The sequence below is a fragment of the Cydia splendana genome, chromosome 1 (genome assembly GCF_910591565.1).
Source record: "Cydia splendana chromosome 1, ilCydSple1.2, whole genome shotgun sequence".
NCBI lineage: Eukaryota > Metazoa > Arthropoda > Insecta > Lepidoptera > Tortricidae > Cydia > Cydia splendana.
The window spans coordinates 35,827,983-35,970,604 of NC_085960.1; the positions used below are offsets into that span (position 1 = coordinate 35,827,983).

The 142,622-nt window shown below is 40.5% G+C and overlaps 7 protein-coding genes across 10 annotated transcripts; 4 read left to right on the forward strand and 3 right to left on the reverse strand.

Moving 5' to 3' along the window:
- Positions 1-7,687: 7,687 nt before the first annotated feature.
- Positions 7,688-10,390, forward strand: LOC134794243 (uncharacterized). Its single transcript, XM_063765999.1, has 2 exons — positions 7,688-10,062; positions 10,169-10,390. Exon 1 carries the CDS (start codon positions 7,834-7,836, stop codon positions 8,305-8,307), a length of 474 nt encoding a protein of 157 aa, XP_063622069.1. The 5' UTR covers positions 7,688-7,833; the 3' UTR covers positions 8,308-10,062; positions 10,169-10,390.
- A 1,878-nt stretch (positions 10,391-12,268) lies between these two features.
- LOC134794340 (chitinase-3-like protein 2) lies at positions 12,269-13,946 on the reverse strand. The gene has a single exon (XM_063766136.1). The coding sequence runs from the start codon at positions 13,808-13,810 to the stop codon at positions 12,572-12,574; it is 1,239 nt and encodes a 412-aa protein (XP_063622206.1). The 5' UTR covers positions 13,811-13,946; the 3' UTR covers positions 12,269-12,571.
- Positions 13,947-14,444: 498 nt separating this feature from the next.
- On the forward strand, positions 14,445-30,699 carry LOC134806104 (blastoderm-specific protein 25D). Its single transcript, XM_063779383.1, has 7 exons — positions 14,445-16,215; positions 18,749-19,053; positions 20,312-20,543; positions 20,818-20,943; positions 21,598-21,664; positions 23,480-23,658; positions 23,853-30,699. The coding sequence occupies exons 1-7, from the start codon at positions 14,641-14,643 to the stop codon at positions 24,069-24,071; spliced, it is 2,703 nt and encodes a 900-aa protein (XP_063635453.1). The 5' UTR covers positions 14,445-14,640; the 3' UTR covers positions 24,072-30,699.
- Positions 30,700-33,133: 2,434 nt separating this feature from the next.
- On the reverse strand, positions 33,134-57,511 carry LOC134806114 (protein enabled homolog). Its single transcript, XM_063779395.1, has 10 exons — positions 57,170-57,511; positions 54,052-54,656; positions 50,779-50,876; positions 38,141-38,316; positions 36,409-36,502; positions 35,718-35,849; positions 35,498-35,592; positions 34,916-35,146; positions 33,957-34,101; positions 33,134-33,426 (listed from the first exon to the last, which is right to left on the reverse strand). Exons 1-10 carry the CDS (start codon positions 57,404-57,406, stop codon positions 33,296-33,298), a joined length of 1,944 nt encoding a protein of 647 aa, XP_063635465.1. The 5' UTR covers positions 57,407-57,511; the 3' UTR covers positions 33,134-33,295.
- LOC134794358 (protein phosphatase 1 regulatory subunit 14B) lies at positions 57,487-85,461 on the forward strand. Of its 3 annotated transcripts, none has more exons than XM_063766159.1 (6): positions 57,487-57,633; positions 76,219-76,356; positions 78,564-78,689; positions 79,236-79,334; positions 81,127-81,168; positions 82,034-85,461. In XM_063766159.1, the coding sequence occupies exons 1-6, from the start codon at positions 57,604-57,606 to the stop codon at positions 82,073-82,075; spliced, it is 477 nt and encodes a 158-aa protein (XP_063622229.1). In that variant the 5' UTR covers positions 57,487-57,603; the 3' UTR covers positions 82,076-85,461. The 3 variants fall into 3 exon arrangements, with proteins under 3 accessions (XP_063622229.1, XP_063622238.1, XP_063622244.1); XM_063766168.1 differs by having other exon boundaries at positions 57,538-57,633; positions 79,242-79,334; XM_063766174.1 differs by lacking the exons at positions 57,487-57,633; positions 76,219-76,356 and adding an exon at positions 76,750-76,875.
- Positions 85,462-91,078: 5,617 nt separating this feature from the next.
- LOC134794379 (serine/threonine-protein kinase grp) lies at positions 91,079-114,494 on the reverse strand. The gene is made up of 7 exons (XM_063766183.1): positions 114,342-114,494; positions 113,808-113,914; positions 107,246-107,444; positions 106,682-106,846; positions 102,433-102,622; positions 100,849-101,076; positions 91,079-91,744 (listed from the first exon to the last, which is right to left on the reverse strand). Exons 2-7 carry the CDS (start codon positions 113,882-113,884, stop codon positions 91,176-91,178), a joined length of 1,428 nt encoding a protein of 475 aa, XP_063622253.1. The 5' UTR covers positions 113,885-113,914; positions 114,342-114,494; the 3' UTR covers positions 91,079-91,175.
- Positions 114,495-115,720: 1,226 nt separating this feature from the next.
- Positions 115,721-120,052, forward strand: LOC134794387 (myosin-2 essential light chain). Of its 2 annotated transcripts, XM_063766204.1 has the most exons (5): positions 115,721-115,865; positions 115,945-115,972; positions 116,441-116,622; positions 118,371-118,517; positions 118,655-120,052. In XM_063766204.1, the coding sequence occupies exons 1-5, from the start codon at positions 115,863-115,865 to the stop codon at positions 118,736-118,738; spliced, it is 444 nt and encodes a 147-aa protein (XP_063622274.1). In that variant the 5' UTR covers positions 115,721-115,862; the 3' UTR covers positions 118,739-120,052. The 2 variants fall into 2 exon arrangements, with proteins under 2 accessions (XP_063622274.1, XP_063622266.1); XM_063766196.1 differs by lacking the exons at positions 115,721-115,865; positions 115,945-115,972 and adding an exon at positions 116,136-116,285.
- The last annotated feature ends 22,570 nt before the right edge of the window (positions 120,053-142,622 follow it).

Below are 142,622 nucleotides of genomic sequence, written 5' to 3' on the forward strand. Positions count from 1 at the left end.
GAATGGCTGCTCGACGATGATCACCTGTGCAAAAATTAGCTTGGTACAAATGGTTGAATTGTTTTTTTTTAATTAACGTGTTCGCCTCAGTATGGCGGGCTGTAAGTCACACCGGAGAAGTATGGCATTACGCTACCGCCTACTTCTTTTTTATGGACTATCGAATAATACGAGGATTTTTGTGGTACAAATCGTTCGACACTCGTATTTTATCCGACACGTTCGACTAACGCCCACGCGATTGGGCCGCCGGTACCAGCGCTATGGTCATAGCATTTTCTTTCCTTCATTACATGCTTAGACCCCTGACGAACCGCCATACTGGTACAAATGACCCAGTAAAATGTGTCACTATCTCCCGGTCTAATTCGTCAGACAAATCGGTGAAATTTACCGAAAAAAATTTTTTTTTCAAAATTTATTAAAACCAAATAGCCTTGAGCATATTTCTTTAGGCAACCCTATTTATTTATGTTCTGGAACATATTTTCTTTCATATTTTCATACTTTCATCCGCCAGACAGATTGGTGAAGGTCGACCATATGTGGGATCTCCTACTATTACCAGATAGATACAATTTGGGATTTGCATTCGTATTTTTTTTAATAAACACTTTAAACTCTCACGTTTTGTACGCATATTTAATTATTATATATTATATTATTATACAGAGCCCACTGTGTCCCACTGCTGGGCAAAGGCCTCCCCCCTCTCCTTCCAGTCGTCCCTGTTCAGTGCTACATCTGGCCAGCCTCTCAAGAAGGAGTCCAAGCCATCCCGCCATCGCCGACGAGGCCTGCCGGCTCCCCGCATATTTAATTACACAAACTAAACACTGAAACTATACAGCTATTTAGATGCTGAAACGTCGGAATTTAAGGTACAAAAAAAACAACGAAATTATATCGCGGTCTATGGAGTAGAGACGCGCACTAATTTCTATCTGAAAAATTCTGTCGTTTTTGGCGCGGGGGACGAGGTAACGCACACAAATAATGTTAACACTAATGCATTTTTAGCATGCGTCGCTACACATGCACACGACAAAATTATCAAACACTAGCAAAAACTATATTCACACAAGTACAAGAACAAACACAGACAACCCTGTCCGTGAACGAGATGATGTCAGTTTTAAGTAAACCTAGATAGTGCGAGGGACGCGCCGATAATATTGTCGATATTTTATTGACAATGAATTTTAATTTCTGCTTTTATCAATTATAATAATATTACAATATCAAGTCTTTCTACCAGCATTTTACTAACTTTCAATTTTTGTATTGTTTTTAGATGTTGTTCTAATAGTTTGTCAATTTGTTTAGGGCGAATCTTGCAAGCTGATATAGAATGATTTTTAATTATCAGTTCATTAGTTAATATTTTACATGTTGGTTTACTTCTGAAAGCAATGCAATATACTATTGAGCATGCAGATCTGATGACAGAGATGGAACGCGGCCATAGGATGTCATTTAAGGGATATTGAGTAGGGGATAATTATTATATATATCGGCGGTAGATCGGAAAATCGGGCGTATCGAGATATTCCTAGGCATATCATGAAACTCCGCCATTTAATAATCTGCCTTTTGCATTTTTTGCCACTGCTAGTGCTGCATTCTATGTGGCATTTGGAGCAGAATGCGTAGGTGCTAGGTAGGTACTAAAATCATACGCTACCCAAACACGTACTATAAGTAGGCTGTCAAGCCATTTCAATGATTATCATTTGCTAAAATGTAGGACATCCTACTTATTCGATATGCCTAAATGTTGAGGTTTGCACGGTATGGCTGGTGATCACTAGTCAGAACATGACATGCCGGCGTTTCACGATCTGCTTAGGAATATCACACCTTGAAGTTAGCACGATATGGCTGGTGGTCACTAGGCAGATCATAATCTGCCTAGGAATATCACTCCTTGAGGTTTGTACGATATGGCTGGTGTTCGCTAGGCATCATGACCATCTGTATATTATTCATTATGTTTATATCGATTTTACCGATATTGGTTTTTATAGTGTCCCATCACTAATATTGGTATGGTGATACCAGAGTAATAAATTAAAAGTGCCTATTTATGGAAAGTGACAGCCGTAAATACCTTAAATTAATAAAATATTTGACATGTTAAATAAAAATATATAGCTGGTCAAGCAAATCTTGTCAGTAAAAAAGGCGCGAAATTCAAATTTTCTATGGGACGATATCCCTTCCCGCCTACATTTTTCAAATTTGCCGCCTTTTTCTACTGACAAGATCTGCTTGACCAGCTATATGTAGAAACTAAAGGAAAAATTAATTTTCAAAAAATAGTCTATCGGTAATTTTACGTTATTTAGGGGTTGTGCACAAATCACGCGAGATGTTTTCGACTACTTTTTGATCCCCCGTCCCCCTGTTCTTTATTCTTATAGATCTATTTATTTGATTAAATAGATTAGGTTGATATGAAACTAAGGTGTTATATAAAAATAATGTGTTACATAAATTATATAACAAAAAGCAACGCAAACAGGGCGTATTACTGCAATGTTCTGCCGCCAGAGTGTAGCACTAAGCTAGCTAGTAAATTTTCTCTTTTCTCTTTATCGCTCAAATATGCAATAGTGATAGAGAGGTTAGATAACGAAATTTAATATTTCTTGTTCCGCGGCGGACCCCCAGATTGTGGTAGATTGTGGTAGTCGCGCCCCCTACGCAGAGTTTCGCATAATATTTCCTATTAGAAATTCTACTCGTACCTAAATAATATTTAGAAAGTCTTCTTTAGAATTACCCTAAATTAGATCTAATACCATATCACTGGTATCACTGTCAGATTGACAATGTTTTTTAGTTATTTGTAGGGCTTCCATTCCGTAATTACGTAATTCCGTAATAACGTAATTCCGAATAACTATTGAACTTTAAATAATTACGTAATTAAAAGGAACAATCCCGTAATTACGGAATTATTAACAATAAAATAATATGAATCAGATATGTGCGATATTTTAGCCTAGACTTACATAAAACAACATTTTAAATTAGCGCATTATTATTTGGTGATATTACTACTACTCGAGAAGTCTACTTGACAGCTGCATACAATTATTTATTATCTGTACCTGCAACCCGCAAGTATTGAAGCCGTGAGGCTCTTTTCTTCTGCCGGTTATTTTTGTAGCAAACTACGGAGATACTTATCGGATAAATAGTTGAACGCATTGTCATTTATGTAGTACTTACTTAACATTTAAAAACAAAATCTGTAATAGAAAAAAACCCGTCTTCACAAAACAGTTTGTGAAGCAAACAGCATCTCAATACAATTACAGCTAACCCTAAAGACTTTAATAAATATTTTGTCGTAGAGGAGTTCCATTCTGGTCTTCATTAGGGCGAGCGAAGCGAGCCCTATCACTAATCGACGAACTATGCATTCTTGTGGTACACTTTACGGAAAAACTACTGCATTGTTAGGTTTGAAATTTAACATAGTAATTTAAATTCATGTCTAGATGTGTTATCAAACATAAAAATATCATTTTATAAACCTAAAAAATAAAATAAAGTAATAACACTTTGTATTACTACTAGCGCCATCTGTTGGCAAAATGATGAATTAACATTCGTGCTAATGTTAATTATTTCTTTCTCTAACAGATGGCGTTAGTAATAAATAAATAAATAAATATTGGACATTCTTATACAAATTGACTAAGTAAGAGGGCTTGTGTTGTGGGTATACAGACAATACGATACCTATGTGGTGTTTTCAAGTTCAATAATGTCGATGGCGCTTACGCCATTAACAACGATGAATACCAAAGTGGGTACAATTTTGGATTCAACCCACCACGCTTCACTTGGATTGATTCCCATTTTAGCAATTGTGGTGTTTTCAAGTTCAATAATGTCGATGGCGCTTACGCCATTAACAACGATGAATACCAAAGTGGGTACAATTTTGGATTCAACCCACCACGCTTCACTTGGATTGATTCCCATTTTAGCAATTAAGTTTTTGTGAATACCTACTAGAACAATCAATCTTGCTGTATATTTACTGCGGAGGTCAATTTACTCGTATGTTTTGTGACGCTGACGATGTGATGATCAGTCATGTTGTGTTAGCAAACTTAAATCGGGTATTTTCAGTTCGAGATACAGTTTTGGCGCCATTAATTTATTACTTAAGACGATTTTGGGGTGGAGGGGGGTCGAACATATCTTATTTTTTCTTACAAGGGGGTGGGAGGGGGTTTTCATAGTTCTTAAGGAAGATCACAAAGATGCGATATTTTTTTTAATTTCTATGAAATTATGACGTTTAAAATAATACTTCCACACTCTATGCTATCAAACACGGTGCAGAGTTAGCTTAAACGAGCTCAAGTACCTTTGTACAGGTACAAATAAACATTCATAAAAATATTCTTATTATTTCTTACATAGGGGCGGGAGGGGGTCAAAAGCTGGCTAAAATTGTCTTACGTAATTAATTAATGGCGCCTTTAGTGTTACTATTGCTTGGAACTGCTAAAATTACTACAACCCGACTGCAACTTGTATGGGAACTGCACGCCAATCGAAACGTCGGCGTGCAGTTCATCAAAATGACCCAGTACCCTGGCAGTACCTAGTGGAACTCAGGTTTGGTGTAACAAAGGCACATTATGGTTTGGTCATCCGACTCATCTTGATGAGCACTTAGGAGAGTAGTACTCAAGATAGAGCCGATGCCGAACCCTGGCAGTACCTAGTGGAGCTCGGGTTTGATGCAACATACATAGACACACGCTGTTTTGGATATCCGACTCGTCATGATAATCACTGGGTAGATCAGTACTTTCAGTACCCAAGATAGCTGATGCTGAACCCTGACAGTGCCTAATGGAGCTCGGGTTTTATACAACATAGGCACACGCTGTTTTGGTCATGCAACTCGTCTTGATGAGAACTTAGGAAAGTAGTACCCAAGATAGAGCTGATGCTGAACCCTGGCTGTACCTAGTGGAACTCGATCAGGTTTGATGCAACATAGACACACGCTATTTTGGGCATCCGACTCGTCATGATGAGCACTTGGGAGAACAGTACCCAAGATAGAACTCATGCTGAACCCTGGCAGTACCTAGTGGAACTCAGGTTTGTTGCAACATAGGCACACGCTGTTTTGGCCATCCGACTCGTCTTGATGAGCACTTAGGAGATTAGTACCCAAGATAGAGCTGATGCTAAATCCTGGCTGTACCTAGTGGAACTCAGATTTGGTGCAACATAGGCACACGCTGTTTTGGTCATCTGACACGTCTTAATGAGAACTTGGAAGAGCAGTACCCGAGATAGAGCAGATGCTGGACCCTGGCTGTACCTAGTGGAACTGTGTGTGTTAGTTTATGTGCGGAACAGCGTGATTACCGCCAGTAGGTGTCCAGACGGGATAGTTTTTCGATCAATTGTGTGGAGTGGACGCAAAAATAAATTCAAGAACATTGGCTCGCTGACCCAACATTATGTAGGAAAGCCAGTTGGGTTCCTTACAAAAAGTACTGGGCAGCCGTGTAGGATGTAATAAGCACTTATGAAATTGTATATTACGTGTGGATGATATTGGCAATTTGATTTTGTCGTCTGGACACGTTTTTTAAGGACAAAGTAAAAGCTGAAACAGACAGGCGTACCGGACACACAGCAACCGGTTCGGTACGTTAAGGTAGAAAACCTCCGCGAGCCCTTACAAAGCTCTGCTTTTTGCTAGTGAGTAGTTCCATTTCACCGAATAGCACTATTTAAACGTAAATAAAAAAACCGCTAAAGTGTGCTAATAAGAGCTGAGGAGTTCCTTCAATTCCTAATAGAATCCATCATCAGAAATCAAGCTTGATAAAAATGTGGCTTGAATACCTAACTTGTGTTTCCGTTCTAATCATCATCAGCAACTTCACTTCACCAAAGGTCACTTTTTTAAATGTACATGCTTAATTTGTTGATAAAAATACATAAATCACTATAAGTATGTATGCCTTTATGATTAGAGGAGCTTCCTCAATTCCATATGGATCCCATCCTCAGAACTGGATCTTGACAAAAATGCGACCAACCTGTGTGTATTACAAACATTACAAAAAACATAAGTACAATCGAATTGAGGTCCTCATTTCAATTGAGATCTTAAAGTCGGTTAATAAAAAAGTAGGTAAACATAGAAGATCATGGTATGTATCATTCTTTTCTTATTAAGGATCACCAATTATTTGAAACTTTTGATTTATTTTAAAACATTCAGTCAATTACGGAATTACGTAATTACGTAATTAAAATGTTGAATTTCGTAACTAATTACGTAATTGACATATCCGTAATTTTGGAAGCCCTAGTTATTTGCAAAGTTAATGCACTATTTGATAATATTTAGATGTAATAGTACCTACATATGATAAGAAACGTGTTCTTTTTGTAGACTAGACGTTTTCGATCTCATTTTGAACGAGAAAACGCTGCAATTCGGCATTTTCGGCTCCTATCATTCCGCTTAGACTGACGTTTGCTGAATGGCGTATGACGTGTGGCAACTAGTTTTATATAACCTCTTTGACCGGCGGCCGCGGACTTTTTGCAGAGGGGAACGCCTGTTAATGGCCGCTCCATAGATATTTACTCCGAGATCGCGGTAGACCCGTTTGTGTAATTAAATATGTAAATTTGAATAATGTACCTTTTTGGTACATAATAGGAAAATCGGTTAATTCCATTTCACTAAAATTCCTGACATTTTCGTATTCCGGCCGCATTCCTGACAAACGGCCAAAATTCCTGACACGTCAGGAAAATTCCTGATATCTGTACGGTTACCATCAGTTTGTCACTGACATAAACGCCGTCGAGAACGTAATTTACTTTCTATACATCCCGTTTGCACTAATTTGCGAGTGCGAGCGAGATGTATAGAAAGTAAATTACGTTCTCGACGGCGTTTATGTCAGTGACAAACTGATGGTAACCGTACTGAGCGGCTACCGCGAAAACCGAAATTCGCAAATTGCGAAATCTTTCTCTTTTACTCCAATGAAGGCGTAATAAGAGTGACAGAGAAAAATGCCCGCAATTTGCGAACTTCGATTTTCGCGGTTATAGCCCTGGTAACCCTAGTCGGATCCGGTCGGATCATGAATCTAGGATATACCTGGATCTGGCATGAGTGGTGGGGGTAACTGACAGAACGGGAGTCTTATGTATCTTTCAGTAGGAGTAGCAGCGAAAGAGCTATTATTGTTTGTCCTTGTCACAGTCTCACATTTTATTTGTTCCCCACCTTTTTTTAGTATGGATAATGGTGGGCAACAAATGAATTCGACCAATCACAGTGTCGCATTTGCGTATGTTTTGTCCCTCACGGAGGCACGCGTATACCACTTCTATATGATCCTACCTTCTATGGGTCGGATGCTTGCAAAATTTTCAAACTTGCTGCTATGCTATTTCAATGAATACTCGTGTATCTAAACGCTATCAAAATAGTTTAAGTATAATTATGAGTTTCAATTAGTTTTGAATAAATTAAGTTAATAAATAAATTGCTCACATCTAGTGCGAGCACTCATTGTTATTTATAATGATTAAAAATTTATTTAAATTCTAATACAATAAATTGGATCGAACCTACTAGAACGGTAAAAGGAAACTAAACGCACTTGAAATAAAACAAAACGAAATGTCAATGACGTCACGGTGGCGACAGTCGCGTTCTCATTATTTTTGTTTCGCAATTTTTAGAATATCTGGGTTATTTTAGCGCACGGTGCACAAAACCAAACGGGCATCGGAATAATCGACGGAAATATGGACAACCAGTACTATTACAAGCTGATGGCGAGTTATCTGTCCAAGCGGAACTGCGACGAGTCGTTTATGAGGTATTTCTTTGGGAAAACTTCGACAAAGAAGACACCCGAGGAATTGGAGCGGGCGGACGAGCGAAAACGGCGGCTGCAGCGCGAGCGCTCGCGGCGCTACCGCGCACTGAAGAACGCAAGACGGCAGAACGAGGGAAGCGAAGAGACGGCTTGGTCAAAGCAGCGCGCGCCGCCCGACGACGAGCCGAGCGACACGGACGAGCCGCCGACGCTTTGCGACCTGTCGTACGAGCCGGGCTCGTCGGACTGCGCGTCGGACGACAACTCTGCGCACTCGGCGGCCAGCGAGCCCGTCGCCGCGCCGCCCGCGCTCAGCCTGCGCGAGCTGCTCGCGCAGCCCAACGCCGAGCTGGACTACCCCACCGTGCACAGCCTCATGTTCCACTGGCTGCAGACGTAACCGCCCCCGTAGCCGCGCCCGCTCCGCTCCACTCGCCACCCTACATACTGAACACAAAGGAAACGCGCGGAGTGCGGTAGTGACACATATCAATGCTTCAATAGTTCACACGAGAAGACCGAGCCGTCCTGTTAATTTTACTTATTAGAGTATATGATAACTTTGTCATTAGCTTTTAGTCGCTCCCGCGCAGCGAGGCGCTGCTCCTGTGGGATTGGATTGTGTCAAATTATCCTGACGAGAGCAGTTTTTTGGTAATATATGATGAGATTTCATGTAATCACCCAAACAATTCACACTGAAATAATTTAGTAATTAGAAAATTTTGAGGTTGGCGAGCAGAATGTTGTGAAGATTGGGACTGGTCAAGTGATGTTGGGTGGTTACATGAGAAGCACTGCTGGTGACACTAGTTGTAGAATATTCCATTAGACAATAAGTTGTTATAAGTTGCCATATCCTATAACTTAGATACTCAACTATTATATATGATATAGAGAAGTATATAGTTACTATATACCTATAGTTTGTGATATGAATGAATTTACAATTTGTGTGAAATCTACAATGTTAGCTAGTATGGTAATGTTAGGAGGGAGCCAGGGCTCCGAGCACATTCCTTGAGCCTTGTTGGTCAAGCTTGAGTCACATTGGCAACAAGTACATATCTTAAACTTCAGTCCACGGACATAGTATTTTATAATGGACAATAATGCATAATATTACTATTGTCTGTAGTAACTCACCTACAGCTTGTAAGTTTTACTTTACTGTCGAGCTGTCTAATGTATGCAGCTTTTCTTCAAGTAAGATATGCATATTCGCCCATGGCTGCTAATAGCTAAGTAAAACGTACATGAGGTAGTGGGCATTCGTTTTGGTAGGATATTTTTGGTTAGTGTAGTTTAGGGTCTCCAAACTTATTTTCCCTAAGGGTTACACTGTAACTGGGCCTTCTAGGCAGTTGTTGCTGTCACAGGCCAGCCAGAAACTCACCTGCTTCCATTCTGCGGGCTGTAGTCTGGAGACCCTAGTAGTGTAGGCTTTTGCAACTAACCCAGCACTTGCTCCAATGCATTTAACACACGCTTCTCAGTAGCTCTCTTTAATAATAAGTTAGATTTGTTAAGTTTCTCGGTTGCTTTACAGCTAGGTCTGTTAGTATTTATTTCCATTTTATTTCTGAAAATGTTGTATTTTGTAGGCTTTTTTTATTATAATAATAAACTCTTAAACCTGCATGCTAGTATACTCTGTTGCATTATCAATTAATTGACTAGTTTTTTAGTTGAAGGATTTCAAATTACTGTGCCTAATTTTTATAAATATTTGCCTATTGTCACTCAACTCATGGTTCATTTGAGTCTTAAGCTGCACAGATGATATTGTGATATCTAATAAACAGAGGACAAGAACATGAAACAATACAGAAGAAATATCCTAACATTGTAATAATTTACTCGGATAGACCAGCACACACGACAGTTTGAGCTTAGTTGTAAGTAGGTGACAGCGCATCTGGAATGGCCACTGCGGCAACTTTATTTTGGTTAATACCTATAAATAATTTGTATAGCATTACCACCTACTACGAGTGGTAACAACTGGGATGTTTTCTCATCTGTTAGCACTGTGTGCAGTTGTAAAAAAACTGCTTTTATTAGTGGTATCATTGATATCAACTTAGTGCTAACAGCTGGTTTTTATTTACTTTCACTTTCTGTTATATCAGTTTGCTATTAAATCCGTTCTAAAGTCTATTTTTTTTATTCGGTAGACTAAAATGACATTTCATACTATGAAATGTTATTTTATGTTCATACTAGGAAATGTCATTTTAGTCTACTGAATAAAAAAATAGACTACATACATGTAAGACAAATGACAATGCAATATTACTGTCGTAGGGCTGGCCAGATCAGAGCCATATAGAGGCCATATTTAGTTTTTTTGTAGATCTGCTGCTGGTTAAAGCCGCGGCCGGCCGCCAGGCGGCGCTAGTTGCCTTCACGAATACTATAGTTTGTAACTAACATGTAGGTACTGTAAGGTAGTGCCATATTAAAGAGCTTCCTATTTTTAATCAGGTCTTTTATTTATACATTAAAGTAAAACTTCAAATACGTTCATTTTTTAGGGTAGAGATATGAGATACTTGACTACGGTCACCCATTCGCGTAGCGTTGACATTTTCTGCGAGTTGCAAAAAAACGTGTAGACTGTGTAGAGGTGACGAAACTAAGTATATTAAAAAAATTGCATTTCCGTTTGGGACAGTATTTATTTAATTATTTGTTAATTATATTACTTACTCTAAAATTGTACACTGGTAACATTATAGGTACCTACTTGGGTATTTTGGTTTTATACTTACAAAATGTATATCTTGAAAGTTATAGTGTACCTATCTATTTACTTTGAAATACACTTGAATTTAACTTCCATACCAGATGATGGTCATAGATGATGATGTGATAATAATTACTCTTAATATCAATTATCATCAACTTTAAAAATACAGTTACAGTACGAATAAAGCAGAATATAGTTAGAAAATGCGTCATTTAGAATGTAAAGTTATGCAGGCCGTAGGTATTCTACATAGGTATAGCAACACTTGAGCTTCGATAGCTCTTAGTGCTTTGTAATAAGGTCTAGGAATGATCAGTCGTGTCGACTATTTGTATGATGCAATCGTCACCCACACAGGTGCGCTCAATGTCGACCACATCCATCTATAACATATGTCGGACTTGCACTATGTGGGCTTGGTATGCATAATTTAGTATCTTATGTACAGGGTACAACAGGGTAGGCTAAAATAATCGACCAATTTAAATAAAAATAAATATATTACACAAATCGACCTAGTCCCACATTGTGTAGATAGACATTAATAAATCTACACAAAACATCCATAACTCAGGAACAAATATATGTGATACATAAATAAATGCCTTTACCAGGAATCGAACCCGGGACCTCCTGCTACATAGGCAGACTCACTACCCACTATCGGCTGAGGTTAAAATTTTACCATAGATCACAACAACGAACAGCCAGTAGACATTCGACTTAGTTATTAGAACTTGAGTAACGAACAAAGTGTTTGTTTCTAAGAAGTTTTACATTATAATGGCACCCTTTATCGTAACTATATAGGTATAAATGCTGAGATGGTAGCTGTTGCTACTATATAGTAACCAATAATCAGAGGCCTATTTGAGGTGTCAAATAGGCGGGTATAACCTAGGAAATGTCCACTTTCCTCAATCATGTTTATAAAATCAGCTAGTCGTGTGCTAGTCACGCCACACCTAACACTTTTACGACTCGAATTGGCCCCTTGGTCGTTATTACGATAGCTTGCCGAGCTCATCAATCCAGTATAAATATGAGCTCTGATTATGAATGGATTCCATTCATTTATTATGAATGAATTCTATTCATAATGTATCCATGCAAATTGGCTTTGGCAGCTTGCTAACACTGGACTGGTCAGTCTGTGATGCCCTCGGTCAGCTTATGGAATAACGTCACTTCTATTAGTGATTTGTGGGAGTCCATTCATTTGCAACTCGCAATAGCCTGATCTCACACGAATCACGAACCAAATAGTAAATAATAAACATGTTTGCACATCACAGCCTCAATACTCCCCGCTCCCGCTATGCGGTAAGTCATGCATTACATCCCTGTGCATTTCATCACAACAGTTACAGCAGTTCAGTTTCCAAGAATAGGGTAACCTGTTTTAAAGTGGGTCTTGTTGTATTGCTGGCCATTGCCGATTTTACGACAGGTTACCCTATTTACGTAAAGTCGGTTGGGACAAGGGCCACTCAAGGAGACCTCTTAGCAAAGCCAATACGCCACTTGCCTCGCGGAGGTGCTTACCCAAACTGACCTTACATCGATTATCAAATCGAACATATATGTATAATAAAAAACTACCTACTAATAAATTACTAAAATAATTATATAACGTTCTTATAATTTCTCTAGTTAATTATAAGCGATTAACATAACGCTGGCGGCGATGCGCGTCGCGCGCGCGCTCGCGCGGAAACCTTGCAGTAAACGGAACAGTACTCGTAAGGCCGGCATTCTGTTTTTTTCGTCGTAAAAGTTAATAAGTCCGCACAATGCTCACGCCGCGCTCGCTCGCCGCGACCCGCGCGCCCACGCGGCCCGCGGCACTCCGCCATGAAGTCCAGCGCGATGTACAAGATCACCTACGTGGCTAGGAAGAAACAGGTACCTATTAAATCAGAGGACCATTCAGCGCGCGACGGACGGCGGACACGAGCGGCAGAGCCTTCAGCCCACAGACATTGGAGTAATCATCAGCGTCGAGCGAGTATACCATAGCCCCGCGCAGCCCCAATCGCGCTGCGAACTCAGCCTTCCTCGCTACACTTTCTTCATCATCATAGGACAGCCACTCAGTCCCGCGGTGCGCGTAAGGCACCGCCGCGGCAGCATCCCGCGACTGCTTCCCACCAGGATGTTTCACAAACTGACACACATCCGGATATGACACAAATCCACCAGCGCCTAGGCTGCCTGGCCCGGCTGCCGGACTACCCGGCAATGTGTTACCTGGATTTACCAGCTGAAATGAGTGCCCATATGTAGGAATCCCAACTACAAGCTTTTCTGGTGCTAGCCCTTTAGCAAGGTACATGTGCATTGTGTAGTTTACATTCAGCGTGGAAAGGAAGAAACGCTGCCCCGGTTCAGAATACAATGGGGAGTTGAAGCCAGTGAACGGAGTCATTTTAGTGTAGAAATGAAAATCGTAAGTCATAACATTCACAAAGTCAGTGTACAAGTTTAGTTGATCATAATCATATGATGCATCGGCAATGGTTTCCTCGGCCACAACAGCAACTGTCAGTAAGTAATCTCGCTTTTCTCTAAGGTACTCGGTTCGGATCTCTCGAAGCAGCTGGGAGAAGTGTTGCCGCTGCCTGTTGCCGGTCGGGAACTCCCAGTCCAGATCTATTCCATCTAAGGTATAGTTACGGAGGAGACTTTTGATGGATCTAATGAATTGCTTGCGAGAGGCGTGATTGATTACCATGTCGGCGAAACCGTTCTCGCCGGCGCCTCCTACAGAGACAAGCACCTTCAGGTTAGGGTTAGACTTTTTAAGCAACACTACTTGGCGTATTGCGGCCAACTGCGGCGGGTCCAAATGCAAGGTTTTATTGCGCACACTGGCGAAGGCTACATTGATGTGTGTGCACAAGTGTGGTGGTATGTCTCTGGGCTGCAGGGAGCGCGCGTCGTGAGGCGTATTGTAGTAGCAGACGAGCGCGGCCGCGGGCGCCGGGCGCGGCGGCGGCAGCAGCAGGCAGAACGACAGCGTGGCGCCCACGAACACCATGAGCCACGCGGCCCAGCGCAGCGCCCGCGCGTGCGTTACCAGCCTGCCCTCCACCTTCAGCAGCTCGACGAGGTCTCCCTCCTCCAGGTTGCTATCAATGTCCTTCTCCATATTATAAAATTAAATGCTTTAAAGGAATGTTATTGTCGCCATATAGGCGTGCGGTCCAATTGTTATGTAAACAAAAAAAATATTGATAACGTTTTACGCACTGTGTATAAAGAGATAAAACAACAAAAACTCACTGACATTAAATTATAAATAAAGACGTCATAAGACTTAGTTGAGTTCATTTCATTTTACGTATGGTTGCTAAAACGTCACCGTCGTCCTAATACGTCATATTTTTAACAATTTCTACACTTCATAAATATTCATTAACATCAATAGATTTTTAATAAATCAAATGCTCTTTCAAAATTCCAAACTGTGAATATAATGAAATTAAGGTATTAATTCCATTGTGTAAATCATGTGTAAAAAATAATAACATATAACGCAATAGATAGATTGCGCAATACACGTCTGCGTGGGATGAACCGTAACTGACGTTTACGAGGGTCGTCTTAATATATTAACCTTGCTTTGATTTCTCCATAATTGATATTCGCGTTAACCCTGATCAGCCATATACGCCTAATGATTACTTTTATAAAGTTTATATATTTAAACTACATGCTTCATCATGCGTGTATTAAAATCATACAATACGAGTGATTTGCGCAAATGGTAGCTACATTTCTAAATGTACCTTTACTGTCAACGTCAACAATGATAATGTCACCTTGACATATGACATGTATGCGATGGGAACGTGACGGAATTGATAGCAATAATTATGTCGTTCTTAATTTATTTTACTGTTAACTATGTAAATTGAATTATCGCTAGTATCCATTACACGTTATGCACGTGTGTATCGTGGAGCGCGGGCTGTAGCGATGGACGACGGGGGTATGAATCACTACGAGCAACAGCTGTACACAGTGTTCAAAACGTTCGACGTAGATAACGCGGAGGCGCTGGACCGCGCGGCCGTGCTGCAGCTGTGTGACGCGTTGCAGCTCGAGGGCCGCGGCGCCGCGCTGGTGGAGTCGCTGTTCGAGCGCCGCGCCGAGCGCGTCACCTTCGCCACCTTCCGCAACGGGCTGCTCGGCGTGCTCGGCGCCGAGCCCGCGCCCGAGCCCAGCGACGACGACTCCTCCGGCCGCGAGGTCGCGCCCAAGTTCGTGTTCGGCTCCAAGAAGTACGGGCGCCGCTCGCGGCCAGTCCGCGCCGACGACGCCGCCGCCGCGCCGCGCGCCGCCTCCGCCTCGCGCCTCGACGCCGACTCCGGCGCACGGCCCCGCATGCGCTACAAGCGCAGCGCCTCCGCTATGGAGGCCCGCACTCCTCCACCGGACTTCCTTGACCACGAGCGGCGCATAGACCGCGCGCAGGCCGCCGCGCTGTGCCGCGACCTTCACATGGATGCGATCGATCCGCGCCTCGTCGACCGCATCTTTGACGACGCGCCCGCGGAACAGACGACCGTAGGCGAATTCTTTGATCGGCTTAATGCGGCTCTGACGCCACTAGCTGCGGGCGAGGGTACGGCGCCGCCTGCCATTCCGCCACCCGATCCGCCTGACGGAGAGGACGACGCGGAGGGTGCGGTGACTGGCGAAGCGATCGCCGAGGCCTGGGAGCGCGCTGGCGTGCGCCGTCCACGCCGGCTTCTAGCCGAGCTCGGCTTCACCGCCACTACTTTAAGTCCTGCCGAGTTGGAACGTGCGTTAGATGACGAATTACGCGCGCTGCCGGCGCGCGAGGAGCGCGACGCGCGACCGATACTGCAACAAGCGGTGCTGGCCCTCAGCCGCCTCCAACGCGCCAGCGCTCGCGCGCGCGCCGCCGCCGCCGTAGCTGAGCGCGACAAGCTTCGCGCCGACCTCGCTGAGGCCAATCGACGCGCGCAGCTCCTCGCCCAAGATGTAGATGAAAACCATGCTCGCTTAGAAGCGGAGCGGCAGGCGGCACTTCGCCTGTTAGAAGCGCGGCACGCGGAGACCACGCGCGCTGTCAGCAACGAGGCTGCCGCGGAGCGAGAGCGAGCTGCGACGGTACGCGCCGAACTAGAAGCTGAAGTGGCGCGACGTGGAGATGTAGAGGCGAAGCTGCGTGCCGAGCTAACTGCGTTGCGGCTGCGATCAGAACAGCTGGAGCGACGCGTGAGCGCAGCGGAAGAAAGAGCTACCGTAGCAGAACGCGAGCGAGCGCGGATGGAAGAGGAGGCACGCGAGGCAGCGGCACAAGCCGGACGAGCGGTGGAAGGGCATCGTGTAGCCAGCGAGGCGCTGGAGCGACAAGTGCTGGAGCTACGCGAGGAGTGCTCGTTGCTACGGGACCGCGCAGACGAGCTGCAGGCCGGGCTCGAGGCGCGCCGCGGCGCCGCGCCGCCGCCCGCCGCCGCCACCTCGTGGCGTGACGAGGCCGAGCTCGCGGCCGACGCCGACGCCGCGCTCGACAGGATCGAAGTAAGCATTGACTACAGCAGCACCAACCTTGGCCTGGCGAAAAGTCCCCACCGTTCCGTACCTTTCACTCTTCTTTTACTGAAATCCCTTAAACGCTCATGAGCGCGACATGAATGCATAATGTATCGTTTAGATACATTAGATCGTTTACTTGTTTATATGTATAAAAGCTGATATGAAGTAAACGTCCGAAAGTATGAGTAATATCATTTTTTAAAACACAAAATTATAAGAAAAATCTCATTGAATTTTAGTACCTCCTATTTGCCCTAACTCATAATTTATGACTTAAACTCACAGCTGACTTCATAGTCGTGCACATAGGTACTAATATACCTAGAGGGAACTCCAACCATTAAGTAGCACTTACATATAATAATATTTATTGAACCACATTCAAACATGTACAAAGAATAGTTGAATAAGTGTCAAGGGAAACCTAAAGTATTCGACGTAATCACGCTCGTAAACAAGTCGATGTCCTCTCACTTGAAAAGTCTAGCTCGTTCTCATCTGACATGTCACCCTTTCATCCCATCCTCCCCGCATGTTCTATCACTCACAAGCACTGTTTAGGCTAAGCGTATATATGCTGAGACACAGGCGACGCAGTTCACGCAGCGTAGCGCAGATTTTGTAAAGTATAGAACGTCCTTTACCTACGCACACTGCATCTCAAGAACGTTCCATATTTCACAAAATCTGCTCTGCGCTGCGCTGCGTGAACTGCGTCGCCTGCGTCTCAGCATACGCTTGGCCTTATTGTTCTAAGTCTAATTTGCTAACAACAAAACTGACCATTAGTGGACCTTATACCCTTGCAATAAAGTTTACGAATTGTCTCTTATGAAAATAAGACAACAACAACATTTTATTGATGACAATGTTAGACATTATAAAAGGGGTAGCCAGTGCGACTCACGGCCACGTAAACCTTTTCGACGCCATGTCAAACACAAAAGCTGTCACTCGGACGCCACGTCACCCAAGTGTCAAAACTGAAATTGAACTTTAGACATATGCATATGCACGTAGGTCTATGTTGCTATGTGGTCTGTGACCGATTAATCGGTCTTTGGCGTTGGACCTGCGGTGCGGATATATCGGTCATTGGCGTCCAAAAGGTTAAACACAATTTAAAAACCGGCCAAGTGCGAGTCGGACTCGCAAACGAAGGGTTCCGTACCATTATCTATAAAAACGGTCACCCATCCAAGTACTGACCCCGCCCGACGTTGCTTAACTTCGGTAAAAAATCACGTTTGTTGTATGGGAGCCCCACTTAAATCTTTATTTTATTCTGTTTTTGTATTTGTTGTTATAGCGGCAACAGAAATACATCATCTGTGAAAATTTCAGCTGTCTAGCTATCACAGATCACGAGATACAGCCTGGTGACAGACGGACGGACGGACAGCGGAGTCTTAGTAATAGCAAAGACATATGTAACTTCGTATAAGACAAATAAAGTCTAAGGAAAAAACGTGCCTCGGAATTCAAGTAAAGTCATTCTCGAATAGATGCCGCACACACCTTTAGCCTATCCTCGGCTAGATGGCGTGACGACACCGTTTCGTATTTAACAATTTTAACACATAGATTTCAGTGAATGAACATGGATCAAAATGAAATAAAAATAATAAAATCATTTATCCATATATATATACATTTTTTTGATAATTTTATACGTTTTCATTTTGAGTTTTAGTCGTGTGTCGATAGATGGCAGTAAATTTACAGTGACTACAAAATTTACAATGACAGGACCCCTCTATACTATCTATTCTTTTTGGTAATAGGGTCCCGTTTTTACCCTTTGGGTACGGAACCCTAAAAATTATTTAAAAAAATGGTAAAAAAGGTGGTGGAAATCGATAGCACGTTGTCTACAATTTTCGTACTTTTTACACCTAAATCGATCCGCATTATTGTCGTGTGCCGTAGTGGGGTTCTATCTTGCGACCTTCATATATCGTGAGATCGTGACATTGTATACTTATGCATGTCGAGAGTTAATGAAAAACCTACGTAGTCTATTCTATACCTATGTATACATACAAAATAATAAGTTTTTGGCAAAAATTCCGTTTTTGGTACAAGCTTTTATCGCTGACTGTACTTTTCTTTCCACAGACAACTAATACTCATCGAGACCATTCTAAAAACCCCAAACACAATTAGTTTGCGTTGTTTTATCACAGAGTTCTTATGGCCACCTCCGGTCTCCATCATCAGATCAGCTCGATGGTACCATAATATTGCATTGTCACCCGACTTACATGTGTATCCAAATTTTCAGCTTCATTGGAAGTCGGAATGGGTCTTTAGCTTGCAAGATTTGACCCGTACATACATATTTACATAGGTACATATATTGCAAGTTAAATAAAAGCTTGTAAAAACATATCATTCGATGATTTGGCTAATGAGATATCTTTTGGGCGGACAACCAAGTCCCGTGTTTTTTGTTTACATTATCTTTAACTAGATCCATGAGAAACGGATTGTAATCGTAAATACTAAATATGTTCAGGATTGCGACTCGTCGCCGCCCAGCATCGAGCGCCTAGTGTTCCAAGCGGACGCCGCCCGCCGCATCCGATCAATCGCAGACTCATTATCACCAGAGTGCACGCGCTGCGAGGCCGCAGCGGCGGCGTTGCGGGAGTTGAGCGACTCGCCGGCGGCGCGGGGGCCAAGTGAAGCGACGGCGGCGCGGGGGCCAAGGGAGTCGGTTGAAGCCGCTGTGCAGACGGAGGAAAGTGATGAAGGACAGCGCATTGAAGAGCTTCAGAAGAAACATGAGGCGGAGAAGAGTGACTTGAATAATTTGATCGCGTGAGTATAAACACCATCACCGTAGCCTACGTATTCTTGATTTACAGTAAAGTTGTAATTGCTATTAGTAGACCAAATATTACGTGTGTCTATTAGCCATATAAAGAAAGAAGAGAAATCGGCGGTGCCATTTGTATTTTGACAAGTAAGTATATCAACTCAAGGTGCCATTTACATTTTATTCAGGGGGCCGATTTTTGAATTCCGATCGCTCGATTTCGGCACTCGAAAATCGGTGGAAAGCGGACAAAAACTATTTTTTTAAATACGAGCGGTAGTAATTGCGAATCGAGTAGTATTGACCACTCGTTTTCAATTCTATTAGTAGAATTTAAATGCCTAGTAGTGGGTATATTATTGAACGAAATACACGAAATCGACCGGTCGAAATTCAAAAATCGGGCCCCAGTTTTTTTACATCGGTTAAAAGTTAGGACATTTTAGATTTAGGCGTTAGAATTTTCTTTTTGCTTTGGTTGGTTATTCTGATATTTAGGCACGCTTTTTATTTTATGTAGATAAGTACTTCTACCCCAAACTTCCTAGGAATAGTAAGGAGGTACCTACTGCTGCCGTAAAATATATGTCTATCCTTCCGCTGCGTAGCACGCGACGCGAGTACGTTATGCAATGAGATTTGTTGCTTACTGTACGACGTCACGCGATGTAAATAGGTCGCAACGTGAGCAACAACACCTACAACTGTTGCCTGCACCGGTACGATTGCGTTTAATTGTACTCGTACGTACGCCACTTACGATCTGTTTTATCAACAATTTTCACCGTCAATTAAAACGGTTTGAGCGCAACTCGCAAAACGTCGCTTTGTGCTGTCTTTTGCAAAACGATCCTTCTTTATATAGTTCAATCGTAAACCATCTCGCTTTTAAAAGTTTTAAAAATGTCTGATTTGCATATGAATGTCAATTTCGCAGTGTCCCTTTTATACTTTTTCGATTTTTGTTGGAAAATCCAGAAATAAATGTTTTTTTAGGAAATGTTATGTGTCTAAGCTTTCGCAGATTTTATTAAACTTTAATTTTTATTTTCTATTAGGTACTTGAATGAACCTTTTCAAAAGAAGTTTTCTGCAAAGTCACAAATAAAAGACATTTCGAAAAAAGGGGGCGGGGCTGGAAACCGGACGTTTGGACGTAAAAGGGTATTAACAAAACAAATCTACAATTTCAGTTTCGACATTCTGTATATAAACCGAGTTACCGAGTAAATTATAATATGATCGTTTTTATAATTCCAGTGAACTAGAAGCCAGCGTGGAGGCTCTCCGCGAGGAATACGAGCGCTGTGAGGAGTACTGGGCGGGCAAGTTAGCGGACGAGCGATCACTGGCCGCCGAAGAGGCGGCAGCGAGCGACGCTCGCTTGAGCGAGCTACTCGCACGAGTGGCGGAGTATGAGGCACAGTTCAAGCCGAGGTTGCCGGCGCTGCATGAGAGCGAGTTGGAGCCACAGTACGAGCAGCTGGCGCAGGTACGAGTAACTCGCACAGCGTGTGCGAGATTAAACTTGCTGCTGATTTTGTCGTTAGATGAATGTACTAACATACATACGACAAAAATGGGACTTGGTCTTAAAAATGCACATGGCAAGATAATGATAAATATTTAAACTTTATTCGAAAAGAAAACAAACAACGCAAGTCTGATCTTGTTTACCTACATGTGTGTTTTTCTTTTGGTGCGAAATTAGGTGAAAACAACACAATTTTTAAACGCGTCAAGTTAATCCTGCCATGTATTTCCAGGAGTTTCAAGCGTTCAAAATAGAAGCGGCCCGGGCGCTGACGGCGGCGCGCGCCGACGCCGACAAAACGCGCGAGGAGCTAGAAAAGGCGAGGACGGCGCCTCCACCCCCTTGTAGCTGTCGAGAGGTAATTCTTATGGCTATGGTTATGCTTAAGTTACCTTTGTAGGCAGTTTAATCAAAGTGGAAGGGCGCCGACGCTAACAATACGCGCGAGGAGCTATATAGAAAGGATTCGTTGCTACGATCAATAGTATAGTAAGAGCGAACTTAAACCTACGATGGGGTACGGAAAAATGCGGCTCCAATTTTCATACCATATGAAATTGTAGTGTAGGACTAAGCCAGGGCTAGGGCATCCGAGTCAAAAAAACAACGGGTTGCACTCCGGGAGTGCCGGCAGAAATGAAAACTCAATGACGTTGTAACAGTTTTTCGATCAGGTCACGTGTCCGTCTTACGAATCTTACGGTCACGTGACCTGTCGCGAGTTTAACATTTTTTCCCAATCACAGTGCACAGCGCCGCTAAAGAAGTTTTCACTTCAAAAAAGATGAATTTGACATTTGATAGGATTGACAGAAAAACCTATTCTGACGCTATCTGTAAAAAGCTTCGACCGGCCAACCTTATTAAATAAAAGTTCCGTTTTTTTTCCTTCTGAGGTACGGAACCCTAAAAATACACTAAATAATGAATGTGACCCACGGTCGCCGTAATTAGGTACACAGCGAGTAAATCGTCCGTGTGAGGAACTAACGGCAACCATTTATTTTTCCAGAAAACTCCGCCGGCTCCGCGGCCCGCTTCCGACGGCGACCAGCGTTTAGTGGGTTCGCATCCGCCGGGTGAGTTCAGTACAAATTACTAAATTACACATATCTGTTTAAAGTGATATTGCAAGTCGTTTCGTAGACAACGATTCGTAGATCATTCTTTTGACAGAATAACATTTGACGCACACGTGTACGGTGTAATTCGTATGCCCATAACACAGAACACCGCCTCTAGAAACCTAATATTGGCCATTTTGTTCCCGACGCAAATCACCAACCTGTGAGGTGCGGGAGGGGTGCTCACGGCGTTGCGATTGGTCGTTTCAAACATGGCGCGCTGACACGTGCAAGCGTAGGGATGGGACATGTTCATTACAGGTAGTGGGTACTGCTACCAGTGATACCGAAATTTATTGTGGTAAAATTGTTACCAATTTAGTATACTTAGAGTAAACTTACTTAATAATTATGTTGATTAATTTAATATTTCATTAAGTAATTTAACAATGTACCTGAAATTTTTACTTAACATATTAGGGCATTTCTGCTTAAAGTACCCAGAACATGAATGATAAAGTTTAGAATTTTTATATTATTTCCACTCAGAACCGCAATCTCTTTCGATACGAGAAAAAAGTGTCGTCAAAATCTCATACAATTATTTTCTTTTGTCCGTTTTATTAAGGTCATAGAAGGTTGTATTGAAAACATATTCAAATGGACCAATAACATATGCCTATTACAAATCAACTCCGAGTTCTTTCGCACTTATTTGAAGTTCATCATCAGGTCCATCTCGTGACATGAGACCTAACTGCTCACCTACAGGATTCTAAAAAACCCATACAACATATGTCTATCACAAACCAACACCGAGTTCCCTCGCACTTCTTTGAAGTTCATCATCAGGTCCATCTCGTGACATGAGACCTAACTGCTCACCTAGAGGATTCTAAAAAACTCATACAACATATGTCTATCACAACCAACACCGAGTTCCCTCGCACTTCTTTGGAGTTCATCATCAGGTCCATCTCGTGACATGAGACCTAACTGCTCACCTAGAGGATTCTAAAAAACCTATACAACATATGTCTATCACAAACCAACACCGAGTGCCCTCGCACTTCTTTGAAGTTCATCATCAGGTCCATCTCGTGACATGCGGCCTAACTGATCCGCGGGCCTAGAGGATTCTAAAAAACTTACACAACATATTACCTATATATTATGTCTAAAATGGTACAATACGGTATGACGAAGCACGAAGTTTCCGCAACTGAAAAACCATCATCGTCACATCACTAGTCGAAAGGGAAAGGGATAGCGCATTGCATTTTCAAGTTGACGAAAAGGGACGGACATACTTCGCCTCTGCTTACTGACCAGTATAAAATGAACCCCGCGGACAAGAAACATTATTCAATGAAATAATGAATTTGACTTTCCTGTGGGATGTTATTCCATCTGTTTCGTAAGTAGATGTCTTAGATGACTTGCCACACCGTTTTACGCTGCAATATTCCATGATTTCCCAATGAATTCAATAGTTTACGATTTATTTTCTTAGACTCGTGCACACTGCTAACAGGTCGTTACCTTGGGCGTAACTGATCGGAGCGGCGCGCGAACAATCTTATATTTGACCTATACACCATACGGGCGGTGACCGCGAGTCGTCCTATAAGCTCGGTCTATAGGGGTTGGTCTGTGGCCCATAATGAACGGCAGGATTTTTAATTTATTCGTTTTGTAATTATCTTGATTGTATATACAATTTTGAACTAAAATTTAAGTAGCTACTTTCATATTTAGTAGTCGATGGCGTCCGTTTGGCAGTGTCTATGATTGATAAATAATGACGTTATTTAATGTAATCCATTCCAGGGCCAGGTGATATGTCGCGGCGCAGCGTATCGGCGGGTGCACTGGCGCACGCCGCGCCTCACGTCGGCGGCGCCGTGGGAGTCGGCGGCGGCGGCGGCGGAGTCGGCGGCGGCGACGTCGGCGACGCGCCGTCTGCGCACGACGCGAGGACCGCACGCGTGCCACTGCCCCATCCGCCGGTAAGTCTGTACGTATATAGTAGAATAGAGAATCCAAATATACAGAGCGGATTCGTTACGTCAGATCATACTTCGAGGGGTGTACACCTACGGAGGCCGGACCGAACGACATTTACTACGGTTCCGACTCCAAAAACGCGAAAAATTAACTGTCATCGCATACATTTCGGATAAAAGTGTGACGTCTCGTCCAGGGCTCGTGCTCGTGCTCGGCGCTGGCGGCGGCGTGGCGGCGCTCGGCGGCGGCGGCGGCGGGCGCGGACGCCGGGCTGCGCGCGCGCGCCGCGCACGCCGAGCGCGCCGCCGCGCGGCTGCTCGCGCGCCTGCACGCCGCCGACGCGCTCGTCGCCGAGCTCTACCGGGAGAACTGCCAGCTGCAGCACCACAAGCGCCCCGAGCCCGGGTTCCTGTGACGGAGGTATTATGCGTCGTTCGCAGTTTACTAGCTGTTCGTAAACCATTTATTCCCCGTCGGCCCGCCCGCGAGCCCCCGAAGCTTTACTGCCGATGTTGTATACGTAGATAGACCTGCCAGTTGCGGCCCCCGGCACCCCCGAGGCCGGGTCGCCGCCGCGGGTGCGAGGCCGGGTCGCCGCCGCGGGTGCGAGGCCGAATGAAAAGTGCGGGGGCGGGTCCGGGTCCGCTCGGCGCGCCGCCTCCGTTCGAAACGACCGAGAACCCGATGTAAATATGCGGGAGCGATAAAAAAGTAAATATAGAAATTTCATTACGCCCCGGTCGATCCGATGTTTCCCGGAGCGAATCGATTAAGAAATTATTTAAATTTGGTGACGTACGCGATAAAATAAACATCGTGGAACATAGAATTTTATTCAGTCGTCGTACTCGTACATTTAGGTAGGTATACTTCGACGATTCGACTGACCGACTCTAGTGAGGAGAAATTAAAATCATACAGTCGTAGAAAACTACACTAAACCTAGTTTAAATTATAGTTAATTTTTGGTATCTTGTTTGCGCATTTAACTACGCGAGATTAAGATCTATGTCTCGTTTGAGATGAAAAAGTTGTGATTACATATATTATGATTAGAAATGCCACGAATATTCGGCAACTATTCGGTATTCGGCCTCTTTGCCGAATATTCGGTATTCGGCCAAATGTTCCCTACTATTCGGCCGAATACCGAATATCAGTTGCACCTACCTAAAAAGAAAAAATACACAAAAAGTAACCAAAAACTAGGTATATTTCATATTTAAAATGTATTCTTGTAAAGTAGTTAAATACGAAGGCACGTTTTTGAGCATTTGTTGATTACAAAATATTTTATTTTTTTCATGGGTCTGATTTGATTGACTCTAACGACATTAATTAATTCTGTTCAACATAAAAATGTATCTTAGCAAACGTTGTGCTTTGTTGGCAAACAGTTTTCATAATAATTGTAACTCAAAATGTTCGCATGTCATGCCGAATATTCGGTCGCCGAACATTCGGTATTCGGCCGAGAGAGGGGCCGAATATTCGGTATTCGGTATTCGGCCAAATTCACTATTCGGGGCATCTCTAATTATGATTATGTGACTTCATTCCGAATTAGAATAAGAAAAATATATAAAACAATCCTGCGTCGACTGTGTGTGAGTGTCTCTAAAATTATGCCATATATAATGATATATAAAACTCTCCTTATTCATTAATAAGGAAAGTCTTTTCAAAAGGGCGTATTTCTCTATAAAAACTGCCATACAAAAATAAGCCCCTTTGAAAAGACACTCCTCAATTATTGTTGGCAAAACCATTGAAAGTTTATATTTTATTTACAAAACGACAATTGAAGAAAATTTTGTAAATAATACAAATGTATTTGAAATTACATTCCTAAATTGTTTATTGTGAGAAGCAATGTAATATTTGATTGAAGATTATTAACGAACTGCTTATTATACCTATACCTACATATTAGGTATTATAAGTAGTTCGTAGGTATTACCTAACTATATAAGTATATATGTATAATTATATTGAGACATATTATATATTCAAAATTGTCGAAACGGATATTTTGAGAATTGTGCAAATGTATTTTCAAAAATTTATTTTAAGCGAAATTTCATTTGACGTCATATCGGCGACGTATGTGCATTTCTATTGTGATTAATAGAATAATTAGACCAAGATAAGTCTGCCACGATTTTGATAGCCCACGCAGTGCAAGTGTTATTTTAAACGTCAAACTTCTATGAAATTATGACGTTTATATAAAACACAGCACTGCGTGTGCTATCAAAATCGTTGCAGACTTGTCATGGTCTAACTCTACTGACTATCTCGAGTTTTGTCAGAATATTTTGCCATAATTTATTTGCCTGTATGTTAACCCCGAATTATTGATTATATTCAGGTTATACTTGTCGTAAGTTTTGCCCAACATTTTAAATGTAAGAAAATTTGCAGGGTCTCTGCTACAGTCCACTGCAATGCAATAGTAATATTTTGTATAACAACCGCTCAAAATGATCTGACAAGCTCATATACGAGTAGCTATAAAAAGAAATTGTGAGTATTTTGGCGCGCTTCGATGTGCAAGAGATTAGTTTTGACTGTACATTCATTTGAACTACAGATATGGCCTTGATTAACCTAATTATTGATAGTCGACTGACATTTATACGTGATTTATACAGAACATTCTTATGATTATGTAGTTTGTGTATACTATAAGCAGGGTTGGGCAGTATTTCAATTACATGTATTTGAAATACGTATTTGAAATACATTTCAGTATTTTGTATTTGTATTTCAAATGCTACCTGGAAAAGTATTTTGTATTTGGTATTTCAAATACTGCACTCACATGTATTTTGTATTTTGTATTTCAAATACTTCAAGGTTCAAAATACATTTCTACAAAATACATTTTATTACATTCTATGATCCTAAAATGGAACATTTTTTTAAATATAATGTACGACTTGTACGAGCGAAAATAGGTACATTGCGCGAGCTATTCTGCGCAGAACTTTTCGTCAACAGCCAGGGGATAGAGTCATTGTAGTAGTTTCCGTCCATGCTCTAGTTTTCGACCACTTGACAGATTAGCATATAATATATTTCATTTTTAATTTACTATTTGCGAAATATATTTTTTATATGTAGACAGATATATTGTTTAGCTAAGGATTGAAATCAGTCCAAATTTGTGCAGCAATGTAGGTTTATATTCAAATTTCGTCAAGTGGACGAAAACTAGAGAAGGACGAAAACAAGCGCAATGACCCTATAAGATTTTAGGAAAGGATATTCGTTAAAAAAACTAAATGATTAAACAAAAAAAAAGAAAAGTATTTTGTATTTTGTATTTGAAATACATTATTTTAAACACTGTAATTTGTATTTTGTATTTCAAATACCAGTCACCAAAGTAGTTTGTATTTGGTATTTCAAATACTTTTAAAAATGTATTTTGTAATTTGTATTTGAAATACGTGGGAGCCAGTATTTTGCCCAACCCTGACTATAAGTTTGTATATATATGTATGCTTGACTTCCTTCCTAAAGGTTTGTGAACTGTTATAGATACCTAAACATAAAGGATTTTATTCGATGGATTTATTTATTTGTTTCAAGACAAAAATAATAAATATGTCCTCGAATCCATTAAGTTTGCTTTAAAATGCTCGTATTGTATAGCGTTTTACATAGGTATAGTGTGTTTTGGCATGAAACAGTGATATTGATTCTACTAAACTGCACGACAGCCGGTTAATAATATAACATATACCAATATGTATAATGAAATTAATGAGGTAGGTGTGTCGGTGTATTTGTAGGTGTGTGACGCACGCCGATAGTGCCTTTTTTGTCGAAGTCGGCGCCGACGAAATGTATAGGTTCTCCATTAAAATTTTAAAGTCGGTATACATGGGTCACATACAGATTTTAGGTTCTAATTTGTCTTATCGATCTCCAAAAGTTAAGAACAAAGTTTCACATTTTTTTTACTCTCCCAAACTATATAACGATTGGTTGCAGCCAATATAAGCCATAAAATATAAGTTAGGCCAATTAAATTATTTTTAAATTTCGGGGACACAAGAGACAATTTTTGTTTTACTGTACCTATCTATACTTATCTGTTTGTAGATGTCGATGTACCTACAATCGCTATCAGATATCGAGGCATTCGAGGTGCTCAAAAATATCTAAACACGACAATTATCAAAGCTTTACATGTTCAAATATTTTTGGTACTTTGACCGACTTGGTATACTAATGGCCTGTAGGTACGACAAACGTTTACTGTATTTTATTTAATTTTAACGTTCACAGGGTCCAATCAAAAACGTTTTTGTTGGCAGAGCAAGTGTTATCTCGACTGTAAGTGTTGTTGATGCAACCTGAACTTAGGAATTCTTGTCAATTCATACGACGGTATATATGTGTGGGTGTATGTGTGTGATTTATTTATTACATGGCTTACTCAGAAACGCTACTATAATTAATAGGATTAACAATACTAGATACCAGCGTCACCTCTGGTTCAATCAACTTATTTTTATGCCGCAGTGGTGACTTTTCTACAAAAGGGGGGGCAATAACTGCATGTAAGGACCAATCATATGGTAGTTTACCCCATCGACCCCATCTCTCCCAGTTAAAAATACATTTCTAAGTAAACCACGTTTTAACGTTTTGACACGATTGCAAACGTACGATTTACGTGATGCAAATTGGACGAATTATATGTATATTATTACGACACATTTTGTTTAAATGTTTATTGTAGATATTTATATAATAAAGAACCATCCCGCACGGGGCTAACGTGACTATACTTATCTCATTCCCTCTCGAGCGAGAGGGACTATAGCCGTGCACGTATAGACTGGACATGAGAATTTAGTCAAGTACATAATTAGATAGGGAGTTTGTAATAGTGTAATAAAAAATATTACACACTAAAGATATGAAAACAGGACACTGTGTGGAAATTCAAACCAAAGTGCCCCGTTTTGATTGTTCTATGTTCACAAAGCTGCTTGTTGTTGAATGCACGAGTAAAGTATTCACATATTTTACATAGGTAATATTATCCAGTTGCAAAAACGTCAATTACGATATTGCTTCATTGAAAAAGGCTTTAAGGCGAAAGAAAACGACGGGTTCACCGATCTCGTCCGCTTTTGACTTAACCTGACAGTTAGAGATATATGTACTTAGGTACTTTAAATAAATATAATTTACATTTATGCAACTGGAAACAGTGGAAACGTTTGTTATCCACAATAGCTAAATTATTGTTGACAGATTTGATTATTTGAAATTATATCATATAGGTACCTACATGTGAGATAATTATATCCTATCCTATGACGTTTTTAATTTTTTTTGTGGTTTTACAGCTAGTATAGAAACATCTGTGGCAAATGGCAAAAGTGGTCATGGACTAGGGCCCGCTTCATAAAAATTTGTACAAGTTTCTTCACAATAAGTAAATATAAATAAAAGTACAAATTACAAGTTTTCATAAAACGGCTCCCCTAATGTCCTAGAGTTAGACCAAGATGAGTCTGCAACGATTTTATTAGCATACGCATTTGGCCACACAAATGTATCAATGCTAACCGTCATTTTATCGCATTTTGTATGAGTGTACCTACCTATAAATATGTATCACACTTTGTACGAGTTGTATCAAGTGTATCGCTTCCTACCCTACCCAGTGTTCCATGGACCGTACTCTGCCGACAGCGGTGCCCGCATTGCTTTGTTTCATGCTCAATAAGTAATACCATTTCCTCTTGATTTCACCTTGCTTAGGTACAGTATAGCATTTCGCTGGGTACAGTTAATTTCAACATTTTGACGCCTATACAATGGAAAAGGATTTTATATTTGTAAAGGTAGTTCTTTGTTCCCACTGGTGACAGCAGGGTATATATTTCTTATCTACCTATTCAAAATTTCCATATATTATTCGGAGATTCTAAGCCTTTCAAAGTTCTAACTTCATTATGGATTTGGGTACCGTTTTGTAGAAATGTTTCACCCTAGGGTAACTTGCATTTTGGACGTTAATATTTATTTTAGTCCTATTCATATTATTACTGTGAGCTAATTAGCTTGTGTATAAACGACAACGTTTGAGTTAACGCTTTCATCATTTGTCGGTATATTTATTGTAAAGACGTACAATCAAGTGGGCCGATACATGTGCAATGCGGCGTCACTGGGCCTATTCCACTATCGCCAACCGTATATGTAGGTATTATATAAATTATATTGATAACTTTAAACATGTGGAAGTGGTTATCAGGAGTGTTGTTAGGAATCTAATATTGTATATGAGATAGGTATATGACCTTAACTACTAAACTGTAGTTGGGTGGTGAGATGCTTAGTAATACCTAGAATAGAATCCCAACATAAACGTTTTATAATAAGTAATTTTATATCTACTGGCAAGGTCATGCCGCCGCCGAGCTAAACTCATCGGCGCGTCGCCGTCGCGAAATTTAAGGTCGGCGCCCTAGTCTACTTACCATATACATATTTTTTTTTAAATCTGTACCAGAGAAAACACAATAGGTCAATTGATTTTCGGCCAACTTTATTAGGGAGTTCTAATCTTCTAAACCGCGTTTTATGAAGCTAATTTTTCCATTCGTTATTTGGCTCTCTTACAATCAAATTTATTTTATAAGTAAGTAGGTATTGAGAGGCAAATAGAGAACTAGAAACTTTAGCTCGTAGCTCTAAATGCTCTAATTCAATGCATATGTCGGCGGCCGATCGTAAGATCAGGCATATCGTGAAATTCCTAGGCATATCGTGATCTGAAGCAACCTAACGAACCTATCCTACCTATATATTGGTTTGATGTGACTATCGTCAAAACATTACACAGGAACATTACGATCTGCCTGATCGTACGATCGGCCTACGACACATATACGAATAAGGAGTTAGTGGAATGGTAGCCAACTCCGAGGCGTCCCTCCCTCATACATATCATTACGTTGTTATGTGTAAGTAATTGACTGTGCATGTAACGCAGTATGTGAATAAAATGTTGAACCAACGCATTCGTTTCATTTCCCCTGTAATTCGACTATCCTAGAATTCATATCCTTACAATTGAAGCGCTATTTCTCGTCGAGAGCGCCATCTAGGTAGGTACAATTAGCTTACATGCGTCCTCCCCTATTCAGAATATCGATCAGTTCTTCAGAATCGTCGTTTTATCCGACACACGGCGCGATTCGGGAAATGAATTAGAGATTCACTAGATATGAAATAGTAAAGATATGTGACGTTCCACGATAAAAGGTACCATAGTGCCGCAATAATATCGGAGCGGCGTTAATAATAGCGTAAGCGCCATCCGCCATAAGGTACCATTTGCCGTGGAACGTCACAAATCTTTACTATTTCATATCTAGTGAATCTCTAATTCATTTCCCGAATCGCGCCGTTCTGTTACCATAACCATTCTGCAGTTTTGAATACGGTTACGGTGGCCTTTACTTACAGTTCCGTAAGTACTTATTTATCATTACCTACTTGAAGGATTGCGATACGAAATAAAACACGTTACAAACAGATCTATAATATTTATTTGGAAACTTAATCCGAACACTCGAAGTTTATTACGTCTAAATACTCGTAAATAAGACACCAAACAAAATAGAGAACTTAGATAAGTATTATAATATACCTATTTTGATTATTCACCCAGAGATATCAGTGCACGGTATTATAAAGGCGGTGAATTTTTCCTCTAATTATTATGCATTTTAAACATTGATATTTGTCAGGTGACAGAATATTATGGCCAGTGGCCTATTTTATAAAGCTACAAGTTACAATTTACAAGCGGAAGTCTCTTTCTAACCCTATGTGTTAGAACGAGATTTCCGCTTGTAAATTGTAACTTGTAGCTTTATAAAATAGGCCACAGGTAGTCTTTCATAACCTTTTATATTTCCCGAAGACAATAATGTAAAATTATCAATAATTCTTATTATTTAATTCGTATTAACAATTTGATATCAGAACAGTTAACATGCGTTAAAAATGATGCGCTACTTAGTTTTAATTCAATCGCAAAATGAATCCGACAGTTCCGCCGAAAAAGCACACCTCGGAACATCGGGATATGGATATCGAAATTTAAAGAATTTACTTAGTTAAGTAATTACACCTCCACAATTGATACTGCTCGAACATTGTATAAGATAATATAGTTATCACTTTGGTTTCAGTTTAGGAGGACCGAGTGTATTTTGCCTTTGTGAACAAAACGTTTTAGTTGTAGTTTTACTAACTAATGATTTTGAGTATGGCAAGATTAGGAAACGTTAATCTCTTCGAAGCTTCGAAGATTTCGTGGATGCCCTTCGATCACTTAGATGTGAAAATGAAAATGAAAAATTGTTTATTTGGATTACAAAATTTCACAATTCACAATTAGTTATGCTTGGAATCTCCTAGTAATAAGTATTGTAAATGAGATGATAAGATGTAAGTAGATAAATAGTATAAGATTAACTTACGCAAGTCTTACCTTAAACCAACCAGACCTAGACGTTTTGCAGTGTGATAACCAGTTATATCGCTAATAGTACGGGAAGTAGTGTCACCCAATGTATGGGACGTGAAAATTTTGGTATCGGATGAATTCGCTTAGCAGAGATGTAATATACGTAAAGCTAAGCTAATTGAGCCCGGTAGACATCCGCCACCCCCTGGCAGGTAGGCAGGGCGGGCAGTCAAAGTAATTTGTAATGGATTCACGCTTTCTACTCCTTTTTAACCCCGTTAGAGGATGAACTTTTAAAAATGCTGAAATTACTTTTCTTGCATATAAAAAGTTTCAAGCCCCACACTCGAAAAAAAATTAGATCTCCATACAAATTTTCAACCCTTATTTCGCCACCTTAGGGGATGAATTTTCAAAAACGCTGAAATTAGTTTTCTTGTATTTCAATAATATATCTTTTGACGAAGTTTGGAATTCCTAGCTTAAAATAAAACACTTTCCCCATACAAACTTTCATCCCCTTTTTAACCCCCTTAGGGGTTGAATTTTTCAAAATCGCTTCTGATGTCTTGTACACATTATAAATGTAACCTGGTGTGCAAATTTCAACTTTCGATCATTTGTAGTTTCGGCTGATAATAGTTGAATATAATAGTTGAATAAAAAAAATAGCAAACCGATTTTGATTTGTTCGTCAATATTTTTATTTTATTCTATTAAACTATAAATTAAATGTCTCAAAAATGAATTCCTCATGCCCGATTTATCTGGAAATGATACCAAACTCGAGGTGGTAGGTAAATAGAAGCCGATATGATTTTTTACCTAAAGCGCGGCGGCGTGTAACCACCTACCCACCAGGGGGTGGCGGATGGCTACCGGGCTGGATTGACTTAGCTTTACGTATACTACATCTGTGCCAAGTGAATTCATCCGATACCAAAATTTGCACGTCCCATACATTGGGTGACACTACTTCCCTCACTATAACTTATTAACGTGTGCGGCTCACGTTTTGTTAACAAGGCAAAAACCAACTTGGTCTTCGTGAATCGATCTCATTACTTTTTCTAAAAAGTTCGTCACGACCACCATCACTTTTCCGGCGTCTTGGGCGGTGGCGGCGCCTACAGGTACATGCCGTTGACGAGGTAGTCGGCGTCGTGAGCGAAGGGCGACTTGCCGCGCCGTAGCCGACGCCGCGCCGCGCGCGCGCGGCATCCCGCTAATACCGCCATGGCAGCCGTCATTAGCACACCTGCCAACAATCAATAATTGTCAGTAATTTGCTTGGCAAGGTTATACATACGCCGCCCCATGTAGTAGCACTCTAGTAGTAGTAACAAATTATTAGTAATGTAAATAACCAGTCACAATAATAATAAAAAACCAGCCAAGTGCGAGTCGGACTCGCGCACGAACGGTTCCGTACCATTACGCAAAATAATCACGTTTGTTGTATGGGAGCCCCGCTTAAATATTTATTTTATTTTGTATTTAATATTTTTGTTATAGCGGCAACAGAAATACATCATCTGTGAAATTTTCAACTGTCTAGCTATCACGGTTCTCGAGTTACAGCCTGGTGATAGACAGACGGACAGCGGACGAGTCTTACTAATAGGGTCCCGTTTTTACCCTTTGGGTACGGAACCCTAAAAAACGATAATAAAGGCAATCAATGTACTCGTAGGTGATGTAGGAGTCTTTAAGTAGCCGTAGTGATGGCTTTCAGTGACAAGGTCGATCATCAAGTAAATAAAAATGGTGACAGTAGCATTCCCTTACCAAGCACGAGTAGAAGCACGGCGGCAGGCGGGTGGTCGCTCAGCCCGTCGCGCTCGTCGCTCAGGAAGTGCGGCGCGTGGGCCGCCGTGTAGCGTGGCACCTCGATGTCGGCGCCCGCGCCGCTCGCCGCCGCCGGCGAAGGGACCTACACAACCAGAGGCTTGAGTAAACCTGATGAAAATCAGCACGGCAACTCTTTGCTTATCAAAAAAGTAAAAAATAAAATATACAGCCTGTGGCCTGTACTACGAGCAAAAAATTAAACTGTAGGCTATACTCCTCATACTGACCAACATTTGTTCAGCAACTTTTAAAAATAACTTGTGGTTTGGTTTTTTATACACTTTAAGTTTATTCTAAGACGCAATGTACCTATTGCGAATTTTGTTATGTTTAAGGCGTGACAAGCAACGTCAATCACAATGATATGGCGTGGCGATGGCGTCCATGGAAGATAATATTTATTTTGTATGAAAAATAGGGACTCTAAATACTTCATAATTTTGAAAAGTCGTTGAACAAAAGTGTCACCGTTTGAGGAGTACAATCTATGTTTTAATTATTTGCTCGTGTTACAGGCCACACCCGGTATACTTACACTACAACACATCTTGTTACAACTTAGAAAAAATTAAGTTGACACAGTGTTTGAAAATATTTTTCAGATTGTTTTCAGGGCAAGTATGACAATAAGTTAAGTACCTACCTACATGTAATTTTTAACTTATCTAGATGGAGTAAAAACACCTAGAATGAGACAACACTTCGCAAGCAACTTGATTTTGGTATTAGCCTTATCCAACCTTGGTATAGTTAGTCTGTGATCTTACCCAAGTTGTCCTAAGGACTCAACTATACTTGCCTCTTGTCTAACAGACTTATTTAATTTAAAACAAATTCTGCTGTTCCTGTTTGGGCTTTCGGGTCGGCGTGGGTGTCGACGGAGACCCGTCGTATACTAAGTCAAGTCGTATACTTGCCTCTTGTTTAGCAGACTTATTGGATAAATTCTCCTGCTCCCCCTTGGGCGCCGGCGGCGCGGTCGCCGGTGTCGGCGTGGGCGGCGTCGGCGGCGTCGGCGGCGGTGGTGGCGGAGGCCCTTTCTTCGGCGCGTCACGTAGTGTGTGCTGCCCGCCGTACGCCAGCGGTAGCTCCGGCATCGTCTTAGATGGGATGTACACCGGAATGTCCTGTTCACATAAAACATATATTGTTTAGATTTGTTACTGCAAATTACTCTTACCAGTTACCACATTGTATTCGTTTTTCTTTTAAGTATTTGCATTGAGAGATCTCTTGAAAAACTATGAAATAATTTTCCTTGAGAACGGAAACCCATCAGTTATACAAAACAGCCAAAATTTATGAAGAATTGATTGCCTTTACTTTAGATGTCTTTCTTAGGCGCGTAGCTCCGAAAGGCGTACGTAGTACGTAAGTATATGATGCAAAAATTTGCTAACGGGTGCTGACGTGACGGGTAAATCTCGGTAGCACAGTTGGTAAAGAAGGGGAGTCGTATCCCGAAGGTAAGTACATACCGGTTCGGGCCTAGGTTGAGGCACGGGCCACGCGCGCCGCGGGTCGGGCTCCGGCCACTCCGGCCGAGCGTAGCTGCCCCAGCCGGAATCCAACACTGCATCAGACACAAGGGGGCGTCCATTAATTGTTAGGTGAAAAAACGTGAGAGTTTTTGAGGATTTTTTGATACATTTGGATGTGAGCGTAAAAACGGAAGATTGTTTAATTGCAACAATTTACCATTCTGTGGCTGCGGCCACGGCGCTCTCGGCCAGGCGGGCTGCGGCTCGTAGAACGGCGGCGCCGGCGCCTCCTCTCGCGGCTGCTGCAGCAGTCCGCCCTTGTGGCTGAAGATGTGCGACCCGCCCACCTCTGACCAACAAATGCTCATTTACGGTTACTACATACTTAGATACATTTTTATCTTGATAGATGTTTAATAATGATTAATAAGTGGCAGCATTCGCCCTTCAGGGTAAAAATGAACGGTTTTATGGTGTACTTTCGTGAAGTGTATAAGTTTTTTGCAATTTTGAGGCTAAGAAACGGAAGAGTAACGGCTACGGCTAACATGGAGAAGGTGACATCATCATCATAACTTAAGAGCTTTGCTCTTGTCGGTGGAGTAATCGCCAATCATTTCTTTCTTGTGCCAATCTTTTAATTTCCACATACGACGCATTATTTTCTATTTGGCTGAGGTAAGTGATTCTAGGTCTCCCTTCTTCTCTTGTCTTTTCAATCCTGCCTTCCAGGATGTTTAGGAAAAAGTTATCATGGAGAAGGTGACATACCTAGTGATATCGTAAGGCATGGGATGATCGATGGGACTTATCAAATCAAAGAGAAAAACAGTAGCAAATTTTGGGAAGCTGATGGAAAAAAGAAAAGACATATTACTATTCCAGTTTAAAGATGATAACATTCGTACCGTTGGTGCTGTACCGGTGTGGCTGCGCCTGCGCGAGGCGGTGCGGCCAGCGCTCACCCGCCGCGCCCTCGCCGCCTACCTCCACGCTTATGTCCTGTAACAACACACTGCTTTAGTTGTAATCTAACTTTATCGAACGAGCGAGCAAAACGAAGTTCTTACATACGACTTTGAACACGCGGCTGGCTAGCGGCACGTCCCGGCATTTCGATGTTTTTAAGCTGAACTGTCAGAAGATAGTTTGATACTCAAGAACTTAAGTAAATTTGTTCTAATTTAAATGAAGTTGGGTAAACGTGTAGTCGAGGGCATTATATATTAGTCATTAAATTATGAGCAGGCCCGATCAAGGGGTCATTGAGCTAGAAGAGCTTAGAAGGCCAAAAAGCTGTTTGTGAGAGGTCTTGCTATACTGGTCATTTTTTTTGCAAGAAATATGGTCGAGTTAAGTATCAAATGAAAGTACTTGATTTACACTTTTATAATATCGTTTTTAAATTTACCATTTTGAAATAATTAGCAAGATAAAAATAAAATAGAATAAACATTGACAGGAAATATTTCGGCTTAGCACAGATACAGTTTGTTTTAATCTCTATGGTGGTGACTTAAATCCAGGGGAGGGACAGCCATATACGAAGCCCTTTATTCGAAAAAATAGCGCCATCTATATTACTTAACGCTAAACTTGTAAATGGCGCTTCAAAATTGATGCAAAAAAAGCAAATCTTGTCAGTAGAAAAAGGCGCGAAACTCAAATTTTCTATGAGACCATATCCCTTCGCGCCTACATTTTTTCTACTGACAAGATCTGCTTGGCCAACTATATTATACATACGTGTACATACTACTCTTTGCTTAAATCTATCAGTTAAGGGAAGGGCTCCTCAGACCTTGCAATAAATCCACGCGATCTTTGATTCATTGCCGCCTATAGAGCGACATAAAATAGTAGAAATTAAATAAAATGGAACTCAAAAATGTCCATACGAAATTGTTGCCATGTGTAAGCATTTTACGTCAAAAATGTGACAGTTACGTAGAAAGTGGCGCCCTCATTTATTTTCTATTATTTTATGTCGCACCATACGAGTACCTAAGTAGGTACAACAAAGTCAATCGCTATATAATTTTTGGTTAACCGCGAGTTCTCAGTTCGGGGCGAACTACTAGTATTACTTATTAACAACTAGGAATTAAGTTTCTTTCTAGTTTTTAAACCAGGAGGTTTCTTCTTAATCTTTATTGTATTAATTCTTATGTAAGTGTGTTGCTGTGGTCGAGCGTCGGCACTTTTCATTTAAGTAAAACTTGATCTTGAAGCGGGTCGGCGGCGCGGGGCAGCCCAGGGGGCCTACCGCGAACCACGTTCGACGTGTTGCCCTCTCTGTCGCACTTGTAAATTCGTACGTAAGTGTGACAGGAAGGTAACACGTCCAACGTGGTTCGCGGTAGGCACTCAGCTCCGGGCCTCGTCGCTGCCGTCGGCGCACTGCTCGCCGTCGGCTTTGTATCTGTATCTGCGTGGCCGGCGGCGGCGTCGGCGCGCGTGTCGGCGGCGCGGGGCAGCCCTCCGAGGCCTCGTCGCTGCCGTCGGTGCACTGCTCGCCGTCGGCTTTGTACCTGTATCTGCGTGGCCGGCGGCGGCGTCGGCGCGCGTGTCGGCGGCGCGGGGCAGCCCTCTGAGGCCTCGTCGCTGCCGTCGGCGCACGGCTCGCCATCGGCGTTGTACCTGTATCTGTGTGGGCGGCGGCGGCGTCGGCGCGCGTGTCGGCGGCGCGGGGCAGCCCAGCTCCGGAGCCTCGTCGCTGCCGTCGGCGCACTGCGGGACGCCGTCGCAGGCGTTGTACACGGCAATGCACTCGCCGCCGGTGTGGCACTCGAACTGGTAGCGGCTGCAACGACGCGCTGTAACGGAAACATATGGGTATAATATAATACCTACAAATATCATAAAAATTCATAGAAAAGCATAATATTAGCAGGTAATTAAGGAAAGTCACAGGAAAGTTAATGTATTGTCCATAGTATTAATATTCTCTAGATGCTGCAAATTCTCTAATCGACAGTTCAATTGAGTGTCTTTCGTCACTTCATCAGTCACTATACTCACTATCCGCTGGTGCGACTATTTATAAGTAGTACTTATAGTAGATCTCGAGGGAAGGATGGATAAGAAATATCTGAAGCTTTCAACAGTAAATCAAAGTTTTCTAACTTAATACTGAGATACTCGTAAGCACTCATCAAATTACCATAAACCTACCTAGGTAATACTTCTTTTATTTTAAACCATCATCATAATGATCTTCATAAGTTCGCACAATTAATGCCTACCCTACGGTAGGTACTTACGGTACACCTATATACCTACTCGTACTCATGGTATAATAATATACTCCGTCTGGTACTCCATTCCGAGATTCGCGTATGACCTAACTGACACGCGCCTACGTCATCATGCTGTTTACAGGTTCTCAAACTTTGAAATGTGGGAGAATTTTAACCAACGGTGAAAATTATTTTAACGGCATTAATTTTAAGTTATACATGTAGAAACATAGTAAAATAAAACAAATCTAATGTATTAAATTAAACTTTATTTATCTATACAAGACAAACGTTTGAAAAACTAATTCACAGTTAATCAATAAACGGTGTTCGACACTTTAAGCAATTTTCGTTTTAATTTCTTAGGGGGGCTGCTTGCGTTAACAAGCAAACATAGAACATAAAATTTTATCATTAATAGTAATTATTGTCGATAATTACGTATGTTACATACCATTTTTACATATTGTTTTCAGTCCACAATAGCGAAGCCATTCATTGGCTACGGATTCATTATTCGGAAACGTATAAAATCTGATTATACTGCCCTTTTTACTCCTACTCTTACAGTTCCGAATAGAACAGCCAACCATTTTCGTAACAAAACATTAATTACCAAGCTTACGACGTGAAAAGTTTGGAAAACTCTGCGACTGCAAACACTGAGCGAGAAGGAAATAACAATTAACACGCGTTCGACAAGGATGACGGTCAGGGCATGAAGTTATCTAGATCCGAATTGTCAAATGTCCTCAGCGCTATCCTGTGTTGCCAGTAGTATAAACAGAATTACCCGAAAGTCTGAAATCTCTTTCGTGAATCGGAAGATATTGCTAACGAGTAATTAAAAATGACGTGTTATTGTAAAATTTAAGCTAAAATACATATAAATGAAAATTATAAAATTATAAAGAAATATTTTAACTTATTAACCATAGGTATAATGTACCCATGTAACATGTTATGTTGAAATAAAGTGGCAATGTTATTGTGACGTAATCGCGTGTCACTCTGGGAATGGAAGACCATGTTTTATTAGACCATGCTCGTACTTTATTAAGTCGTGACTGAGTTAACGCAGTTAATACCTTTATTGCAAACATTAACTTATTAAACATTAGAATTAACATACGTAATAATTATAATATTAGGTAAGGCATTTCACACGCACTTTAGCAGGGTATTATTTTGCAATTTATAAACCATTTCCAGTACCTACCTAGCGTAAAGTACAAGAAGGTAACGAACTTTTACTTTTCTGACACAAACATAGGCAATATTTTGCACAGCGAAGTGAGCAATATAGCTACAGTACAGTCAGCATCAAAAGTAGCGGATCAGACGCGCCCCAAATGTATCTACCATTCTCTAAAATAGAGGTACCTTAACAGAAAGAAATAGGTTATACAGTGTGAGTCTTTTTAATGTGCACATCGGAAAATCCGAGAAACTACGACAAATTTTATCGACGTAAAAAAGGTTAAAAAATTTTTTTTTGCTCTTAGAATTTTTTTATGATTTTTTAAAGTTTTTTTTTCGCAATTCCATACTACATGTAAATAAAACGTAACTGCTCTTAAACTACATGGCCTATCGACACGAAACAAAAACAATAATGATCAAGGAGAACAGGCTAAGGACATAAAATAATAATTCAAAAAAAAAAATTCACCCTCAATTTATTATTACATGATTTTTACGTAAATTTTGTTTATTTTTCCTACTTTTTTTTAGAAAATGTAAGTTATCTCAATAAAATGTCCCATTTATCTAACATTTTTATTAATTCACGTTATTCTACACCGTATTAGCTTTCAAACAGTAAAATTACCACGTTTATGACTTAGATAAAACATTTGTTATCCGCGGTCAAACAATGGCCTTACCAAGTGCGTAATGGGCGCGTGCAACAAAGGTGCAAGTAGTATTGGCGCTGTACCTAAAAACACCACAGGGTTTTGAGATAAGGCTAAGACTACATAAGGGTAGGCTAAGGCTAATCTACTGACAGTCGCTCTGAAGTTTTCACCGCTGCTACTACTCTTTTCCTACTCTTTGCCGTTTTCATTCATTCGTGTCGTAATTACGTACGGGTGTTTTCGAGTGCTCTTACGATGCCGCGTTTAAGTGAGATTCCTGCGAGACACATATCCGACATCCATTTTTATTATGGAATGGCTCATGGAATTGCTAGAAGAGCACGCGTGCGTGCACGCGTTACATTGGTGCATTTCCAAACCGGATACCGGTGCCGTCTGAACGCAACTTCCAAGAAATCCACAGAAAATTGGCCCGCATTGGTCTCAGAAACGGCAGAGATCGCTGCGAGCCGCAACAAATCATCGATGTCGCTGTCGAAGAAGCAGTACTAAATGCTTTATTCGCAAATCCGAGCATTAGTACTAGGCGTCTGGCCCTGCAATTCGGATTATCACAGAAATCGGTGTGGCGGATTTTAAGAAAAGAAGGTTTGCATCCTTACCATTACCGAAGAGTGCAACATCTTCATGACGACGTAGACTGGCTGGCTGTGGCTGGATCCTGTCTAAAATAAGAGAAAATCCTGAATTCATGAGAACAATACTGTGGATGGATGAAGCTACATTTACGAGAGAGGGCATTACAAATTATCGTAATTTGCACCGATGGTGTCCCAAGGGCGAGAATCCAAAATTAAAACGACCCTCTGGTTTTCAAGTGAGGTTCTCAGTTAATGTTTGGGCGGCTCTCATTGACGACATTTTGGTTGGGCCAATTAATACTGCCGAGAATCTTGAACGGAGCAAGATTTTTGGAACTCTTAAGGGATGATTTGCCGGACCTGCTGGAAGACGTGCCACTCGCATTACGCCGAAGGATGTTTCTGCAGATGGATGGTTGCCCTGCCCATTACGCGCTAGATGTGAGGGCATTCTTGAACAATACCTATCCTCATCAATGGATTGGTCGGCAAGGGCCTGTAGGTTGGCCACCACGGTCGCCCGATATGACGCCCCTTGATTACTTTTTGTGGGGCACAATGAAACAGCGCGTCTACAGCACCCCTATTCAAAATGAGGTGGATTTACAAGAACGCATTATGAACTGTGCGAACGACATTAAAAATGATCCCGCAATGATACGGAGAGCTACACATCAGATTTCAAAACGGGCGTCTTTGTGTCTTCAACAACGTGGTGGCCATTTTGAAAACTTGATGTAATTTATTAAAATTTGCAATTAAAATTTGATTTATGTTACAATGTCTTGTGTTTTAATAAACCAAAAAAAACTTGACACTTTCAAACCCTCGGTAGCATTTACAGTAACTGTCAGATTACGGTCTCTACCTGCGCCTTTGTTGCACGCGCCCATTACGCACTTGGTAAGGCCATTGTTTGACCGCTGATAACAAATGTTTTATCTAAGTCATAAACGTGGTAATTTTACTGTTTGAAAGCTAATACGGTGTAGAATAACGTGAATTAATAAAAATGTTAGATAAATGGGACATTTTATTGAGATAACTTACATTTTCTAAAAAAAAGTAGGAAAAATAAACAAAATTTCCGTAAAAATCTTGTAATAATAAATTGAGGGAGATTTTTTTTTTTAGAATTATTATCTTATGTCCTTAGCCTGTTATCCTTGATCATTATTGTTTTTGTTTCGTGTCGATAGGCCATGTAGTTTAAGAGCAGTTACGTTTTATTTACATGTAGTATGGAATTGCGAAAAAAAAACTTGAAAAAATCATAAAAAAATTGTAAGGGCAAAAAAAAATTTTTTAACCTTTTTTTCCTCGATAAAATTTGTCGTAGTTTCTCGGATTTTCCGATGTGCACATTAAAAAGACTCACACTGTATATATAGGCTATATTGGGTCGCATAATAATTGATTGTCCTGATGTAATGTTACGCATAAAACTCATTTCGCATAATTGTTATTGTGCTGAAACTAATAACATTTCTGGAAAATTATAAAACAAACCTAACCTAACCTACCCTATTCTACACAAACTATGCAAAATATTTTTGAAAATTCTCTTTGTTTCAGCTGGAGTAAAATTATGCGAAAAGAATTCTATGCGTAACATTTACCTACATTAGGACACTCAATTATTATGCGACGAGATCGGCACCCGCAGAGTAGAGATATATTATAATATTACCTAATATATACGTCTATTTGAAAGAGTATTCCAGGGTAGCAGATATTGTTGGCGGTTTGTTCCATCCGCTACTATTGATGCTGACTGTACGCCACGCTCTTGTAACTGCACTACAGTCTACAAATGTGTTTGTACGTCCCTGTATCAGATATTTTTGCGCGCTTCGTTGTGTTTTATAGAGGTATTAGGTTTAGGTATTGCGTATTAATATTTTTCGTTTCACCGTTCCTATAGACTTTAAGTAGGTGTTTGTAAACAAGTAGGAAGTAAGAGGTACATTTGTGCTTTGGTGCGTTTCTGCGCGTGCGTTTGATAGCCATTATGATTTACGTCTGTATTTGCAATCTTCATCTTACCATACAATTTATTTGTATTAAGTAAGCGTCCGTTTTCATAATCAAAGCAAGGAATTACGTGTGTGCACATAGAGAATGGGTTCGTGAGTCGTCTAGTTGACCGAAGCGTAGCGAAGGTCTACATTTTGACTCGGGCATTTTGCTTTTGTATGTCCGGATGTTCTCCTCTACGGGTCGCAATTAACCGATTCTCGTGAAATTTTGTAACCGAATTCTATGATTCGATAAAAATTTTTTGTCAAGCCGGTTTTTGGAATTTTTTTAAAATGGAAAGCTCGCGCTTAAACAAATAGTCGTATCGGTATCATAAGAGTGTATTCTTTTTGAGACATGTTTACAGATTAAATGGCCTAAAATTCAGAAAAATTATTTCTCTGGTTTTGGAGGTATTAAGATATTTTAGTTTGTATGTCCGGATGTTCTCCTCTACAGGTCGCAATTATTAACCGATTCTCGTGAAATTTTGTAACCGAATTCTATGAGACGATAAAAAAATTTTGTCGAGCCAGTTTTTGGAAATTTTTCAAAATGGAAGAGTTGTGATAGCTCGCGCTTAAACAAATAGTCGTATCGGTATCATAAGAGTGTATTCTTTTTGAGACATGTTTACAGATTAAATGGCCAAAAATTCAATAATTTTATTCCGCTGGTTTTGGAGGTATTAAAATATTTAGTTTTTATTTGAGAATGAGTACCTAAATTTCGTCACCTTAAGTAAGAACCATCATGGCGTATTTAGTAAACGTTCAATTTTTTTGTTTGCACAGAAGGTCTGGGTTCGATCCCCAGAAATTATATGCTGGGATATAACTTTTTGTATTTTTTTTTACACTTTTCGTATTGTTTTTTTTTATTTACTATATTTTCATCGTGCCCAATAAGATATGCTCGCGAGGTCTACAGCTCACAGAGCCACTAGTAGTAGTTGAGGCTAAGTGCCGAGTGCTCTTAACCAATCTGGTAGCAAACATCCAGCCACCACAGCCTGTATTTTTAAATATGACCGACATACGCCCTACGGTAGGTAGGAACCTACCGAAATACATCCAGTCATTCTTCGTAAGACCTAAATAATTAAGTTTGACAAAAGTTTCACATTCGATACCATTTTAGAAGACTTTTAATCATATCACCAATGTACCTATTTTTCATTAGACAATTTTTTTTACACAGATCAACCTAGCCCCAAACTAAGCAAAGCTTGTACTATGGGTGCATATATATACATAGAAAACACCCATGACTCAGGAACAAATAATTGTGTGCATCACACAAATAAATGCCCTTACCGGGATTCGAACCCAGATCGGCTTCGCAGGCAGCAGGCAGGGTCACTAACCACTAAGGCCAGGACGATCGTCTGTCGTCAATTATTTATCTCAAACGATTCTAATGAGCCTAAACTCAATTATGTTGCCTTGTTTTATAACAACGTTCCTTATGACCATTTTGCTTTTGTCTCCCGTCTCCACCATCAGGGCCATCAGGGGTCAACCGTCAGGTACCGGTTCTGTTTTCATCAATCAATGGTAGCTGCTAAATACCAGCTCAATCATAGTCCGGATCATTGTGACTTAAATATTTCTCATCATCATCATCATCATCATTTCAGCCTATATACGTCCCACTGCTGGGCACAGGCCTCCTCTCATGCGCGAGAGGGCTTGGGCTATAGTCCCCACGCTAGCCCAATGCGGATTGGGGACTATTTCTATATCACGCTAAAGGGGCAGTTTTAGACCATAGTAAAGTTTTGGGCTATGGTTGGAAGGCTTACTTTAATAGGAGCTAGCTATGAATTAATCAAACAATTGTAACGAATCAAAGTGTCAAACTATAGGTATCAAGTTTCTACGTCATCTAGAAGTGGGTTAGGTTTTTGGTCTATAAGTATTAATTTTGTTTTTTCCATCGAAATATCAATAATTTCCAGTTTTCAGATTTTTTCCTTTATATACACCTAATAGTCTACCTTCATGCCAAATATCAAGTTTCTAAGTCATCTAGAAGTGGATTAGGTTTTTGGTCTATAAGTAAGTACCTATTAATTATTTTTTTCATCGAAATATCAATAATTTCCAGTTTTCAGATTTTTTCCTCTATAAACACCTAATAGTCTACACCTTCATGCCAAATGTCAAGTTTCTAAGTGATCTAGAAGTGGGTTAGGTGTTTGGTCTATAAGTATTAATTTTTTTTTTCCATCGAAATATCAATAATTTCCAGTTTTCCGATTTTTCCCTCTACATATGTCGTAGTCAGATCGTATAATCCGCCGTATTACATTACGGCTAGCCGTTATCAAAAACAGGGGCGTTTTGAAATGCGGCGGTTCGACGATTAGCCGGATTGTCATTGCGATACGTTCTTCAATAAGGCGGCCAACGTTTAGCCGCATCGTACTACTATTTTAGATTGTAGAGTGACCAGTTCTTTCGGTCGCCTACGTAACCGGAGTTTGACAATGTTTGCAATTTAATTTATTTTTACCATGGTCCCACCGCACTACATGTGTTTATTTTCCAAAACATTTCCTTCGCAACTTAAATAGACGGAGCCCCGCAAGCGGGGCTCCTATTTCTGGGCGGTTTGCCCTTCGGGCATCTGAAGCTACCTAACAAACCTAACCTACTTACCTACCTACGCTTTTTTCCCCAAAGTGTAATGTTTTCACGGACGTCTCACTAAATCAATAGGTAGGTAGGTTAGGTTCGTTAGGTAGCTTCAGATGCCCGAAGGGCAAACCGCTCAGAAATAGGCGCCCCGCGAAGCGGGGCTCCGTCTAGTTAAGTTGCGAAAGAAATGTTTTTTGAAAAGAAACAGTCCGACGAACTCCAGATTTGATGGACACCCCAGCGTTTGTCAGGCAGCGCCACGGGTGTTAAAAATGGGAACTAAAAACTGTCAAAGCGGCGGCTAATGACTCGCTGTATTACATTACGGCTAGCCGTGTTGAAGAACGTATGGCGCCGAATACATTCCGGCGGATTCTCATTCAGCCGCATTCAATCCGGCTAATCGTTAAACCGCCGCATTTCAAAACGCCCCTGTTTTTGAAAACGGCTAGCCGTAATGTAATACGGCGGATTATACGATCCGACTGCGACATATACACCTAATAGCCTACCTTGATGCCAAATTTCAAGTTTCTAGGTCACCTGGAAGTGGGTTAGGTTTGTGATCTATATGTCAGTCAGTCACAAAAATGCCGGTTTTTAAACGTTAATTTATCAATAACTGTTTGAGCTACGTTTATGAAATTTTGTATTTTGGACACGCTTAGGGGCTTGAATACATGTGCCAAATTTCATTTGTGTAGGTTAAGTAGGTTTCAAGTTGTGAAGGAGTCAAAACTTTCACACGTTTGCTGCGTCGCCAGTTGCTTTTTCTTTGAACTTGGCTGGACACGCTACCGCGTGTCTAGATAAAAATTCCCAATTCTAACACAAAAATGATTGGTACGACTTTAAAAATAGAAATGCCCAGCTACGACGTGTTCGAGAGTACAAATAGTTCGAGAGTTCATATTACTTTTAAGCAACCGGGTTTTTTAACCTAATTAGACCCCGCTGAATCCGAATTTGCCGGTTGCTTGATCGAATTCTTGACCGGAAGTGAGATATTTGATATTAAAGGTCCCTTATTTAGTTTTTCGTAAATAACTCTTAAACGGTGACGCATAGAAAAAAATGTTCTTAGATAAGTAATCTGCATAACATTGCCTACAAGAAAGATTCATTACAATTTTTTGCTAGGATAAATATTCAAAGAGATATTAACGCAGGAAATTTTTTTATAATCACTTCTATGGTCCCTTTTTTTAGTTTTTCGTAAATAACTCGTAAACGGTGGCCAATATCAAAAAATGTTGTTAAACGTTAATAATCTACACAAAATTTTGTACAAAAAAGATTCAGTACACTTTTCGCAGGGATCAATATTTAAAAAGATAATAAAGAGGTAAAGTTAATTATAATAAATTCTAAGGTTCCATGTTTTTATTTTTTCGTTAATAATTTGAAAAGTATGCCTCATAGCAAAAAAATCTTATACATAAATAATAAACATATAATTTCCTACAAGAAATATGCAGAACACTTTTCACTAGGATCAATATTTAAAAAGACAAAGCAGCGGGTAAGTTAATTATAATCAATTTTAAAGTCCCTTTTTAGTTTATTGTAAATAACTCGTAAACAGTGTCCCATAGCAAATAGGTTTTTAAGAATAAATTATCTACATAAAATTTGCTCCAAAAAATATCTTGAACACTTTTCTCTAGGATCAATATTTAAAACGATATTAAAGGAAGAAAGTTAATTACAATCAGTTCACAGGTCAGTTTTTTTTTAGTTTTTCGTATATAAATCGTAAACGGTGGCCCGTTGCAAAACAATATTATACATAAATATTGAACATAAAATTGTCCACAAAAAAGGTTCTGTACACTTTTTCGCTACGATCAATATTTAATGAGGAATACCTCATTAAATATTGATCCTAACGAAAAAGTGTAGATAACCCTTCGGTACACGACGGGAAGAAGTTGATAACTCGAGATATTTTATTCATAAGAACATTAAGAACCTATTTTGCTATGGGCCGGCGGCGGATCAGAGGTTAGTATACTTAAGTAGGTATTTATAGTAATTAAGTCTGTGAGCTCAAGGAGCAACCGCCGCCGGCCACCATGTAAACAATTAAGCCCTTCCTACACGGTCGCCGACAAGCCTTCTAACCGTCTGACCTTGGTCTGTCCTTGGTCAGTTTTGGTCAAATTTTGTTGGAAACAACTGTCTACACGGTCCGGGACGGACCAAGGCCTTGCGGTCTGAAGGCTTGTCGGCGACCGTGTAGCAAGGGCTTTAGCTCATCAAGTTGCTATTCATAACCCATTTTAAAACAACTGTGAGCTTCCTAGTATAATTTCGCCTCATAACGACCACGTGTTATCGGAGCTCACCGTCCGTGTGATGAGCCCAGCAGCGCAGCCGTCGATAGTTTTGCGAATGTGACAGGACTGACAGGGCAGCGGCCGCGGCCGCCGACCTGCGTCGGTTCGCTGAGCACACAGCGTGACCTTTTCACTCCGCAGGAGATACTAATTATCTAGACTTTTATGACTATTAGGGACATATATTGAAATATTTAGTTTGGTTATCTATTAGGTACACGAGTTGCCCACTCGGCTATTGACTGGGAAACTTTTAATGAAATCATTCTAAATGTGAGGCCGTCAGACGTACCTAATAACAATGAGTACTAGGTACTACCTAGACTTAAACAAATGTAGGATATAAATAATGACAAGGCGGGATCCCACCATTGTGCGGCGCTGTCGTGCGGCGCTGATGGAATCCCACTTTCCCCCTTTAGTTTACTGGCTTAAGTACCCACGTTGCCACTCGCCACACTTAAGGTGTATAGAAAAATGGATACCTACTCTAGTTAGGGCACCGACTAAACATATTTAACAGCGCAATACATACCTTATTTGAAGTGAACATTTGACATAATTAGATCGAAGACGTGTTCATTACAATACACTAGTAGATGTATCTCGAGTTAAAGGAAAAAAGGCTGAGACGACCATCATAAAACAACATGAAAAGCAACTCAAAGCGACACTTCAACCCAATGACAACGTATCTAAAGAATTCTCACAGGACGAAACAGACCACGCCTTAAAAACCCTGCCTCTTGGCAAAGCAGCTGGTTTCGATGGAGTCTACAACGAATTCCTCAAACACGTTGGCCCAAAGACCAAAGAATGGCTCACACTTTTTTACTCAGACATTCTTCATCGCAATAAATTACCGCGCAACTTTAACCGGGCGAAAATAATAGCAGTTTTGAAACCAGACAAGCCTGCCGATGACCCCAAAAGCTATCGACCCATCGCTCTGCTGAGCTGCGTATATAAGCTAATGGAGAGGCTGATTTACAACCGAATTAACAAACACGTGAATAAAGTCCTACCGGTTGAGCAAGCTGGTTTCCGCAGCGGCCGCAACTGCACGGATCAAGTCCTTTCTCTTACAACTCACGTCGAAGCAGGGTTTCAAAGAAATATGAAGACAGTTGCCGTCCTTATAGATCTGTCTTCGGCGTACGATACGGTGTGGAAGCAGGGGCTGATATATAAGCTCATGATTGCGGTACCATCGAGAAAAATAGTGGCACTAATTAACACCATGCTGAGCAACCGTGAGTTTATCGTACATCTTGGCGAACACCAAAGTACGATCAGGAAATTAAATAATGGTCTGCCTCAGGGATCAGTATTGGCTCCTCTTCTATTCAATTTATATACACACGATATGCCGGTTACACAAAGTCAGAAGTTTATGTACGCCGATGACATCGCTATAACATCTCAGCACAAGAGCTTCAAACCCTCCGAAGAGATGCTAAACAAAGACCTGGTAAGCTTGGAGGAGTACTTCAAAAAATGGCGCCTGGTACCCAATACTACTAAAACCGAGGTAACAACCTTCCACCTTCACAACAAAGAGGCTAATTACGAGCCGAAGATATCTTTTGGAGGGAAAACTCTAAAGTACAACCCAACACCAAGGTACCTAGGAGTGACACTTGACCGCAGTCTTACCTACGCGCCACACATGAGCAAATTAGGGAAAAAGCTTCAAACCCGGAATAACATCATGCATAAACTGGCCATAAACCACATGGGGGGCAAGAGTTGATGTGCTTCGCACCAGTGCTTTGAGCTTGGTATATTCGACGGCTGAATACTGCGCACCGGTCTGGCTAAATAGTGCGCACGTGAAGCGAGTGGATGTCCAGCTGAATCAAACCATGAGGTGCATTTCTGGAACTATCAAGAGCACCCCCGTACAATGGCTCCCGATGCTCAGTCATATTGCTCCTCCTCATCTAAGAAGGCAACAAGCGCTTATCCGTGAAGCGAGGAAGATCTTGGCCTGCCCAGACTTGCCTGCGCACGCTGATTTCCAAAACCCTCCCCCAAACCGTTTAAAATCTCGGCACCCTTCATACCATACTGCACGAACTCTGATCAACTGTCAGTTCAACACATCTACAATGTGGGAAAAGGAGTGGAGAGACAAGCCTCCCGAAACCCTGGGCGTTAGTATCAACCCTACAGTGAAACCACCTGGCTTTTTAATGCCCAGAAAAGAATGGTGTCAGCTGAATAGACTAAGAACCGGTTGTGGACGCTCACGAGCGTTCCTGCACAAATGCGGCTGGGTGGAGTCTCCGAAGTGTGAGTGCGGTGCTGCGGAGCAGGATGTCGCGCATATCTATCGAGACTGCGCGCTACGTAAATACGATGGAGATCCAGCAGACTTGTTCACCCTTGACGGCGACGTTATCCAATGGATGCAGGGTTTAAGCATAGTACTATAAACGACTGACAATATGCCATACGATTAAATAAATACAATACACTCTAAACTAAAGCATCAAACTGCCGTCTAAGTAAATAATATAATATTTTTAAATTTAAAAATAAAATAACGTGTAAGTACCGCCGTTGGCATACTCACGGGGCGGCAGGTGCGGCGCCGGTGGCGGCGTCGGCGGGGGCGGGGGCGGCGGCGGCGGCGTTGTCGTTGACGTCGTTGTGCTCGCCGTCGTGCTTGCCCTGTGGACACCACGCGTTAGACCCGTCACTGCTTGTTATTGCAAGGTACCTTAATAGTGTTTAATTACCTTAATCGGAATTAATTGGCAAAGTATGACTAGTATATATGAGTATTAAATTAAGTGGTGATTGTGAATGCCTAAGTATTTCGAATTGGCGAATTAAGTAAAGGCTTATTATTAACCGGGCAATTAAAATATTAAACAGGAACATTCACTGGGCATATAATAATATAATTTGACTGTGCATTCATATTTTAGCACCAATAAATTTATATTAGCCTCAAATTTAAGCATCATATATTATTATTAAAACACTGGCAGCAAAATCAAGCCACCCAAAAAATTATAGGGAACTTGAATTGATAGGTTAGAGTCTAAAATAATAAGTTGGCAACTAATATTGTAAAGCGATCTTAAAATTTGCTTGTTTATATATGTACACATCCAGAATGCCTAAGATACCTATATACATAAGCTTTAAATACTCCATTTTTAAATAATTTATTTAATGAATAAAAGATTATAATTTAATAGAAAAAATTCACAGATTTCGTGCCTTACACGACTATCGAGCACATTGGAAAAAAATTCACAGATTTCGTGCCTCACACGACTATCGAGCACATTGGAAATGAATCTACGGAATTCGAAAAAATATTGTCGCTGAGCGACGAGAAAGTCTGGATAAGGAAAAAGTTACAAAATAAAACTACAACGTTGAATGATAATTATTTTATTCTTAGACTAACACAAGTATCCTGGACATAACGCATGTGAACAAACAAATTGCAAAATTTCCACACGCGTATCCAAGTTTGAATAATTGTCGCCGTGGCGCATAAGTATAGGTACATATTTCATTTTTCGATTAATAAGCAGGATATATTAATGTTCAAAGTACAAGAAAATTATTACACGGCAAATCCGTAGTCAACTCGAGAAGTGGTGATCGGCAGCGGCCCATTTGCTGCAAGATATAAAATTTTCTTGACAGCAGTTTGACGCGACGAGAGATGACCATAACAGCGTTTGTCTATGTTGCACCAAACCTGAGTTCCAATAGGTACTACCAGGGTTCAGCATCAGCTATCTTGGGTAATGCTCATCATGACGAATCGGGTGTCCAAAACAGCGTGTGCCTATGTTGCACCAAACCTGAGTTCCGCTAGGTACAACCAGGGTTCAGCATCAGCTCTATCTTGGGTACTACTCTCCTAAGTGCTCATCAAGTCTCCCTCTCCCTCTCCCTCTCCCTCTCCCTCTCCCTCTCCCTCTCCCTCTCCCTCTCCCTCTCCCTCTCCCTCTCCCTCTCCCTCTCCCTCTCCCTCTCCCTCTCCCTCTCCCTCTCCCTCTCCCTCTCCCTCTCCCTCTCCCTCTCCCTCTCCCTCTCCCTCTCCCTCTCCCTCTCCCTCTCCCTCTCCCTCTCCCTCTCCCTCTCCCTCTCCCTCTCCCTCTCCCTCTCCCTCTCCCTCTCCCTCTCCCTCTCCCTCTCCCTCTCCCTCTCCCTCTCCCTCTCCCTCTCCCTCTCCCTCTCCCTCTCCCTCTCCCTCTCCCTCTCCCTCTCCCTCTCCCTCTCCCTCTCCCTCTCCCTCTCCCTCTCCCTCTCCCTCTCCCTCTCCCTCTCCCTCTCCCTCTCCCTCTCCCTCTCCCTCTCCCTCTCCCTCTCCCTCTCCCTCTCCCTCTCCCTCTCCCTCTCCCTCTCCCTCTCCCTCTCCCTCTCCCTCTCCCTCTCCCTCTCCCTCTCCCTCTCCCTCTCCCTCTGCCTCTGCCTCTGCCTCTGCCTCTGCCTCTGCCTCTGCCTCTGCCTCTGCCTCTGCCTCTGCCTCTGCCTCTGCCTCTGCCTCTGCCTCTGCCTCTGCCTCTGCCTCTGCCTCTGCCTCTGCCTCTGCCTCTGCCTCTGCCTCTGCCTCTGCCTCTGCCTCTGCCTCTGCCTCTGCCTCTGCCTCTGCCTCTGCCTCTGCCTCTGCCTCTGCCTCTGCCTCTGCCTCTGCCTCTGCCTCTGCCTCTGCCTCTGCCTCTGCCTCTGCCTCTGCCTCTGCCTCTGCCTCTGCCTCTGCCTCTGCCTCTGCCTCTGCCTCTGCCTCTACCTCTGCCTCTGCCTCTGCCTCTATCTCTATTTCTATTTCCACCACCACAAGAATGCATAGATTGTCGAATAGTGCTTTATCTACGCCCGTCTCAAACAGGATAGATAGAGTTAGACCAAGAAAAATCTGCAGCGATTTTGAAAGCCCACGCAGTGCAAGTGTTATTCTGCCGTCATAATCCCGATAATTCACAACAAACACCGATAACGAACTCTGCGAAACATGAAGTCATAAATGTCCTGTGAAAAATATCGTTCTGACTTTTTGACTATTTTAAGGTTAGGCTACAGGGCAAACCCTTAACCCGATCGTCTTTGTTTTAGGCTCAAATTGTAGCTGACTAAATTGTCCAGAGCCGTTTTTCTCAAATTTGTGATATCATTCTTCGTTTCCAAATTATCGAGCACCAAAATCAAAAATTCGGAAAAAATTGAATTTTATTTTCACTATTTCGACCATAACTTTTTTTGTTTTTGACTTTCTCGAATAATTATTTTTGCACCTTACAGCTCTCGTGATTATGCGTGTTTTGAGCCTATTTTTTAATATCATATCTTCACAACTTTCCGAGATATAAGGGGATCGCACTTTTTCGTGAAATCGGACCGTATACTGGAGCGAACGAAAAGACATTTCCAATGTCAAAAATAATTTTATTTTCACTATTTCGACCATAACTTTGCACCTTACAGCTCTCGTGATTCTTTTGAGCCTATTTTTAATATCATATCTTCACAACTTTCCGAGATATAAGGGGATCGCACTTTTTCGTGAAATCGGACCCTATACTGGAGCGAACGAAAAGACATTTCCAATGTCAAAATGTATCGGGAATATCGAGATGGCAGCTAGATGCTTCGAAAAGTCGCGTGACTATTTCCATACATTATTTAAGTGTCGATGGGCGTTTTCTATTAACAATTCATTTTGGCTAGCCCGCTAGATCTTGCTCGTGCTGGTTGAACTCGGCGGCGGGCTACGGCCAGCACGCCGCTGCAGCTGAAGTTGCCGTGCGGAGTGAACTTGTACCTGAGACTAGCCAGCACGCGCTCGTGTTGTTCTAATAACAGCGCTCGGTCCTGCTACTCCTGCTGCTCGGCTCGGCTGCGGGCTACGGCCAGCACGCCGCTGCTGAAGTTGCCGTGCGCAGTGAACTTGTACCTGAGACTAGCCAGCGCACGCTCGTGTTGTTCTAACAGCGCTCGGTCCTGCTGCTCGGCTCGGCGGCGGGCTACGGCCAGCACGCCGCTGCTGAAGTTGCCGTGCGCAGTGAACTTGTACCTGAGACTAGCCAGCGCACGCTCGTGTTGTTCTAACAGCGCTCGGTCCTGCTGCTCGGCTCGGCGGCGAGCTACGGCCAGCACGTCGCTGCTGAAGTTCCCGTGTGCGGTGAACTTGTACCTGAGACTAGCCAGCGCGCGCTCGTGTTGTTCTAACAGCGCTCGGTCCTGCTGCTCGGCTCGGCGGCGGGCTACGGCCAGCACGCCGCTGCTGAAGTTGCCGTGCGCAGTGACCTTGTACCTGAGACTAGCCAGCGCGCGCTCGTGTTGTTCTAACAGCGCCCGGTCCTGCTGCTCGGCTCGGCGGCGGGCTACGGCCAGCACGCCGCTGCTGAAGTTGCCGTGCGCAGTGAACTTGCAGCGAAAGTCCTCGGGCGGCCCGCACGCGAACAGGTAGCAGCTGCCCGGGCTCTGTACACAGATTCAATACATACATACATTCAGACTTAACTAAAAAGGAATGGTTGCTGCCAACGGCCAGACAGCGCATCAATGCTCGTGGGAAACTTGAGTTAGGAGGAATATTAAATAGCTTGTTTCGATAGATAATTCTTATACTCTGTATCTTTAGGTATTAAAATAAAAGTAACCAAAATCTACCCTCAAATGGCTCGTCACGCCAGTTGAGGGTAGATGAAAACATTACATGATCAAATAATGTAGGTTAAAGTGAAGCCGTTCAGTGGCTGATTCAGGCGGTTTTGTATTTGGTTGGTTAACCAATAAATGTTATGACTACCCGAACTTTTACAAATTGTTTGTTTACTTTTATTTAAATACCTAAAGATACAGACTATAGATATTAATTGGTTGCCCATGGAATAATAGTTTCAAATAAAGGTGGGCAAAGTAATTATACTGTTATGTAGTCAACAAATTAAATAATTTAAATAAAAATTCTACCGTTTACAATTTGGTCAACATACTATTTTATTAACAAACTTTAAAATAGCTATTGTACTTTAGGAAAGTTTTCAAGTCGGCTTACATTATTGGTATGTAGTATATGTAGTACCTACCCCAAAGACCTTTGTACAAACTGAGTACTAACCTAAAGTTTTCAAATAAGTAACTATTGTGGTTTATCATATCGTTTTAAATTTAGTATTCTCAGCCATCCGGGTAAATAACTATATACATATGCAGTATGCACCTGTTTATATCCTTTGTCCACATTGTTGACATTCATGAAGTGCCATTGAAATTGTTATCGAGATCTCATCATAATTGAGTAGAGCCGATTTTGTATCTCTACACCAGATAGGCTCTCCAACCAGATAAAGACACTATTGATTTCAATTTGTTATCAATCAATTGGAGCTTCAGTAACCCGCATTCCACGTCAGCGGGCGATGCGGGCTTCCAAATAAGTACGACTTTACTTTAAATACATTTACTTTACCTAAATAAGTATCTATACTTAAAATGAATCTCAAGGTCTCAATCTTAAAAAAAGGGTTAAGGTCACTGTGGGCAAGTCCGTCTACAAGGCAAGTCCGTCAACACGTTATAACTTTTGAATTTGAAGGCGTATGCGACTTTGGAGTCCAGTCGATTAACCAGTTTTTCGCGCTAGTTCCGTCACTGTAAAACAGATGGCGCTGTGACAACCAACTTCAGAGCAATCCGCCTCAACAAGTCATTTCCTGTTTTGAACTCGAAGTCATAGTGCGACAGCCGTTCGAAAAAAAATTGTTAAAAATAGTTTCCGAAAAGATTGTGCATCAGAAAGTAACTACGTAGGTAGCATAAGAACCAGTTGTCTTTATTCTATTTTTAAAATATCAGAAATTAGCTTAGTTTTGTAATTATAAGTTCCACAATTTATCATATTAAAATTTGACTAAGTTGGAAAGTCCGTCTATTATGTTCAAGGCAAGTCCGTCATATGCCGGACTTTCGTTAAATCAGAGATTACCAACTGTTTTTGCGACTTTAATATTATAACGATTTGATAAGGTATCAAAAAATCCTCCTGACTTTGCGCATGATGTTACTTTATTAAATTTTGATCTCAGTAAATTAAAAGAAACGATTATAATTCATTTTAAAATTACTATTGATCTTTTATTTCGGAAATCAAAAAAATAATATATGTTTAATTATTTGCCAAAAAAGGTTTACCACCCCATTTTGGTAGTATATGCCGGACTTGCCTTTGTTTTAGAAAAATGGTGTTTATTTCGAATCTGAACCGTATATTAACAAGTTTAAAATACACTTTTCATTGTCTTGATCCGTTCTTTTTAGGAATTTAACTACGAACATATACGCACCCATAGATTGGCTGATATCATAACTAGACGGACTTCCCTTAAACTGCACGGGAAGTCCGTCTACTCGCCGAATTTTAAAAAATGCCATTGTTTTTGCTTAATTTGTGATTGAAATGATCTGTCACTAAGGCTAAACTATTAATTATTAAATTCTTCATCGTATGCGATTACAAGCAGTAACATAGGTGAATAATTAACGGAACTAGATCACTCCAAAGTCGAAAAAAAATAAAGTATGCCGGACTTCGCCACAGTGACCTTAAATGTAGATTTAAAATAGGTACCTACGCAGCAAATCCTAAAATCCTTAAATCCTTATATTAACTTTTCCAGATTTAAAAGGAATGTCGTTTGGCATTAGGTATAGCGATATTTCACATAAGCAATCCACTCTCACGCTGGTTTTGTTTAGCATATTTGAGTTTCACCCCCCATTACGAATTGTCAAACGCCATGCATAATCATAGATTTGTAGAACGTTCGCGAGTTATATCTCGTAGTATTTTGATATGACTGGAAGACTACCTACCTACTTCCTCCTCATTGTGTACCTTGTCCATTCGAACCAAAACAAAAGCACAACTAAGAGATGATGTGAAATTGAAATCCACATAATAATGTTTTGTTAATGCGTGTTGACGGTATTACCTTCTCCTCGTAGACGAAGACGTCACAGGCGTCGGTCTCGCAGCAGAGCCGCAGGCACTCCTGGCGCGCGCCCACGTCCAGCTCGGCCAAGTAGCGCGCGCCCATCTCGCGCGACTCCTCCGTGCGGATGATCTTGTCGCGCTGCACGTCGAAGCGCGCCGCGCACGCCGCCGGGTCCAGCTCGCGCGCCGACACCGCCAGCAGCGCCGACAACGCCAACGCCGACAACGGCCACATCTCTAACGCGTAGGAACTTTTAACGGAACTATCATCTAGCTATTTTTTCGGATTGGCTTAACCTAGCTGCGGAGCGTTTCTCGGAACAGTGGCAAGTGAATACGCGGGTCGATACCGCGCGTGCGCGGCGGCGGTAGCGGCGGCAGTGTCGGCGCGACGCCGGCCTGACCCGACGGCCCCGCCCGCGCCTAGTGCTCATGTCGCTGTTTTTCAAGTTCAGGAGCAACGTGAGTACCCTTCGAGTCTCGAGTTCCGATGGTCCTCCGACACGGCCGTCCTGCCAGCGACGCGTTCTTAAAGTCCATCAAGTTAGTCTAGTTAGTAAGCAGGGCGTGAAGGTATGTTGAAGTAGTTTCTCGGAATCTGCCGGCCCGGCCCAACCCAATAGTCGTTCTGAAAGCTTGGAACCTAAATGCTGTTCTGCCCGTCATATCGTCTCGCTTTTATCTTAAAATTAACAAAACACGAGGATGAAAGTCGCGTGTAAGTAAATATATTTATTAAATATATTTTGTAAGTGTTTAACGTTTACATAACATGGCCTTTTGTTTAAAAATGTCGTTTTGTTTTGTTGAATTTATCTTATAATCAGGGGCGTATTTACCCTAGGGCCATCCGGGCCATGGCCCGGGGCGCCAACCCCCGGGGGCGGCATATGCCGACCCTGGCGGATTGCATTTTGTTTTCTTCCTTGACTTCTGGGGCGGCGAAACGTATTGGCCCGGAGCGCCAAATTTCAAAATACGCCCCTGCTTACAATGGTACCTATTACCTACTGTCATAACATAAGTCATAAAAGTTAGTATCCATTCCAGTGACGGTTTAACTATTCTTCAAGTAGGTAGGTACCTAATACCTATCTTTTAGTAGGTAATAAACGAAAATTTGTGTTTTTACATAATGTAGGTACATAGCCTACATAGGTATAACTACTTTATATATTGTGTTACCAATGATGAACATGACTGTGACGAGTAGGCATTAAAGGTTCACGTAAATAGTGGATTGGATAGGCCTCGAGAAAGCTTCGAGGCCCTAATGGGGTCGTCACAATAACAGTAAAGGTGATTGACGACCAGCAATTCGGCTCGAGTTGAATGAGAAAAGCTATACGACACGGCGTGTTGTCACATTACCATAAGATAAGATTTCATTCCGCATTTGTTTCAATAGGTTCTGTTTCAAGCTTAGATTGGCGTCCTAAAGCTTAGGTAGGTAGGTATAGTATCGGTTCGGCAGGTACTTTATCATGTTGTACAATCGCAATATTAAGTAGGTAAGTAATTGAGGTATATATGTCACTTTAAAAAAAAATTAACGGTTTAAAAAAGTAAGAGGCTTTGTTTTTGTTCTTCACAATCGTCACACTGCATATTAATTGAGTGGGTATTCCCAAAAACGCAATTTCGTCTATAAGGTCATGATTATTCATTATTTATTACCAATTATATAAAAAAACTGCTCAAATATTAAGCCTTTTTGTTTTGAATTTGCCGTAGTCGTGTGAAGAACTCGCCGTGTTATGTTAGGTAGGTAACAAGTAACAGTAAAAAATTGAGCGTCGAATTGTAGATTGTAGACAGACAGGTGTATTCATCTGCACCGTCATGTCATGTTAGAGGGGTCCCGCTCCAGACGCAGACGGTGCGATATCCGGGCGGGTTCAGCGACCGTCTGGGGCTCCCGGCCGTCGACCGGCGTCCCGGCCAAGATCGTCCCGCCGAGACAAGAACCACCCTGGTCCGGACGCCGGCGCCGGCCGCCTCAGCCAGCCACCCGTGGCGACGTCGGCGTCGGCGTCGACGCGCCGGCTTTCTGATTTCTGTCTCACTACGCCGTCCTTGTACCTATTCTATATACCTGACCTACCTAATTTATTAATCGAGATGGCAATACATATTAGAGTTTTCGTTTTAGTCTGGTAATTCTAACAGTAGAATAAGACAGGAAATGTGAGCGCTAAACTGGTTGAACTCCCGTAAAAATTTTGAACTCCGCGCCATTTAAAGGTTTCGTAGTCACCTAGAAACCCTTATAGTTTCGCCATGTCTTCGCCAAGATTCATTTAAGTATATTTTCGGTTACTTTGTATGTAACTTTGGTAGGAAGAGCGGGATCTCCTGCCACAAGTATAATTTTACTTACTTGGAGATTCCAACCATAATTTGTTATACACAATATTGTAACCAATAAACGCTTTTTCATTTTTTTTTCATGTCTATCTGTGCTAGCTGATAATACTGAATATCTGGGGGAAGCGCTGGTGGCCTAGCGGAAAGCGCGTGTGACTTGCAATCCGGAGGTCGCGGGTTCTAACCCCGGCTCGTACCAATGATTTTTCGGAACTTTTGTACGAATTATCATTTGATACCTATTTATCGGAACCTATTTATATACCGATACCTATTTTTCGGTGAAAGAAAACAATGTGAGGAAACCGGACTAATCCCAATAAGTTTACTCTCTGGGTTGGAAGGTCAGAGCAGTCGCTTTCGTAAAAACTAGTGCCCATGCCAATTCTGGGATTAGTTGCCAAGCGGACCCCACGCGAGGAAGAAGATATTGAATATCTGGGAGACCGACCAAAGCTTAGAAAACGTATAAAAACTCAAAAATGCGCGTTTTCTCACAGATCAGACCTAGCTAAGAGATCCAACCCCTTATAGCAAATTTCAATGAAATCGTTAGAGCCGTACGTTTCTGATATCATCCAAATATATACATAAAAATATATATATAATAATTGCTCGTTTAAAGGTAAGATAGCACAAAAAGACAAAAATAAACAAAAAGAAATTACCTACTCGCACCAGTTTTGAACCCCAATCCTCTTGCACGTATTTCCACGAACATACCGCAACGCTATTGCAAAATACTTACGTGGTGTGAAATTGTCTACTACAAGGATCACAGAAACACTGTTTGCATGAGTGAGTAATAGTAGGAAAAAGCGTAACAGCAACACTCCGTCGAATTAAAAGGGTGGGTTTTGCACAATGAAGTATTCAATGTTTATTTTAATAGTTCAATATTTACTTAAAGAGTGCGCTAAACATACTTTTAAGTATACAAATACCAAGACCATTCCACAAAAAAATAAAACCTGAAATTTTGCGAAAGTGGCGCCATCTAGCGAGAGTTAAGTTTTGAGTAACCTAGTCGAACTATATAGTAATATAACTATATCACTAAACTAAAGACGTATTATAGTTATATACCTAGTAAGATAGTAATGAATCGCTTTCATATAACTATGTTACGTCATATAATTATATCCCTAGGGTTATAACTATATAACGGCTTTATCTATATTACTGCGACACATAGATTGTCGAATAGTGCGTTCTGACTTTTTGACTATTTTAAGGTTAGGCTACAGGGCAAACCCTTAACCCGATGGTCTTTGTTTTAGGCTCAAATTGTAGCTGACTAAATTGTCCAGAGCCGTTTTTCTTAAATTTTTGATATCATTCTTAGTTTCCAAATTATCGAGCACCAAAATCAAAAATTCGGAAAAAAATTAATTTTATTTTCACTATTTCGACCATAACTTTTTCGTTTTTGACTTTCTCGAATAATTATTTTTGCACCTTACAGCTCTCGTGATTATGCGTCTTTTGAGCCTATTTTTTTAATATCATATCTTCACAACTTTCCGAGATATAAGGTGATCGCACTTTTTCGTGAAATCGGACCCTATACTGGAGCGATATAAATAAAATAAACACTGCACATTTCACAAGTCCCAAAACAATTTCTTATAAATCTTTAGGTCATGATCATTGATCATGATGATTTGATGATCATCCGTTAGCGCTTGTGCAAACATCGCGCAAGTCATTCTTCCGAATCGCAAATCTTTTAATAGTTTTAATGGATTGATTGAAGTGCCGCGTGTTTACGCGGCGATAAGATACGCGGGGGCTACCGCCAACCGACTCCTCGAGGAATCCGCCCCCGCGTCAGCTGAGCGCCCCCGCCCCGCGCGCCCCGGCCGCCATCTTGACCCATCCCACCATCGCACCGCAGCCGCACCGCCCGCACCGCACCGCAGCAGTAGTCGAAACCCGCGCGAGCTACGTATCGCATGTATTGTGTCGTCTCCCGCTGTGTTGTGCTCAACGATAGCCAATAACTCCTAGTAAACATAAATAAAGTCGCGTGTGCTTCATTTCTTGTGTGTGTGCTTTGTTCAGCGAGCCTGTGGAGTTGCGGGCGCTGGCCGGCGCGCCGGGGGCACTGACCGCGGACTCCGAGGTACGGATCAGGAGATGAGCGGCGCGGAACGTTCTCCTCCTAGCCTCGGCTCATTTGAATACCGAATAACGGTGATTCTAATCAACGAACTTGCGATTATCACCCTTTGTGTCTTCCTATTTGTGAACTTACCTACTATAAACAATCACCTATGCGCTTTATTCTGTACGTAACTGCAATAATTGATGTCATGGATGTTATCCGCGCGGCCCGCTCGCATCTTAACTTAAAGCATTGTAGCTTGAACAACAAAACGCTAGTGCATCGGTGCATCCTCTGTATTGTAAGTATAGTAACTCGTTTAGGCCGGTTAGGTATTGCACCGAACTTCTATAACCTTAATAATGAAGGGATTGTAGGGTCAAGAAACGGTCGGATGTTCGGTGCTCCGCGGTGGTCCCACAGCGCGTTTTTGGTTATTTATTTCACGGTGATTAATCAGATTATGGCTTATCTAATTAGCACAAGGTGCCTACGTCGGTAATGAGATATCGTTAACCTAATAAGGGCTTTGTTTGCCAAACTTCTGTATCAAGTTTCCTGATCTTTAATCGTAAGTCTGATCTTAGTAATTAATGGGCAGTAGAGTACATCGGATGCGTGGATTAGAGACATGCCAGTGGTTGGGTAGATTGGGCAGTCAAGGATTGGTGGCAGGAAGCGAGCATCCGAGTTGCGACACGGCGCACTCACCCATCCATGTCCAATCCGTTTGCTTCAATCCAATCCACACATTTCAAAAGACAGTCAGCATGAAATAGGTACCTGTACCTACCTAATAGTTAATAGTAGCAGCGCAATTAGCCAAATATACCTACCTACCTACCTAATAATACGCTGTCCTTACCTTATTTTATTGCCACAGAGACCACAAGAGTGGAGGGAGATGTTACGATCTCTTTGCTACCTTATAAAAGCTATCTAATGCTGCCTGCACCTACTTACTGTAGATTTATTTAAGAAATTCGTGGAGACAGAATAGATAGGTCTTTCTTCTTCATCTTTTTAGTCTATTTCGATGATTTCGCCCTTAATTTGTCCACGATCGGCACAGAAAAGTTGGTCTGTGACGCTCGGCAATATTTCTTTGGTGTCCTAAGATTTAGCAGTGGTTGATTGTTGAACAGGTCCTTATGTAGTTACATACCTAAATAATTTAGTATTATCTCTGCTTGGCCGGCGCCAACCTTCCTCGGTGTCAGTACGCGCTGATTGCCAAGCTGCTGATAAGATAAGACAAAGCACAGGCGACCGTGAGCCAAGCGAGCGCGTCCCGCATTCCAAGCTGTGTGGAAGTCACCATCATAAGTAGGCGTCTAAGTTTTCGTGTCTTCGTCTGTTTATCTTCTTTGGGTCGGTTTTGGTCTGAAAATTCCACCAAGATAACTAGGTACATCTGTAAAAGACAAGGTAACAGAGGTAAGTTACCTACCTACGTACTATACCTAGAGGTGTTCACGTATTACCTATAGTTTGTAGGTTTCTAATAGGGCCCGACGGCTAATCCTATTGTTAAGTAAAACCGGACGTGCTACTTACCTGCAAAGAGGGACTTAATTATTCTATTTGGCACCTGAGCGCGGGCTAGTCCAACGCTCAAAAACCAGTGTAGGTGCGCTCTCCGATAACGCGCCTTCGCATCTCGATGACACGACATTTTAGACTGGTTCTGTAGCGTTCGACTCGCCGCGCCGGCACTCAGTAACCGAAGTACAGAGCGCCCGCGAGTTGAACGGACCACACACATCGTAACAAAAATACTTATCCATTAGTTCATTTTGAATCTTATTGCAATTTCCATAGGAGTTGTAATTCAATTACCTGGGTAAAGTGAACGAACGATTTTTTATGCAGGTGGTTGTGGCACGTGGCACGAGCGGTTTTACTTAACAATATTCATATTCAATTCTTTATTGCTTTATTTATTTTTACAGCAACAGCACCGCCGATATAAAACTTCAGCACTCCGGTCCGACGTTCCCTATACAACGAGGTGTTAAACAGGGTGATCCGCTGTCTCCTAAACTATTCACAAGCACCCTCGAAGAAGTTTTCAAGAGCCTGGCGGTTTCCTGGGAGGCTAGGGGAATAGTCGTCGGTGACAGAAGGCTATCAAATCTTCGTTTCGCCGACGACATTGTTCTCTTTGCCCCTTCTGCAGTAGAACTACAGCAAATGCTCCAAGACCTGAGCAACGCAAGCCTTCAGGTTGGACTTCAAATGAATCGCGCAAAGACTCAAGTGATGACCAATAGCAAGGAACGTAATAGTGTCGAGGTGGACGGGCAGATCATACACTATGTTGACGAGTACATCTACTTGGGCCAGCTAGTCTTTTTCAGCAACAGGCAAGACAAGGAAGTTGAGCGCCGTGTTCAAAATGCCTGGAAGAGCTACTGGTCCATGAAGGGCGACCTTCCATTGTCACTGAAGCGCAAACTCGTTGACATGTGTATTCTGCCTGTTCTAACCTACGGCGCTCAAACTTGGTCACTCACAGAGATTCAGAAGTCCAAACTAAAGGTTTGCCAACGCGCCATGGAGCGCAGTATTCTAGGTGTCAAAGTAACTGATCGCATAAGAAACACCACGCTGCGCTCTAAAACCCGCACTGCTGACGTAGGCGAAAAAACCGCTAGGCTCAAGTGGGACTGGGCCGGTCACGTCTACCGCATGCATCCGGAGAGGTGGGCTAGCTTAGCCACCAAGTGGATGCCGGTAGAGGGACGTGGCCGCGGTAGGCCCAAACGGAGATGGCGAGATGACCTGGACAGCTTCCTGAACAACTGGCCGGAGGAAGCACCAAATCGGGAGTCGTGGAAATTAAGGGGAGAGGCCTTTGCCCGGCAGTGGGACACGCAAATAGGCTAGTAATAAAAAAAAAATCTTTATTGCAGATGACAAATGATCCATATTAAATTAAAATAATTAAAATTACGTACACAATAAAAAAAATCAATAAATAGGAACACTTAAAAATTATTAAAATTAAAAATTAAAGTAAGTATTCAGTCTTACACAAAAAAGGTACATTTTAGAATTATAAACACAAAATAAACAATAATAATAGTTAAAATTCAGTCAATTATTTACATGCAAACTAATATTCCAGTGTCTCGCTATGGGGGAGTCCAAACTGCTAGCAATCACACTCAGAATGCCGTTGTTACTCTCACGCACACGGCGCATGATGGAGGCGACCCGCTTCCGAACAATGGCATGGAAGCCGTCTACTCGCGCTTCCGCAAACATGCCCGATGCGCTGCAGTACCTGGGCAGTCCCAACAGCATCCTGAGCGTGTTATTATATTGCACCCTTAAGGCACTGACTGCCCGCTGAGTATAGTCCACCCACAGGCAGCACGAATAAAAAGACTGGCAAACGCCTTAAACAAAGTAATTTTTACTTCCTTACTGCATCGCGCAAACCTGCGGGCCAACATAGACAATAGGATTAGCCGTCGGGCTCTGTTAGAAAGCTACACACTATACCTATGTGTCATTAGACTTGCGTTAACAAGACAAAAAAATCACAAGTTAATTATGAGATATTTTTGGATTTTCCTATTCCTAACGAGATTGCGGAAGGAAACAGCAAACATTGTTTGTTTCCTAATTAATGTAAAAACTCATTTCTAATTAGCTGCGTAAAACTGCGTAATAGTCATTATACACTGTAGTTAAGAGATGGGCCGAATATTCGGTAATTATTAGGTATTCCTCATATTTTTCAATGTTCGTATTCGGCCGAATAAATTCGGTTCGAACTGCCAAATATTTACCGAATAAACAAATTCCGCTAGCTGGCGCGGGTGCACTTCGCGGTCAGGCCGGTCAGGAATGTGGCGGTTCCGTTTTTAGGGTTCCGTACCCAAAGGGTAAAACGGGACCCTATTACTAAGACTTCGCTGTCCGTCCGTCCGTCCGTCCGTTTTAAATGGGGCTCCCATACAACAAACGTGATTTTTGACCAAAGTTAAGCAACGTCGGGAGTGGTCAGTACTTGGATGGGTGACCGTTTTTTTTTTGCTTTTTTTTTGCATTATAGTACGGAACCCTTCGTGCGCGAGTCCGACTCGCACTTGCCCGGTTTTTTTTTTCAAATCATTCCAGGCTGGTCCAGAGGGGAAGGGTCAAAAACACTTGCAGAGTGCAAATGGCGGACCTGTATGACCTTGTTTTCAGCGTTTTAGGCAGTTTTAGCCCAACCGAATATTCGGTTCGGTATGATCTGAACCGAATATTCGTATTTGGCAAAGTCCATATTCGGCCTATCTCTCTCTACTGTAGTTAATGTACCTATGTAACTATTGTAATTATAATCACAATGATGTGTCATAATATCAAAACAGTCCCTTGCGGCGTATCACATACTAGCATTCGTACTGTAAACATTACGGCCGCAGACGTTTCTTTCACCGTGTTTAGTAACACGAGAAATGAGCCATGCCTGCTCGTGATTCATAAGGAGGCATCTTTGTCTGAGGCCTGCAGGCAGTGACGACTCATCCTAAATTACAGGAACCTCTACCTACCGCGAACACGGTAAAGTAAAATCTGCTCGTTATCTGCCTCTCCTGTCCTGAGTGAGAGCCTACCGCAGAAATCGAAATTTAGGCCACGAACTATTTAGGAAACTGAGGCCAATAACGAAATTTGGATGTTCACGGTAGGAATTGCAGGATTGTAGGAATTATAACCAAAACCGAGCGCGCATTTGAAAAATGTCAGAACATTAATTGTAAGGTCGGAAATTAATTAATCGTTTGTTTTAGTGAAGGTGCAGTTTTTTTGCCGATGTTGAAGGTTGAATTCCATCTTTGAAACGGAGTGTTTATGTCACGTTGCTGTTAATTAACAAACTATATAACACTTGTAATCCCCGAGGCCGACCTCGGTGTGTTCCAACAGTCACAGAGATGGGCGCTATGCGATCTGACAGACAATGAATCTACTAAGTAGTGTTGCGAGGATGCTGATTGTATTATGGTACCTATTAATTAACGTTCTGTAGAATATCAAGTATCCTAATTATCCTATATCCCGGTATTCCTGGTAGATGCTTGCTAAAGGATCAATTTCAGATTTAAAGCCACTAATTAGTCTTTATTATTTCTCCAAAACATTGCTCAATTGGTATATGGATGTAGGTATGTATATATAATCGAAAATAGATCAAGAGCTATACAGCCAAAGGTCGAGAAACGAAAGAAGCTATACGTGCCGGATATTGACTAAGAACGTTTTCATATTGCCCGATCCGATATCGGATGTCGGATGGAAGTAAAATGTAAGACAATAATGTGTTTCTCTGTACCTATATCTCAAACACGATTCTATTTTCTGATTTTGGCAAATATTACAGTAATAGGTATACCGATGAAACCCGATTATAATGTGTTTCTCTGTACCTATATCTCAAACACGATTCTATTTTCTGATTTTGGCAAATATTACAGTAATAGGTATACCGATGAAACCCGATCACGAAGTATTTCAATGAGTACTACTCTTCTTCTTCAACCTAGCGTTTTCCCGGCCTAGCGCCAGGGTCCGCTTTCCTGCTCAATCTTCTCCACTTTACCCGGTCTTCGGCATCCTCAGCTCTCAGGTGTGAGATTGATCTCTTCCACATCCGCTGTCACGGCGTCCAGCCAGCGCTTCTAGGGCCTTGGACAGTGAGGTTGAGGCATCTATTTCCGATGTAATCTACCGGTCTGCGGCGTATATGGCCATACCATCGGAGGCGACTTTCCTGCAGCTTATCCGCTACGTCACGGATTCCGAGGCTGCCATGGATCTGTTCGTTACGTATGCGATCTAGTCGCGTCACGCCACACATCCATCGCAACATTTTCATCTTCGTGACGTGAAGCTGCTGGACATGCCTTCTGAGCACAAGCCAGGTCTCGCTACCATATAGTAGGACTGGTCGGATGAACCTCTTGTACACAAGGCCCTTTAGCTTCACCGGTATCCTGGGGTCGCAGAGGACACCGGTTACTTCTCGCCATTTTGCCCAAGCAGCGCTAATTCGGGCTTGGACGTCGTGATCGATTTCACCCGATTCGTGCACCAAGGTCCCAAGGTATTTGAATTTATTCATTTTCACGACAACTTCGTCTCCTACCTTTATGGGGTCGGGTCGGGGTCCGTGCCGCCACATGCCATGTACCTACTCGGTTAATTTAGTGGTGTTTTATGAATATCTCCGTTGACATTTGTTGGGACGTCAGTCTTTCCGTGACCACAGCTGGTGCAACTCAGCTGAAACGTCGGAATTAAAGGTAAAAACAATGAAATTATATCGCGGTAGACCCGTTTGTGTAATTAAACTAGTATAGTTCGCCCCGAACTGAGAACTCGCGGTTTGCCAAAAATTATACAGAGCGATTGACTTTATTGCACCTACTTACTCGTATAGTTCGACATAAAATAGTAGAAAATAATTTTCAAGAAAAAAAAACCGACTTCTATGGGGGCCGGTGAAAGATTATTGTATATAGATGGTGCACTATGTAGAAAGGGAGGTAAAACCACCCACTTTTCTAGAAGGTAGCAGTTCGTTTCTGTAAGGGTGGGTCGCAGTTTTAGCCTCACGTGGATTGCAGTTCGAACCTAACCTAACCCACTTTTTTCGATTCTGTGAGGATCGCAGTTCAAACCGCGAAACCTAACATAACCCACTTAACGGCGCGTGCGGTGCGGTGTAAGTTTGGCAGCATTATACTTTATACCTACATTTTATGGTAGGTAATCATAGTGGTTTATTTAGCTTAGGTATCAGTGGTTTTCCGGGTCAAGGTCCGAGTCCGGGTCCGAGTCCGGGTCCGGGTCCAGTTCCGGGTCCAGGACCAGGTCCAGGTCGAGGTCCAGGCCTAGGTCTTGGTCCAGGTCCAAGTCCAGGTCCAAGTCCGGGTTCAGGTCTAGATAAGAGCCTGGATCCGGGTCAGGTCTGGCTCCAGGGCCAGCTCCGTCAAAATCGAAATTCGAAATCGCCAAACGTGTAGTCATTGAACAGTTCTGTTCTAATCATCATCAGCAATTCCACTTCATCAAATGCGACAGTTTTAAATGTAAATTCTTGATTTTCTGATGAAAATACAAAAATCTCTATACGCATGCCTTTAAGATTTGAGGAGTTCCCTCGATTCCTCATGGATACCATCATCAGACCTCGAGCTTGGCAAAAATGTGGCTTAAAAACTTAACTTGCTTAACAAACATAACGAAGGGGACAAATCGCCAAACATGAACTATGCGTCGTTGAAGAGTTCCGTTCTGATCATCATCAGCAGTTCCACTTCATCAAATGCGACAGTTTTTAATGAAAATGCTTGATTTTCTGATGAAAATACAAAAATCTCTATACGCATGCCTTTAAGATTTGAGGAGTTCCTTCGATTCCTCATGGATCCCATCATCAGAACTCGAGCTTGACAAAGACGTGGCTCAAAAACTTAACTTGCTTAACAAACACAACGGAGAGGAAAAATCGCCAAACGTGAACTATGCTTCATTAAAGAGGTCCGATCTGATCATCATCAGCAGTTCCACTTCATCAAATGTCACTTTTTTGAACACATAAATCACTATATGTATGCCTTTAAGATTTGAGGAGTTCCCTCGATTCCTCATGGATCCCATCATCAGAACTGGGTTTTGACAAAACGGGACCAATCTGTATGCATATACATACAATCAAAAAATAATTTTCAAAATCGGTCCAGTAATGACGGAGATATGGAGTAACAAACATAAAAAAAATCACAATCGAATCTCCTCCTTTTGAGATTTGGAAGTCGGTTAATAAATGAGGGCGCCACTTTCTACGTAGCTGTCACATTTTTGATATAAAATGCTTACACATGGCAACAATTTATAGTCTGTCAAGCCATTTCCGTCAGTAGAAAAAAGCGGATAAAAAATGTAGGCGCGAAGGGTTATCGTCCCATAGAAAATTTGAATATCGCGCCTTTTTCTACTGACAAACTTGTTTGACCGACTATAGTATGGAAATTTTAGAGTTCCTTTTTATTTAATTTCTACTATTTTATGTCCCACTATAGACGGCAATGGATCAAAAATCGCGTGGATATATTACAAGGTCTGTGGAGCCCTTAACTGATACTGTATCTGTGGTAAGCCGAAATATATCCTGACAAATGTCAAATACCTATACTAGTGGCTCTGTGAGCTGTAGACCTCGCGAGCAGAGCTTGAAATAACATGGTGCTAAGAGCTTTAAATATGTATAGTAAATTAAAGAAAAACAATACGAAATTTATGTGTAAAAAAAATACAAAAAGTTATAATATCCCAGCATACAATTACTGGGGATCGAACCCAGACCCCCTGTGCAAACAGAAAAAGCGAACGTTTACAAACTGAGCCAAATAGTTCTTAGATGGGTTGACGAAATTTAGCTACTCCTTCTCAAATTAAAATTAGTTAAAATTAAATATCTAAATACCGCCTAAACCAGCGATAATTTTTTTCTGCATTTTTTGCTATTAACTCTGTAAACATGTCTCAAAAAGAAAAAAGTCTTATGATATCGATACGACTATTTGTTTAGGCGGCAGGTATCACGACTCCGCCATTTTTAAAAATTTCCAAAAACCGGATTGACAAAAAAATTTTATTTAGTCATAAAATTCGGTCACAAAATTTCACGAGAATCGGTTAAGAATTGCGACCTGTAGAGGAGAACATCCGGACATACGAAAGCAAAATGCCCTAGTCAAAACGTAGACCTTCGCTTCGCTTCGGTCAATTATGTTTATTTTTATCTTGCTAATTATTTCAAAGTGGTAAATTTTTTAAAACAATATTATAAAAGTGCAAGCCGAGCACTTTCATTTGATACCAAACTCGACCATATTTTCTTGCAAAAAGATGACCAGAATAGTAAGACCCCTCACAAATAGCTTTTTAGCCTTCTAAGCTCCTCTAGCTCAATAACCCCTTGATCGAGCCTGCTCATAATTTAATGACTAAATTTTATTGCCCTCAACTACACGTTTACCCAATTTCATTTAAATTAGAACAAATTTACTTAAGTTCTTGAGTATCAAACTATCCTCTGATAGTTCAGCTTAAAAACATCGAAATGCCGGGACGTGCCCCTAGCCAGCCGCGTGTCCCAAGTCGAATGTAAGAACTTCGTTCGCTTCGCTCGCTCGTTCGATATTGAGTACCTACCTACTACTGTTGAACTAAAATATATAAGATGAATTAGGATATTATGACCCTGCCATCACACCGTCCGTAATGTGACAAACTCCTCGATGAACGTAAGTCAATGATAGCTTCATTGATTGGTCAATACCTACTTCACCTAGGTACTTGAGCATTTGATTTGGTCTCCATTGTCCCAAATCACTTTCGTAAACAATATTTTTATGGCAAGTCCCAGTATAGTAAACTCCATTTTCTCCTTTCCTAATTTTAAAGCAAGATTCTATTGAGAAAGTACTCTAAAGGACTCTAATCACAAAGGAATATCCTAAATTATGTTGGTAGATTTCATTGATCCTAAAACGAGCACGTGACATCGAGCGAAACACTGACTGGCCGAAAAACGGTTTCCGTTTACTGAAAGAGTTACCAAAGAATACCAAAAGCAACAACGAGGAAGTCCGGAATATTTCAGACGGCGTTTATTTTTAACGGGAATAAAAAGTCATCAGAGGAACATTCACTATGCTGACTGAACTGTGGACCAACGAGTTTGATCTCCCATTGCGTATGGATTTCATACGAATCTCAATCTTTCTGCCTTACCGACCAGTAGAGAAGTGTTTAGGAATAGATGCAGCTTTCAACGTCTGCGGCGGGACACAGGAGTCTTTTGTTCCCGTCCCAGCCTCCCAGCCAAACACTTCACCTCCGGCCGCTTTCAAACGACCCTTCCTTTGTTTCTTGCCAACAGGCATAGTTCAAGTCGTTGAGTTGAGTATAACGTTGAGTATAACGATACAGCGGGAGCAACCGGAACAAACTAGCAGTGTGACGTGACGAGTTTAAACGGTTCTGCGAGTACATTATGTTTCATTAGCTCCGTGACGTGAGATCAGGCTTATTTCTGACTTCAAAGCTAATTCATTGCCAAATCATAATGTCCGTTTCGTTGCAGCCTCGCGGATACTTTTCATACATAAAGTTACATTCAGAATATATTATGTAGGTATCTGATCTGAATTCCGTGGGAATAATGCGAAGTCAAAGCTCCTGTTGCTGTGTCATATATAATTTGTGGTCATAAACAGATTTTTTTAAGTCAAAAGTTTTCATTCCTGCCTGTCGACAATCGTGTGATTATCACACACAAGAGTAGGGGTACTTCTTTCTTGCGAGAGTTACGACTACACATATAAGGGTTCAAATTACAAAATGTGGGTTTATTAAGTTTTTTCACATTATTCCCCGTTTATCTAAAACTATTACCCACACTCCCGTAAGAAACGTAACATCTACATATTTCTGTTATCTTTCATCCTCGCGTCCCGGTTGCATTCTCAGCTTCTATGTAGATTTGGTCCACTTTCCAATAGCGTTATCTTATCTACACATACACTACTTAGTATAATCTTTAACGAGCTTAGCACATTCCACGACTTAAGTTCAATATTACGTTGTGGCTTGCCGTATTTAGAAGAAATGCCTGATTTACGAATTTTACGATATACATATATTTTTGACTTTGACCCTACTGGTCTGGTATTAACTGATATAATTATTATGTTATTATATCGTCGTAAATATAATATTGATAAATATTTGCTTGCCACAATAACAACACACACACACTACACATACACACACATATACATAAAACAAACAAGAATAACACAAGTAACAATATAAAAAATAAACACAACCACCATGTTGACTTCCCATTAGGAAAAGTTGGGAGAGAGGAATCTTGAATCACCATATGCATGCATTTTAATATATGTATAAGCGACTTTCAATAAGACCCGTGTGTTTTGCACTAACAAGGCACTTATATCAATTTAAAAAACGTGCGATTCACTCATGATGTGTCACCCCTAAACAAGAATCCCGTGACGTTCTGTTATAATTTTCATCCGACGAAAAAAAAAAACGGAGGAGGTTCTCAAGTCGACGCGTATATATATATATTTTTTTTTATGTATGACCACGCATAACTTTTTACAGAGATGTTCGATTTTGATAATTATTTTTTTATTGGAAAGGGTATACCCCGAAGTTGGTCCCATATAAATTTGGAAAAAAAAATCCAACCTTAAGGGTTGTTTATATTACATTTTTATATACAATTTATTTATATTACAGAACAAAATAATAGTTAAAGTAGGATTATTAATATAACAGTTAATAGCTAAAGCAAGGTAGGTAGCTATTTTAAAAGTAATCAAAAATTAAGCATGTAATAATTTGTATAAATTATAGCCACAGAAAATTATAAAATAAAAACGCAAGTGAATACCTATGAACTATGTATATACATACTTCTGAAATCAATCACACAAATCTGCGTATTTATATATTTACAATCTGTTATTTTTGGAGTCGGTGCCAGCCTCAAACAAACTTGAGCACCTTAGTGAAGCACCTGCACCGACTCCAAAAATAACAGATTGTAAATATATAAATACGCAGATTTGTGTGATTGATTTCAGAAGTATGTATATACATAGTTCATAGGTATTCACTTGCGTTATTGAAGACAAAATAATTATTTTTTTCTTTTCAGTGTGCTATTGTTTTTGTTGGTCGACTCGTTTCGTGTTAGTGCCGGTTTTTTTATTTCCTTTTAGTTTTTTTTCGGCGGTTATTTTGTTCATTATTATTCAGGCTAGCCGAATATCAGTTTACTCGGAATCTGCGTGTGACGTCACACGGTGTAAATATAGCGGCTTGTGTCAAAACTGCTACATAGGGGCTGTCCATAAATTACGTCATCGATTTTTGACGATTTTTGACCCCCCCCCCCCTATAATCATCCAAAAATCATGCTTAAATGACCCCATTTCCTCCTACTTCATGCTACCGTCATCCGATGTCCAGACCCCCCCCCCCCTAATTTGAAATGACGTAATTTATGAATAGCCCCATATGTAGTACGAGGTGCCGGACGTAAACACCGATTCCACGAATAAAATATACTCCCTGTGATAAGGATGAGATTACATAAATACATAAAATCATTCCTGTAGGTAAATTACCGCTAGAAGCAAAACGTGGGTATACTCAACTACTGGACTCTCAGTTACTCTGGACTGGACATACCTTCCTACCTACAGGTTGATTCATATGGGCAGTAAATGTGAACTAAACTCAATATGCAATAAATGTATGGCTCCGCCATTTTGATAAACCGAAAACTGACAAAAAAATCTATTCAATCATCGAACCTGATCGTGCTTACAAAATTTCACGAGAATCGGTGGAGAATTGCGATCTGTAGAGGAGAACATCCGGACATAGGAAAGCATTTTTGCCCTAGCTGAAATGTAGACCTTCACTAACGATCGGTCAATAGGTAAAACCTATTATACTCAAAGACAGATATGTATTTACGTAGCGGACGCTCATGCAGGACTGCGAAAAGAACCGTGATTTAAGGAAATATGTATTAAATTAACAAACTTCGTACTTTGGAATGAATAACCCAATTAGAAACTTAATCGCAGACATAATCAATGTCTAATTTCTCAATATCTTGCGTGTTTCATAAGATATAAGACCGTGCAAGCTATCCACCCGAAAACCCCTTAAATCTGGACACAACAGCGCGCGGTAGGTATTTATAAAGAAACAACACAAAATTAATTAAAAAAAAAAGTAAAACCGACTTCAAGTCTTTACCAGCAGTTCCACTTTATCAAATGGCACTTTTTAACTGTAGGTACATGCTCAGTTTGTTGATGAAAATACAAAAATCGCTGTATGTATGCTTATAAGATTTGAGGAATTCCCTCAATCCCTCATGGAATCCATCATCAGACTAAAGCTTGATAAAAATGTTCTTTATAAATCTTAATTACTGGCTTAGTAAACTTAACCAAGAGGACAAATGGCCAAAGTGAACTATGCATCGTTAAAGAGTTCCGTTTTCACCATCATCAGCAGTTCCATTTAATTAAATGTCACTTTTTCTGAACGTAAATACTTGCTTTAGGCCCACTTGCACAATTCCACTAACCCGGGGTTAACCAGTTAAACCTGGTGTTTCCATGGTTACCAGTACAAGTTGACACTGAGTAAACGGTTTAAACGCATAACCCCGGGTTAGTGGGATGGTGCAAGTGGGCCTGTGATGAAAACACATCAATCGCTATATATGTATGCCTATAAGATTCGAGGAGTTCCCTGGATTCGTCATGGATCCCATCATCAGAACTAGGATTTGATAAAAACGGGACCAACTTGGAACTTACTTTCAAACAAAAAAATATTTTTCTGAATCGGTTCACCAATGACGAAGTTATGAGGTAACATACATACCAAAAAAAAATACGGTCGAATTGATACCCTCCTCCTTTTTTTAGGGTTCCGTACCCAAAGGGTAAAAACGGAACGGACGGACGGACGGACGGAGACGGTCCGTCCGTCCGTCCGTCTGTCACCAGGCTGTATCTCATGAACCGTGATAGCTAGGCAGTTGAAATTTTCACAGATGATGTATTTCTGTTGCCGATGCCGCTATAACAACGAATACTAAAAAGTACGGAACCCCTGGGTGGGCGAGTCCGACTCGCACTTGTCCGGTTTTTTTCAACTCGTTTAAAAATGTGTCGCGAGCGTAGCTTATAAACATCGCGACCGCTGCGTTGCCTGCGTTCTGCGTCCCATCTTTAGTTGAGTATTCACTTCTGACATTAGTATGAACTCGTGTTCCACAATGACTATGTGTAATCAGAGACCACACATGATACTGGTTTGTCCTATGTAATGCAACGGTGAACGTGGAATGCCTGCGAGGCGAGGCGAGCTAATGGGATCGCGGTATCGGTATTCACGGTTGCGCAACGCGCGGTGAATCCCTTCATCCGTTTAATTACTTGCACATATGTAGATAACACATGTTTTGTGACTCTTGTGCATGCTAATAGACGTCGATGAAGGATCGCCGGTCGAAAATTACTACTGTGAGTGACAGTCTATAAGAAACAAAAAGTTATACTTTCACATGGCGTCGGATTTCACTGTTTGGGATAATAACTACTGGTTATAACTTTGCTCTCCCTAACTACTAACTCTACTTTCCCTAATAAATATGGCGATAGACCCGTCTATAAATGTGAGTTAATAAATATGGCTCACTCCATAGCCCTTTGCACCACGTTCAGTTTATGAAGCACTCTTTAAGTGAGAGGCTGAGAGCACAAGTTTCTGACTCGTGAGCGCAGGCAAGACACATTAAATACCTTCATCCTAAGGTACTTCGTCTAGCGACGTCTTCCTCTTGTATTCCTTGACCTACTATCAGTGTGATAACCCCCTAAGAAGGCGCGGGCTTCTCAAATCTTTACTGTTTGTAACAGCATGTGTCTGTGTTGCAGAGGACGGGAGCCGGCGCGGGAGCCGCGCCGTGCGGCATGGAGGCCGGCGTCGCGGCCGCGCCCGCCCGCCGCGCGCCGCCGCCCGAGCGCTCCCCGGCTCGCTCCGGCCTGCACGTCAACTTCAGCGACAAGGGCGAGGTACGTACACACACACACACACACACACACACACACACACACACACACACACACACACACACACACACCGTGTGGCATGGGGGCCGCCGCCGCCCGAGCGCTCGCTCCGGCCTGCACGTCAACTTCAGCGACAAGGGCGAGGTACGTACACACTACACACACACACACACACACACACACACACACACACACACACACACACACACACACACACACACACACACACACACACACACATACACACACCGTGCGGCATGGAGGCCGGCATCGCGGCCGCGCCCGCCCGCCGCGCGCCGCCGCCCGAGCGCTCCCCGGCTCGGTCCGGCCTGCACGTCAACTTCAGCGACAAGGGCGAGGTACTTACACACCACACACACACACACACACACACACACACACACACACACACCGTGCGGCATGGAGGCCGGCATCGCGGCCGCGCCCGCCCGCCGCGCGCCGCCGCCCGAGCGCTCCCCGGCTCGGTCCGGCCTGCACGTCAACTTCAGCGACAAGGGCGAGGTACTTACACACCACACACACACACACACACACACACACACACACACACACACACACACACACAGCTACATTTTTTTTTTACTGGTTTTATTATAACTATTTATGACGCGCATGGGCGCGAGCATGACATGTCATCCAAATTTTGTTTTGAAAGTCCGGCAGCACGAAACACAGTAGAGCTGTTCAGATGAGTTGAGTATTTACATTGAACATCTCAATTTCCATGTGAAAGACTTGCTGGCACTAATCGTCACCGAACCAAAATACCTACAGTTTAAATTATCTTTGGTTTGTCTTTTGAAGGACAATGGGCAGCAAGGACGAATGAAGAACGCTCGTGTCTGTGGTGCTGGTGCGCGGCCGTGAGCCCGTGACACGCCACACATTATTAACTGGAATCGATATCGGCGGACACCCGGCCGTAATCGACACGAAACAAATAAATAAAACGTCCATGGATGATTAATATTATAGCAGAAAAAAATGTTGTACCTGCTTCTAAACCCGCATTGGCTTTTAGGGCCGCGGCCGTTATTATTCGAGCGTTTGTTCGATCCCTACTCTAGTTTTGTAGTCATCTATCATTTCAGGCGTCGAAGTAAAGTTGTAAAAATGTTATTCTTATTACTTATATAAAAAACGGCCAATATTATATAAAAGCCCGAATATCTTGACATAATAGTTTTGGGGATGGCCTTTTCGCTAGGAGTTGAATATATTGAATACCTAACACTATTCCAATAATTACTCGGCCAAAAGCCTTCACATTTTTTTTATAGATAAAAGTAGAAAGTAATGAACTAATGAAAGACATAGATGCTTTTTTTTGAGCACATAGGGGAGAGTGGGGATTTGGTAATGGCGGATAATTGAGAACAGTGAGATATATTATATAGTACTTCCAATTGCACAAAAAAATCTTTAGTATGTTTAAAACAAACATAAAGAGGCCTTCGTGTGCCTACGTTGTGACGTTTAGCGTCGCATGTAGAGTTAGAAAGAGATAGGAAAGAAATGAAAGTGTAATTTAGGAAAGTTATTTAATATTATGTATTTAAAATTACAACAAGTTAGCTAGGGCCGTGAATCCTTATAACTGAGCCTTATAATGTAGCCTGTACCTGCGATGATACTAGTTGCTGCGCCGTCAAAGAGAACAGACAACGTTGGGGCCTTGGCAATTAGGTTATGGAGGCGCCACCTGGCGTGATAAAATGTCAGTTTGCCTCCTCATTACCCATACGGTTTCAGATAGACAGATAAACAAACTAACGGTTTGCATGAAAATCAGCTCGGTTTTTTGACATTATTAGGGTTCCGTACCCAAAGGGTAAAAACGGGACCCTGTTACTAAGACTCCGCTGTCCGTCCGTCTGTCACCAGGCTGTATCTCATGAACCGTGATAGCAGTTGAAATTTTCACAGATGATGTATTTCTGTTTCCGCTATAACAACAAAACTAAAAAGTACGGAACCTTCGGTGGGCGAGTCCGACTCGCACTTGTCCGATTTTTTTATATCTTTTTAGAGCGTTCGAAGTTAAGTGTTTCCAATTCTCTTACTCTCCCCTATATCCGTGACTGAGAAATCACCTGTTCAGCTCAGCCTGTTGATAATTAATAAAGAAAGTTTCATCATTTGTAGTGATCGATGAATTTGCCTAATGCTAAATACGTCTGTTTGTGCAGGTGAAGGAGCGGCGTGAGAAGTTCCTGACAGCCAAATATGGCTCCCACCAGATGGCGCTGATCCGCAAGCGGCTCGCCGTCGAGATGTGGCTCTACGACGAGTTGCAGAAGCTCTACGATGTGCCGGTAACTGTCACACATAAACATTTATGCCCAAACTACGGCCCGCCGGATGGATCCGGCCCAAAAGCCTACCCGCCTGCCTATTCGGCCCACGAAACGTACCAAGTTCACAAAGGCAGGGGAGGCCTGGCAAAAAATTTTTTTAGCACGAGTTTATCTCGCAAATCCTGGTGTAGTGACCGTACTTGTAATATGGCGATTAACAAAGCGTTACTGCTAAACATTGAAACTGGCTAATCGCCATATTACAGACTGACGAACTCTAGAATTGCTAGAATCGGTCGATACATATCTATTACAAGTTGTTTTATCGCCTACGTAATGGTTATGTAGTTACAAATTATATCTATAATAAGGATACTTTGGAAGTAACTAAGATACTAATTAACTCATCAAAGTCATCGTAAACCTTGTCGAAATGTACGCAGGTCGATATGGGCTGTACTAGCCGCGCGCGTCAGTTGACGTCTTTGGCAATCCACTTATTAGGCGGAATATAGGTTGTGCCTTCTGCATTCTTTTGTCCATTCCTTCTTCTTTGTATTTCAGAAGGAGACAGCGGCGGCGGCGGGCGCCGCGGAGGTGGAGGTGGACGTCGATGAGCTCCTCGACATGGACTCGGACGAGCTGCGGCGCGCGCACCTCGCGGTCAGTTGTTGCTCTACATATGGCTCTACACTTACAGCAGGAGTGGACCAACTCCTCAACATGTCGGACGAGCTGCGGCGCGCGCACCTCGCGGTCAGTTGTTGCTCTACATATGGCTCTACACTTACAGCAGGAGTGGACCAACTCCTCAACATGTCGGACGAGCTGCGGCGCGCGCACCTCGCGGTCAGTGGTTGCTCTACATATGGCTCTACACTTACAGCAGGAGTGGACCAACTCCTCAACATGTCGGACGAGCTGCGGCGCGCGCACCTCGCGGTCAGTTGTTGCTCTACATATGGCTCTACACTTACAGCAGGAGTGGACCTATTCCTCAACATGTCGGACGAGCTGCGGCGCGCGCACCTCGCGGTCAGTTGTTGCTCTACATATGGCTCTACACTTACAGCAGTAGTGGACCAACTCCTCAACATGTCGGACGAGATGCGGCACGCGCACCTCGCGGTCAGTGGTTGCTCTACACTCTACATAAGCCCTACACTTATGTCAGGTAGAGGTGGATGTGGACGAGCTCTTGGACGTTTTCCTATTTGTTCTCGCTTTTATAGGGTGTTTTTTTGAAGTGAAAACTTCTTTAGCGGCGCTGAGCACTTTTTGAGGTGGGGAAAAAATAATAAACTCGATACAGCGTAACGCGTAACGTAACGCTGACGTCATGTGTCACGGACAATGTTATTCACTAAAGAACTTTAGTCATAACGTATCATAATCAGGCCCCTGTTTCACCAACGTGACAGGTGCGGCGAATTGTAAAATCACTGTTGCTGACGTCACAGGCATCCATGGGCTACGGTTACCGCTTACCATCGGGCGGGCCGTATTCCTGTTTGCCACCATCATTGTATTATTAAAAAAAACTTTATTATATCGGATAAAAACAGATATTTCTCCTGCGAGGTTTCTGACAATTGTCACAAGAAACACTACAATTGTCACGAAATTCCGACATATAACTCATTACCTGTCAAGAATTACCTACAATTCTTCTAAATCTTTGACAATTGTCAGAAACCTCGCAAGAGAAATATCTGTTTTTATCCGATATAATAAAGTTTTTTTTAATAATACAATGATGGTGGCAAACAGGAATACGGCCCGCCCGATGGTAAGCGGTAACCGTAGCCCATGGATGCCTGTGACGTCAGCAACAGTGATTTTACAATTCGTCGCACCTGTCACCGATGTGAAATTGGGGCCTGGTCAATTATTTAAAACTGGACTTTTATATTAAGCAATAAAGCTCAATGTTCTAATCTTGTACGGGCTGAAATACGAGGATCTCACAGTTACATTCTAACTTTATATCACTCAAATATAATTCAATAAAGCTACATCTTGATGAAATCGCTAATAAAAGTGAACTCTAGTACTGGTGAATAAAACTCAAAATATCATGACCAAATATATTTAGATGCGAGGTCTCCAAGGTAACTTTACAATTTCTATTCGAATTTTAAACGATTAACGCTACAAATTTAAGCTCACTGGCCAGCAATTTCGGAACTAAAGTTTTTCAATAGAAAGGAGGATGGGTCAATTATACATAGTGCTGCAGACATTTTGGACTAGTCATTGTTTTTTGTGCAACCCGTTGTTTTTTTTATAAATAAGGCTCTAATCCCGTGTAGCTACGAGAAAATGGCCTTAGAAGACCTTCCCTAACTTTTTCTAAAAGGTAATTGGCATTTACAAATTACAAGCCATTTAGAGGTAACTAAAAAACGTTAGCTGTTCCAGTAACTTTTAAATTGACACTAACTGTTTGTTACAGACGCTATTAGCAGATGCCAAAAAGCCCCAAAAAGATGTACATGTAAGTATTCCAAAACTAATAACTTGTTTACTAAGTTTTACATATACAGGGAGACATCAGCAGGACTAACACTGCGCATTTCGTAAATTATAACTTATAAGCAACTGCTTCGTATCAGTATTAGTGAGGTTAACGTTAATTTTCTAGTCGTGTTGAAAAAAAAGTTATTAATTTATTTACGACATGCGTGGTCACCCTAAAATTAGAATACTAAACTAGGTCGGTACCTAGTTTGACACAGAATATCGGTGATATTCTGTGTCAAACTGAAAGTCATCACTGTCATCATGAAATTGAAATTGAAATCTTTATTGTCATATTGTGAGTTACAATGATTTTAAAATTATGTTAAGGTAGAATCATCACAATCAACCGCGATGCGGAGTACAATGTTAATACTAATACTAATTTTACAGCTAAATACTTATACAAATGTCATGCCGTTACATGTGATACGAATAAAATGATGGGTAATATGTCAATGAGCAAATTAATAAATATTACTATTCTTACTAATTATTGTTTGTTATTGTTTTATTGGTCTGGTTTCTTTTGAAAACTCGTATCTCACTCAAGTTTGACAGATTATTTTCTTACGGTACGGTTAAAGAGGTTTTATGTTTATTAATTAGGCCTTGTAGGGTGACCACGATTGCAGATAATTAAATTTGCCCTCACCAAAAAGTTAAAAAATTGTAAAAAGTGTGGTTGTTTCACCTAAATACGACGGTGATCGATCAATTATCAGTTACTGAGTGTGCAGTGCACTGTGCAGGATTAGTCCTGCTCTCGGCTCATGAATCACCCTGTATTTGTTATTACATCAGACAACAAAGTGTAAGTTGCATAATTTGTTTTGTTTCAGAATTTCATCAACGAATTGCTAGATAAAGCGAAAACTCTGTAGGCTAAGAGAACGGAACCAAATCTCATCTCGCTCTTGCCGCGGCCGCTGCAGGCGGGAGTGGACGCGGCAGCGATGCGGAGGCCCCGCGACGTACCGTATAGTTAGTAGTTAAGCATTTTACTGCCGGCCCGGTATGCCGGACGCTAGTGCAAGCAGGGTACCACCGGTTACATCGGTCTTGGTGTCCGGTTGACGCCGTAACCAGCAACATTACTTTATTGACGCTGTTGACAATGCTACATGGAAAGTAAGTTCTAAAATATTCTGCGGCATTCAGAAATACGCATTAGATTTTTAACATTAGGATGTGTACGCACAAGCTAAAAAGGGATGTGGAAAAGTACGGACGGTACACCTTATTTAACGACGGCGTACCTACCTACATATCTGAAAAGCAAACGTGCATTGCTGATGTCAGACTTTCTCGATCGTGTAAAGGTGCATTTGTGACGTTGTAAAATGGGATTGGCAACTGTCAATGGTTTGCATAGATAGCACCATCATAGCTTGCCCCTTTTTCTATGAGATTTGGCTTAAAGGGCTGGCATTCAGGGCATTAAAAAACAAAAATTTGACTCAATTCTAGGGCAAGCCATGCTGGCGCCATCTGCTAAATACTTTGACCGGCCAATCCCATTGAGCTACGATTGGAAAAATTATGTTTTGTAACACCGTAAAATTTAACTACTATGATTGGCTAACATATACATATTTACGCCCCCGAAAACAGCAAGTGCAATCGTAAAATGTTAAAATGCTTTAGGTGTTCGATGGTTTTTGCCATGTGAAAAATATACAGTTAATACGCGCGTTTTCCCGAATTACTTACCTTTCGGACTGTGAAGACCGATGTAACTTGCAGTGGCAGTACTGTACAGTATTGAATGGCGAGCGCCCTTGGTGGAGCTGGAGGGTGCTCGTGCGACATATCAGCGGACCGCCCCGCCCCGCCCTCTCCTCTCCCCTACAATACATCGTGTATGATATTCAATCTAGGTGTCGCTGTCTAGATCCGCAATAGATTCTTATCTCAATTGGCTATTTTGGGAAATACACAACTAATAAAACTTTAATAAATAGGGTGTGTAGTATTTCTTATACTGTACAAGTTGTACAACCCAAGACGCAATAGGGATTGTGCGCGTTGGAGGGTCTGTCATCTTGTGGCCTGAATCGGAAACATAAACATGTACATTGCCAAAGCAAGTGCTGCCGTCTACCGTTCTGGGGTTCTGACAGGATGGCAAGACTACATCGGAAGCATCGTCAGATAATTTAACCAAATTGGCCAATTAAGATAATAAATAGGTAATACTCATAGGATAGTCTAAATACGAAGGGTCGACTATACGTAAATACCGTATATGTAGCATTTATCTGTCCGTTGTGTAACGAACTTGGTGTGACACTGTGAACCCGTAGCTAATTTTAATATTTTGGTCAGCATGATTTCAACAAAATTTTGCTACATTTTCGCAGGGCAATGGCAAGATTTTGATACTTGTCTTGTCTTGGCGAGCAATCCACGGGTTTAATCCTAGTTTTTCGAGGGAGACCATAATGGCTATTATTACTTTTTCACATCACCTATTCGAAAAAGGGCTTTTTCTTCCCCGCTAGGAGGGATCAAAGTGGTACTTTTCTTCCCTGCTAGGACGGATCAAAAGTTGGACACGATTTTTTTCTTTCTTGCATACTATTTTTTTTGGTCAAATAATACATATTTTGGAACATAACAATTTCCTCGGTGTTGTTTCCTTCCTAGTTGATGTGCAGTATGTGTCACACGGTATCAAAATTATTTCGTCTTGGGCGTTAACACTTGAATCCCTCATTACGCTAAGAATTCTGATCCCTTGTAATACAAACTACTATTTCTATTACGCTGCAATATTACTATTCGCTGCTGGCCAAACTACCAAACTTAATACTAGATTGGGCGGTAATTGAAATAACATAGCAATCACAGGGTGCTTAACCAACGTGCCTGCTCGCTAACGCTCCGTAACATTACGTAGTCATCTCTCTCTATCACTCTTCCATATTAGTCCTCCTAGCCTAGTCGGTAGTGACCCTGCCTACGAAGCAGGAGGTCCCGGGTTCGAATCCTGGTAAGGGCATTTATTTGTGTTTATTACAAATATTTGTTCCCGAGTTATGGATGTTTTCTATGTATGTATATAAGTATTTATATATAATTGTATACATCGTCGTCTAGTACCCACAACACAAGCCTTATTGAGCTTACCGTGGGACTAGTTTGATCTGTGTAAAATTGTCCTAAATATTTATTTATCTATTAGTGCGACAGTAACAGTTTCGTTCGCTATTACGGAGCTTTAACGATTGGCACGTTGGCTACGCACTCAAGGGTCTCCAAAGTACGACCCACCAGCGAGAGCGAAAACCTGGACCTCGACTGCAGCAGCACCCCTAAAAGCTAAGTTTCGGCCCGCATTAGGTACTTTATCTAAAGCAATATGGCCCTCGTGTCAAAAAGTTTGGAGATCCCTAAACTAAATGTAAGTTTTAGGGCGGGGTTGGTGGCTCGTGTAATGACCTCTAGTGCTGTAGTGGCGAGCCGAGTTCTTGCTATTGTGTCCTCGTATTGTTAATATTTTGTAAAGGGTGGCGCGCGTCACGGCCGGACCCCCCGACAACCGGGGGCCATTACTAGACGGGTGAGGCGGTTTCAAATCATCTTTGCGTCGAGTTTTGTAACCCGTTACTGCATAATCCAGCCGGCCTAGCCAACGTGACAATCGCTATAGCTTCGACAACGAAACGCTTTTGTGTCTCTCTATCACTCTTTCATATTAGTGCGACAGTGACAGTTGCGTTTCGATCGCTACGAAGCGTAAGCGATTGGCATGTTGGCTACGCGGCCTGGGCCTTACAGCGTTATCTACACATCAGCTGTCATATTCGAGGCACGAATTATTCTTTGAGTTTAAACCTCTTGTACAATTAGTTACTTTTTGGCACGACTTTATTGTTAAAAAAGCAAATTAATGCATACTGTAAAGATAATTTTAAACACCTCGTCCGTTTAGCTACTCCTGCTGTTGACTGTACAATACCTACTGTTTCGAGTATCGGGCATTTTTGTGCCCTGTGCCTATACGCCTACCTTGTAGAACCACCCCACACTAGCGTCCCTTTGAGCGTCGACGTCTGTTCAGCGCTATGGAAAGTTGCGCCAACGCCAACGTTGCGTCGAGCAGCAGCCAAGAGTTGACTAGCCGCCGACGCTCTAGAGGACACGTCACGTGTGGGATGGTGACAGTGACAGGTGCGAGTGAGGTGAGGGGGCGGCAGCAGCACAGCCCCGCCCGGCCGCGGCGCGCCGAACCGTCGCTGATAGACTTTTGTAATAAATCGATTTATTAGAACGTTGCACTTTCATTAGCAGTCCTTTGCAGCACCCCTTCCTATCTCTAAAATTTTATTTTACGACCGTACTTCATGTAGGCAAAGGTCTAGGGGACCTTTGCTACTTTTCAAAAGATGACGATTTTGTACTCAAAGGGTAAGTTGTTAGACCACTATCCTATTAAGTAGGTTATCCATGGGTAAAGAAAAGGAGACAACCAAATTGACCAACTTACTAGTCTTACTACCCACAGTCAACTGGGTAAAGAACAGGAGACAACTAAATTGACCGCCTACTACTCGTACCAGCCAGCCTACTACCCAATCAACTGGGTAACCTACTACCAAACAACTATTAGTACTTACTTCGTTTTTAACAAGCTTTTATTAGGTCGACCTGTAGTGTAGTAAATAAAGGTAGTGGACCCCGCAGTAATTCCTCAGCCAGAAAAAACTTTACAGTATGATAAAGTATCAATAAATAAAAAGTATTGTATACATTTCCAAAGAATAATAATAATAGTATTAAAGTAAATACCTAAAGTCTTAAATCGTTAATATCTTTTTACGGAAAAATGCTCCGTTCAAACTTTCTTCACCGGCCATATTCATGTAACGTTTTGCAACAATATATGAAATAACAAAAAAAAATATCCCAGCAGGAATACCAATATTAATAAAATATAATTTTTTGGCGTGTCTTGGACCGGAAAATTGCTCCGTCTAATTTTTTCACTGGAATGCCATATTATTGCAGTTTTATACCTACAAAATGAAAATCTAAAAATATTACCATGTAACTGTACTATTTTCAGAAATTGCCTTTTTACTCGCTGTGTAAAATTTCTCTATCCATTTTATTTACTGACTTAAGTTCACAGTTGTCTTTCTATTCAACTATAAAAACATCCAAAAAATAACGAGCGTATTAAAAACTAAACATATCGGGAGCAGTGCGTAGGAAGCGGGGTGTACAAGGGATGATATTTCTTTTGGATATTTTGGAGAAATTTTCCAGTCTCAGTTTTTAATAGTTCTAAAATACATAAATTTGGGTATGCATTTTTTTTTTCTTACCCACTACGCCAAACTATATTCTAAGATCATATAAGAAGAAAAAAATGACAGAGCAATTTTCCGATGAAAATGAGCGACAAAAAAAGGAATTATCATAAAAAAATATTCTCATGTGTGACAAAAGTTTTAGATTTTTTTCTAGTATTACATACTGATACAAATAACTTATTTGGTAAAATAATTTTGGACGGAGGAATTACTCAGTTCAATATATAAACAGATTTGTATTTTTACGTATAAATACCTAACTTAGGAGTGTTTTTTTTTTTTATATTTATATGTTAGTTTCGGCTCATACTATACAATAACCAAGCAAAATTTCATCGACTGAGAAATTAATGCATGGGTCTCCATACAACAACTTGCTTCATTTACTACACTACTGTATGTAACTATGTAATGGAATCTAAGGTAACTAATTTAACCATCTTCCAAGGATCGTAGCGTGTTGAAAATTGGCAGCTGTATGTAGTTCTGATGACAATACAATAATATGGTACTGTCGAACTGATCTGATGATGGAGACAGGAGGTGGCCATAGGAACTCTGTGATGAAACAACGCAACCTAATTGTGTTAGGGGTTTTTAGAATTGTCTCGATGAGTATTAGTTGTCTGTCGTAAGAAAAGTACAGTCAGCGATAAAAGCTTGTACCAAAAATGAAATTTTTGCCAAAAACTTATTTTATTGCGTTAGAAAAAGGGTAAGTACCTACCTATACAATCTTGACGTGTTTTTATTGTAAAATGCTTAAAAAAAAGCGGCCAAGTGCGAGTCGGACTCGGCCATGAAGGGCTCCGTAGGAGCGTAGGAGCAAGTAACATAATAAAATTGCGGTTTACGATTTATGACGTATTAAAAAACACTACTTACTAGATTTCGTTCAAACCAATACATCGTATATTTTTTTTAGTTTTATCATTCTCTTATTTTAGAAGTTACAGGGGGGGGGGGGCAAACTTTTTGGAAGTGTCTCTCGCGCAAACTATTCAGTTTAGAAAAAAATGATATTAGAAACCTCAATATCATTTTACGAGGCCTATCCATATATACACCACACGTATGGGTTTAATGAAAAAATTTTTTTTGATTTTCAGTTCTAAGTACCGTTTACCCCCAAAATTTATCGTTTTTTTTATTATTGTATGAAAATCTTAATGTGGTTCACAGAATACATCTACTTACCAAGGTTCAACAGTATAGTTCTTATAGTTTCGGAAAAAAGTGGCTGTGACATACGGACGGAAATCCATAAGGGTTCCGTTTATTGCCATTTGGCTACGGAACCCTAAAAATGGTAACATGAAACCAAAATAATGTTAATGATCATATATATGCTATATAATTGTTTTACATACTTATATTTGCGGAGACTTATTTTTCAAGTGTTTTTCAATAAAAAGACACGTCAAAATTGTTTACCCTTCTTCTAATGCAAAAAAAAACGAAGAAAGTAATATGGGTAGACCAAGAGAAAAGACGCTACCACAAGGATCTTCATACTGACCCGTCTGTTGCTATCTATTGATGCTATGATAGTGAGATTACTTCATTAGAACATTGTTTTTTTTTATGATGAATGGGCTTACTCATGGCCACAGACTAGCCGAGGCGTAGACGTGGCCTACGATGGAGCGAGCTCGCCCAGAAGGTGCCTGTTCACACTTGATTTGAAGGTTGCCGGGTTATAAGAACACGGAAACATAGACGCCGCCGGCAAGGAATTCCATTCCTTGGCAGTGCGCATAAGGAAAGTAGAAGCAAAGCGCTTCGTGCGAATTGGTGGAATATCTACCAAGTAAGGATGGAAACCGGCCGCCCACCACCCACCCGCCGACCGTTTATCCGGGCGTGCGGGCGTGTGGCCGGCGGTTTATCTGCGGCGAGCAATTATTCTGCAAACCTCCGCACGTTTTAAATTTTTCACATCACCAGCTCCCTTTATTCCTTTGAAACTGATGGGAAAGTTGCATTTTAACCACAAGAGTAACAAAGTAATTTTAGTTTGTGTTTTTTCCTCATGTCGGCTAGAGGAATCGACTTTTAAGTGATGATTTTGAATGATATAGTTATTTGTTATACAAGGGTGTAAAGTTGTATTTTACATGTGAGTGTTTCAACACACACGAGAAGTAATTAGTACATTGTGCAACATGGGGCGTAACTTGAATATTGCAAACGAGAGTAAGTTAAATCGCGACGGCTTGCCGGCTTGGCGGCTGCAGTGGGGAGGAGCTGTAGTCTTAAATCATCAGCCTGCGCGGTGGCTGGGAACTGAACGTTCCTGAGTTTGAGCTCATAGATGAGTTCTGGTTTATTTAATAGTGCTGGATGCTGGATTCATTGTTTATTAAAGTGGATATCTATCACGAAGAGAATACCTAACTGATGTTATCAATATAAATAAAATATGTAGTTATTAAATTTTATTTTTTATTGAATCGAAAGGAGAATTTTGGTTAAACGGTTGAGGGTTAGATAAAAGGTTGGTTGCAAAATAGAAAATTAAAAAAATGATGTTAGGCCGAGAGATATTGCGAAAATTTGAGTTGGGTCGACTATAACCTTTTAGAATTTTGAAAAGATCTTAAAGCTAGCAATTACAAACAATATAAAAAAAAATTGGTAGAAAAAGGAAAAATGTAGAACTGGAACAGCTGGTTGCGGTTGTTGGGTAGGAGCAGGTGCTGGCATGGAGGAACTGGAACGGGCTGCTCAGCGTCGTAGGGCGGGTGGGTGTCTTGTCAGGTCCGGGTTTGAGCACGTTGGTGACGCCAGTGTGAGGGGGCAGGTAGAGGAGCCTCACGGGGATGATGGGAATGAAAAGGCAGGATCCAGAGCGATGAGGGGTATTTATTATTTAAATAAAAAGGCACCTGTAACAATACAGGTTACGTGTTAACAGATAGGTATGTATAAAAACACCTTCGTAATTCAGAAGGTTAGAAATCAAATAACTTACAATATGTGCCTTGGTGATGATGTAGGTATATATCTGGAAGGTGTGCAGGGCCACAAAACGAGCACTATACTGAACTGCACGCACTTATGAATTATTACGTTTACTAATAAAAATCACACTTAAACGGTCGTGTTTAGAAACTTGGGAAGTACAGTCTGTTAGATTAAATGATGTTTATCGATCAGAGTATGTGATCGAACTGAAAATAAAAATCATTGAATGGAATTTGGAATAGGATTTGAATTTCAAAAGGGAATTTAGAATTTGTATGGTGCCAGAAATAGTATGAAGGTCGATAGTGTAACGCTTCGTTACACGCACCGTTACAATTTAGACTCAAGTTTGCAATATTATTACGCCCCGAGTTACACACAATGTTTTTGATTTCATCACACTTGCGATACAAAAATTAAGTATAAAGACAAAAAACTGTTAATTATGGCACTAGAAAGTTCATAACTCCCTAGGGAGAACGCTTTTTCTATAACTCCCGCTAAACCTGCGTGCAATTCCACATTTACTGAGCGAGTGTGATGAAAATAACTATTATCATCCAAAATCATGATTTAAAGATAAAGATTCAATTCTACCAGCCAATATAAGGAAACAACTCATTATTTGCAAGGAGTTAAAACTTGATACTACACGATGATTTTTAATCGGTGATCAGGAACATTTTTTTCTAACTCAGTAATTGATGTACATCACGTTCAAATCGTAATTACATGGAAACAAACTTTTTTTTTTAAATCATAATTTCGAATTTTCAGATCATTTTTATCCTGAAATCCTTGTCACTCTACTAATCGGTATCTATGAGTTATAGCCTCTTTACAAACTTAATGGCATTTGATAATTTTTATGAGTAATAACTTGTCATTGTCATATCCATAAACAAAGTCATAGATCCGTCAAATTTCCCGCCATATCGATGGCACTTGACTTATCGTAGTTACTTCATGTAGGATAACCATGTATTTAGTGGATATTAGTTTTAATTATGTTTTAACTTTAATTAATTAAGCAATGAGATAATTGCGTGAGACCTAGCCTAATAAGTTTAATTTGGGCTAGATATTAACCTTTTGAACGCCAAATGGCGCATCCATTTGCCGTGCCACTGACGCCACGGGGGTAAAATTTAGTTTTGTCAATGCCAACCTAAAAGTGGGGCGTCTTTGGCGTCATTGTCACGATTTTGCGTTGACGTCAATTGCCGTCTGTGGCGTTCAAAAGGTTAATATTTTTCTACTCCTGATCACCGAGTAAAAATCATCGTGTATAGCTTGTAGAACTGAGTGCTAAGTTGAGATTCGCATATCTAATTTTAACCCTTTACCAGGCTGACATTTCTACACATTTTGTTTTGACATTTTTATTTGAATAAAAGATTTTTTTTTTTCAAAAATGACAATCTTATATCAGTCTCACTCGACGAAAATAGAACACATGTTTGAAGTGCCGTATGTGGGAAATGTATATTCCTTAGCCCGGTAAAGGGTTAACTCGGGACAAATGATTCAAGATTTATCTGCTAAATAGACTGCAAATCGGGTAAGAAGGTAGAAGGGGATACCTAGTAAAAATACATATTAAAACAGTAAAAACGAAGATTTAATTTATAAAACTTATACTAGAAATCAGGTCTCCGTCGGTCCCTCGATGGCACGCGGCTAGTCAGTCGGTCAGTCAGCGGTCGGTGTCCATGGGCTCGACCGGGGCGGGGGTGAGCTCGAGCGGCGGCGCCACCAGGTCTGCGGCGGGCTCGGCGGGGGGTAGCGCGGCGAGGGGGGCCAGCGCGGCGCGCAGCTCCAGGAAGCGGCGCTTGAAGGCGAGCCCGCAGCCGCGCGAGCGCCGGAACTCCAGCAGCGTCAGCCCCGTGTCGCGCTCCTCGCCGGCGGCCGGCCGCGCGCGCACGGCCCACGCGCGCATGCGCACGTCGCCGCCGCACTCCACGGCCAGCAGGTGCGGCGAGTGCAGGCGCCGCCACGCCATGCCGCGCGCGTCCAGCGCCGCCGTGAGCGCGGCCAGCGCGCGCCGCTCGTCCCCGCGCACCCACACGCGCGTCATGCGCCGCACGAGCCGCGCCACCACGCCGGCGCCGGCGCCGCCCTGCGTGGCCTGCGTCACCTGCGACAGCAGCAGGTCCCGGGCCGCGGTGGGCTGCGAGTGCACGAGCAGCGCGACCGAGCAGTCCGTCTCGTCGAGGGCGGCCGACGATGCTCTCGCCGCCGGCTGCGAGCACCACGTGCGCGCGTCTAAAACGAAGCATTTCTAAATGAATAGAATTACATTATTGATTACCTCCGGTCATTTACAGAGATTTAAATTCCTACACGTAATATACAGTTATTACGTGCAGGCCTAAACGTGCGAAGAAAATCAACCTTAGAACGTTTTCACACTGCCTTATCCGATATCGAATGAAATTAAATTCCAAGACACATGTGTAGCTATGTGTTCATTTATTTATTTATTTTTATTTTATTGATAAAATAAAAGTAAATATTTTACATGTCAATACAATACTTATAGCTAATGGGAACACATCATTATTATTATATTTAGAATGAAATATTATATTCAGGCTCCGTACCATTACGCAAAAAACGGCAAAGAAAAATCACGTTTGTTGTATGAGAGCCCCACTTAAATATTTATTATAATACAGTGGAACCTCGCTAACTAGTACCTCGATAAGACGAAATCCTCGTTAACACGAAATAAAATGCTATTCCCTTCCCTTCAGAGCCCAAAACCTCCATAACTCGAAATATTCAACCTCATTAAGACGAAGTAAGCAGCGCATATAGGGGTATCTCACCATAAAAGCTGGCCATATGTCTAAACTAAAGTAACTAGTGGCTCTGTGAGCTGTAGACCTCGCGAGCATATCTTATTGGGCACGATGAAAATATAGTACTTAAATAAAAAAAAACACAATACGAAAAGTGTAAAAAAAATACAAAAAGTTATATCCCAGCGTATAATTACTGGGGATCGAACCCAGACCTTCTGTGCAAACAAAAAAGCGAACGTTTGCAAAATACGCCATTATAGTTCTACTCATTCTCAAGTAAAAACTAAATATCTTAATACCTCCAAAATCAGCGATATAAAATTTCTGAATTTTTGGCCATTTAATCTGTAAGCATGTCTCAAAAAGAATACACTCTTATGATACCGATACGACTATTTGTTTAAGCGCGAGCTGTCACAACTTTTCCATTTTAAAAAAAATCCAAAAACCGGCTCGACAATTTTTTTTTATCGAATCATAGGATTCGGTTACAAAATTTCACGAGAATCGGTTAATAATTGCGACCCGTAGAGGAGAACATCCGGACATACAAAAGCAAAATGCCCGAGTCAAAACGTAGACCTTCGCTACGCTTCGGTCAAAAATGTAGAATTCTCGTTAACGAGTAGGTAGACTTATTAGCTGAGGAATCAATGGATATTAGAATCATTTTTGTTTTTTTGCTTGACGTTGACGGTACTTGTAAATCGTGTGTCATTTGAGAGTGTTGTTCATCACACGTACGGTGCGGAGTGCGGAGTGCGGAGTTCTAGTATTAAAGATTACAACTATTTGTACGCTGTTTATTTAGACGACTATAATCGTAGTTCTGTTAAAATGTCTGTAGATAAATATGATTTACCAGGCATGTACAATCTTGTTTGTATTATGATTTTTCATATCTCATGCTCTGAAAGTGGGTCGTTGTTGTTCTAAAAGGTGCGCAGAAAGTGATATGTTTATGCTCTAGCGCAGAAAAGTGGTGTACTCCTCTGCGTACCCGTCCCACGAACGACTGGGTGGAAACAAAATGGAAAAATAATGTCTTTATTGCCTCGCCTGGAACAATTGGTAATTGTTTAATTTTACTAATCCCACGTTGATCCTTTTTTTATAAAAAATGATGTAAGTAAATTGTTAAAAACAAATTGTTCTTGATTTCTTTCGTTGAATTCTATTTACTCGATTTCATAAGGCGGGAACCAAAAGGAATACACCAAAAATATTTTTTTAAACCTTACACTTGCGTAAATGAGCAAAGGCAGAATCTTATACAGCCACAGTTAAACGTTTCTACGATATTAAATTGGTATTTAAAGTTATTTAGCACTATATTCATGAAAATAAAATAAAATACAAGATAAAACTTTCTTATATTATTAATTAAATTGTTTAATATTTAATATTTAAAATATTTTTATTATGTTATTACGTGGTGTGGCGCACCAAGGTCGCGGTGCGGTCCGGTAGTCTGTTGCGGCTTTTAGAACGAAAAAGTATAAAATTAAAAAGTAAGAGGCAATCCTGCTGCTTTTCATATTATAATGAACAAATAATTTTAAAATTACTGCAGTTTGTTAAAAAATGTGTGCTGTCGTAAATATTGCAATCTAAATGTTTTTCGCTAGGGGTTATTAATCTTCACACATGTAAAGTCTCTGATTGCAAGTAAGTAAGTTGTAAGGAAAAATATCATGGCCGTAGGTCTATTAGGTACTTCAATTACTGATTTTGCGAAATTGCCTTGTCTTGTTTGGTTTCCTCGCATTCGATATGAAAAGTAGAGTGTTTAACTCGGGTGAAAGGCACCATTTCTGTCTCGGACTATTGGCGCTCTCACTGCGTTCGAGCGCCAAACTACCTCGACAGAAATGGGTGCCTTTCAACCCTTGGTTAACAATCTACTATTTAATTATCAAGTCTGAGTAAACCCATATATTACATTTGAGTAACTACTTGCTTACGCATCGAAATTTACGGATTTCACTTCAATTAAAGGCCAAAAGTTATATTGCGGGACATTCCCCAGCTTTAATTTTTTTTATTATTTAATAGTGCATTTAGTCTTCTTGCAAATAGTAATAAAATTAGGTGGCAATTAGATAATCGTGCATATATTTTAAGATAAGCAATTTTACCAAACAAAGTTAGTTTTGCGGTCCTGAAAAACAATTTAACGATTTAATAATACAGGTCCCTCTGGCGTGAAAGATGTGACTAGAGAATACGTTTTTCGCATGACCATGGACTGTGAAGAGACAGAATTTAATAAAAATACTCGATGCAGTCAACTAATTGTGCCACATCCACAAAATCAAAAAGACGAATCAAATATAATCCATACTAATATTATAAAGTCGAAAGTGTGTCTGTCTGTCTGTTACCTCTTCACGCTTAAGCCGCTGAACCGATTTAGTTGAAATTTGGTATAGAGATAGTTTGAGTCCCGGGGAAGGACATAGGATAGTGTTTATGTCGGAAATCATCCCTGAAGAGAGTGCAAAGGGACGGAACTGAAAGAGTTAATGAATTGCGTAATAATTGAAGTAAGCAATGCGCGAATTGATTGATTGGTATTACCATTATCCAGGCGCTATACCTACTTTAGCTGCTGTCACTAATTCCACGCAGACGAAGTCGCGGGCAAAAGCTTGTCATTTATATTAACAGTTTGGTAGATAAACTTAATTTATAATGATTTTTGTATGAACTGTAAATTATACAAACTATCCGACCCTAATGTAATGAAACGAAAAATGTGTAAAACCTGTCCGCAATAAATTAATATTGTGTATATAGCATATTTCATTACAAATAATATTTAAAATGTCAACATAATTTGGCCAGCTTTTAGGGTCAGATACCCCTATGTGCAGCGATTCCCTTCACTACTATTCAGTACATTTTTTACCTCTCGAAAAATGAAATTTCACCTGTACAATTCGAAAAAATAGTATTGTTTTACCACCTCTATAACTAGAAGTTATACAGGGTGGTCCAAACCTTGACGTCCAAAAAATTTTTTTAGATTCCTCTAGTCGTGGGCTATCAGAATATATCCCATGTATATTAGCCGACTTTTTGTAGTTTTCGAGTTATGAATTTTTGAAGTTTTTTTTTGGTAAAAATTTTGGGGGTGAAGTAATTTACTCATAAAAAAAAACTATTAGAGTTTTCTTAATGTTTCTTTTTGTAACATACTCCTTAATAAATGACGTAATTATTTAATAAAAATCAGCGTCCTCACGTTGATACAAGTTGTAAAAAAAACATGACAGAAATAATTTTTTTACGCTCAGGAATGTCAAGCTTAGATTTTGCGCTTAAATAAAAAAAAACAAGCTGTTACAAGGACTTCTGCTGATTTTAAAAACTGATAGACCCTAAGTGTTTTACAAAAAGGTAAAAAAAGTGACACTTAATAATCGAAATTTGACATAATCGGCACTCAAAGGAACTGAGGTCGAAAGTTCCCAAATTAGTGATTTACAAAAAAAAACGGTTTTATTATTCCTAACTTTAATAAAACACACAAATGACCACGATGAGTCAATGTTGTGACATGTGATAAGCGAATCATCATTTGGGTAAACTTAATCATTATCTTAACTGGACCCGTGTCGCGGCGTGGCTCACCTGCTTTGAGAGTTCTCAGGATCGATATCCAAGGTATTGCAGTCCTACAGTATGTTACAAACAGCAAGTATGTTACAAAAAGAAACATTAAAAAAAACTGTAATAGTTTTTTTTTTATGAGTAAATCACTTCACCCCCAAAATTTTAACCAAAAAAAAACTTCAAAAATTCATAACTCGAAAACTACAAAAAATCGGCTAATATACATGGGGTATATTCTGATAGCCCACGACTAGAGGAATCTAAAAAAAATTTTTGGACGTCAAGGTTTGGACCACCCTGTATACTAACAAACCTCTGTAACTCGAAACACACAATAAAGACTGTACTTTCTGCGTTTCAATAATTACTTCTCTAACACGATTTTTTCTAGCGTTTTACCTCTGTAACTCGAAATCTCTATAAGACGAACAAAAACCTATAAGAACCTCCCTATGTCGATGCTCTCGATAAGACGAAACCTCGTTAACACGAAGTTTTTGGCGTTTCCCTTGAGATTCGTGCTATCGAGGTTCCACTGTATTATGTTTTTAGTATTTGTCGTTATAGCGGCAACAGAAATACATCATCTGTGAAAATTTCAAGTGCCTAGCTATCACGGTTCATGAGATACAGCCTGGTGAGAGACAGACAGACGGACGGACAGCGGAGTCTTAGTAATTGTTACTCTTTGGGTACGGAACCCTACAAAACGATAGATAACGCAAAAAGGCGGACTTGATGCCATGTGGCACTCTCCTGCAGCTCTTTTTCTCATAACATAAGCGCCTTCCGACATCCGATGCGATATCGAAAGGACGCTTCCGATAATTTCATTTCTAAAGCCAGCGCCCGCGCCCCTGCAGCCTGAGTCAGCCTGACTAGGTAATCAGGCCTGAGTGTAGGATCCTACATCCGATATCCGATCGGACAATGTGAAAACGCTCTTATTTCATCAAGGGGGAATCCTCTTGATAACAAAAATTCTATTTAATATTTTAATCAAAAACCTTTAATAATAGGGAATATTAGGCAAAGCTCTGCGTAGGTGGCACCACTAGCACATACAGTGAACAAACTTCATTCACTCCTCATTGACATCAACAATGACACATCATGCGTCACTAGGTTAATCACATGGCCTACCGTGAAACACGACAATCGAAAGTTCGGTGTTTGCCTCTCTATCACTCTTGCTTATTCGATCGATAGAGAGGTAGATAAAGAAATTTCGATTTTCGCGTTTCGCGGTAGGCCACCTGTAAACAAACCGCCTTAGTGCATCAATGTCATAGTGAAAACTTGTCAAAAAACTGTTTAAGACCTAGGGCCTATTTCTCGTACGTTACAAGTCTTGTAATACAAGTGTGTATCTATGGTAACGCTTGTACTTCAATATTTTTTACAAGTTTCCGTTTCACGTAAATGTATAATTGTTACAAGAGCGGGGATAAAAGAGTTTTCACAAGTGTTGTTGTTTCACAAGTTGACAAACACTAGTAGATATTATATACTAAAATAGTAATTTCGTTTCTCAAAAGCTGTACTTTATACTTGTAGCTTGTGACTTATCACGAAATAATGAGGAGTCTCTATAAACTGCTAATAATTATGCGTTTTTGGTAAAAATCGATTAATAAATAAATGAAGATATTGCATTTTTAAGATCTCAAACGTGTAAGTTTTGAATGCACTTCGTTAAAATCAGTAATATTATTTAAATTTAGCTTTTATTCTCCAAAAAAAACAGTAAACTCATTCCTATGAAATTATTATAATGGGGCTATTCATAAATTACGTCATTTCAAATTAGGGGGGGGGGGGGGGGGGGGTCTGGACATCGGATGACGGTAGCATGAAGTAGGAGGAAATGGGGTCATTTGAAGCATGATTTTTGGATGATTATAGGGGGGGGGGGGGGGGGTCAAAAATCGTCAAAAATCGATGACGTAATTTATGGACAGCCCCAATTGGGAAAGAACCAGTAAACTTCGAGCAACACGGAAGGGAGGCGGCATTCGCACTATTTCCCCTCTGCCGAGGTACAAGATTAGCGCGTCAATCTAATCTAGCGCGGGTAATAAAACTAGTTGCACTTGGATTTTTCACTAGACCGAGTCCAGACGCGCGCGTGAACACTGCTGCACAAAAATGCCTGTTTGCTCGGTTTTTTGTTATAAAAAGAGGTCGGGGACATCAAATTTACAAAAAGAAAGTGTTATATTTCACATGTAATATTTTTTTTACATATCATACGTTTAATTACATTCAAACACAATTATTATATTTTAGTCTCATGTAATTGTTGGATTTATCGATTTTGCTCGCTCAGTACAAATTGCGGATCGGTCGAGCGACAAATCCGACTTCTTACATACTTCAACGAAAATGAGTTAGTGTGCGTGTTGTGACACTTGTCACTCGTCCGTACACAAAAAGAGATCGAGGTTTGCAAGATTTGTCTTTGACGTGTGTCATTTTCTATGTATTTGTGTCGTCATTACAGATTGGATTTTGTATGTAAGTGTGTGAGAAGTGCGACTGTGTGCACCTTTCCCCCCGCGGAAAATGGCAGAAAGATTTGTACGGTGAGATATCGCTTGGGCCCCTCCCTTCCGATGTGTCGGAAGCCGGTGTTGCTCGAAGCCAGTAAATGACCAATAACATTATAATTTTGTAACGAATTCACCCGTATTATAAAAAAAAAACTGACCCACCCTGAAGCTTGTAAACATTCATAGAGTGACTGACGAAACTGAGTTTGATTTTACACTTGTAATTGATAATTTTGAGAAACGCTTTTCATTACTACTTGTATTATTATACGCTTGTATATCCGAAAACACAAGTCAGCCATTTTACTTTCCTCTTATTAAAATTATGATGCATAACAGTGACATTGACATTAAGATAACATTTATAATGGCCATTGCATTTCCTTTTTGCATAGTAAACAAACCTATTTTCTAACTTTAGACAGCCGCCTTGTAGCACTTGTAGTAATCATTCCTACGAGAAACAGAATTAAAACACACTTGTACAATGAAATTTTAAATGTAAGCTTATAGACTTGTGAACTTGTAACGTACGAGAAATAGGCCCCTAGTATGTATAAGTTACTCTATGGTTTACTAAACAAATTAGTGCTGCACTCTGGCGGCAGAACATTGCAGTAATACTCCCTATTACCTACAATTAGTTGATATTTTTTGTTCAAAACGATTTTTTTTTTGCCAAAGGCTAAAAATAATCATTGCGCTCTGGAAGATATCTCATCAAGTGCGATTAAAATTAATTAACCATTTTATACGCTAAATCCAACTATAAATACACATTGGCAATTTGACATAAAATAGGACCATCAAATAGACCTTACCAATAAAATCTTCCTCCTCACTTCTTTTTTTTTTCTTCTTTGTCACGTAGTATTCGCACGAGCGCAGTGCTTTGGTAATCTAGCTTTATGAGCTCATGGTACGTCATGGAGCTAAATCGCCAAAGCACCGAACGGCACTGTCGCAGGCCTTCTTGTACAGTCGTAGCTTCTTCTCAAACTAACCTTACGTAGTATCCCTTTCAGACCCTTCCAATACAATAGAGATATATGTTGACTTGAAAAAAGAAATTGAGCAACCGAAATTACGCGCCTCACAACTCAAAACATTACGCTCATCTGACTTCACCATAAGTGACAATGTTATTAAATTCCATTTTAAGTTAGCAACCACTCGATTTTCAGATCTGAAAGGGTTAATACTAGTCCAGAAAACTGAAGGCTTCTGCTTTATGTATATACATAAGATTGGTATTTTAGTGTGTCCGTAGCGGCGCTCCGTGTTGAGGCACGAGGCAGCTCTGAGACTGGGCCACTCAGAGTCACCTAGTACCTGACACGGACCACGCCGCACCGCACCTCAGGGGTCCCTGGAATCTATATTAATAAAACCGAAGGGGGTCTACGGAAAGAGCCAATGAAATTATGCTCAAACGAAACAGCGTAAAAAAGAACACTTTTGAATCGACAACATATATCCGCATAATTCGTATTGTCGCCGTGTTAGAGTTTTTATAGTAAGTTGCAGTTTCACGTTATTGTTTGTAACATAAGATATACCTCATACATCGCAGATTAAGCTAATTATTTAACATTTGCAAAATCAAAGGAAATGTTTATGTAATATCGAACATGTTCCAAATTATTACGACCCCACGGTCTCTAAAAGTACATCTGTTCCGCCCCAATTTTGGGGAAAGCCATAAGCCGCGCGTGGCGCTGTCGCCACCTAGCGGCCATATCTGTGCTGATCGTAACAGACGCGTTTTGTTAGAGAGTGAGTCTTCTGTACCTAGTACTATTATTTATTGTGGTGATACATATATTAATTTCGGGCAAAAAGAAAAAATCATGCATTTAAGGGTTAAGTGTATATGGCAGTTTTAAACCCACTTGAATCACTCCATAAAAGGGGCCCACTGATTAACAGTCCGCCGGACGGTATCGGCCTGTCAGTTGTTCAGAACTGTCAAAATTTTGTTCTAACTGACAGGCCGATACCGTCCGCGGACTGTTAATCAGTGGGCACCTTAAGGGGCATTTAACTAAATTCTCACGCGACAAAATAATTAGAAATAGATGATGAAACCTTATAATCAAATCAGTTAGAGTATAATATAGTCCTCCTCATCATTTTCACTAGTTGCCTGAAATAAAAAAAATCATTCATTCATTTTCGATGACGATGACGGCGACCCTAAATAAACACTAAGCTCCCCGCTCCACACTAGTGCGCGAATCGCGACGCGAAGCCGCGAACGCGAGTGTGGAGGGGGCTTTATGGACGTTGTCTAGCGTGTGCCCTAATGTGGCTGGCCAGGCCACAGTTACAGTACAGTAAGCGTGATATAGCAAAGTTTAAAATGTAGCATAAAACATAAGTAGGTACTAACCAGTGGTCCTCTTGGGCAGTTCGTCATGTTCGCTCATCCAGACATGGTGGAGCAGGTCGTCGAGCGTGGCGCGTTTCTTGGCGTCGAGGTGCAACGCACACGCCAGCAGCTCGCGCGCTCCGGCGGACAGCTTCCGCCACGGGCCTCCGCCGCCGCCGCCGTCGCGAGCGCCGGAGCTCCAACATGAGAAGCGCGCGTCCGAGGGGTGTGCGCGCTCCCAAGGTAGCTCTGCGCAAGTACATTACACTTATTATTTTTGTTAACAATGATGCAGCAGAAAAATCGTTCTCAAAGAAAAATGCAATAAGATGACCAAAAATGCTGTCTGGATCCTTATTATAATACAAGTAAGTAAGATAAGTAGTAGGTAGATCCATTCGCCTCCGTTGTATGCATAGTGAGGATATCTCGTCCGCCGAATTGTTGGTGCAGCAGTAGGTAGGTAGGTATAGAGCACATCACGAAATAAGTTATTTAAAAATAAATAAGCTGTCTCAAAACATATTATAATATTAAGTGGGAGCGATAGACAACTAGATTAACAATAAAATAATACAGTCAAAATTAGAAGCGTATTACGTGTACATTATGTGCCGGGTCCGATTAAGAGTACACTTATCTGTGCCTCCCCCTCACTCCCTGGGTAGTATAATTTAAAATAAGAGTTCAAGTTCTCTTTTACTGAAGTTCTAATCAACACAGTTATAAACAACATTTAGAAGCTCATCCATAAATCACAATGATACTGAATTATTAACTATTTCATTTATAATTAATTTAATAACTTAATAATTTCATTTGTAAACAATTTCATTGTGACTTCCTGTCATAAATTAAATATGAATGAGCATTTTAAATATAAAAGAAATCAACAAGAACATGCACATACACAAAGCAATAAAATTAATCGTAACACAAGTTGAAAATAAAATATAACATAAGAGTTCTTCCCATATGCTCCTTGTAATAAAATTTAATAAAATAAATCACCATGAAGTATTTACAAGCCTGATTCTAAGGGCTAAGGCTAATGGTTTCTGAAACTCAAGTTCTATGGAACACATGTGAAGGACCCAAAGAAAAATAAAAAGAAACAAAAAATAAAATGCACATTCAGCAGGCGGTGTGGGCGTGGGCGTGGGGGCGGTCGGTCGGGACGAAGTCGCGCGACTCGTAACTTCGGTACCATAACTTTAGGGCCTCACACGCCTACAGCTAGGATACCAAAGATACCGGCCGCGCGCGCACGGTGGGCCACTCACTACGCATTCAAGTTAGCTAGCTGCAAGTACAGTCACGATAATAATGCCAAATTAAATTATTAAAGGACACTCGGATACAGAACCGGGCCAAAAGTATATCAATATCAGTGTCAAAAAAAAAGCGGTTCTTGTAATTTGTGAGTCGCTATAGACTGCAGTTTTCCAGAGAGATAACTAGCGGTTAGAGACTTATCTTATCACAGTCTCGTAAACGACAGCCGCCGCTCCGTCGGTGGGTCAAGTGGTATATTTTTAGCCCGTCATCAGGTAGAATAAGATAGCCTCTCTCGCCGGAGCAGGAGTAGAGTAGACTGGAACCCACCTCCGGCGAGCATGGCCAGCAGCACCAGGGCGGCGGCCCACAGGTCGGCGGGCGGCGCGCGGTAGGGCGCGGTCGCGGCCCGCAGCACCTCGGGCGCGGCGTACGGCAGCGTGCCGCACAAGCGAGACAGCAGCCGCTCGCGCGACCCGTGGCGGAACAGCGTCGCCAGACCGAAGTCGGAGATCTTCACCTGCCGTATGATACACCCACTTGAGAACTTTCACGTTGTCCGTCCGATGTCGGAAACGACCACACGGAAGTGTAAAGAGAGAAGTCCTTTTTTTATTCATTAAAAATAAAATTTAAACATAACCCTTGCCTTGCCGCTTTAACCTAATCTAACACTGTTGCGGCTTGCCTATCGTCAAGGATCATCCGATATCAAATGTCTCGAGTCCTTTGTCGTTTGGAATTGGTACAATATTTCTGCCAAATTGGCGTGATGGACGTCCCACCACTAAATCAGCTAATTTTTTTTCTAAACTATGTCCCCAAGGCTTTAAGATAATACGAGTCGGCTGAGACACAGGATACTTTGTTTTGCTAAGTGCGAGTGAGACAGGCTATGAACGGCTCAGCTAGATCTAGATCTAAGAGCTAGATCTACGTATCGCGTGATGGCGTCTGCGTTTCCTTTAGGTTCATACTGGCTCGGCCATTTCGTCCGTGACTCGCACGATAGCGTGTGTTTATTGTGTGTCGGCCGAGTGACATTAGAATTCCGGTAAGTATATATCTATGAAGTATTTGAACAAATTAAATTATTTTTCAGAAAATATTTTAATTTGTTTTTATCAAGTAGAAACACTACTATATAAATTATAAACTGAAATAAATGTCATATACTAAGAAAAAGTGACCAAGGCCTCCAGTGCCCCAGGCTGGAATCGAACCAGCGTCCTCTGCTATCGCGGCAGGTGCCTGAACCACTCGGCCACCGGGCCACAGCGACATTAGTCAAATTTTCCAAGTATATGCACTTCCTACTGAAGGCTTGTGGCGCCCCCTGGCCATCTCTAAGGTAGAACAGTATGGTTCGAACCTTCTATCTGGATCATTCTCATGATGATACCGAGCTAGCGAGAGAGATGGCGCTGCCAATCAATACTATGAAGTATTTGAACAAATTAAATTATTTTTCAGAAAATATTTTAATTTGTTTTTATCAAGTAGAAACACTACTATATAAATTATAAACTGAAATAAATGTCATATACTAAGAAAAAGTGACCAAGGCCTCCAGTGCCCCAGGCTGGAATCGAACCAGCGTCCTCTGCTATCGCGGCAGACACAAACAAATTAAAATATTTTCTGAAAAATAATTTAATTTGTTCAAATACTTCATAGTATTGATTGGCAGCGCCATCTCTCTCGCTAGCTCGGTATCATCATGAGAATGATCCAGATAGAAGGTTCGAACCATACTGTTCTACCTTAGAGATGGCCAGGGGGCGCCACAAGCCTTCAGTAGGAAGTGCATATACTTGGAAAATTTGACTAATGTCGCTGTGGCCCGGTGGCCGAGTGGTTCAGGCACCTGCCGCGATAGCAGAGGACGCTGGTTCGATTCCAGCCTGGGGCACTGGAGGCCTTGGTCACTTTTTCTTAGTATATGACATTTATTTCAGTTTATAAGTATATATCTTTCGAATCAAATTTATAGAATCAGGCTTGTATCCAAGTCTAAAATGCTCAGTGTATATGTTTTTATCGTAATTTAAATAGTTTCGCGACAAAAACAACAAAACAATGTTAATATGTCTCTTTAGTAACAGTCCCCTTAGTCACAAAAATCGTGACTCTGAAGACTATTTGCGTGACTCAAGAGACATTTTTCACCTTAAATCCTTCTATAATACTACGTTAAACAAATAATGTTTCGCTTAGAACTCTGTTAAGTACCATCACTATATTTGTTAGGTTATATTGAGTGCATACTGAGTTATGTTAAAAAATATTCACATAAAACTACCCATGTGACTCAAGAGACAAAACCAACCCCAGTATTACGAAATTGAGACAGACTTTTGTACCTTTTATTTTGTAACTGTGTTAATTTAAAGGAAAGAATTTTTAAATTAAATGTAGTTTCCTTAACAAAATCGAGAAATCCGTATCTGTGACTCAGTAGACGTATTACGTGAGTGTGTTATCAAATCTATGTTTAATTTCTATCAAAACACAAGAACGAGCGATGCTCGAAATATATTTGCAATCTTTGGAAGTGTTTTTCAATATTAAATAATATTGTGAGGAAAAAAGAACATTTATTTTTTTGCAAAAAAAGTTGATTCGATGCAAGAAATAGTTGATCCGCCCAATTATAATCCCTACTGAATCTGAACTAACTGAACTAAAGAAAAAAATCTCACACGTTTGTGCGCTCCGACTTATTGAAAAATCCAAAAAAAGAAATGCGTTTATAAAGAGATAAGAGATCCTTGAAAGTTCCAATCTTTGTTGCTCCATTTATTTATCAACTTATCCAGATGAGAAGTCAGAAATCTTTTTAGATAAAAAAAAGCTTTGAAATTGATCTGTAAATCCTATGTAATTTGCATGGAAAAATAAACTTATCTTGTTCTGTCAATCAAAGAAAAATGTGGTACCTATGTATGGGATGCATATAGAGTTACTGCCTTTCAGTGTAAGATATGAAATTTTTTGCAAAGTAGTGACGATTTGTATGTTTGTTTAAGCAGTATGAACAAATACATACGGGACTTCCAAGGAAAATGGGTGTGTCTCGGTTTAATCGTGAACCTATTTCACTATTCACAGACACATTAATCATCAACAATACATACTTTATTAGTATAACTTTGATGAAGAAAGTGTAGTTCTTTATATATGACGAATATAAAACCTCAATAAATGTAATATTTATGACTGTCTAAGTTAGCTGTACTCAGTAGCGTGCACAGAGATTTGGGACTGGTTAGGCAAAATTATATCAGAAAACCGGGCAAGTGCGAGTCGGACTCGCGCACGAAGGGTTCCGTACCATAATGCAAAAAAAGGCAAAAAAAAAAACGGTCACCCATCCAAGTACTGACCCCGCCCTACGTTGCTTAACTTCGGTCAAAAATCACGTTTGTTGTATGGGAGCCCCACTTAAATCTTTATTTTATTCTGTTTTTAGTGTTTGTTGTTATAGCGGCAACAGAAATACATCTGTGAAAATTTCAACTGTCTAGCTATCACGGTTCGTGAGATACAGCCTGATGACAGACGGACGGACGGAAGGACAGCAGAGTCTTAGTAATAGAGTCCCGTTTTACCCTTTGGGTACGGAACCTTAAAAAATGAGAGCTACTAACTCACCAAAAAAATTGCGTGATGGTTTTCATTTTGTTGTCAAGTCTTTTCAATTACTTCTTTTTTTGGCTAAACGAAAGCTTCGAAAACGCATCATTTTTAATAGTTTGCACACACACACACCCACACCCACACCCACAACTTTCACAGATAAAATTATCCATTTTTTCACTAATCGCACTTTATAATTTCCGGCAACTGTTAACTGTTATCTCATAAACTCACCAAAACAAACAAACAATGGCGACCGAATAAAAAATGTAAATAAACTTAACCAAATACTGTAAACGAATAAAAAAATAGTCTCGTTTTTGCACTAAATTACCATAGCAAATGCTACTTTTTAAAATAGTCACGTAAACATCGGAACTATTCGGAAACTTTCGGGCGTCATTCGTTTATGTTTGGTACGAAAGACACTGCCTATTGCGTCTAAATGTGTGCGTTACTTGTATAATTGTGTGCTCGTACTTATAGGAAGGTCCACTACACTGTAACCGCGTAACGATGACTCACGGGGAGGCACACATAGAAAGATTTAGACGGAAATGTTTTCTGCCTTTGCCGTGCAAGGCACGTAGCGGCGCTAGTGCCGCGTGGTGTAAACTTCGTCGCGTAGAATTATTATAGATGATGACTTGATGACAAAGCTTAACCGGTAGATGGAGCGCTTATTAATTTTTAGAATGTTTTAAGTTATATCGATTACTGATAGTACGATCAGGTATAAATTAAATTAAGTAGTTTAAGAGGATAGACATCGGAATTATAGTATAGGCAGTGCCTTTTTGCCTTTATGAAGTGCACGCCACTGGCTGTACTGTCATAAAATAACTGAACCTTTCCATGAAACAAAGTTTCAGAAGACGTTACTAGGATTAGTTACGCTTCAAACGATCCTTAATCATATGAACGGCTCGTGGACACTAACCTGGTCCCTGTCATCAAGCAAAACGTTTTCTGGTTTGAGGTCTCTATGTGCCACCCCTCGGGAGTGCAAGTAGCTCAGCCCCCTGAGGATCTGGCGCCAGTAGCGGCGCGCCAGCGTCGCGCACATACCCCGGTCTGGCTCAATGCGGTCGAACAACTCTCCTCCCTGTGGGATTGTCCTCTTGTAATTCTATGTATGTATAGCAAAATTTAGGACGACGATTTTGTCTCCTGAATAGTTGTTAAGTGAAGCCAGGCATCTGACTTTTCATTCGCGGTCCACTTATTTCGAACTTATGCAAACTCAACTGCTAGAATACGGTAACAATAATATAGCAGCGAATTTTACAGAAGTCGGGCTGAAGTGGTAACCTTGGTTAGTGACGGACAGGGTACTGATGTAGGGAGGGACCTTTCTGAATACGAGAATTAATTTTATTTTTAATTTAACCAACTAGTTTCTGCTTGCGTTTTCATCTGCGTAACTGAAACTATGTCCATAGCAATTTTCATATTTTAGTAGGGATTTGAAGTCAATCCGTCAGCTGGAAGCCAGAAAGCCTACCTGCGCGTACTCGAGGAACATGTAGTGGTGGGGAGGTGCGGCACGGGCTCCCAGACAGCGCAGCACGTGCGGGTGGCGCAGCGCGCGGTGCAGCGCCGCCTCGCGAGCTGCAGCTGTTAGAGCGTCGCTGTCGGGCGAGGCTCGGACCGTCTTCAGCGCCACGCAGGCGCCGCTGCCGCTGTTCACCAGCAGCCGCACCCTGCCCGACGAAAAATATACGCTAGGAAAAGTGCTCCGATGTCAAAACTACAGACTTAAAACCTAAAATATTATTTATACCGTATGTCGCGTCCAGAAATAAATTATGCTATAAACTGAAATATCCTTATAGCTCATCCAATTATTTAGTCCCGTTGCAAAAAAGACGTGATATACATTACCTTTCTCCTGAACATCACCAGTGGTGTAACTGACTGTTCCAAGCTACTTGGTAAACTTTCTTTCAATATTCCCTATCGTTCTAAAAGGTACTATCCCCCATTATCTGTTAAAACTGCATCATCCAAGTATAGACAGAATAGCTTCCTAGTTCGCGCGAGGTGAAGGCTAAATGAGCTATGAAGGAACTTTATATCGATATATTAAGTTCCCAGTGTGAGGCATAGTTTGGTTAAGCGGTGTTTTGTGTGAGCGACCTTTCTACTAATGTATTTAATTCATGTACCTACACTTTCTGTTTTTCTCTTTTTCATTAGGCGAGCAAATGCATTAAATTTATCAACTTAGTGTATTAGTATACTGACATTACATAACGTATTCATTAACCGCATTTCAATCTGATAATTGATAAATTTTATTTTATTTTGTTTTCATCTTTTGAATTCTGAGACCTCTGTTATTCTAGGCGCTATAAGTGTTAAAACTTAGCTATAAGTGTTAATACTTTAGGATCTATTAAGGCTTCTATTGCCATTTTCAATTATGCTTCTTTTCTCTCTCTCTTTTTGTACGCATGTGTGTGTGCGTAGGTGCTAGCATTAGCTTAAAATTTAATACTTTGTAACTACCTGTGAGTTCCTGTAATTGGCTTCCTGTTTTAATCTTGTTGTCTATTGTATGTTTTAAAGCTGTTGGTTCTCCTAACATAAATAAATAAATATCCAGTAATTGATTTGAATGAATTGGAATTTTAATGCGAAATGACCTATCGACATCTACTCAAATAAAATAGGCTAAACATAATTGCAGAATGCAGGAAATTATTTCAGAAACCATCAAAGGATTCTTATTGACTATGGAACCCTAAAATAATCATTTATATCGCATTATTTTATGTTTTGTTGAACGCTTCGCGGGCCGGGGTTTGGAGAGCCCTGAGTTAAACAATAATGTGCTTTTTACTGTTTTTACAGACAGACACCTTCAAATCTTATTGCAGTAAAAAACGTAGGTAAATGCGGCATAGGCGTCTTGCGCTGACTCGACAAAGTTCAAGGACACATCCTCGGTCAAGTAAACTTAGCTTGTGAAAAACTATAACTAGACATAGACTACATCCCAGATCCAGGACCCTACTTTAGTTCAGAGTAGCTTCATGTTAGGTTCGGAGCTGATGTTTAAACCAGCGTAGCGAACTTGGGCGTGCATGCGTCAGGCAATACACACCACCACACCATGTGTTTTTATTCGTTTTATTACCTCCATTATGCACACCTACGTCAAGTACCTAAATACTAGGAAGCAGAATTGTTTCTATTGCGAATTCCATGTTACAAGAATTCGTGAGAATTTTTATTTGTCGTTTACATTTGTTTAATCTTGACGTTACCATTAATTTACTCGACTTCGAAAAAGGATTCTAGTAATGTGATTGTGAGCCATGAAGTAGCGTCGAAACTATTTTGAAAGAGAGAATCGAATATCCATTAATCTTTATATTTCGTCCTTCGCATTTTTAAGTGTTACAAAAAAAAAGAGGAAGTTCTGTGCGACTGTCCGTGGACATCGTTTTTCAAGCGTTCTACATGTTACATTCAGGGTTGGGCAAAATACTGGCTTCCACGTATTTCAAATACAAATTACAAAATACATTTTTAAAAGTATTTGAAATACCAAATACAAACTACTTTGGTGACTGGTATTTGAAATACAAAATACAAATTACAGTGTTTAAAATAATGTATTTCAAATACAAAATACAAAATACTTTTCTTTTTTTTTGATTATTAATTTAGTTTTTTTTTTAACGAATATCCTTTCCTAAAAACTTATAGGGTCATTGCGCTTGTTTTCGTCCTTCTCTAGTTTTCGTCCACTTGACGAAATTTGAATATAAACCTACATTGCTGCACAAATTTGGACTGATTTCAATCCTTAGCTAAACAATATATCTGTCTACATATAAAACATATATTTCGCAAATAGTAAATTAAAAATGAAATATATTATATGCTAATCTGTCAAGTGGTCGAAAACTAGAGCGTGGACGGAAACTACTACAATGACTCTATCCCCTGGCTGTTGACGAAAAGTTCTGCGCAGAATAGCTCGCGCAATGTACCTATTTGCGCTCGTACAAGTCGTACATTATATTTAAAAAAATGTTCCATTTTAGGATCATAGAATTTAATAAAATGTATTTTGTAGAAATGTATTTTGAAGCTTGAAGTATTTGAAATACAAAATACATGTGAGTGCAGTATTTGAAATACCAAATACAAAATACTTTTCCAGGTAGTGTTTGAAATACAAATACAAAATACTAAAATGTATTTCAAATACGTATTTCAAATACATGTAATTGAAATACTGCCCAACCCTGGTTACATTGCCTAACCTATCACCTTCCCTATGCCCCCCGTGCACATCACTAGCAAATTTAACCTCGCGTTGATTAAGACTCGAGACCTTCGAGTCTTTTGCTTTAAGACTTGACTCAGTTTTTTAGGCTCTAATAATTAAGACGAAACACCAGTTCTTTTCAACTTGTTAGATACCAGAGTATCTTGTAGATACTAGATATGAGTCCTTCGAGTTGGGTACACATCAGTGGCGGCGCGTCAAACATATCCATAGGCAAGCCAGGGCTAATTTAGCTTACATATTTCCTTTACAACTCTGCTCAAAAGTCCAAAAACAGGCAAGCCGGTGGGAATCGGCTTTTATGGATGCGCCGCCACTGGTACACATATCAACATATCATACAATAAGGCCTATTTTTACTGTTATATTAGATAAAAGCGACACAATTGTTGACCGAGCCTTTATTCAGAGGCTTGAGTCTGTGTTGAGCTTAAAAAAGACTCTACAAACGGCTTGTCTCGAGACTTTTTAAGCGCAGTCGCATAACAACGAGCGGTCTTCTTCAAATATAGACTCAAAACACTCGAGTTCCATCCAACACTGTTACATTGCCTCTAACCGATCGCGCTATATGCCCCTTATGCCGCATAACTTGCAACTTCCTGGAGCTGTTTACCCCGGCCGCAGTAAGCGTGATGTACAAATCTGTCGCTGTTGTTAGCCACGGCGCCAATATTCCTGCAGCCGCCGCCGAAATATAGCGGCAGTGACCGCGCGGGGTGGATAAACTCTCAAGGATGGCGCGTTTTTGCTCCGCGCCGTCGCCGCCGCCGCTGCCGCTGCAGCGCGGTTCCGCCTCGCGCCAATATCACATCTCAAGCCATCACCACGATGAATACCTATTGCTTGACAATCTTGACGTCCGCGTGCTCAAATATTCTACTCCGTCTAAGCTAACTTTGCACCGACTTGAACATGAACAGAACAAAGTGAAGTGTCATTATAAATTAACGTTTTTTTTTTTACTTGCTATTGGCACACTTTGTGATTAAAAATGCCATGCAAATTTGGTTTGGTCAGACTCTAGCCAAAAAGCTTTATTTTTTATTAAACTAATAAAGATGAACATCACTTGCCGCAAAAATATCTGGCATTAAGTGCACCTGATTCCTCGTTAACCCCAAATAATGCCGTGGCATAACCGAGCAATTTGTGCAATCATGTTACGGCCGAAGATTCGGTTTCGATCAAAACACTGCCGAACCTTTTGATCGCGTCGAAATTTACCTACAAGATTGCATTATCGGTAGTGTCCGACCGAAGTTGCGGTTTCTGCCTAAAATTCATGTTTCGGCCGAAAGTTAGGGCGATTGTGCACTACAATGAATTTTACTGTCCGGCAGTCCGAGTTTTTACGGTCCGAACATGGCACGCCATTAAATGTATATAGTAGCTTGTGCACTACACGTAATTTTACCGTCCGACATTTTACTTTTCCCCATTCCGGACCGTTTTTTCCGGTCCGAGATGACAGCTATGAAAAACGTGTTTATGCTTGTGCACTGCGTCTGGAATTAGTATTATTCATGACTTGGCCGGGCGGGGGGGCGGGCTAGGGGGGGTGTGTGTTTCATGCCACTGCAAAAGACGGACAAGTGCACAAGCCAATCATCCGTTTTTTTCATGCCACAGCACCGCACCTGCGAGTAAAAACACGGACAAGTGCACAAGCCAATCATCCGTTTTTTTCATGCCACTGCGCCGTACCTGCGAGTAAAAAGACGGACAAGTGCACAAGCCAATCATCCGTTTTTTTCATGCCGTTTTTATGCCCAGGTTGCGGCAATAAATCCGGTTTCGGTCGGGCACTAGGTACTACTAGGTACTTAGAATTTAGACCGTGGTCAACCTGGCGGCTTAGCACGGTCGCGTTTTTATCCCTTGTCACCATGCCTGTCACGTTCTAACAAGTATGTAAGTGCGAAAGGGACGCGCATAGTGATAGTCGATAAAAATGGAACCGTGCTGAGCCCGCAGATCATGCCGCTATCGCTTGTTTATTATTATTATGTAGTTCTTCCCTTTTCACTTCATTATTTTTAACAAGTCGGCTTTTATGTTTTTAAAATCTTATTAATTTATTATATATAGGGTTCCGTAGTCAATATGGCAAAAACGGAAGCCCCAGTTTACTCGGAAACTAGGTATATGTAATATTCAAATGAATTTTGGAAGTAGGTGTACCTATTTTGTGAGCCGCTACTTAGTTTAAAAGCTTTATTGAACTTACTAAGAGAATTAGTCAATTTGTGTGACCTACCTACTACTACCTACCATGTTCTATTATTTGTGTCAAGAAAGGACTCCCGCAGCAAACATAAGGAAAAAGTGTTTCAGTCAAATCTCACGAAATTTTAGTATGATGTAGATTCATGGCTCTCCATTATTTTTGTATAGGCACTACTCTCTGAGAAGTATACTTTCAGAAATAATCAATTTAGTTGTTTCATACAAAACATATGCATCATGTACCTAGCTTTCGTAAATCATTACATCAGCCATTGTCAGTGTGTGTCACAAGACTCACAAGGTATCGATTTTAGGAAAGACATCAAAGTTAAAGAACAATGAAAATCTAATTATTTCTGAAAGTATACTCCTGAGAGTTGCGCCCTAATAAAAAAATAATCAGGAGACTTTCACATATATCATACTAAAATTTCGTGAGATTTGACTGAAACCACTTTTTCCCTATGTTTGCTACGGGGTCCTTTATTTCACTAATTAAGCACATCAGCCATTCGCAAAGTGTGCTCCGGGGACCCCTAGGGCTCCACAAAGCCTCTGTTGGGCTCCACGACAATACTTGTAATAATAAGAAAAAAACAGCTCTTCTATAGGTATACAAGTATTTGGTCCACACAGTGACGAACAATATTTTTTTTTATTTGGGGCTTCGTCAAATATTTCGATTTTCAAAAGGGTTCCGGCACCAAAAGTTTGAAAACCGCTGCAATACATTATGCTAAATAATATTTGAGCATATTGTTATTTAAGGTCCCTCTTATAACAGTTAAATTTAAAAAAAGCAATTGCCTTTATTCTAGCATTTAATTCAATATTGCCATTTGTTACCAGAACATTATAGCAACTTAGTTGCTTAGTAGAATTTGCTATTAGCTGTAAGTAATTAAACCGCTTGTAAAGATTTTGCTTGTTGCAGTTCTGCATGTGCATCCGATGCACTGACTACGTAGCATTGCCATTCCCGGCTCAAATCAGATGTTAATACATTTGCTATTAGTAATTGTCCAAGAAAGAAATTGGACAAATTAGCAACCTGTTCAATTTTAACTAAGCAACTGATGTGGCAGATTCCCATCAACATCCCTGTTTAACTTACTATTTTATGAAGTAGAAATCAGCATTAACTGATATATGCCTTGATTATAATTTAGAAAATAAATAACTACTAATTTTGTTGAGCCTCCAATTTCACAACTCCGCTACCCTAAGGACATCCAAACAAGTTTGAAGATATACTGGTGTTCCGGCTATAGTCAACTTTACTTCCAATAAATGCATGGCTAAATGAATGGAGCATGGAGACCAAAACCAGTCAATTACACTATACTACCTTCAACAAAATATACCTAGGAAGTGTCCTGACAATTTATATAATAACAAACATTTAATGTTTAAAACAAAAATATTTCAAAACTAGGCGTGAAGCATAGATATTTAACCTAAAGGAAAGCGTGCGGTTATGATGTATGTGCAGCAAGAAACGAAGTGAGAAAGTCAGCAGGTAAGTACTCACTCTCCGTAGGCGCCCTCGCCCAGCACCTGCGCCACGAGCCAGCCCTCCACGAACTCGCCGCCGCCGCCGGCCGCCATGTCGCGCGCCGCCCGCACGGGTTCCGGCTCCTGCAACAGCGCTGCGTCAAGACCGGCCAACTGCGAGCAGCCGCGGCAGCCGGCGACCCGATCGGCCCGATGAGCCGACCACGCCGCCGCCCGTCGCGATGTCCCAGTGGACCATTTTTCCCCGAACGAAAGACAGAAATGTTTGCAGAATTTAAAAAAATAAGACTGAATCGAGATTCCCGGTCGTCATTCGACCCCGGAGGTCGCTCTCTACGTGTAAATCGAGCGTTTCGAAGATGGTAAATGGCGGAGGGCACGTGGAGATCGGCGAACAAAGCGAGCGCCGCCGTCGGCGATGTTACCTTCCCACCTCGTCCGATAACGGTAATCGCTCGCCCGAAAACGTCGATATCTCGATCTTAACGCTGGATTGAGAACGTTGAAAGTACTTGGAAGATTTTAATAATTATGAATATTCAGCACTAACCGTTTAACGACTACACCATTTTGCCATTTTCCTCCCAAGGATCGTTCGCCAATCGCTGACCGCGCCATCGTTCGAGCTCGATCGGCATTTTTTCGAACAAAAAGATCAATGGCTGACAAGCGTTCTGAATACCTTTCTGAATTTTCCTTTCGTAGATCAAATCTTACTTATTATAACAGTTACAAACATTGATTTATACGTAGTACTATGGTTAGAAAAAACAATATTGTAATATGTTCAAATCATTATTCTTCACTATAAAGCAGTCAAATAAAATATTATCTAAATAAACAAAAACAACGGAAGTGTGCTTAATTATTTCTACAAATTTCCTGGACATTTTATTTTAGTTTCAGAACGTTTGTAACACCATAGACACTACTTCCTCCGTTTAAAAAGTAGCTAACACACTATCGCACCGCACCAAGGTCATTGTGGGACGCACCCATAAGTAAGAGGGAGAAAGCAATATCTCTTTCTCCCTCTTACTTAAGACTGGTGTGCATGACAAGATTTAGTTTACAAAGGAGGAGACGATTGCATTGTTATGGGTCAAACAGATCAGTGTGTTATGTCTTTCCTGTAGACATACACAAAAGTTAAGGGCTATAAAGGTTAATTTTCTTATTTAACCCTTATCCACGTGAAAAGGTACTCCTTTTATTTAGAGAACTATGATAAAATCATTGCTTACATGCCCACAAGCTGTTAACTATTGCCCACAGGAGAGAAAACTAGTGTGTTATCGCGAACAGCACATTTTTCTCTCCTGTGGGCAGTTTGCACAATTGTGCAAACTTTTGTATGGACTGACATGGCTATTTGCACGTTACGTACAAATCATGCAGAAATAGCAATCGCGCACGACTGTGGAGGGCCCTGTAACGAGAGTATAATGGAGCCGCCATTAACAGACGTTCCCCTCTGTCGAAAATAGGCGGCCAATGGTCAACCATATGTATGGACTGACGTTTATCTGACATGACGTACCTATACATTTGATGTGCCCCTCCCCCGCAAAAAACGGCAGACTATTTTGTACCGAAAATTTTAGACATGGCGTCTCCGCTGGTTATATCCTCTAAGAGAGTATATGAAGAGTTGTATAATCACATAATACACAAAAACTAGGTTTCGTATTTACAGTACGATTATTTAAAAAAAAACAGTCCTATCCGTATTAAAACAACATCATTGTAATAATTAGATCATTATTTGATCATTATGTTGAGGTGCGATCGTGCGTTCACTACTTTATAAACGCTGTCTGAGGGTCTACTGCAAACCATGTTCGACGTGTTGCCTTTCTGTCGCACTTGTTAATTTGTACGTAAGTGTGACAGAGAGACAACACGCGCGGTAGGCCCTTTGTCATTTGGTATTTGACAACCATAGTCAAGTTTTTTTTTTAATATTTTTTGTTCAACTTGTTGTTGAAGCCATAGCGGAAGTAGGTGACGATTAGACAGTAATCGAAACAAACGAGAAAAACAAAGTTTTAACGATAATTCACTATTTATAATGGTAAATATACTTTCCAATAGTATTAAGGTTTTTTGTAAATACGTAAAATATAACTAGAGTTTTTTTTTCTTTGTTCTAGGCCGGATACTCTGAAGACCAGTTGGCTGGTGAGTAATCACTTAGTAATTTTATGGCACTTTCCTGCTTTTACCAGTTAAGTTTTGTTTTGTACTCGAAAGTGGACATTGGACGGGGCGCCGGCGCTCGATCCAGAGGCTGGCCGCCGTGTGGTGAGTCATGTCAATCAACGTCTCCGCGGAGAGGCTGTCGCAAGCGGGCGCCCTAGTTTCCTTATATGGTGCGTATTTTAAAGCGATTCTGGCAGGTCTGGGACGACGAGTCGCCAGTCGCCCGCCGGTCGCCCCTCCGCCATGTTCATGTACGAGCCGCCGTCCAAGCTGCAGCTCAGCTCTGTGGAAGGTGTGTGGAGTTTCGTCTCCCGATCCCGCCTTGATCGTCTCGTTCTTTCGCTTTCTATTTGAAGCTCTATACGAGTAGTTTAGCGATGACAGGTGTGTGTGTGTTGTGAGGCAGTAGTACCTATAGTAATGCTACGTGTGGTGTTCGTGTTTCAGAGTTCCAGGAGGCGTTCCAGCTGTTCGACTCGCGCGGCGACGGCAAGATCCACGTGGCGCAGATCGGCGACGCGCTGCGCGCGCTCGGCCAGAACCCCACCGAGTCCGACGTCAAGAAGTGCACCCTCCACCTGAAGCCTGATGAGCGCATCTCCTTTGAGGTCTTCCTGCCCATCTACCAGGTATACTTCAACATTCTACTACTACATGTTATTGTATTGAGAACATGATAAGGTATAGAACAAAGTCTAAAGTTTATGCCAGATGGTTGATTTTTTGCTATTTTGGCAACTTTAGCACAACTAAAATGAATGTTCAATGTGTTTACTCTTAAATTTCACTCTGGTTATATGAATGATGAATGTTATCTAAACATAATTTGGAAGAAGTGCTAGGTCTTACTGTAAATCAATAATACTCTGGGTCTGTGAAACTTGCAATGTGTGAATGACTGAAATGGCTACAAAAAAATATGTGAATTACAAAGATTATGGTAACCAGTAATGTGAAATGCATTGTAACTGTGTATATGTTTCGAGCTAGTTGTTTATTCGGCTTCTGTGTCATTATAAGAGTGAAATGATATCCTTTTTCTGTAAAGTAAGCAAAGTAAGAGAGAAAAAGGAAAATAACTCTTAATCGAATTTAAACTGTTGTGAGACATTTTATTTATTTATTTATTTATATAGCCCTTTATTCTGAACATGATTGTTGGTTTTTAGTTTTGAATGCTTATATGAAGTCTCTTGGTTCAGTGTGCCTGTCGGCAAAGGCCTCCTCCAACTCCTTCCAGTATTTCCTCTCTCTTGCCACCCTTGTCCAGAGTGGTCCCACTGTGAGTATAATTTCGTCTTCCCATCGTGTTAATTGAGGGCCTTGCGATCTTGATCCATCTGTAGGGTGCCACATGAGAATTCTTTGGCTCCACTTCTCTGTTTTGCATCTTATAGTGTGGCCTGCCCACCTCCATTTTTGCCTGTCTATGTGGGTGAGGATGTCTGTCACTTTTGTTCTGGTTCTTATGTCAGAGCTGCGGTTTCTATCCTGTAATTTTACACCGAGCATGCTCCTCTCCATAGCTCTCTGGCACTTTGCAAGTTTATCTCGTTGTTTTTTAGTAAGAGACCAAGTTTCGCAGCCATAGGTTAGACATGGAAGCACACATGTGTTAAAAGTTTTGCTTTTTATCCGTATACCAAGGTTGCTTTTCATGATTTCTTTGAGTGACCAATATTTGCTCCAGCCGGATGCTATTCTTTTTTCAATTTGTGTTTTTTTCAAGTTGTGAGACATACTAACATTGAATAATTTTACAGTTTAGACTCACTTCTTTTATTTAAGTCACTCGCGCGACATGTCTCGGAGAGCCTAGGTCTCCTTTCTCAAGCACTAACAGTGCGACCAGCGTTCACGACGGCCGACGACGTTCCGAAACATGTCGCGCGAGTGATTTAAAACAAGTGAACCTAAACCGTAAAATTATTCAAAATAACTCTCAAATATTGATTAGTTGCCACAAGAATAAAATTGTTATTTTTTAGTAAATTAATTAATTAGAAATAGGTCACAACAGTAGCCTCAGGTGATGCATATTAAGGATGTTTGTATACTGTGGCACTGTGCGGCATAAGCATATTCAGTACATAAATGCTACTGCCACACACTCTAAAGGCAGGATTCCACCAGTGATACAGTGATACAGTAGTTTATTGGTATATGTTTCTTTTACCAATAAATTACTGTATCACTGTATCACTGGTGGAATCCTGCCTTTAGAGTTACATGAACTCTTTCACTTATTTTCTGACACAAAAGTTTAAAGTACACTTTTTGTTGTTATAAAATAACATTGTAAATTGAATATACCACTGTACTGTACTGTACTGTACTGTACTGTACTGTACTGTACTGTACTGTAGTAAACTTGCAGGCGATCAGCAAGGCGCGCAGCGGCGACACCGCGCACGACTTCATCGAGGGGCTGCGGCACTTCGACAAGGACGGCAACGGCTTCATCTCCTCCGCCGAGCTGCGCCACCTGCTCTCCACCCTAGGGGAGAAGCTGGCTGATGACGAGGTAATCATTATGCCCACATCATATTTGATTCCCTTCAAACGCGCCTATCATGTTGTAGCAGATCATACTAAGAGGCAGATTGCCAGAGTCAAAATAGAGACCTTTGCTAACTCTCGGTAATTATTTGTATGGTGCAGGTGGAGCAGCTGCTGCAGGGGCAGGAGGACTCGCAGGGCAACGTCAACTACGAGAACTTCGTGCACCTCGTCATGCAGGGCTGAGCGACCCGCCCCACCTTCCCCCACCCTACACAGCGGCGAGGCACAACCCATGCCTATACTTTAACATATGATCCAACTACTTAAAGGAATGCTATACTCCGTGCATTATAATTTGCGTTATTTGACACATTATGACTGACGATTATAGAGATGTAACTAACCCAAATCGATTGTCACAGCAAGCGATTACGATTGGATGGCACCTAGACTGAGGTATCGATTTGTGACGTATAATGCATTTTTATTTGAGATTTCAATAAAGCTAGAATTATATGGTTTTCCCGCAAGGTAAATGCAATTAATACACCGACCGAGTAGGTCGCACCCATCGTCAAAATCGAAACTAACTGGGGATCTATTTTAAAGTTTATTTATGTTATTTCTGTGTCAAATTTGTTGTCTGTTAGGTGATAATAAATATATCCATATTTACAGTTGATTATCCACCTTTTCCTTATTTTTGTTAAAAGAAAAATGAAAAATTCATATCGATTTACTTAGACGACTACCGATTCATAACGGTGGTGTCCGGCCAACCCTAAATAAAAAAAAAATGACGTAGAACGTAAACGTTCGCAGTCATCGCAGTGCAATTGTCTTCCTTTGTGATTTCGATGTGCAAGACATTTTACGTTGTATTGCTGTTGTGAGTGACATGTGTCAAATAACGCAAATTAGAACGCACAAAGTATAACTCATTTAAAGACTAGATTGAACACAGTTGTTTATACTATTATACTTGTTTTCTTCATATTAGAAAGCTCCTCAGTCAGAAGTTTCAAATCTGGCATGTCGGGGTTCTGTCATAGAAAATTAAAAAGAAAACAAAGTACCAAAGAAAACTAGAACACAACTAGTGAGCGTCTTCAGACGCCAGGTATATCTAGGACTGACGGCTTTGGTAACGATTGTCCAAATTTCGTATACAATATGCATATCAATATAATGTGCAAAGCTAAAGATTGAAACTTTGGCCATATGCTTTAAATATTTAAATATTACTACAATGCACATTCCTAACATTGTTTTGAAAACATGTGCATTTAAAGATACATTTATAAAGGGTTAAGAATAAAGGAAAGCACCCTCTCTCGACAGCATTTCAAGAAAAACATAAATTAAAATCGATAATAGCTTAGAAGCCTCGCCGCTGCACCGTAGCCTATAGACTTCAAGATAACATGTAATTCCCGTGCGTTTATTCCAAAATAATATTATTATCATTATTGTAGTTATGTTAAGAGATTTTATACGGTTATTGTATGTACAAATGTGATTTTAACAAAGTGTATCTATTATAAGTATGTACTTACTAACGTAAACTGTTTTTACTTTGGCTCCCGAAGCGTCACCTGTATGTTTCTTCTCTTTGCATATAAGCCTTGTAATTCAAGAGACCTCTACTAGTGCGAGTCAAACAAGCCATTAATAGGTTTCCCAACTAGTTATGTCAACAGGCGCTATCTACTTCACTTGTCAAACTCGGTGTACTTACAGCTACAGATGTGCATAATTGTTTTCCATCGTATTTTCTCGAAAACGTTCGTATTTGTCATGCTATTTCAATCAACCTGAGAACTTTTTGTACCGAGACTGATTGAAATAGCAAGACGTTCGTTACGAACTGTAAGTGTCGCTACTGACGAAAAACGTACTGCTAAAACAATTTACAACTAATATTAGAAGAAGAAGGAGGAAGGAGTTGAAAATAGAGTTTCGAGTAATCCGGTTATAACTGTTATAAGTTATAATATTAGCTGAAAATTGTTGAGCATTAGAGTTCTGGTACGCCGCGACATCTATTGTCGACTAGCAGTACTGATATATTCCGCTGCTTGACGCTAGATGTCGACTACGAAATAACGCGTGTTTTGGTAAGAAAACTGATGTATGGAGTTACCACTCTTTATTTACTTATATTACTTTATGCTTTCGGCTGAAGCACTGATAATTCTGCTAGAACCCAGATCACGAACATATTAATGGCCGGTACTTACTGGTATTTAACTGATCACCGGGTTCCCCTCTTCTGGCATAATATTGTTTGTCAGAAATACACTTCGCATAACATATATCGCAGAAACACTTTTAGTAGAATGATAATTAGGCATAAATATTACTTTGCATTATTATTACCAAGCATAAAATACATTTTGCAGCATATTATTTAGCAGAAGATTACTTTTGCAGACTTTGGTTTAGCATAATTTTATGTACCATAATCATCCTGCAGCATACTTTCATTATGGCATAATGTTTTTCTACTTGCAGAAAAGTAGCAGTTAAGTAAGAACTGTGACCCCTAAACAAAATTGAACCTGTGCCAGATAAGAAGATTATGTTAGGTTGTAACTGCGGCTTCCTGTATAAAACGAACGGCTCCCAGAAAAGTGGGTTAGGTTAGGTTAGAACTGCGACCTCATACAAAACGAACGGCCACCAGAAAAGTGGGTTAGGTTAGGTTAGAACTGCGACCTCATACAAAACTAACGGCCACCAGAAAAGTGGGTTAGGTTAGGTTAGAACTGCGACCTCATACAAAACGAACGGCCACCAGAAAAGTGGGTTAGGTTAGGTTAGAACTGCGACCTCATACAAAACGAACGGCCACCAGAAAAGTGGGTTAGGTTAGGTTAGAACTGCGACCTCATACAAAACGAACGGCCACCAGAAAAGTGGGTTAGGTTAGGTTAGAACTGCGACCTCATACAAAACGAACGGCCACCAGAAAAGTGGGTTAAGTTAGGTTAGAACTGCGACCTCATAAAATACGAACGGCCACCAGAAAAGTGGGTTAGGTTAGGTTAGGTTATCTGATTAACTTTAATGCATCTTGATAACTTTATGCTATCTAAATATTATGCAATACATTTATCTGCGAAATTAATACTCGTTTAAAAGACTATTATGATCATCAACAGTATGTCAAAATATGGTTCTGGATTTTAAAACTCTGCGAAATGATTGTATGCTAAATGATATATGGGAAAGGTAATTCTGCCAAACGACATTTCTGCCAAGTAACATTATGCAATACAAAAATATGTCAAAAATCTTTCTGCAACACATTAGTAAACCAATGACCACCAAAAAATACTTTGGTACCCTAAACAAAAGTATCAGCTGTTTTAATCACGACTGCACTTCAAATTGTATTCAAACACCAAATATAATTAATGATCACCACATCTTGAAGAGCTAATTAATGCGAATAAATGCGATACTTACCTGTTTTCACCTAAATAAACTGCTATAGGTAATTACCAAAAAATGTATAGGTACATTAATACAGGGTGTAATCGTTAAGTGTAGCTAGGCGATAATTGCGTAAATATAACAGATATCAGAAAACTTCCAATTGATATCGAAAGTGCGTTACCCAATGAGTAAAATTACATTAATAATATTTTTTAAATAAAAGCAGAAATATCCCAAACACTAACTTCAAACCCCCCCATACATTTAGTACGACGACTCACCCCTCAAAGAACGTCGGTGTCGTAAGAGCAGTGCCGGATTTACCACTAGGCTGAGTAGGCTGAAGCCTAGGGCGGCAGATTTTAGGGGGCGGCAATTTTGGGTCAAAAAAAAGTATTTTATTTGCTTTCCAGATAAGGTCGACCAGAAATATGCCGGTCCCCTATTTTTTTTGTAAAATTTAAATAACAAGCATTATTTGTCGATTTGCCGCCCTCTGTCATGTCAAGACCTATTGAGACAGACAGACGGCCAGACGGACAACAAAGTGATGGGTTCCGTTTTTTCCTTTTGAAATACGGAACCCTAAACTGGTACTATTTCTTATCAAATTGCGTTATTTTTATCGAAAAAATTTCGCGCTCGCGTTTTCATTTTGCTACATTCTTTCCCAACAAACAATTAAGCGACATTTAGCATTTATGTTATCACCTAAAGGCATAGAACAGCTACATATTCTAAGCTTACAGTAACCTCAATGCGTTGCGAGACTTTCGCGAATCATTCGATTTTTTTCGGGAAGGCATGGTAATGCGTATAAAATGCGAGTCCCAAATCGTTTGACTCCGCAAACGACCAGTGCCGGATTAAGCTATTTTGATGCCCTAAGCATTTCTAGACCATGGTGCCCCCTCTCCCTAGGGTCATCAAGATTATATTGAATTTTTTTGGTAAATTGAGTGACGTTCATTGCCGCATTACAGCTGAGTATGGAATTCACATAATCAAATCACATAATTTTATCACGAAAATTGACAGTCCTGCAGCAGTAACGTTGCAACAGAGTAATGCTGCTGCAGTCGCCACCTGAATATCACTTTTATCATATCTCAGAATGTTATTGAAAACGCGAGCGAAGCGAGCGCGAAAATTTTTCGATATAAAAACGCAATTTGATAGACAGTTGTACATTTTTACTTTTAGTATAGAAATCAGTCACATCATTTTAACACAAAAATTGACAGTGCTGCAGCAGTAACGTTGCAACTGAGTAATGCTGCTGCAGTTGCCACCCGAATATCACCTTTATCATATCTTAGAATGTTATTGAAAACGCGAGCGAAGCGAGCGTGAAAATTTTTCGATATAAAAAACGCAATTTGATAGAGAGTTGTACATTTTTACTTTTAGTATGGAAATCAGTCACATCATTTTAGCACATTAATTGACAGTGCTGCAGCAGTAACGTTGCAATGCAACAGAGTAATGCTGCTGTAGTCGCCACCCGAATATCACTTTTATCATAATTCTCAGAATGTTATTGAAAACGCGAGCTAAGCGAGCGCGAAAATTTTTCGATATAAAAAACGCAATTTTATAGACAGTTGTACATTTTTACTTTTAGTCCCAACCAGGCGCGAAAAAGTTTGCCCCTCCTCCCTAAGGGGCTATTCATAAATTACGTCATTTCAAATTAGGGGGGGGGGGGGGGGGTCTGGACATCGGATGACGGTAGCATGAAGTAGGAGGAAATGGGGTCATTTGAAGCATGATTTTTGGATGATTATGGGGGGGGGGGGGGGTCAAAAATCGTCAAAAATCGATGACGTAATTTATGGACAGCCCCTAAGTAGCGCCATAAGATTCAGGGGCAAACATAAGTCAATCGAGTGTTGTGGCTAACCCCCCTTTTAGGGGTTGAAGTTTTATAGCCTACAACCTGGCCGGGGATTTTCTCGACAGATAAGTAAAGTTTTCATCAAAATCCGTTCAGCCGTTTTCACGTGATGCGCGTTCAAATAAACAGACAAACAGATAAACCGATAAACAGACAAACAGACGAAAATTCTAAAAACTGTTGGAACGTGTTCTGTTATCGATTCTAAGTATCCCCAGCCAAATTTTTTTCGAATATCTTCCATGTACTGACTTTCGACCCTCTTCAGCTTTATTATATGTATAGATTACACCGAAAATTTTAAGGAAAGTACATTTAGAAACATTTAAGAGGGTCCGTCCATGTATCGCACAAGAAGGGCGTCACTTAAACAAAAAATTTCGTCCCTTAAAAAATAAATGTTAGATTTATTATTTCATAAACGATATTTTATTACTAGGGATCGGAAACTCGGGAGCTATTATACCTAAACTTCGGGCTCAGTACCTTACCTACGCCGCGTCGATATTGACTAGTATGGAGGCGGACTCAATTTAATTTTACTAATAAATTTCCCGGGATTTCCCGAAATACCGAAAATTAGAATAACAGCCATACAAATGTATTAAAGTATTTAAATAGACTATTTTAGTTGTTCCTATGATCAAAATTGTATGTAATTCATGTGTTTTTCATTTAACTGATAGTACAGTATTAGTTGACATCAAACTAAAGTTGTATTGTTACTTTTAGTAAAAATAATGGTACATCTTCGTTAAATCAGTAAATCTAAACAAATTGTACATACCTATGCAAAAGTAAACAGGTAATCAACCTACCGCGGCACACGTGGTATATTTGTATTTCCGTCATTGTTTCATGTTTAGCAGGTAAAAAAGGACGGCAAAGCCGCAATTGCTTGACATCTGCATCTTTCGCTGTAGGTTACGTTTGTAGATAAGAACTTAGGTAGTTTTTAAGGGTTGGGATACAGATAAGAATGTGGCTAAGTTATCTAGGGAAGTTCATGATTCATTCGTTGCTGTATTTTACATGCATTCGGGTGTCAAATGTGCTTTGTTTTCACGTATGTATCTACAACGGTTACGGAACGGCTATTCAACAACGGTTTATGATTTGCTTTATGGATTGGATTCTGTTACTAGTGATATATACATCGAACAACGATTTGATCAATTGCACGAGATTTATACTGGATTACCTTTTTATGTGAGGTAAGTTGTAGCCGTGTTATTTTATGTTAATACCATATTAGTATTCGTTTATGACTAACCCGAGAAGCGTCCGATCTCCCTTAGTGTAATTTGCCCGAGTGTCATATGTTTGTCAACAAGTTCCTAATAGGATGAGTATCCAGTACCTACCCAACAGCAGTCCAGATTTTCCAATATTTGTTATTACAAAAAGTGTGTACCACCAACCTTCGTTAATCCCAGTTCACATCGTAGATAAGATAATATAATTAAATAAATAAATAAATGAATATTTTATGATCATCTTAAACAAATCGACCTAGTCCCATGGTAAGCACATTAAGGCATGTGTTGTGGGTACTAAACGACGATATATACAGGGTGAAATTTAATTCACTGGCCAAATTGAAACACCCGAAAGAACTCGAAAAAATATTAAACACGTGTTTTTTCTTTTAATACCGCTCAGTACATTTTTTTCGAAATAACTCATCATCAAGTTGTCCTAAAAACCTCGTACGTTATGGTGAACCGACAACTACCCACTACACCCGCTTCTCTCTTATCAGTTAAGGTCATTGACACCCCGCCCCTCCCGCTGTTTGCAATAGCGTCACCAATTATGAACCCTATTGCAGCGAGATAAGACGCTTACCTACATAAGTTGCTAATTTTTCCTTCATACTTTAACGGGCTTAGATCCGTCAAAATGCAAAGGCAACCTATTTTTAATCTAAAATATTATTTCTGACTAATGATTATTAACAAAACGTCCGTGGCTTAAAAACAATGAGTAAAAACTAGGTCAGGAATCTTTGCATTCAGGCGTATTTAAAAAATTGAATCATCTTATGTACTTACATTTGATTAAAAGTCGACGCAATTAACGAAAGTCCCACGAGATGGTACTCTTGGATTCAATCCTTGTCTGCGAAGGCGTGGAACTGATTCCATTTCGTATAATCTTTGTGCACCACGTAAACACTCACCACTTAATAAATAACACCGTACCATTTCCTAATATTCCCGGTTCGAAAACATTTTTTTAAACCTTAGTACGCGCACGATTATTATTTTAAGGTTGGCGAGTGACTAATCATTTATGCTAACCGTTATGTTTACCGCTAGCGCGGAATGGTTTAGACTACCCTCGAAATTGATAAACCTGCCTACCATCGCCAACACTAACTAGGTGGACCCTATTGCAACGATTATAAGGTTTAGTGAAGGTCAGATAAGGGTTTTGCTGATGTTGTTGTTAAAACCTACTATTAGGTTTGTTTACATTTGTGGTAATAGGGTGACCACGACTCGTGGAAAGTATTTAAAAATTGAAAAATTAAAATTAAAAAAAAATGTACTCTTTTTTTTCGCTAAATAGATTCCTTAAGTGTAACCTAGTGCCTGGAATGAATATGGCCAGTGATTTAAATTTCACCCTGTATAATAGATAAAATATTATATTGTTAAATACTTATATACATACATAGAAAACATCCATGGCTCTGGAACAAATACTTGTGATAAGTACACACTTTAAAAGCTAGTTTTTTGTGTGTATCTATATATCATGAATAGTTTTAGAAGTGAAATGTGTTATTTTGTCTGTATTTCATGTAAAATGCTCAAAAAACCTTGATTGATCCTGAGCCGGCTGTGATCCTCAACGGAAAGCCGTGCCACTGAGGCACTGTAGGTAAAATACAGATGGATACGTAAAGAAATTACGCCAACATAAAAAGGGGTGTTTTCAATACGTTTTCATCAAGATATGGGTATCGGCCACAGCCGTCACAGGTCTCGTAATTATTTATTCAATAATAAAAAGTACAGTAAATACTAAAAATTAAATAAAGACAAAATGTCGGTAATTTCAAGTTCAATATTATTGTAATTTAGATTACGTGAAAAGTCCTTAATCGTGCGGGCGAATATAACTATTATTGTATCTTCTGTACGATTTAAATCTCGTAAATATATAAAAATAGATTACTCTTTTTTCAGCTTGCACTTATTGGCGATTAAAATGGCGGATTCTACGCAGAGTGAAGACATCGCTCAATCATGGATACGAGATTACCCAGAAATGTTATACGACGCGGCAAGTGGAACAATAACATGTACAAAATGTGAAGTCAGTTTAAAGGCTAAGAAGAGCAATTTTACTCGGCATTTAAACTCAAAGACGCATAGAGGTGTTAAAGTTGAGTCACCGGCTGATTTTTACTATGACCTGACATATTTTTTAATCATGTGCAACATACCATGGATACAGGTCGAGAATCCTGTGTTTAGAACTTTTTTCGAAAAATATATTTGCAGGTGTCACGATAAAAACCGAACACTTCCAAGCGAGAGCACATTAAGAAAGAGTTTGGATAAAGTGTTTGAATCCCAACTCCGGCCCAATCCCAACTAGAGTCTGACCAGCGAGTCGCTGCACAAGCATTTTTACAGAATTCTTCATATGGCAACAATTTTATCTGTCAAAAGTGTCAAACAACTGTCAAAATGTTGACAGCTTCTGTTACCAAACAATATTGATATTTGTGTCACATTTATGTGAGTTTTTATTTGCAAACATATGTTTGACCAGCGAGTCGCTGCACAAGCGTTTTTAGAGAATTCTATATATGGCAATAATTTTAGCTGTCAAAAGTGTCAAAAATATTGTCAAACGAGTTTACACATAACCTAGATTCTCAAATTCTCATGTTAGTTCATTCGTTACGGAAGTTTATAGTTTATATCGTATTATAATGGCTAAACCGATTAGAAGCAGTGTGAGGAGCATGTTATTTAAGATAATCTGTAACTATAATCAAGTTCGACACGACGAAAATGAGAGATTACTAGAAAAGAAGCGAATATTGGACGAAATCATTCAGGCGACCGGTAAGTCATTATCAAACAATGTTGATGCTTCTTGTACCAAATTTAATTTACGAGATAGGAACATTTGTTTGTATTACTAAACTTATGATTTATTTATATTACAGCGGGCGTAGATGACGAAAATGTTAGAGAAACTATTCAAAAGCTAGCAAGCGAACTGAAGAATGTTATTGATAATAACGCATCAGAATCAAGTTATTTAGAGAAAGTGTCTACTATGACAGGTAATATAAATAATCTACATTTTCACATCTAGGTTTATTAATATTTTAGTGTTCTTTTGTTAAAATTCCTATTGTTAAAACTGTTTTTTTTTCAGGTGCAAGCATTCGTACACTACGCACAATTAAAAAAGAGGGTTCTATTAACCAAGGCCAATGGAATACGCCAGGGAAAAAACGACCCCGGCCACCAACTGTGTCAAATTTAGACAATTTTGATGTGTCAGCCATCCGTAATAAAATTAATGAGTTTTATTGCGTCAAAAAGCAGGTACCTACTCTAAGAGCCTTACATGCGGATTTGAAAGAATCTATAGGATTCTCAGGATGTTGTGAAACACTGAGGAAAATACTACACGAGAACGGATTTGAGTTTAAAAAAAATAAAGAAGAGCGCTCCATCCTCATGGAAAAGTTTGAAATATCTGGGTGGAGGCAAAGGTTTCTTAGAGCTATACATAAAAAACGGGAAGAAGGAAAAAATATTGTGTATCTTGATGAGACATATGTCCATCAAAATTACAGACCGAAGAAGTCATGGCAAGGGCCTTCAACTTCCGGTTTAGTTGAAAAAATTTCCTCGGGTAAGCGGCATATTATAGTGCATGCTGGATCAGAGCAAGGATTTGTGCCCAATGCTTTGCTTGTTTTTAGCACAAAATCCAAAGCAGCTGACTATCATGATGACATGAACAGTTCTAATTTTTTAAAGTGGCTACGAGAAATGTTAATCCCAAATTTGACTGAGCCCAGTGTAATTGTTATGGACAATGCCAGTTACCATGTAACACAAATAAATAAGCCTCCAACCATGCACAGCTTAAAGGCTGATATTCAAAAATGGCTAAGGGAAAATAATATCCCATATGAAGAGTGTTTCAAAAAGGAGGAATTGATGTGCCTCGTTGAGGAAAATAAAATTGGTCCCATATATGCAGCAGAGGAGTTATTGAAGCAGCATGGGCATGAGGTCCTTAAATTGCCTCCATACCATTGCGATCTAAACGCTATTGAGTTGATATGGAGCCTCACAAAGCGAAAAATAGCCAGCAGAAATGTGGGGCTACCGGGTTCAGATACGGAAAACTTGATCCGAGAATGTTTTGCAATGATTACCCCGGAAGATTGGAAAAAAAGTACAGACCATGTAATAAATGTGGAACGAAAATACAAGTCTAAGGACAACATTACAGACACTGAACTAGCTCCATTCATAATAGAAGTTCGGGAAAGTGACAATGACAGTGATAGTTCTCTGTCAGGAATTGAATTTCTTGAATCCGATTTCGATTATGATTCTTAAATAAATAGGCACCTTCTTTATAAACTAACAATATTAAAAGTAGATTGAAACTAAATTGTGTTTTCTTTCACCTACCTTCAGTTCAGCTCCATTATACAATATGTGACTTTTTATTATTACTAACTTTATAAGTACAACGGGAAGCATAAATATTTCCCTTGTGAAGGTTTACTTTAATAGCACAAGGGAAATATTTATGCTTAATAAATAATCGCCTGTAATTAACCCGAGTTCAAAACTTCAAAATAAAACACAAATAAAGTAATTTTTAATCCTATCAAAAATATAAATGTCATATGAGAACCAAGTTCAATATTATGACATATGCCTTGGTTGTTGACTTCAACGACCAAAGAAATGAGATTTAAAGGGTGCCGTTTAATGGTCAGTCCTGAAATTTATTTGTAACAACAAAGTATCATTTTCTATAACTTAGGAATCTTAGGATAATATAATAACTTACTTTTTGTACAGTTGAAGTAAAGATATTTATGTTTACTACATATTTTTGTAATGATTGACTGATTAGTCTACTAACAATTCGTTCCTTCGTTTTTTAGTATCTCTGATAATAATGATAACTATTCAATCATATTTTTAATTTTTAAGTGGGCTAAATTAGAAGCCAGGGGTTATAATTGCATTGCAACGATATCCTCAGTCTGTTTACTGTATTAAATTTACAGTCTGCTACGTTGCAGACTTCAGTCAGTCACTAATCAAAACAAAAATTAATTACGTATGAATTACCAAGTATCAAATTACTTTTTTTGCACTATGCTTCGTGTTACCAGTTAAAGATTTTTTGAATTTGCCGCTTTTTTTTTGTGCAGCCACTCTAAGACCAAAAGTTATGGATATCATTAGATGAAACCACGGACTTTTTGGGACGATACGTCGCTTAATGCCGCGCCACGATGTGACCCGACCGGATGGTACAAGTTCGATCGGTTAATCCGTGTACTTAATTCTACTGTCATGTAGTTACTTATGTCGTCATGTTGTATCTCTTTTTTGTATTAGCTGTGTAAAATGTGTGTAATCTATTATTCGGTTTATTTTATGTTTCTTTACTTATTTTTTTTTGTCTGTTACCTTCCGTGATTATTTCTCACTTGATGGTCTAATCCAGTGGTGGGCAAACTTTCCTCATGAGGGGCCAAAACTTGGAGGAATTTCAGAGGAGGGCCAGATTTACAGCGAAAATAGATTTTTATTATATCGCTGTTCACATATACACATTCTTTCGAAGGACCGGCGGCGGGCCAGATAAAATCGGTAAAATCCTTTCGCGGGGCCGTACTTTGCCCACTACTGGTCTAATCGGAAGATCAGCGCTGGAAGTCGCCAGCAACATGCTGAGATGGGACCATTTCGTGACACTTTGTTTTTCACTATGTTTTTTCTATGTATGTCTGTTGTCTGTGTGTTTACGAATAAAAAACTATTCTATTCTATGTAATACATTTCTTAGTGAAGCCACTGAATGGACAGTTTTTGGGACCTATTTATACATATGTTAGCGTGCAAAACCCTGCAAAAAGTGAATGGTCGTTCTGTATACGAGTTTGTGATAGATTGCTTAAGAGATTTGTGGGCTGATCAATTTCATGATAAGCTGCATAATGTTTTAACGCTTAGCTCAGATAGTGTAGCATATATGTTACTTGCTGGAAAAATGTTGAAAAAAACTTTGCCAAACATGAAGCACTTTACTTGTATGGCACATGCCTTGCACAGACTGACCGAAACAATAAGATCAAATTATACTGATGTGGATATCTTAATAAATAATGTAAAAAAGTATTTTTAAAAGCCTCCAATAGAGTAAACGTTTTAAAGGGGATGTTTCCTGATTTACCTTTGCCTCCACAGCCGGTAATAACAAGGTGGGGAATCTGGCTGAAAGCAGCATTTTACTATGCTGAGCATTTAGAAAAAATCTCAAGTGTTGTAAATACATTAAAAAGCAACGAAGCCGAGTCTATCAGACAAGCTAAGAACGTACATAAAAAACAGAATTTAAAAGTAGACTTGCAATATATTTACGATAATTTTGAAATAATACAAATTGCTATTACGAGATTGGAAAAACGGGATTTGTCCATAATAGAAGCGTTTGAAATTTTTGACGAAGTAAGATTAGCCATAGAATGGACGATGAACAACAAATTCATTCATAAACTAAACCAGGTTATCAATAGAAATCCAGATTTTTATGTACTCAGAGAAATATGCGAAAAGATGAATCAGGAAAGTGACATTTATATTTATAAATACGCAACACTCACGGTCGGTAGATGTAGAAAGATCCTTTTCCATGTTTAAATGGATACTTACGGAATCTAGAAATAGAATTACTATGGCTAATCTTGAAAAAATTATTATAATTTACTATAATTCGAAACAAACTTCACGTGTCAAATGCATTGAATGTTACAGATTCCTTAAATCTTGAACCCACCCCTGGCCCTAGTAATTAGGTCGCACTTAAAGTGTTTTTCGTTTCTTTACAACTCCTCTGATACTATCGGGATCAAGCAAATTAAAGTCGTAGCTATTATTTCGTGACCTTAACATAATGTAAAATTTTGCCAAATGTTAGTGCTTAAGAGTGTTAAAAATAGGGCTGGTACCGCGACCATCGTAAATTGTAAATTATTAGCATCTGTCACACTTGTATTAGAATGAATACAGATATTCGAAATTTACGATGTTCGCGGTACTGACCAAGTTCTATTTCAGTACTTGTTAATGTCATGAAATGAAAATTGTTTTTTATTGAAGATTTTAAGTGAATACATGTTATTAAAAAAAATGTTTTTTTTTTCCACCACCCACATAACCGATGTATGGAACTTTGCAACAAAGTTCGAGGTATAAATTTACGTAGTATATGTTAATAAAAACGATTTATTAGCATATACTACGGTTACTTTATGCATTAAGCACATACAAAGTGTGACAAAAGTACTGGTGATCCGTTTAAGAGGATAACGGGCATCGTGTTCTGATAAGAAAAAACTAGACTTTTGGCCGAAACTTTACCATAATTCTTTTCACAAAAAAATACCTTATGTTTCCTAAGACGGTTTCCCTGTATCTCCTATACTTTAGGATTTCCATATATTGGAAACCACTCAAAAATACCCTGTATAAAAAAAATCACGTTAAAAAAAGTTTGTCTTGTTATTATGTTATCGATATTATCATCTTAACACAATACCTATAATTAATTAAGCCCTTAAACGGACTAACACGTGTCTTTTTGATACATTCTGTATGTCGTTAAAACGGCTTGTATGTTGACGAAATTCGTTAAAAAAGGCATAACCCAACGACAATTGATACGTATTAACCATTTTCTGATGTTGCATACAATCCCGGGATCCCGGGATTTAAATAATAAAAAATATTATTTTTAAGAAGCCGACTCCATACTTGCTTAGATTTTTCCGGAATTTTGCTAGTTGTATAAGGTATAATAGCTCCCGAGTTTCCGATCCCTGGTAATTTTACTCATTGGGTAACGTACTTTCGATATCAATTTGAAGTTTTCTGATATCTGTTATATTTACGCCTGGGGGCTGTCCATAAATTACGTCATCGATTTTTGACGATTTTGGACCCCCCCCCCCCTATAATCATCCAAAAATCATGCATCAAATGACCCCATTTCCTCCTACTTCATGCTACCGTCATCCGATGTCCAGACCCCCCCCCCTAATTTTAAATGACGTAATTTATGAATAGCCCCCTGGCTACACTTAACGATTACACCCTGTATTATACAGGGTGAAATTTAAATCACTGGCCATATTCATTCCAGGCACTAGGTTACACTTAAGGAATCTATTTAGCGAAAAAAAAGAGTACATTTTTTTTTTAATTTTAATTTTTCAATTTTTAAATACTTTCCACGAGTCGTGGTCACCCTATTACCACAAATGTAAACAAACCTAATAGTAGGTTTTAACAACAACATCAGCAAAACCCTTATCTGACCTTCACTAAACCTTATAATCGTTGCAATAGGGTCCACCTAGTTAGTGTTGGCGATGGTAGGCAGGTTTATCAATTTCGAGGGTAGTCTAAACCATTCCGCGCTAGCGGTAAACATAACGGTTAGCATAAATGATTAGTCACTCGTCACTCGCCAACCTTAAAATAATAATCGCGCGCGTACTAAGGTTTAAAAAAATGTTTTCGAACCGGGAATATTAGGAAATGGTACGGTGTTATTTATTAAGTGGTGAGTGTTTACGTGGTGCACAAAGATTATACGAAATGGAATCAGTTCCACGCCTTCGCAGACAAGGATTGAATCCAAGAGTACCATCTCGTGGGACTTTCGTTAATTGCGTCGACTTTTAATCAAATGTAAGTACATAAGATGATTCAATTTTTTAAATACGCCTGAATGCAAAGATTCCTGACCTAGTTTTTACTCATTGTTTTTAAGCCACGGACGTTTTGTTAATAGTCATTAGTCAGAAAGAATATTTTAGATTAAAAATGGGTTGCCTTTGCATTTTGACGGGTCTAAGCCCGTTAAAGTATGAAGGAAAAATTAGCAACTTATGTAGGTAAGCGTCTTATCTCGCTGCAATAGGGTTCATAATTGGTGACGCGATTGCAAACAGCGGGAGGGGCGGGGTGTCAATGACCTTAACTGATAAGAGAGAAGCGGGTGTAGTGGGTAGTTGTCGGTTCACCATAACGTACGAGGTTTTTAGGACAACTTGATGATGAGTTATTTCGAAAAAAATGTACTGAGCGGTATTAAAAGAAAAAACACGTGTTTAATATTTTTTCGAGTTCTTTCGGGTGTCTCAATTTGGCCAGTGAATTAAATTTCACCCTGTATGTACCTATACATACACATACAAACATACATTTTTTGGTAATTATATTGTAATTATAGTGTTTGGTAATCCAAATAATACTAGAATGAAAGGCACTCATTTCTGCCGAGGTAGTTTAGCCAATAGTCCGAGGCTGAAATTAAGCCTTTCACCCGAGTTAAACACTACTTTTCATTTCGAATACGGGGAAAGTAAAGTGCATGTGTTTTTTTTTAACATGACTAAGTACATAGTCTAAATAAAACATGGTCTTCTCTTCCCAGAGTGACACAAGCCTACGTCACAATAACATTGCCACTTTATATAGCGCTAATATTGCATATTATTGTTATTATATAGCGCTGTCGCATGATGACGTAGGCTTGTGTTAGTCACGTGGTCGGAAGAGAGTACCAGGCGGAGTATATTATGGCTACAAATATAATGACCACCAAAAAATACTTTGGTACCCTAAATAAAAAAATCATGCTTACCAAAAAAAAATACTGAACACCAAAAAAATAAGGCCTAAAAATACAAAAGTACCACCATTTTAATTACGACTGCACTTCAAATTGTATTCAAATACCAAATATATTGAATGATCACCAAAAATCATTAATGATCACCAAATCTTGAAGACCAAATTAATGCGATATTTTCACCTAAATAAACCACTATGATATACCAAAAAATAAAGTAAACTGATGCCAAAATTACTAGCCCCTCCCGCTCAACCCCCCGTACCCCGCACCGCATACCTACCTTACCTAATCTACTTTTCTAGTAGCATTTCGTTATGCTACTAGAAAAGTAAGTCAAACTGCTATCAGTTAAGTGGGTTAGGTTAGCACTGCGACCCTTACAGAAACGAAATGGTACTAGAAAAGTAGGTTAGGTTAGGTTTGAACTGCGACCTTTACAGAAACGAAATGCTACTATAAAAGTGGGTTAGGTTAGGTTAGAACTGCGATCCTCACAGAACCGAAATGCTACTAAAAAGTGGGCTAGGTTAAGTTTCAACTGCTACCCATGCAGATACGAAATGCTACTAGAAAAGTTGGTTAGGTTAGGTTTGAACTGCCACCCATACAGAAACGAAATGCTATCAGAAAAGTGGGTTAGGTTAGGTTTGAACTGCGACCCTTACAGAAACCAAATGCTACTAGAAAAATGGGTTAGGTTAGGTTTGAACTACGACCCTTGCAGAAAAGAAATGCTACTAGAAAAGTGGGTTTGGTTAGGTTTGAACTGCGACCCTTACAGAAAAAAAATGCTACTAGAGAAGTGGGTTAGGTTAGGTTAGAACTGCGACTGTTACAGAAATAAAATGCTACTAGAAAAAGGTGACGAAGTGGATTAATTAATTTAATAGGATAACGGTAATTATATTAAATATTTGCACATTTTTAATTAAAATGTGGTTACAATTTTGGTGGTCATTTACAATTTTTGGGTTTACAATGATTATTTTGGAGTCATTTGCTTTAATATGATATCAAGATTTAAACATTTGGTTATAATTTTACATTAAAATGGAGTTCTAATTTTGGTGGTCATTTACTATTTTTGGGTTTACAATGATTATTGTGGTGTCATTTTCTTTAATAGGATAGCAAGATGTAAAAATTTGGTTATCATTTCACATTAAAATGGGGTTTGAAATTTGGTAATCATTTACTATTTTTGGGTTAATAATGATTAGTTTGGTGTCATTTCCTTTAAAAGGATAGTAAAGTGTAATAAAATTGGTAATCATTTCACATTAAAATGGTGTTATAATTTTGGTGATCATTCATTATTTTAGGGTGGTAAAATAGATTTTTTTGGTATTAAATTTTACTAAATCTGGTTATCAGTTAAATAGCAGCCGTATATTATTATACCATGACTAAGTATACATTTTTATAGTATTTTTCGAGGGTACTTTCAATTAACAATTTAGGCAAAAGTATCGTTATTTATGGAATGGGGAGTCAAATATCAGAATGGAAATTGTATAACAAATCCATTTATACCCAAATTTCAATTGCTTATCGTAAAAAAAAAAAAAAAATTGTACTTGGAACCTAAAATGCTCTACTGCAGAAAAGTACCTACCTACCTATCATTTTCTGCACACCTTTTAAAACAACAATGACCCTCTTTCAGAGCATGAGAAATGAAAACTGATGCCAAAAATGATGTGAAAAAAAAACCGGGCAAGTGCGAGTCGGACTTGCGCACGAAGGGTTCCGTACCATAATGCAAAAAACGGCAAATAAAAACGGTCACCCATCCAAGTACTGACCCCGCCCGACGTTGCTTAACTTCGGTCAAAAATCACGTTTGTTGTATTGTATGGGAGCCCCACTTAAATCTTTATTTTATTCTGTTTTTAGTATTTGTAGTTATAGCGGCAACAGAAATACATCATCTGTGAAAATTTCAACTGTCTAGCTATCACGGTTCGTGAGATACAGCCTGGTGACAGACGGACGGACGGACAGCGGAGTCTTAGTAATAGTTGGTAATAGCAAAGACATATATGTAACTCCGTATAAGATGAATAAAGTCTAAGGAAAAAACGTGCCTCAGAAATCAAGAAAGTTATTCTCGGATAGATATAGACCTTTGGCCTATGCTCGGCTAGATGGCGTGACGACATCGTTTCATATTTAACAATTTTAACACATAGATATCAGTGAATGAACATGGGTCAATAAAATCATTTATCCATATATATATATATATACATTTTTTTGATAATTTTATACGTTCTCATTTTGAGTTTTAGTCGTGTGTCGATAGATAGCAGTAAATTTACTGTGACTACTAGATTTACTATGACAGGACCCCTCTATACTATCTATTCTCTTTGGTAATAGGGTCCCGTTTTACCCTTTGCGTACGGAACCCTAAAAATGATGCCAAAATTACTGTAGCCGCCGTGCAGGTCAGGATCTCGACGACTCAAATAAAAATCAGTCGTGATTAAAACAGCTGGTAGGTACTTTTGTTTAGGGTACCAAAGTATTTTTTGGTGGTCATTATTTTTATTTTGTAGCCCAAGTGTCGTAGTATGGATTATGTAAAAGTGCATAGCCGAGCCGCCAGGACTGCGCCTTTGTCATGCACACAACTTGACGCAACCTATAGACTCCGCTTTATCATAGGCGAGTGTTTACTACTTATAAGAAATTGTAAGACAAAAGAATGACATCAGAACTAAAGAGCTCGATGGCCAGTTGATCCGAGAAAACAGGTCAAGTGTATTAACTGGTATTAACTCACATTTATAGACGGGTCTAACGCGAAATTTATTCAATTACCTTGATTTACCGACGTTTCGACACAGGTTTCACTGGTCGTGGTCGCGGCTGACTGATGTCTAAGTTTAAAATATTATACAGGTCAAGTGATTATCTTATCTGTGGTCGTGCACGCAAAAGGAAGTCATGTGGTTGGCACCACCCTAATAAAATAATTGCTCGGAGCAATGATGAGCCGAACGGAGCCGAGTTCGACCGAAGTGAGGAGTGTCTCCCCACGGATAGAGTGACGTAACCAAGTTGAGCCGGCTTAAATTGATATAAGACACTATTTATGTCCCATGCGGGCTTGCGGGAGGCATTTCCTGATGGAAATGCGCCGCGCGCGGTCACGAGCGCCCCGCCCGCTATACCTACTTATGTACATACCTATTCATTGTGTGTCTTGTCTACAGCTTGGCAAAAAAAAACCGGGCAAGTGCGAGTCGGACTCGCGCACGAAGGGTTCCGTACCATAATGAAAAAAAAAACGAAAAAAAAAGCAAAAAAAAAACGGTCACCCATCCAAATACTGACCACTCCCGACGTTGCTTAACTTTGGTCAAAAATCACGTTTGTTGTATGGGAGCCCCATTTAAATCTTTATTTTATTCTGTTTTTAGTATTTGTTGTTATAGCGGCAACAGAAATACATCATCTGTGAAAATTTCAACTGTCTAGCTATCACGGTTCGTGAGATACAGCCTGGTGACAGACAGACGGACAGACGGACGGACGGACGGACGGACGGACGGACGGACGGACGGACGGACGGACGGACGGACGGACGGACGGACGGACGGACGGACGGACAGCGAAGTCTTAGTAATAGGGTCCCGTTTTACCCTTTGGGTACGGAATCCTAAAAAAGTAGAAATTAAAAAGTGGCAACACAAACGGGACGACACTACAGTGTTGCCGCTTTTTAATTTCTACTCTTTTTTGCCAAGCTGTAAGCCCTTGCTATTGCTACACGGTCTCCGACAAGCCTTCTAACCGTCTGACCTTGGTATAATAAATAGTACTAACGTACAATATGGACACTCCCTTTTTTTTTTTTACTGAGTGGGAATGCGTTTATGCACGGTGTGTGGGACTCGCCGCTCCTTTCCCCTCTCCTGGCAAGAGAGGGGGAGAATTTGGCCCTACCCACTAAACCCACTCCGGCGTTTCACCCTCTCTGCCGTTCGTGAGGGCGCACTGGGATCGACTGGGATGACATTCCACCACGGCGCCCTCCGAATATGGACACTCGCTGGCCTCCCGTTGAAAGTGCCGCCCACCCGCTCTCGGTTACCTCACAGTTACCGGTTGGCAAGGACGCGACTACGCGGTGCGCAGAGCGGAGGCCACGTAAAATATTCGAATATTAAACAAATATTTACAAAACCTATCAGAACACACTGAAAACAACACAATATCTATATGAACAAAAAATCATGTTTTCAACTTACGTAATATTTTGGTGGCCTGAATTTCCTTACAAAAATTTTGTTACTTCGTTTATACTGATTCAAAATAGGAAACTATTGTATAAATCGAGCTTAGGTACCCACCTTACAACATGATACGATTCTTATTTCTTCCTAATATAATATAATTCGCACAATGAGTTTTGAGTCATTGAGGTCATCGAACTTGACAACAAAATGGCGGAAATCCTAGCACGTCTTATCTCACTCACACAAGCATGGTACGCGTTCACCTACACGAGCTTAGACTGTGTGCGTAGGAACGCGTTTGTTTCATACATTTGATCGCCGGTGTCCGAGGTGTGGTGATAGGGAGGCAAAGGCAACACGTCGAACGTGGTTCGTGGTAGCGGTAGGCCCTCAGATCTCAAGAGTCGTGCCAATGGTGCCATGCACTCAATATTAGTAGGTAGGCCTTGAGATATCATCACCCGTCATCAGTGATGGTTATTTATTCGTATGGCATTTACAGAGTCGCTAATTATCAATTACAATATTTACAATACGATATCTAAATTCTTCACCCATTGGGCAGCGTGTGCATTAGGCGAATGAAGGTCTAGAGCCTCTCCGACAAATTTCCGTTTCGGGCAACTATGTATAATGTGGTGTATAGTCTGTACTGGAGCCCCGCAGTCGCATGCTGGTGAGTCTCGCCAACCACACTTAAACAGATAGTCCGCACAGCGTCCATGTTCGGTACGGAGTCTGTTTAATTGGCACCATTCCTTCCTAGATGCTGAAAAGCCATACGGCTTTTTGGTAGGATCGTAGGCATTTAGGCTGGGATTTGGCAGGTTGGATTGCCACTCATCTTTCCAAGCATCTTTTATATTGAAGCCACCTTGCGTCAGGTTTTGAGCGGTTTGGTAGGGCGGGTGTCGAGACTTCAGACGATGCTGTGGTGGGTTAAGGAATTCCTGGTGGATCGGCAGTTTCGGGTCGCTGTGAATTTTGTTCGCTTCTTTTACCAGTGCCAATTGTCGTCTAAGATGAGGTGGTGGGATGTGGCTTAGGGTTGGGAGCCATTGTACGGGTGTGGATTTGATCGTGCCTGATATACATCGCATAGTATTACGCAGTTGCACGTCAACTTTCTCTGTGTGTGCGCTATTGAGCCAGACTGGTGCGCAGTATTCACCAGCAGAATAGACTAAGCTCAGCCCAGTTGTACGAAGAACGTCCGCTTTTGCTCCCCAAGTCGTGCCAGTTAATTTGTGGAGTATGTTGTTTCGGGTCCCAAGTTTTTTGCTCAGCTTTTGAAGGTGGGGACCGAAAGTAAGTGAGCGGTCCAGCGTAATACCAAGATATTTAGGGTGCGGGTTGAAAGTTAATATTTCACCATCAAATGCTACCGTTGGGATATAAGCAGCTTGCTTGTTGTTGAGGTGGAACGTCGACACTTCCGTTTTGCTGGCATTTGGAACAAGCCGCCATTTCTTAAAGTACTCGTTTAGAGAACCTAGATCTTTGTTAAGCTGCTCTTCAGATACCTCGAATGTCTTGTGCTGGTGCGCAATGGTGATATCATCTGCATACACAAATTTCCTAGAGACTGTTTTAGGTAGGTCATAAGTATATAGATTAAAGAGCAGTGGGGCCAGTGTGGATCCCTGTGGAATGCCATTGTTTAAGGTTCTAAGGCGGCTTTGTTTATCTCCTAGGTGAACTACAAAATCCCTGTTCCTAAGCATATTGTCAATCAGGCAGGTAATTTTACGACACGGGACAGCCTTCATTAGCTTATAGTAGAGTCCCTGTCTCCACACCGTATCATAGGCTGCACTTAAGTCAATAAAAGCAGCTACAGTTTTCAAGTTCTTCTGGTAGCCAGCTTCTATATGCGTCGTGAGAGACAAAACTTGATCCGTGCAGTTACGTCCAGTTCTAAAGCCTGCTTGTTCGACGGGGACTATGCGATCGATGAGAGGGGTGATCCTATTCGAAATTAGTTTTTCCAGGAGTTTGAATAATGCGCTAAGTAGTGCGATAGGTCTATAGCTTTTCGGGTCTTCAGCTGGTTTGTCGGGTTTTAGGATGGCTATTATCTTGGCATGCTTAAAGCCTGGGGGCAGCGTGTTTCTTTCTAATATGTCCGTGTAGAAAGCAGCCAACCACTTGCGGCAGTTGGCGCCTAAGTTCTTAATGAATTCATTGTAAACGCCATCTTCTCCTGCAGCTTTGCCCAAGGACAGCTGTTTGATCGCAGTATAGGTTTCCTCGGCAGAGAAAGCTTTTGAGATATTTTTGTCCGGAGTCATCGTTTTTGCCATGTTTCGGGTACATTTTTTAATCACCTTAGTGTGATGCTTGTCGCCCTTAACTCGAGATGTTTCAACAATACGGCTTGCAATGCTATTCGTCAGAGTTTGAGAAGTGCAGGGTGATCTTGTGCCTGTTTTACCCGTGAGCCTGTTAAGAACTCTCCATGCTTTCCTGCTAGACACTTTAAAATCCATCTTTTCTACGGTGGCAGTCCACTTGTTCTGACGCTGGGTGTCTAGGGACCTTAACAAACTTTTCCCAATTTCTTGGTCTCCAGTTTCTTTGTACAGCTGATACAGACCTTCACTGTCATTGTACCAGCATGGGATATACACTTTTCGGAAACCTCTAGGAACATGTTTCTTTGCTGTAGCCTTAAGTAGCCCCACAAACCTTGCATAGTTCTCTGATTTCGGAGTTATCCATCTGATTACCGAGTCCATGTCAGCAGCAAAGGAGGCCCAATCTCCTTTCTGAAAATTCCATCTGGGCAGAGGCATGGAGTTGACGAGTGGGATTTGCTCTCCTACTTCCAGTAGGACAGGTCTATGCTGGCTGTTGGGGAAGTTTGAAAGGATTTTCCTTTTTGTCGCGAGGGGCATATCACCATCCCTTGAGACGAATGTTAAATCTGGGTTATAGTCTCTCTTCCATCTTGCCGATCGAAAGGAACCTTTATCTTTGGCGTCAAAGACTAGATGGTAATTATTAACCTCCGCCCACTGAGTGAGTTGGATTCCATTTGTGTCATTGGCGTTATAACGCCATGTTGTGTGGTGACTGTTGAAATCCCCCGCGTAAATACATGGGTGTGGGTACACCGGTGGGCTGAGTGGAGATCAGTGATGGTGGAAAGCAGTGATAGAATAATTAGTGTCCGACCGAAGGTTCGGTTTCGGTTTCGGTTTCGACCAGTTTCGGCCAAAAAATCATGTTTCGGCTGTAGTTTCGGTTTCGGCCAAAAAACGGCCGAACCTTTCGGCCGGGCCGAAACTTACGATATGGTACTTCGGACAAAGACCAAAAGTTGGGGAATAAGTAGGACAACAATATTAATACATATCTACATATACTGATTCATGTATAGGTACAGAAATTAATTGGTTTATTATAAAACACTATTCCACTAATGAGAGCGCCACTGGACGGTCGACGCAGTCTTAAGAGGCTGTCAATACCTATAACGCGCACACTGTCTACTTGTATCGGATCATGGTATAATAATTAGTGTCCGACCGAAACATGTTTTTTTGCCGAAACCGAAACCGAAACCGAATGTTCGGCTTTGGCTCTAGTTTCGGCCGAA

Coding starts and splice junctions, on each gene's coding strand:
- LOC134794243 (XM_063765999.1), top strand. CDS start 7,834: ATGGACAACCAGTACTATTACAAGCTGATGGCGAGTTATCTGTCCAAG.
- LOC134794340 (XM_063766136.1), bottom strand. CDS start 13,810: ATGGAGAAGGACATTGATAGCAACCTGGAGGAGGGAGACCTCGTCGAG.
- LOC134806104 (XM_063779383.1), top strand. CDS start 14,641: ATGGACGACGGGGGTATGAATCACTACGAGCAACAGCTGTACACAGTG. Junction 20,944..21,597: donor CCCCTTGTAGCTGTCGAGAG/GTAATTCTTATG, acceptor TTATTTTTCCAG/AAAACTCCGCCGGCTCCGCG. Junction 21,665..23,479: donor AGTGGGTTCGCATCCGCCGG/GTGAGTTCAGTA, acceptor AATCCATTCCAG/GGCCAGGTGATATGTCGCGG.
- LOC134806114 (XM_063779395.1), bottom strand. CDS start 57,406: ATGTGGCCGTTGTCGGCGTTGGCGTTGTCGGCGCTGCTGGCGGTGTCG. Junction 38,317..50,778: donor GGCGCCGCACCTGCCGCCCC/GTGAGTATGCCA, acceptor TTTCCGTTACAG/CGCGTCGTTGCAGCCGCTAC. Junction 34,102..34,915: donor CAAGTATACGACTTGACTTA/GTATACGACGGG, acceptor CTGGTTGTGTAG/GTCCCTTCGCCGGCGGCGGC.
- LOC134794358 (XM_063766159.1), top strand. CDS start 57,604: ATGTCGCTGTTTTTCAAGTTCAGGAGCAAC. Junction 57,634..76,218: donor TTTTCAAGTTCAGGAGCAAC/GTGAGTACCCTT, acceptor TCTGTGTTGCAG/AGGACGGGAGCCGGCGCGGG. Junction 81,169..82,033: donor AGCCCCAAAAAGATGTACAT/GTAAGTATTCCA, acceptor GTTTTGTTTCAG/AATTTCATCAACGAATTGCT.
- LOC134794379 (XM_063766183.1), bottom strand. CDS start 113,884: ATGGCGGCCGGCGGCGGCGGCGAGTTCGTGGAGGGCTGGCTCGTGGCG. Junction 102,623..106,681: donor TGCTTGATGACAGGGACCAG/GTTAGTGTCCAC, acceptor ATCATACGGCAG/GTGAAGATCTCCGACTTCGG. Junction 91,745..100,848: donor ACTGCCCAAGAGGACCACTG/GTTAGTACCTAC, acceptor GCTTCGTTTTAG/ACGCGCGCACGTGGTGCTCG.
- LOC134794387 (XM_063766196.1), top strand. CDS start 116,237: ATGTTCATGTACGAGCCGCCGTCCAAGCTGCAGCTCAGCTCTGTGGAA. Junction 116,623..118,370: donor TCTTCCTGCCCATCTACCAG/GTATACTTCAAC, acceptor GTAAACTTGCAG/GCGATCAGCAAGGCGCGCAG. Junction 118,518..118,654: donor AGAAGCTGGCTGATGACGAG/GTAATCATTATG, acceptor TGTATGGTGCAG/GTGGAGCAGCTGCTGCAGGG.